Source organism: Bubalus bubalis, chromosome 20 (genome assembly GCF_019923935.1).
Source record: "Bubalus bubalis isolate 160015118507 breed Murrah chromosome 20, NDDB_SH_1, whole genome shotgun sequence".
Lineage (NCBI taxonomy): Eukaryota > Metazoa > Chordata > Mammalia > Artiodactyla > Bovidae > Bubalus > Bubalus bubalis.
In genome coordinates, this window is record NC_059176.1 from 49923956 (window position 1) to 50066942 (window position 142987).

At 46.4% G+C, this 142987-nt stretch overlaps 6 protein-coding genes and 1 pseudogene across 8 annotated transcripts; 5 read left to right on the plus strand and 2 right to left on the minus strand.

The window, feature by feature from the left end:
• Positions 1 to 12079: 12079 nt before the first annotated feature.
• On the plus strand, positions 12080 to 13003 carry LOC112577703 (myeloid-associated differentiation marker-like). Its single transcript, XM_044933001.2, has one exon. The coding sequence runs from the start codon at positions 12080 to 12082 to the stop codon at positions 13001 to 13003; it is 924 nt and encodes a 307-aa protein (XP_044788936.2).
• Positions 13004 to 18271: 5268 nt separating this feature from the next.
• On the plus strand, positions 18272 to 26240 carry LOC102408036 (myeloid-associated differentiation marker-like). Of its 3 annotated transcripts, none has more exons than XM_045163685.1 (3): positions 18272 to 20427; positions 20758 to 20886; positions 25296 to 26240. In XM_045163685.1, the coding sequence occupies exon 1, from the start codon at positions 18409 to 18411 to the stop codon at positions 19336 to 19338; it is 930 nt and encodes a 309-aa protein (XP_045019620.1). In that variant the 5' UTR covers positions 18272 to 18408; the 3' UTR covers positions 19339 to 20427; positions 20758 to 20886; positions 25296 to 26240. The 3 variants fall into 3 exon arrangements, 2 of the variants coding, with proteins under 2 accessions (XP_045019620.1, XP_045019621.1); XM_045163686.1 differs by having other exon boundaries at positions 25625 to 26240; XR_006640319.1 differs by having other exon boundaries at positions 18272 to 18568.
• Positions 26241 to 30702: 4462 nt separating this feature from the next.
• Positions 30703 to 31731, plus strand: LOC112580901 (myeloid-associated differentiation marker-like). Its single transcript, XM_044933002.2, has one exon. The coding sequence runs from the start codon at positions 30703 to 30705 to the stop codon at positions 31666 to 31668; it is 966 nt and encodes a 321-aa protein (XP_044788937.2). The 3' UTR covers positions 31669 to 31731.
• A 715-nt stretch (positions 31732 to 32446) lies between these two features.
• LOC102407701 (myeloid-associated differentiation marker-like) lies at positions 32447 to 50954 on the plus strand. Its single transcript, XM_044933003.2, has 2 exons — positions 32447 to 32560; positions 49968 to 50954. Exons 1-2 carry the CDS (start codon positions 32447 to 32449, stop codon positions 50952 to 50954), a joined length of 1101 nt encoding a protein of 366 aa, XP_044788938.2.
• Positions 50955 to 56566: 5612 nt separating this feature from the next.
• Positions 56567 to 57511, minus strand: LOC102408218 (myeloid-associated differentiation marker-like). The gene has a single exon (XM_044933004.2). It carries the CDS (start codon positions 57509 to 57511, stop codon positions 56567 to 56569), a length of 945 nt encoding a protein of 314 aa, XP_044788939.2.
• Positions 57512 to 74669: 17158 nt separating this feature from the next.
• Positions 74670 to 75943, minus strand: LOC112580839 (myeloid-associated differentiation marker-like). The gene has a single exon (XM_044933005.2). The coding sequence runs from the start codon at positions 75941 to 75943 to the stop codon at positions 75050 to 75052; it is 894 nt and encodes a 297-aa protein (XP_044788940.2). The 3' UTR covers positions 74670 to 75049.
• Positions 75944 to 126267: 50324 nt separating this feature from the next.
• On the plus strand, positions 126268 to 127730 carry LOC102395060 (annotated as a pseudogene).
• Positions 127731 to 142987: the final 15257 nt, after the last annotated feature.

Genomic DNA, 142987 nt, shown 5'->3' on the forward strand with positions numbered 1-142987 from the left:
CTCTTCCTCTCTTCCTCTCAAATGCAAAGCCTCAGAGCCCAGCATCCTGGTGTCACCAGGCCCAGAGGGACCCGGCAAGCAGAGCTGTGGGAGAGGGGCGGGGAAGGACCCCCTCTGCTGCCCCTCACTCCTGTGCTGGGAGGAAGGACCCCCGCTGCTGCCCCTCAGTCCTGCGCTGGGAGGAAGGACCCCCGCTGCTGCCCCTCACTCCTGCGCTGGGAGGAAGGACCCCCGCTGCTGCCCCTCACTCCTGTGCTGGGAGGAAGCCTGGGATCTTCACCCACAGGCAGGTGTGGTGGAGGGGGAGGTCTCCCAGGAGGCAGTTCCCATGGCAGGTAAAACTGCCATGGGAAGCTTTCATTAAGAAGCAATGAAATAGACTTGCTATTTTAAGACAAGACAAGAAAAATTTAAACATAAATATTTTCTCTGCCCATTTGAACCTTCTCCCTCCCCTCTGGTATGCATTGTGTATTTGCATTGTGTATAAAACCTACCTTCACAAGGGCAGAAATACCTGCTCCACCATAAAGATCAATATTTCTGTTCTGGGCCCAGCCATGTGACTCCTTAGAAACTACTACTACTTACAAATGACCTTATTGATGTCACTATTTTATTACTTCTATTCTTCCTGTTTGACAAGATTCTTGTTTCTTGCTTTCACAATGTGTTATTGAGCCCCTGAAAAAACTAATGATTAACTGGCTTGAAACAATTGACTGATGTATAATTCTAAGATCACTGATTGTAATAGTGTGACTCTGGATATGGGAAGAAGCAACAGGAGGGAAACATTTCCTGGAGCTGACAGACTAGTAAGACAGTTGGTCCAGAGGATTTTGACTACTGTTACCAAGACTAGATGAGTAATTGCTTGCTGAGTAGCCTATCAATGAAATATTTACCTGACCAGGGAACGAGCATTCTTAGCATCCTGGGGCAAATTGGTCAAAAACACCTCCCAAACTTTAGCTGAAATTAAGACAGAAACAAATGGAGAATATTGAGTAGTAAAAAATGTTGCCCACCACTGGGTTCTAAAGGAATCAAGTCATTAATCACTGCAGTCACTGACCTATCCTGAAAGTAATCTACCCTGAAATGAATTCAGGGTGGAAATCAGGAAGAAGCACTTTATGTTGTAGCAAAACTGGCAGAACCGGTCCTCAGATAGATATTTTTAGGAGAAATTTCTATGAACCCAGTTTCTTGCATCTTCCCATACTTAAAAAAGCACTAAATCCTTAACTCTGGTATCTGACCCTTTTGAAGAACAATAACTTGGCTAAGATGTATGCTTGGTTGCATGTACCCTTCTCCAAATCACACACATACTATCTCCAACCCTTAACTCTTCAGCACAGTTCTCACAGCTTTCTGAAAGACTGTCTCCCTGGTTATAATTCTTTGTTGACTTGAGTAAAACTTTTCACTTCTATTTGAGTTGACAATTGATGAATTTTTTTTTACTGATATGAGCATGTATGCATTTATCTCTTGCAAGTTCAGTGCAAGAACTCTCATTTTCTTATATTTTCCTGAATCAGATGAAACACAAACTCCCTCCCAGAGAGGGAGGTGATGAGGTTGGAGAGGTAGAAAATGGTCTGAGCTTGCAAAGCTTTGGAGGTGACATTTTAAAAGTTTGTGTTTCATCTTAAGGCAACAAAGAGAACCCACCAAAGTTATTTCAGTTTGCATTCAGCACAAGCAGACATTGAGGAAAAGAATGGAAATAGACAAAGCAGCTAGAAGCTAATGGCAGGAGTGCAGGTGAGGGGATGGATGGTTCTCAGGTTCATCTTTGTTCAAGGCTGCCTTTCACTGGGACCCCCTCTTTCACTGGCCCCTCACATCATTGTCTATGACCTTCACACCAGCCTTAGGAGAGTTATATAATCTCCAATCTACAGACGAGGAACTAGAACCTCAACAGGGCTAGAGCTCAGGACCTCCCAGCCCTGGAATCACTGAGCAGGGCCTGGTCTCCAGTCTCTGCCCACCAGGTCCTGTCCTTCCTGTGGCTGCACCTCAGGCCAGGCTCCTGGGGCTTCCAAACAGCAGGGGAGCCCCAGCCATGGTCTCTGTCGTCCAGCCTTTCTTTCACTTAGAGGACAGATGCTAGTCACATAGAGAGAATTCTTATTACAAAGCCACCCTTCCTTTCTGTAGATGTCAGTGAGTCCCGGTGCAGTGGGACTGAACCACTAGGCTTGCCAGCTCCCCCTTAGCCTGAGCTCTTTAGACAGAGGATCCTGGGTGGGGGAGATCCGTCAAGTGGAACAACTCCAGCCTCCACTGAGGACCCCGTGGATGAAAAGCTGGGACTGACTGGCAGGGTGGTCTCTGCACCCCTGTCCTTCTAGTGAAAGTGAATCGCTCAGTCGTGTCTGACTCTTTGCAACCCCGTGGACTATACAGTCCATGAAATTCTCTTCAACCAGAATACTGGAGTGGGTATAGCCTTTCCTTTCTCCAGGGGATCTTACCAACCCAGGGATTGAACCCAGGTCTCCCACATTGCAGGCAGATTCTTTACCAGCTGAGCCACAAGGGAAGCCCAAGAATACTACAGCGGGTAGCTTATCCCTTCTCTAGCAGATCTTCCCGACCCAGGAATCAAACTGGGGTCTCCTGCATTGCAGGCAGATTCTTTACCAATTGAGCTATCAGGGAAGCCCCCTGTCTCTCTATCCCAGCCCTAAACCCTGGGGATAGGTGGACATAAAGAGGTGAAGACACGCAATCTTGACCGAGGGACCAACTCAGGGCCCTAAACAAGATCCTGATAAGCGTCCCTGGAGCTCCAGGACCTGGGAACAGAGGGCAGCAGTTCTTCACAGACACAAGCAGCTGGGCTGAGAGGCACCTGCCAAGGGTAACTGACCCCGCATTGAGCCAGAAGCAGGAGGCCAGGTTAGAGATTTGAAAGCTCTTCCTCTGGGAATCCTGGTTCCACTCCTTCCAAGAAAGCCTAAAACCCTAGAAGAAACCCTGGCTGAGGGGCAGGAATCCTGGGGTCATCTTCCACACCAGGCTGCAACACTGCCCCAGGCCTCTCCCAACCTCAGCTCATTGGCTGAGAGAGGGCATCTAGAGGTCCCTGGAGTTGCCCCCTGGAGCCACCCCCTAACCAAGTTGGAGACCCAGCCCCTCCTGCCTCCTGCCAGAGTCTGCCTCCTGTCCCTCAGGCTGGTTCTCCCTGCAAGTCAGCCTGGGGGAGAGATGATCCAAGGACTCCACCTGGTGGCCACTCCACAGCCAGACACAGAGCCTCCTCCAGCAGAGACCTCTGAGAAGTCAAGCTGCACCTCCCCGCCCTCTCACACTGGTTCCCAGGTGTCATAGGTGGGAATGCAAAGCACCAGTTCGGGAAACCTGTCTGAATAAAAAGCACTGGCATTGCTGTCAGATGGGCCTGGATTTGAATCCCTTGGGTTCTTGACCTTACCTGGGGCCCCTCATCCCTGCAGTGGGCTATTTGGGACACGTCCTGTGGAGCTGTGCCCCCTCTCTGCATGAACATGCAGCCCAGAGAGATGGCAGGGGCGATGCTGGACCAGTGACCGGAATCCCTCTGGAGGCGCTCAGTTCTTAGGCCATTGGCTCCTCTGTGGCTGCATATTACACTTGCCTGATGTGGACAGTGCTTCTCAAAGTGTGGTCCTCAGACCAGCAGCAGAACATCAACAGGAAATTATTGGGAATGCAGATTCCTGGGTTCCACCCCAGACCTGCTGAGTCAGAAGCTTTGGGATGGGGCCCAGCTGCCCCCCAGGTGATGCTGATCCTGGTCCAGTGTGAGAACACCGTGCTCAGGTACCAAGGTGCTGAGAAAGCTCCTCAGGGCATTCCAGGGTGTTAGGCATTGGAAACATCTGAAGGTCAACAGGGCCACCCTACCCCCACCCATCTGCCTCACTCCCCACCCCCAGGGATTCTAGTTCCTTGGAGCTGAAGCAGGAACCAGACACAGATCTAAATAGCAACATGCAGCTGATCCTAATGTGAGTCGCTGCTCTGGTATGGACACTTCCTTACGTACACTGTGCATGCTCTTCCTTTAGAGGCCAGGCCCTGCAGCACAAGACAGCTGCTCTCTGCTAGGTCACTGGACTGTGCAGAGAATAATCACCAGATATTGACATTTAGTGGCAGCTTGAGCTATGACATGCATGGTGCTGGATGACTTGTATGTAATATCTCAGAAGAGCCCAATGAATTGTTAGAATTTCCTGCTTTACAGATCGAAAAACTGAAGCACAGAGAGGTTAAGTCCTTAGTCACACAGCTACTAAATGACAGAATCAGATTTCCAACCTATTTTTCTCAGACTCCAGAGTCCACCACTTTTGCTTCCTTTTTTTCCAAACAAGAGCAGGAATGAGGTGCTGAAGGTCACCATGCAGGACACCCATCACTCCTGCTGTACTTTTGCCTGGAAGCTCCCTAGTGCTGAGGCATCAACTTCAAGATGTGATGAATGGACCTCGGAGCTGGGTATCACCTCAGGAAATAATGCCTCCTGCCTGGGCATAGATGGAGTTGGGAAAGGAAGGTGAGGTTTCATCCTGGACTCACAGGATTCAGGGTGTTAAGGAATTTGACACTTGCCACATCCCAGCTCAAGTGTTCCTTGCCCTCTCAGTGCTGGGTGGTGTCCACCAACAGCCAGATCAGAGAGGAGAAGGAGAAAGGGAAGAATCTTAAAGAGTAGAGAAAATATAGATCTATTTTACTGCTAAAAATGCATTTTCCAAAAGCAAGAGAGTTCTTGTCCTGAAGAGATGAAGGCCTCTGGTCCTTGGGGAGGGCTGATACCACCAGGCGTGCAGCCCTCACTGCTCTTGATTCTCCTGGAGATGTGGTGAAGCTCCATGGCTGCCCTGGTGTCCTCCACTGAGCTGTGTCCCACCCTGCTGTCCTGCAGACACAGGACAGAGAGGAGACAGGGGGCTGAATCCAGGCGCCATGGGACCTGGGCCTTCCCAGCTCACACCCTGATGTCCAGGGCTGAAGTGGGTCAGGTGAGTCTCCCAGGGCCCTGACACCCTGGACTCGGCACGTGTCTGGAGCAGGCCTGGCTTCACCCATGAGCCCAGGGCCTAGGCAGGGCCAGGCACGGAATCCAGGTCCTGAGGCCACATGTGCCCTCCAGGGGCTCCCATCCACTGGGTGGGACTGGGGCGCTGCAGACTTGGCCTCAGACCCAGAGGGGCTGGAGCAGTTCTCACAGGAGCCCAGGGCGTGGGGAACATGGACACAGATGTTTCTACAGTGCTGCTTGCTCAGCACATTGAGAATAGAGCTCTTCAGTGAACCCGGGAGCTGACACCCTGTCCTGGGTCCCTGCTGCCACAAGCCCTACAGAAGGGCCCAAACTCAGGCTCATCCCCTGCCTCCTGCTCCCCAGACAAGCTGCCCCCACTCCTCAGACTGGGGCTCCAGTTCTCCTCTCCCCAGCCAGCCCCCTGCTCCTCCACTAAGACACAGTCTTCACCCTCCACTCAGACCTGATGTCCTGTCTGCCCCCATCCTCCGTCCCTGCTCAGGACGCCTGCCTTCCCCTCTGTGGACACAACCCCCAGATGTGCTGATGGTCAGGTCATGGGTCACCCTCCCTTCCATCTTCTCAAGGACAGGCCAGGCCTTGTTCACCCAGGTCCTCAGCCTGTGGTCCAGTGTGGCCCAGAGCAGGTGCTTCATAAAATATCCACTGAGCTAGAATGTAGAGTTCCAAAGAATAGCAAGGAGAGATAAGAAATCCTTCTTCAGCGATCAATGCAAAGAAATAGAGGAAAACAATAGAATGGGAAAGACTAAAGATCTCTTTAAGAAAATTAGAGATACCAAGGGAACATTTCGTGCAAAGATGGGCTCAATAAAGGACAGAGATGGTAGGGACCTAACAGAAGCAGAAGATTTTAAGAAGAGGTGGCAAGAATACACAGAAGAACTGTACAAAAAAGATCTTCACGACCCAGATAATCACGATGGTGTGATCACTCACCTAGAGCCAGACATCCTGGAAGGTGAAGTCAAATGGGCCTTAGGAAGCATCACTACGAACAAAGCTAGTGGAGGTGATGGAATTCCAGTTGAGCTATTTCAAATCCTGAAAGATGATGCTGTGAAAGTGCTGCACTCAATATGCCAGCAAATTTGGAAAACTCAGCAGTGGCCACAGGACTGGAAAAGGTCAGTTTTCATTCCAATTCCAAAGAAAAGCAATGCCAAAGAATGCTCAAACTACCACACAATTGCACCCATCTCACACGCTAGTAAAGTAGTGCTCAAAATTCTCCAAGCCAGGCTTCAGCAATACGTCAACTGTGAACTTCCAGATGTTTAAGCTGGTTTTAGAAAAGGCAGAGGAACCAGAAATCAAATTGCCAACATCCTCTGGATCATGGTAAAAGCAAGAGAGTTCCAGAAACACATCTATTTCTGCTTTATTGACTATGCCAAAGCCTTTGACTGTGTGGATCACAACAAACTGTGGAAAATTCTGAGAGAGATGGGAATACCAGACCACCTGATCTGCCTCTTGAGAAATCTGTATGCAGGTCAGGAAGCAACAGTTAGAATTGAATGTGGAACAACAGACTGGTTCCAAATAGGAAAAGGAGTAGTCAAGGCTGTATATTGTTAGCCTGCTTATTTAATTTACATGCAGAGTACATCATGAGAAACGCTGGGCTGGAGGAAGCACAAGCTGGGTTCAAAATTGCCGGGAGAAATATCGAAAACGTCAGATATGCAGATGACACCACCCTTACGGCAGGAAGTGAAGAAGAACTAAAGAACCTCTTGATGAAAGTGAAAAAGGAGAGTAAAAAGTTGGCTTAAAGCTCAACATTTAGAAAACGAAGATCATGGCATCTGGTCCCATCACTTCATGGGAAATAGATGGGGAAAGAGTGGAAACAGTGGCTGATTTTATTTTTCTAGGCTCCAAAATCACTGCAGATGATGATTGCAGCAATGAAATTAAAAGACGCTTATTCCTTGGAAGCAAAGTTATGACCAACCTAGACAGCATATTGAAAAGCAGAGACATTACTTTGTCAACAAAGGTCTGTCTAGTCAAGGCTATGGTTTTTCCAGTGGCCATGTATGGATGTGAGTGTTGGACTATAAAGAAAGCTGCGTGCTGCAGAATTGATACTTTTGAACTGTGGTGTTGGAGAAGACTCTTGAGAGTCCCTTGGACTGCAAGGAGATTCAACCAGTCCATCCTACAGGAAATCAATCCTGAATATTCATTGGAAGGACTGATGCCAAAGCTGAAACTCCAATACTTTGGCCACCTGATGCGAAGAGCTGACTCATTTGAAAAGATCCTGATGCTGGGAAAGATTGAGGGCAGGAGGAGAAGGGGATGGCAGAGGATGAGATGGTTGGATGTCATCACCGACTCAATGGACATAGGTTTCGGTGGACTCCGGGAATTGGTGATGAACAGGGACGTCTGGCGTGCTGCGGTTCATGGTGTTGCAAAGAGTCAGACACGACTGAGTGACTGAACTGAACTGAGCTAGAAGGGCCCACATTTGGTCACAATTCCTAATGCCCAGTCTGTCTCCCTGGGCTCCTCTACCCTAGTGAGCTCCTAGCCCCCAGCACATGCCAGCCCCTCCCGGGGCTTTGAGGGAGCCTGCTCAGTCTGTGGGTTTGGGTTCAGTGTTCCTCACTTTTTGAATCCCTCTCGTTAGACATCTGCCACCCTCCTATCCTGGTTGCAGAGCAGGGGCGGGTGGGGAGAGGGAAGGATTCCCAGAGGATTCTATGTAAAGGGATGGTACCAACATGGGCTTCCCACTGAGTCCCAAATGCTTAATGTGGTGCCCAAGGCTTGGATTGGCCTGTCCCTGCCAGACTCTGCTCTCATTGCTCAGACCGCCTGCCCCTGTCTTCTACCCCTTACCGCAGTAAGTGCCCCTCCCGCAGCGCAGCCCTGGTTCAGGAGCCCCTCATTTCCTCAGGGTGCACCCACCAAATCCCAGTCCACTCTCTGAAAAGGGTTTAATCCAAATATTGGAAAATACAAAGCAATGCACATTTGCAAAGTTTTCAACAGTCACCTTCTAGAGGGTCATACAATGGGGTTCCCCAGTGTCTGAGACTCACAGGGGAGGGTCTGGTGATCTAGAGAAGGGGGGTCAGTCCAAATGCCCACGGGAGCCAGGTGGGAAGGAAATAAGTGAAGGGGATGGAGAGGACTAGGGCCCTGGCAAGGACGAACTGCACCTATCGGGGGTGGTGGAAAAGATGCCCTGTGCATGACACGAGCTCATGCATATAAAACAGGAAAAAAGATACAGATACTCCCTACAAACACATGTGCATGGAGGTACACACATGTCTAAATATGATTTCAGAGCCTGTGTTGAAGCCTGTACATGAGGTTGAGGACACGGATGGAGGGCTGGATGCTCCTGTGAGCAGGCAGGAAGCCTGGTCATGCCCAAGAGGGGAAACCGGGACGTGCGAGATGATCATAGTCCGGCTTTATGTCAGTTATACACGAGAATAAGAGAAATATGGAAAACTACACAAAGATATGAATGGAAAACAATATAGAGGACATAGCAGATGCTCAGCTCCAGCCACCTCCCCCAAGGGAACACAGCCCCGTGACATCGGATCTCTTGAGGCTTTTAAAGGAGCAGGAAATTTGGATTTTTGTGTGAAATTAAAACAATGGGCAGCTACCAAACACTTAGGGAAGAAATAATACCTTTTCTACATCTCTTTCAGAAAACACTGTGAGGGAAAACTAAATGCATTAAGAGACCGCCTCCAGTACAAACTCGTTTAAGGCCCCTGATCTGGAGTGAACCAGTCTTGCATGAGCTTATGGTCAGAGTGGGGCAGGGCCTTCTGGATCCTCTCTGAGGGGGAGGGGGATGGGAACAGGTAGCTGGCATGACTGAGTGTACCATGTGCCAGGCCTTCTGATGAGCCCATCATGTACTTTTTATTTATCGATTGACACAGAGTAGGTATTCAGCCCATTGCTCAGATGGGGAAACTGTGGTTCTGTTAAGTAACTTGCCAGGTTCCTCTATGACACATAGCCTCCTTGTAACTCTAGTGTCCATCTCCCCTCCTCCTTCTCTGCCCTTCCGGCACTTCCTCCTCCTTCCTCTGTCCCAGCCATGACCTTCCCGGCTCCCTGTCTTCCAGGCCACATGTCTGGCTGCTGGGCAGGCAGGGCTCAGACACATCCAGGCTGTGCTCTGACGGGGGCACCATGTCCAGGCTCACAGATGAGAGTGGGGGAGGGGCTGCTGGGGAGACTCAGGCAAACCTGCTGCTTTCCAGGTGGGGGAACTGAGGCCCAGAGAGGGCACAGGCCTGTCCCAGGGCTACACAGCAGGAACCTCATCCTCTCCTTCTCCAACTCCTCCCTCTGTGGCATGAAAAGGATCCAAGCTTATCATTTACCCTTAAGCAGCATGTGTCTGTGTTAGTAGCTCAGTTGTGTCCTACTCTTTGCAACCCTGTGGACTGTAGCCTGTCAGGCTCCTCTGGCCATGGAATTCTCCTGGCAAGAATACTTGGGTGGGTTGCCATTTTCTTCTCCAGTAGCATACACAGGGTAAATTCAGAGAGGTTGTGGGAACAAAGTGGAAGATAAATAGTGTGACACCCCCAGTGCCCCTCCCCACCCCGGCAGTGCCCACTGGGAGGCCCACAGGCTCCAGGGCTCCCCTGCAATGGGGCTCAAGGAGCTTTGTGACTCCAGGGAGGTTCTCAGGTTTGCTCTGTGTTTCTCTTTCCAGCCTCAGCTTGTCCCAGGGTTTATTATCAGCAAAGGTGACAAGGCCCCTAATGGCAGGAAGCTGGCTGGGGCTCAGGCTGCTGGCCCTTCAGCCCTGGGGGCCTCTCAGCAAATAGTCCCTTGGAAACAGGGCAGCTGTCCCCGAGGAGGGGGAGGGCTTGGAGGGGCCTCACTCCCCCAACACTGGACCCTGGAGGAGCCCCTGTGTGAGCAGGACTGCAGCCCTGGCTGGAGGGACTGTCTTGGGCAGGTGACCTGGGCAATTCCATGGTCTCCAGGGTCCCTGCCACTCTGGCCAGGTGTCCCTGTCACAGCCCTGAAACCCCTTTAGGCCCCTGTTCTCCTGTCTCAGTTCCAGCCCAGGCCCCTCCTCCATGGGAAGGTTGGCTCCATGCCTCCATCTCTTCTGGGTCAGAAGACCCCTACTAGGCTGCCTCAGGGCCCCTGGGACCCTGGCATCCCCCCAGTCATCTCCACTCTGCCCCCTGGCCCCCACCCCAGTCCTGGGTGCATCCTCAGGGTTGGCCCCTCTCAGGGGTCCTGCAGGGGCCTCCTCTCTCAGCTCCTGCCCTTGAAAGGGGGTGATCACCCTTCCATCCCCACCCCCTCCCTGGGTTGCCCTGAAAAACTCCACGTCAGCATCAGACACAGCATCCTTGTTCATTTCCAATCCCTTCTTCCCAGCTTCGAAGCTGCTAGCCAGTCTCCCAGGCCAGGAAAATCCTGCTCAGGTAAGACTACTCCTAGATCTTTCCAGACTCACGTCTGGATGGCAGCTTTGGAGCTTATGAGCCAAACAGTATGTTAATTTATTCTGTATTAATATACTGTATTAAACAGTATGTTAATTTATTCCAAATAGTATGTTAATTTAATTTTAATGATTCCTCTGTGATGCTCCACCTTGGAGTCATGCTGAGTTGGGGGGGTCTCCCTTCCCCAGTGGGAAAGAGTCACATGTGAAGGAAAAATTGGGCAAAGGATTCAAAATGTTCCTACTTCTCATGTCACCTCTTCCCCACAGCCTTGCTGTCACCCCATGGCTCCTCCCTGTTCATTCCTAAAGCCTCCCTCCTCTGGGTGGGGCTGTGTCCCCTGGAGAAGGCAATGGCACCCCACTCCAGTACTCTTGCCTGGAAAATCCCATGGATGGAGAAGTCTGGTGGGCTACAGTCCATGGGGTCGCTAAGAGTCGGACATGACTGAGCGACTTCACTTTCACTTTTCACTCTCATGCATTGGAGAAGGAAATGGCAACCCACTCCAGTGTTCTTGCCTGGAGAATCCCATGGATGGGGGGAGCCTGGTGGGGTACCGTCTATGGGGTCGCACAGAGTCGGACACGACTGAAGCGACTTAGCAGCAGCAGCAGGGAGGAGAGGCCAGGGCAGGTGTGTCTCCAGGTTGCTGTGGAAGGAGGCCTGAAGGTGGGTCCTGGGTTCCAGAGCTCCCACCCGCAGGCCTTGCTGACATGTGGGATGTAGAGCAAAGGGTTCACACTTACGGCTTTGGTATGTTTATCTGGAGTTTCCACTTTACGGTCATGCCACCTTAGGGAAGGACTTAATACCTCCAGCCTTTATTTTCTCGTCTATAAAATAGGGTTAGTGCTACCATTGCAATCCCTTTTTCGAAATCCTTAGTGTCAGATCTGCTCCTGAATTCAGACTTTTTCAGCTCCAGATAGATGACATGGTGCATCTACTCTGTAGGACATAGCATTCAACTATGGTCTGAAAGTACCTTGTAATTAAAGACATTAGTGCTTCTGCAACTCATCTTTTGAACATTCACAATAAGTGAAAAAAAAAAAAAGAGAGAGAGATCATAAATTGTCTCATGTCTCTTCATCTCAAATTTTGTTACCAAACAATTTTTTAAAAATTTGTTTTCAATTTTGAGAGCTTTGAAGGGTTGGGATTGCAGATAATGACCATCCTACCCTGTGTCTCCATAGATAATGGCATACAGCTATTTAGAGAGACCCAAAATGTTCGTGGTTTGAGGCTAGACCACACCCAGCTGTGAGGCTTGGGATAAGACAAGTCTCCTGACAAGGCCAAGGGTGATGGGTGGGGGGAACCATTCTGGAGCAGCTGTGCTGTTACCCGATTGTCTGAGCCATTGGTTCCAACTCCACGGATCCTGAGCCTCAGCGGTCACAGGGCCCTGAGTCATTTCCAGGCGTCTGGCTTAACCCACCTTCGGAGCCAGATCTTTCTCTGGTGGATCCTCAGCAAAGACCACTGCTGTTCTGGTGACAGTGACCTGCCTGGACATCGAAACATCATGCCCACTAGGGCATCATCCCCAGACTATGATGACTTTTGGGTAGGGTTCTGGTACTTCCGCTTGCCAGAGCTCTTCTCCACCTGTGTGGCTTTCTCCCTGGTAGCTGACATGGGCTTTGGGAGAGGGGACATAGGTAACTGGTCCATGTCCATCTGGTGCTTCTGTTTCACCATGACCCTCATCATAGTCATGGTCGAGTTATGGAGGCTCCCGTCCCACTTTCCTTTCTACTGGTACAACTTCCCCGTCACCTATGCCTGCTACGCTGCCCTCGTCTGCCTCTCGACCTCCATCATCTACTCCATCGCCTACGTCCAATTCCTGCTTTATGGTCCTTCCCGGGACCGGGCCATCGCTGCCACTGCATTCTCCTGCATCGCGTCTGTGGTTTATGCCCTGGATGTGGCCTGGGTATGGGATTGGTATGATCTCAGTGATATCCCCTGCTATGTGCACACTGTGCCAGGCCTGCTGAAGGTGCTGGAGACCTTTGTGGCTGGTGTCATCTTTGCCTTCCTCAGCAACACCTCCCTGTACCTGCACCAGCCGGCCCTGGAGTGGTGTGTGGCCGTGTACTCCATCTGCTTCATCCTGGCAGCTGTGGTCCTCCTGCTGAACCTGGGTGAACGTGAATACAGGCTGCCGGTCCCCTTCTCCATTTACCAGCTTGTGCTCACCCTGCTCTCCGTCCTCCTCTATATCAGTGCTCTGGTCCTCTGGCCGCTCTACCAGTTCAGCGAGGAGCTCGGCGGGCAGCCCCAGAGGCCCAGTGATGGGGACTGCAGGGACGAGCTCACCCACAACATGTGCGCCTGGGACCAGCGCCTGGCTGTGGCCGTCCTGACAGCCATCAACCTGCTGGTTTACGTGGCCGACCTGGTGTACTGGGCTCGTCAGGTTTCTGTAGGGACTGAAGATTAGCCCAGGGACTCCTGATCCTCTGCTCACAAAGGTATCCTCACCAAGCTCTGACGTCCTCTGATGTCCTCTTCCTGGCCTCTCTCTTTCTCCTCATATCCTTCCCCATTTCTCCCTTCCCAAAGCACTCAGTGCTCAGGTGCTCAGAGGAAGGGTAGGGTGCTGGGAACACCTGGAATGGGGTCTGAGATGTAAAGGGAGCAGAAGGGAGAGGTGGGGTTGCAGCTGCCCTTGGGGGCAACAAATATCTGGTAATTGCTGCCCTTTTTCTCATCAAGACCAGCTGAATGTTTGCTCCCTAAGTATTTTCATGAATCTGCCCCTGCCCTTCACTCCTGGGGTGTCTTTGCTCAAGGCCCATCATCACATACCTTGACTACAGAATTAGCCTCCATCCATTTTCCTCCTATAGTCAGAGTGTCAGTTTCAGAGTGAGCCTCTGACTGATCAGTCCCTCCTTAGAGAATGGCAGTGAGGCCTCCTCACTTACAGCTAAAATCCAACCTACGTCTCTAGTATTCAGATCCATCCACAGTGGACCCTGTCTGCTGCTCCTGCAGCACCTCCCTTACTCCCTATCTCACCTGTCTTGCCCAGGTAAGACCCAGAAGCTTGTGATTGACTTGCCCGCACCAGGATGCTTCACAGAAGGGCAAGGCTGAGAACTGTCGGTCTGGGAGCAATGAGGCATGGAGCTGGTGGGATCCAGGGAGGCTTCTGGGAGGAGAAGACTAAGAGTCAAGCCTTTAAGGAGAAGTTAAGGCTCACAGGAAAGAAGAAAGAAAGGACATTTAGAATTAATTGATTTGCTCAAGGATCTCATGAAGTTTCAGCGGCAGAGCTGATGTGACTGCAGCTCGTGTGCAGCAGGGAGGAAGGAGGAGGGAGAAGGGAGAATTGAGCGTGGCCACCTGGAGGCTGGTCTATTTGCCCACTTGGGTCAGGAATGAGGCTTTGGGGTGGCACAAGGTGAGGAGTTAGAGCTGAGACACTTCCCTAAAGCCAGGACTATGGGGCCTGCAACCTCAGAGCAAGGGTAGGCAAGGAAAGCGCTGCCCTTCAGAGAAATATCATATGACATCCCTTATATGTGAAATCTAAAAATGATACAAATGAACTTACAAAACAGAAAGAGACACACAGACTTAGAGAATGAATTTATGGTTGCCTGTATACCCTGTTTTATTTAAACTGGATAACCAAGAAGGACATATAGCACATGGAAGCCTGCTCAATGTTATGTGGAACCTGGATGGGAGGGGAGTTTGGGGGAGAATGGATACATGTATATGTATGGCTGAGTCCCTTTGGTGTGCGTCTGAACCTATCACAGCATTGTTAATCAGCTATACCCCAACGCAAAATAAAAAGTTTAAAAACAAACAAACAAAAACAAAACCATGCCCTTCAGGAAGATAAAAGGACAAAGTTCATATCTGCCTCCAAAGGAATTTGGGATTTCTTTGAAGTCTCCACAGGGGAAATAGAATTCTCAGGTCTTCACTTCTGGTGTATTTAGACCAAAATATACTTGATCCCTGAGATCCAACAGCTCCAACCTGGGAAATTTATGCAAGTGGAGACCAACAAGCGATTGGCCTGAAGGGTCCTGAGCAGAAGCAGGTGCTGTTATTCTGGCTGAAGCTCCCAACCCAGGCGGCAGGACCCTCCCAGGAAAAGGACTCCTGTACAAGGGCTCACAGTGTAATGACAAAGTACCCGAGGGAAAAATCAGCTGTGAGTGCCAAGAACTCCAGTGAACACACACCAGTCTGAAAGAGACAGCAAACGGGTACACGTATGATTAAACACATCAGAAAAGACACTATGAAAAAAGTACAGGAAGATGTGAGAGAGAACCTTAATGAGTCAAAGAGGGACCCCCACCCCCCAAAAAAATATCCATGTTTATGGCATTATTTAGAAGTACGGTCTTTGTGGACATAATTATTTAAGGATCTTGAGATGAAAATCATCCAGGATGGAGGGTGGGCTGGCAATCCAGTGACTGGTGGCCTTATAAGGGAAAGGTCAGAGAAGTTTCCACACACTGAGTTGAGAGAAGATGACAACACGAAGGCCGTGGCAGAGATGGAATAAGTGGCCACAAGCTGAGGGGTTTGAAATATTACTAGTGGAAATGAATGAGCCTCACCTGGAGCGCTGGAGACAGCATGGTCCCCCTGACACCTTGATTTCAGACCTCTGGCCTCCAGTACTGTGGGAGAATAAGTTCCTACTGTGTTAAGCAATCAAACTTAGAGTAAATTGTTCCAGTAGCCCTAGGAAACTAGGATGAGTTTCCAGAAATGAAGAAGAGAGTCTTCTTCATATTTCTTAAGTTTACAGAGAAACCAGCCTTCTGCCGTAGAACACGGTGGTCACATGGATCCCAGGCCTCTTGTCATATCCTGTGTCCCCCATGTCTGAGACTCAGAGGGGAGACTTTAGAGAAAGGTGGTCAGTCCAAATGCTCACAGGAGCCAGGAGGGAAGGAAATAAGTAAACGTGGTGGAGAGGACTAAGGCCCCTAGAGAGGACCAGCTGTACTTGTCGGGGGTGGTGGAAAAGCGAGATGCCCTGTGCATGACAGGGTCTCAGGTTTATAAAACAGGAAAACAATCTACAGATGTGCCCTACATACATGTACATATATGTCTCTATATGATGTCAGAGCATGTGAAGTGTGCTGAAGGCTGTACATGAGGTTGAGGACACAGATGCTCCCCAGAAGGAGGGGTGGATGCTCGTGTGAGCAGACAGGAAGCCTGGCCATGCCCAAGAGGGGAAACTGGGCACATGTGGATGATCATAGTCCTGCTTTATGCCAATTACATATGAGAAGAAGAAAACATAGAATGTGCTAAACAGAGATGAGAATGGAAAACAATATAAAGTAAAGGGCATAGCAACTGATTCATGAGACTTCTAAAGGAGCTAGAAATCTGGATTTTCACGAGAGATGAAAACACCGTGCATCTACCAAATAGTTCAAGAAGAAATAAAACTGATTCTACACCATCTCTTCCTGAAAACACTGGGAAGGAAAAACAAACACATCCCTGGGCCACTTCCAGGACACACAGGTTTGCCTGATCTGGAGAAAATCAAGCTTGCGTGTGCTTGTGTCTAGAGGTGGGGCAGGGCTTTCTGGGTCCTCTTAGAGCAGGAGGGAGAGGGGAACAGGAAGCTGGCATAGATTGAGTGTGCTGTGTGCCAGGCCCTCTGATAGGCCCTTCACAATCTTTCATTCACTTAATTGACACATTCCCTGGTTGCCCAGTGGTAAAGAATTTACCTGCAATGCAGGAAGTGGAAGAGATATGGGTTTAATCCATGGGTCAGGAAGAGCTGTTGGAAAAGGAAATGGCAAACCACTCTGGAAATTCTTGCTTGGAAAATCCCATGGACAGAGTAGCCTGGCAGACTCCGGTCCAAGGGACTGTAAAGAGTCAAACATGACAGCATGCGTGCACAGGTATTAAGCCCACTGCAGACATGGAAAAACTGAGGCTCAGTGGGTAACGTGCCAGGTTCCTCCATGCCCCACATCCTGCCTGAAATTCTTACTGTCCATCTCACCTCCTCCTGCCTTCCTCTGTCCTGGTTGTGACTTTCCCAGCTCACTGTCTTCCAGTCCACATGCCTGGCTGCTGGGCAGGCAGGACTCAGCCACATATAGGCTGTGCTCTGATGGGGGCATCATGTCCAGGCTTATAGGTTAGAGTGGAGGAGAGGTTGCTGGGAAGCTCAGGCAAAACTGCTGCTTTCCAGGTGGGGGAACAGAGGCCCAGAGAGGGCACAGGCCTTACCCAGGGTCACACAGCAGCAACCCCCATGCCTCTCCTTCCTAAATCCTCCCTCTGTGCCATTAAATGGATTCAAAGGCTTCATATCAGCATACAGATACAAAATCCTTGTTCATTTTCAACCTCTTCTTCCCAGCTTGGAAACTGCCATCCAGTCTCTCAGGTCACAGAAATCCTCATTCAAGTAGGATTACTCCTAGATCTTTCCAGACTCCCACCTGGATGGCAGGTTTGGAGCTTGAGCCAAACATTATGTTATTTATACTGTGGTTCCTCCAGGACACTCCACCTTGAATCATACTGGGTTGGTGTCCCCTGTCCCAGTGAGGAAGAGTCACATGTTAGGGCAAAGTTGAGGGGAGGGGATTCAGAACAGTCCCTACTTCCCATGTCATCTTGTTCCCACGGCCTTGCTCTCACTCCATGGCTCCTTCCTGTTCACCCCTGGAGCTGCCCTCCTCCGGGTGGGGCTGTGTCCCCTCAGATGGCAGCTCCTTCCAGTGATGCTGCAGGGAGGACAGGCCGGGACACGTGGGTCTTCAGGTTGCTGTGGAAGGAGGCCACGGCCGTGAAGGCGGGTCCTGGATCCCACAGACGCGAGCTTTGGTCTTGGGCTCCCACCCACAGGCCCTGCTGACATGCTGGGTTGTAGAGGAAAACGTTTAAATCCATGGCTTTGGCATTTTTATACGAGCTTACTACTCCTAAACTTTGACCTTAGAGAAGGCCCTTGATTCACCAAGCCTTAGTTTTTTCATTTCTAGAATGGGATTAGCAGTTGTGGCTCAGCTGGTAAAGAATCTGCCTGCAATGTGGGAGACCTGGGTTTGATCCCTGGCTTGGGAAGATCCCCTGGAGAAAGGAACGGTTACCCAATCCAGTATTCTGGCCTGAAGAATTCTCTGGGTCGCAGAGTTGGACACGACTGAGCGACTTTCACTTTAGTTTTTTCATCTCTAAAATGGGGTTAGCAGTACATCCACAGTCCATTTTATGAAATCCATGGAGTTAGATATGCTCCAGAATTCAGGATTTTTTCAACTCCAGTTACATATAGTGTGTCTACTCTATAGGACATCCCACCCCACCCCACTCGGGTCTGAAAGCACTTGTAATCAAACACATTTGTGTTTCTGAAACTGAACTTTTAAACACTCATACTAAGGGAAATAGAGATCATAATTTGTCTCATGTCTGTTCACATCTAATTTTGTTACCAAATAATTAAAAAAAAATTTTTTTTTTCAATTTTGACACACTGGAAGGGTTGGGACTGTAGAAAGGACCATCCTACCCTGTGTCTCTGTAGATAATGACACACAGCTCAGAGGGATCCAAAATGTTCCTGGTCTGAGGCCAGACCCACCCTGCTCTGAGCTCTGGGATAAGACAAGTCTTGTGACAAGGCCAAGGGTGATGGGTGGGGAGAATCGTCTTAGACCAGCTGTGCCTTTACCCAAGTGTCTGAGTCATTGGTTCCAACTCCGTAGATCCTGAGCAGCAGCCGTCGCAGGACCCGAGGCTCTTTTCAGATGTCTGATTAATCCACCTCCAAAGCTGCATCTTTCTCTGGTGGGTCCTCAGTGAAGACTCAGTCTGATGATAATGACCAGCCTGACCATCAGGCTCACCATGAGCTCGTCCTCTGGCCTGGCCTCTGCAACCATCATGGGCTACTTCCTCCGCCTGCTGCAGCTGCTCTCCACCTGCCTGGCCTTCTCGCTGGTGGCTACCACTGGCACTTGGAGGGAGACCATAGGTAACTGGTCCATGTTCATCTGGTGCTTCTGCTTCGTTGTGACCCTCCTTACTTTCATAGTCGAGTTATGTGGGCTCCAGTTCCTCTGGCCCTTTCCCTGGGATGACTTTCTCATCAACTATGCCTCCTACTCCACCCTCCTCTGCCTCTCGGCCTCCATTATTTACCCCACCACGTACCTCCAGATCGTCCCTCGTGGCAGCTCCTGGAACCACGCCATTGCTGCTACTGCCTTCTCCTGCCTCGCTTCTGTGACTTATGCCACTGAAGTAGCCTGGATCTATGCCTGGCCCAGCCACATCACCTGCTATGTGCTCCCCATGCCAGGACTGCTCAAGGGGCTAGAGAACTTCGTGGCCTGTGTCATCTTTGGCTTCATCAGCAATACCTCCCTGTACCTGCACCAGCCGGCCCTGGTGTGGTGTGTGGCCGCGTACTCCATCTGCCTCTTCCTGGGGGCCGTGGCCCTCCTGCTGTATCTGAGAGGCTATAGCAACAAGTTGCCCGTTTGCTTCCCCATTTTCCTGTTGGGGTTGGCCCTGTTCTCCATCTCCCTCTACGCCAGCGCTCTGATCCTATGGCTGCTCTACCAGTTCGACAAGAATTTTGGTGGCCAGCCCCAGCGGTCCAGTGATGTGACCTGCCGCCATCACCACTTGGTGTGCATCTGGGACCAAAGACTGGTTGTAGCCATCTTGACAGCGATCAACCTGCTGATTTACGTGGCTGACCTGGTGTACTGGGCCTGCTGGGTCTTTGTTAGGGACTGAGGACCAGCCCAGGGACTCCTGATCCCCTCTGCTCACAGGAGGTATTTTCACCGAGCTCTGGTGTCCTCTAATGTCTTCTTCCTGGCTCCCTCTCTCCCTCCTCACATCCTGCCCCACTCATCTCTCTCTCCTTTCTGTTTCCTTCCCTCCTTCTGCTCTGTTTTGGTTCCTTCCTGTTTTGTATGGTTGCCCACACCCTCTTTTACTGTTTTCTCTTGCTGCTTTCATCTTTTCTACATTTTCTGCTTTCTGCCCCTTTTCTGGTCATCCTTGGTTTTCTTGTCTCCTGTGTCCTGACCACCTCTCCCCATTTTCCTTCTTCTGATCCATCAGGACCTGAGACCCCTTCCTTCTCTGCCCACCACCTGCTCCCATCTCCTCCACATCACACAGCCCTCTGTGCATCTGTTCACACCCTGGGCCTCCGGAGGTCCTCATTGCCAAGATGTGTCTGTCCCCCTGGCAGTGCCTTAGTTGGGGTGTGTGTGTGTGTGTGTGTGTGTGTGTGTGTTGGGGTGGAAGCAGGTAGATAGACACTGGGCTCACTTTCTCCCAGTAGAGGAGGGTGCACAGTGTGCCTTCCATTTAAGTTAAAAAGAAATACCTGGACGTCAATAATGTCCAGCGGGCAATATTCAAAGCAGAGACCTTTGGTCCGTAGGCCCCACCTGGTGCTCAGCCTCACCTGAGATTGGCTCCAGAATTTTTGCAGGCTCACTAAACATCGACTGACTAAAGCGCATTTTAGAGGAAGCCAGAAGTGAATGCCTTCCAGCCCAACTACTCTCTATGGAATCAAAAAAGGAGCTCGTGATGGACCCCAGGGTCTTGAAGACACATGTCTGCAATGTTGGTGAGGGGCAGCAATGTGGCCCTCCTGCCTCAGTGATCAAAACAGCTTGTCCTGCCTCTGCAGTGAGAAGAGCATGGACCCACCAGCCTTAGAAGTGATGTAAATGTGGACAAAGAATGTTGCCTGCTTTTTCAGAAAACGGTGAATTATCTTGTCCATCATGTCCTCAGGCCATCAGCCTCTGTTTCAGCACTAATATCCTATCCTGAGGGGAATTCAGGATGGAGAAAAACAAGGTACTGATTCTAGAAAGTTAAGATGCATATCAGAGGAATAATTTTTGTGAGCCCAGAGCACTATATCTTCCCATACATAAAAAAGCAGTAAAATCATTGACTTGAGATATCTGGTTTTTGTGATGAGCAATAATCTACTGATTTTAATTACATGTGTTCCCCCAGCCCCAGTAAAATCTTCTGTATATCCTGACTCATCCCTGACCTCTTTGGAACAGTTCCTCAGAACTATCTGAGAGTGTCTCTTTGGCTAGAGTCTTCAGTAATGTCTCCAAATTAAACATAAATTTGTGACTTTTAGGTTTTGCTTTGTTTTTTTTTCATCAACAGTTTTGGTGACTACAGAAGGCACCCAGGGAAGGCTTCTCCTCTTCTCCTGAACTCTTCGAAGCACTAGCCTTGTACCCCCAGAGGCCTCTTGTGCCTATCTGCCTCCTTAGGAAGTCCGGATGAATTGGGGTGAGTCTCTCTTGGGTTTTAGATTTCCTGTTATTGTCTGATAATCCTAAATTTTATTCTGTGATGTTAAGCTCCTCTCTGGAGGAGTAGGTTCTCCTTGAGACTTAGTTTTGAGAAGCAGTAACTGGTTTGAAGTGAAGTGAAGTCGCTCAATTGTGTCTGACTCTTTGCGATCCCATGGACTGTAGTCCACCAGTCTTCTCTGTCCATGGGATTTTTCCAGACAAGAGTACTGGAGTGGGTTGCCATTTCTTTCTCCAAGGGAATCTTTCTGACCCAGGGATCGAACCCAGGTCTCCTGCATTGCAGGCAAACACTATACCCTATCTTCAGTTAAAAGATGTGGGAAGATTTTGCTCAGTTGAAACACACTCAATGGTAATGAAATAAAATCCATACTTATGCCAAGTTGAGAAAAATTGAAGCATAAAACTTTTCTCTGCCCATTTGGGTCTCCTCCTTCACTTTTTTGTGTATTGTGCATCTGCATGAACTAAGCCTCCTTGGGAGACAACATTTTTTCTTGATCTCATCAAAGATCATGGCTTCTTAGGAGATAATCTTCCTTCTTAATTCTGTGAGGGACCAAGATGACCCAGGTTTCTCAGGTAGATTCTTCCCAGTAGTAAAGAATCCACCTACCAATGTAGGAGATGCAAGAAATGCAGGTTCAGTCCCTGGGTTGGGAAGATCTCCTGGAGGAGGAAATGCAACCCACTCCAGTATTCTTGCCTGGAAAATCCCATGGTCAGAGGAGGCTGGCATAGTCCATCAGATCGCAAGAGTCAGACACGACTGAGCGTGAACAAGATGACTCATACCCATTGTTCTCTTTATTTGTGTAGATCTGGATTGAGTAAACTGACAATAATATATCATTTAATGTATAACTCTTTGTCTCAAAAGCTTATACTACTGTGCTCTGACCTATAACAGGTGGAACAGTCCTCAGAGAGATTTTTGAAAGACTGTCTCTTGGGTTATAATCCTCCAGGTTAGGTCAAATAAAAATTTCCATTTGTTTCTTAGATAGACTATGATTTTTTTTTTCATGAACATTGGATTATTCTCAGTTGAAGGACACTGGGAATAGTTTATTATGTTCATACAGAGTTTATACTTACAAGTATCTGCTTAATTGATAATTAAAGGAAATCTCACCTTAAATTGGCCAGATTGCGGTTCTTTTGACATTGTTAAATTAATATATTTTTGCATGTACAGCTAGAGAAAACAGCTTGATAAACCATCCTTTTAAAATTCTTACCTTAAAGGAACAAAAGCCCTGTAGTGAAAACTTAGATTTCTCTCCCTGTGTCTTTGTGATTAAATGTACTTGATCTTAGCCATTTCCCCACCCCTCCCTGTGTTTTTGGAGAAGGAAATGGCAACCCACTCCAGTACTATTGCCTGGAAAATCCCATGGATAGAGGAGCCTGGTAGGCTACAGTGCATGGGGTCGCAAAGAGTCGAACACAACTGAGCGACTTCACTTTCCTTTCCCTGTGTTTTAAGAGCTTGGTCTCTGTTATCCAGAGGAATTCATATGGCAACCAGTGAAATACATTGGGATTCCAAGGAGACTTTTTGTCTGGCTCTGCCAACTCTTAGGGAAATTAGTCATAAGGGATCCCAACCCATAAGGGTCCTTTGTCATCTTAACCTTCTTTTTACTTTCTTATACTACTTTTGGAACAAACTTTCCACCTTTTGTGAAGGCTACGTCCTTGGCACCTTCTTGTGGTGGCACCTCCTTTTGTTTTTGGTTTGGGTGGGTCTTCACTGCAGCTCTTCGTTGCTACACAGAGCTGCCCTCTAGCTGCAGTGTGCGGGCTTCTCATAGCACAGGCTCTCGTTGCCTAGCTCGGGCTCTGGGCTGTGGGCGCAGCAGCTGTGGCGCACTCGCTTAGTTGCTCCTTCGCATGTGGGATCTTTCCAGACCAGGGATCGAATCCATGTTTCCTGCATTGGCAGGCAAATTCCTTACCACCTAGTCACCAGTGAAGCCCTGAAATAGAACGGTTTTTAATCTTTGGTTTTCAGAAAACCTTTCCTGCTATGCTATGATCTACAACAAATTGATAAAGTATACATTTGTAAATAAAGATGTAACATTTATCTCTTTCTCTTTACCTGATCCCTCTAGAACTTGGCTTATCCAGTTTGCTCTCCTGTGGACTTGAGGATTTACTGTGACCAGATTACAACTAGTTATACTATTCACTGTTTTCATTTGTTGTCTCTTACTGTTTTCAAATTATGTTTGCCTCATGCCTCTCTCTGCTGTACTATGACTTTATTAATGTCACTGCTCTATCACTTATATTCTACTTCTAAGATTGCTATCTCTTATTTTACCCAATGTGCAACCAAGCCTCCGACAAAATTAATGATGGCTAAACATGTTACTCTATCATGTATAAAACTCTACATAGAGTAACTGTAATACTGCAACTCTAGATTTTAGGAGAAGCAACTAGAGAAAATATTTCCTGGATCACAAAAGACTAGTGAGACAGGTGATCCATAGAATTTTGGGTTATCAACAGGACCTAATCTGAAAAATTAGTGTATTAAGTGGCCTATCAAAAGAATCCTTGCCTGAATTAGGAACAAGTCTTTCTAGTGCCCTCGGACAAACTGGCTATGAATGCCTCCCAAACCTTGGTCAAAGTTTGACCAGGAGAAATTGCCAAGGACAAAGAACATGGTTTGCCATTTCAGTAAACAATGGATGTTGCCCTCTATCCATCAGCCACTGCAGCCACGTTCAAAAGTGCAACCAGGGAGGAATTCAGAACGGATAAAAACAGGATACTAGTTCAAGATGGTGAACATGCACATCTAATAATTTCAGTGAGCTCACACTCACTTCCCGTAGATAGGAAAGCACTAAAATGATTAACTTGAGGTGCCTGGGTTTTATGGCTAGCAATAATCTTTTGATGGTCAACTTCATGCTATTTTTTTTTTTCCCAGCAAAAACACATGCATATTCTGGCTCTTCCCTTAGCTCTTTGGAAGGTTCCACAGAACTGTCTTAGAGGCTGGCTCTCAGGCTATGGTCCTCCATAAGGTTCCTGAGTAAAACATAATTTGTAAACTTTAGTTTGTGCTTTTTTTTTTTTTTTTCAAATTGACATTAGCCTGGATTTTTTTCTTCTTTTTCTTGGTTATGAGGGCAAAAAGTACCAGTGGCCCTATTCTTAAACAGGAAGTTGCTTTTCAATTTTTTAGTGGGTGGAGGGGTAGATTGAGGGCAAGCAGAGGGGTAGGTTTGAAACCTGCTGCTATAGTGAAAGGAATTGCATCGTTTGCATGTGTAGAGCATGCGCACATTTCTATGTCAGATGTTTCCTAATGCTCAGAGAAAGACGAAGGAAAAAACCAGCCAAACAGGCAAACCATAAAATCCACAGACCCTGATTACCCAAATTTGCTTAGAATGCAGAATCAACTGAGCATGTGTCAATCTTTACCCAAACCAAGGTTTTTACAAGCCCCTGCTATTGCCTCACCAGCCCAGAGCCTTAGACAGGGCTCATCCCTGGGAAACTAGGGGTTGGGCCCCACCCCAATGCCCAACATCTTATCCTGTAGCTCTTAAAGGTCCCTTGCCAGCACCTCAAAACCTGTCTTTAAAGTTGTGTGCCTGCATGCTTGCTCAGAGTGTGTGTTTGTGTGTGTGTCCATCCATGCACTCCCATGCATTGAGATCAATGGCCCTTTAGAGTAACCGGTGGCCAGAAACGCACCACAGTCCTTCTTCCTCTCCTAGTGCCAGAGCAAAGCCTCAGAGCCCTGCATTCTAGGGTCACCAGGGCCAGAGGGGCCAGGCAAGCAGAGCTGTGGGAAGGCCAGGGGAAGGACCCCCACTGTGCCCCTCACTCCTGTACTGGGATGAACCATGTGATCTTCACCCAGTGGCAGTTGCGGTGGATGGGGCGGGCTCCCAGGAGGTGATCCCCATGGCAGGTATTCTTAAAAAGTAATGAAATAAAATTCATATGTTAAGGCAAGACAAAAATTTCATATGGCCAAATACATTTAACACCATATTAAAAAGTTAAACAGATTTGTTTATTGCAGGACTCCCTAGGACCTTGAATAGAGCATTATAAAATTACCAATAGCAGGAAGTTTTTCTCAAACTTGCACAATCAAGGAACTCTTTCCATGCAGCATCTTGGACTGGTGTTCCATGGACTATCCTTTGGGAACAATTAGTTTCAAGCCTCCGCTGGGAGTGATCCAGCAGTGCTGGCTGGAAAGGCTCTAATGCTCTAACAGCACCTCCCACAGTGGCCCATCTCATTTGGGGGCATCTTTAATTCCTTAGGGGGTGCAAAGCCCACTTGCCCAGCTCTCTGGCGTTTGAACAGAACAAACCCAACCCTTTTCTTTTTCAGAGTCCTCTGAAAGTTCTGCTATGTCTCTGGATCTTCTGTCTTCACACTCCCTAGACTAAATGTTTCTGCATTAAGCCAGATGCTCCTTCAGGACAGGAAGCAGCTTTGCTGTGGGGTCTGCAGTGCCCAGCACACAGCAAACATGCGGTAAATCATTGTTTAGAGCAGAAGTGCATAGAGCCTCCCCGGATTGCTCATGCAACCACAATTGTGCCCCCATCTCCAGACTTTCCCCGCTCCTGGCTGTGGAGCCACACATGGTGCCTCACATGTTTCCAGGGACATTCGGTCTCCAGCGCTCATTTTTCTATGGTCCCTTAACTCTCCAGATCCCACAACTCTCTTACACGTAATCTCAAGATGGCGACTTGTTCCCTGCTCAAGATCTTGCACAAGCTGTTCCGTCTACCTTCAACATGGCCACCTCTTTGTCAGTCTTCAGTTCTCAGCTGAAATGTCACCTGCGTAGGAGGATCTTCCAAAAGTCATCTGCTTCGTCCCAGGACCGTTGATCTCTTCATCGTGCTGGTCACTTCCTGAGGTTATCTTGTTAGAGGATTTAACTAGTTTATGGATTTGTCATCTGACACACCCACTGGAGCAGAGCTCCATGCAAATAAGCATCTAGTCTCTGTGGTCACCTCTGGGTCTCTGGGCCAAGTCCATCCAGGGCATAGTTTGGGCAAATAAACAACTGGAATCAGTGATCATTGGAAAAGGGGGTGTTCTTATCACATGTAGACAAAGTGATAATTATTACAATAAAGTGGATGGGGAGGAAACTTTGGGTGGTGATGGAAAAGTTTATGGCCTTGAGACTGTTGATGGTTTCATGAAGTGTATATTTATCTGAAAACTCATCGAGTTATATACAGAACAGTTTCATGTCAATAATACCTAAATAAAAAAGTTTCTTAAAAGCTAACATAAAAAAGTAGTTAAGAACCCCACATGGTAACATAAAAATCAAGTATAATGTTTGGAAAGACAAAATAATATATATTACAATTATGATAAGGTAAAAATAAGCTTTATATGGATATACATTACAAAGAAACACATCTGTGTTACTAAAAAAAAATCGATCATGGAGGTCTTGTCATCTAGGACCACATAGACTCTCCTCCCACATTTCATCATAAATGCTCCTGTCACTGTTCAGCCAGACATCCCGGGGCAGAGCGAGGCTGTGAGGTGCTGACCTTCTACCAGAGGCAGATTCAGGAGCTGCATCTGGCTGCCTGGGCAGCTCCGGGCAGTTGGGCCTGTGAAGGACCCTTGTCAGGTTTCACTGTGTGGTCACTCACCAGGGAGGGCTAGTCTGCCTGAGGATTCTCCTGTCTTGATCAGTTCCACCTCATGAAGTGCACGAGCCAGGCCTCCAGGTGCAGGTGCAGGAAGAGCACGTGTGTCAGGAGGGTCCTCCAGGAGACGCGGAGGCAGGAACCCAGGCTGCCTCCCTGATGCCCTGGCCTCCATCCCATTTTCCTCCTACAGCCAGAGTGTCAGTTCCAAAGTGGGCCTCTGATGGATCAGCTCCTCCCTAAAGAATGTCAGTGAGGCCTCATCACTTACAGCTAAAAACCTATGTCTCTGGCGTTCAGGTCCATCTACATAGGGCCCTGTCTGCTGCCCCTGCAACACCTCCCTTCCTCCCCACCTCACCTGTTTGGCCCAGGTAAGACCCAGGAACTTGTGATGACCTGTCCACACCAGGCTGCTTCACAGAAGGGCAAAGACCGAAAACTATCAATCTGGGAGCAATCAGACATGGAGCTGGTGAGATTCTGGAAGCCTTCCTGGAGCGGGTGATTAAAAGTCAAGTCTTTAAGGAGGAAAAGAAGAGAGAAAGAACCTTTAGAATTAATTAATTTGCTCAAGTTTCTCCTGAATCTTCAGTGGCAGAACTGATGTGACCCCTGCTTGTCTGTAGGAGGGAGGAGGGAGAAGGGAGAATTGAGCATAGATATCTGGAGGCTGGCCTATTTGCCCACTTGGGTCAGGAATGAGACTTTGGGGTGGTACAAGGTGAGGAGTTGGAGCTGAGACATTTCCCTAAAGCCAGGATCACATGGTCTGCAGCCTCGGAGCAAGGGTAGACAAGGAAAAACAGGCCCTTCAGAAAGAGGAAAGGTCAAGACTGATACCTACCTCCATAGGAGTTTTTTCTTTTTTTTTTTTTTTTTTGTCTCCACAAGAGAAATAGAAACTTCAGGTCTTCACTTGTGGATTTGGGCCCAAAAGTTCTCTATCCCTCAGGTCCAATGGCTCTACAAACTGGGGAAATTAACACAATAGGTGCCAAACAGGTGATTGGCATGGAGGGTCCTGAGCAGGAGCAAGTGCAATTATTCTTTGGTGAAACTTTTGTAAAAGTCCCAACACAGATGTCAGGATCCTGCCAGGAAAAGGGATCCTGTAGAAGGGGTGTCACAGTGTAATGAAAAAGTACACAAGGGATCAACCCACTGTGAGTCCCAAGAACTCCAGCAAACACAGAACAATCTGAAAAAGAAAACAAATTCACTTAGTATGATAGACATTAGGAAAAGACACAGTGAAAAAAGGACAGGAAGATCTGAGTGAGGACCATAATGGATTGAAGATTGTCCTCCGAAAAGGTCATTTCTACTCAGAAAACACATTCATTTAGAAATAGGGCCTTTGGAGACATATTTAGTTAAGGCCTCTGGGATGGAAAACATCCTGGGTGGAGTGTGAAACCAAAGTCCAGTGACTGGTGTCTTCATAAGAGGAAGGACAGAGAGGTTTGCACACACAGAGTTGAGAGAGGATGAGCGGGTGAAGGTGGAGGTGCAGATGGAGTTAAATGGCCTCAAGCTGAAGGTGGGAACTGGCTTGGATTGAGTATGCCATGCATCAGGCCCTCTGATGAGCCCTTTACATGTTTTTATTCATTATTTAACACAAAGTAGGTATTAAGCCCATTGCACAGGTGGGGAATCTTCAGGATCATTTAGCTATGAAGTGTCTGCCAAAGCTCCAGAGCCTCTTTGTAACTCTGAGTATCCATTTTCCTCCCTACTCTGCCTTTCTGGCACCTCTTCCTTCCTTCCTTCCTTTTCTGGCCTTGACCTTCCCGGCTCACTGTCTTCCAGTCCACATGCCAGGCTGCTGGGCAGGCAGGGCTCAGCCACATCCAGGCTGTGCTCTGACGGGGGCACCATGAACAGGCTCATGGATTAGAGTGGAGGAGGGGCTACTGGGAGACTCAGGCAAACCTGCTGATTTCCAGGTGGGGGAACTGAGGCCCAGAGAGGGCACAGGCCTTGCCCAGGGCCACACAGCTGGAACCTCTCCTTCCCCAAGCCCTCTGCGCCATCAAATGGGTCCAAAGCTGTCATTTAACCTTAGGTGGAATCAAGGGTGACTTTGGAGAGGTTGGTGGGGGGGCAATTGGGGAACAGACAGCACGACACCTCCAGACTCCCTCACCCCAGTGTCCTTTCCCAACCCTGGCAGTGCCCACTGGGAGGCCCACAGGCTCCAGCACTCCACTGGCAATTGGGGCTCAAGGAGCTTTGTGAGCCCAGAGAGGTTCTCTGGGTTTGCTCCGTGTTTCTCTTTCCAGCCTCAGCCTGTCCCAGGGTTTATTATCAGCAAAGGTGACAAGGCCCCTGATGGCAGGAAGCTGGCTGGGGCTCAGGGTGCTGGCCCTTCAGCCCTGGGGGCCTCTCAGCAAATAGTCCCTTGGAAACAGGGCAGCTGTCCCTGCGGAGGGGGTGGGCTGGGAGGGGCCTCACTCCCCTACACTGGACCCTGGAGGAGCCCCTGTGTGAGCAAGACTGCAGCCCTGGCTGGAGGGACTGTCTTGGGCAGGTGACCTGGGCAATTTCATGATCTACAGGGTTCCTGCCTTTCTGGCCATGTGTCCTTGTCACAGCCCTGAAACACCTTTAGGCCCCTGTTCTCCTGTCTCAGTTCCAGTCCAGGCCCCTCCTCCATGGGAAGGTTGGCTCCATGCCTGCATCCCTTCTGGGTCACAAGACACCTACTGGGCTGCCTCAGGGCCACTGGGACCCTGCAATCCCTCCCCCCAACCCCAGCTGCCCCCAACATCTCCACTCTGCCCCCCTCCCCAACCCAGACCCGGGTGCGCCTCCCAGGGGTCTAGCAGGTGGCTCCTCTTTCAGCTCCTGCTCTTAAAAGGGGTTAGACTCTCACGTGGATGGCAGCTTTGGAGCTTATAAAGCTGGCATTTTAATATTTGTTTCTTGGTTCCTCCAGGACACGCACCTGAGCGTCATGCTGGGTTGGGGTCTCCCTTTCCATGTGGGGAAGAGTCACATGTTAAGGCAAAACTCCCCAGGGTGGGAAGGATTCACAACAGTTCCTACTTCCCACGTCATCTCATCCCCATGGCCTTGCTCTCACCCCATGGCTCCTCCCTGTCTACCCCTGAAGCTGCCCTCCTCCAGGTGGGGCTCTGTCCCTCAGATGGCAGCTCCTTCTAGTGATGCTGCAGGGAGGAGAGGCCGGGACACGTGTGTCTTCAGGTGCTGTGGAAGGAGGCTGTGGCCCTGAAGGTGGGTCCTGGGTCCCAGAGCCCTGAGCTTTGGTCCTGGGCTCCCACCCGCAGGCCCTGCTGACATGTGCGCAGTGGAACAAAAGGCTCAAACTCACAGCTTTGGCATTTTCATCTGAAGTTCCCACTTCCTAGGCATGGGACCTTAGGGTAGAGATTTTTTTCCCTCAAGCGTTAGCTTTCTGATCTGTAAAATGGAGTTAGCAGTACAATCCATAATACCTTTTATGAAATTGTTGGGGTCAGATATACTCCAAAATTCAGAATTTTTCACCTTTAGGCAGGTGGCATGTTTCATCTACTCTATATGACTTCACACCCCACTGGGGTCTGAAAGCATCTTGCAATCAAACACAGTAGTGTTTCTTCAACCAAACTTGAACATTCACACTAAGTGAAATAAATAAAGGCCATAAATTGTCTCATGTCTGTTCAGATCAAATTTGTTTCAAATGGCTTTTTAAAAAAATTTCTACATTTTCCAGAGCCTTGAAGGGTTGGGCTTGCGGATAAGGACCATGTGTCTCCGTAGATAATGGCACGCAGCACAAAGAGGTGAAAAACGTTCACGGTTTGCTGCCAGACCCAACCCAGCTGTGAGGTTTGGGATAAGACAAGTCTCCTGACAAGGCCAAGGGTGATGGGTGGGGAGAATCATTCTGGAGCGGCTGTGCTGTTACCCGGGTGTCTGGGCCACTAGTTCTAACTCCACGGATCCTGAGCCTCATCCATCACAGGACCCTGAGCCTTTCCCTGGAATCTGACTTAATCCACCTCCGGAGCTGGATCTTTCTCTCGTGGGTCCTCAGCGAAGGCTAGGCCTTACCCAGGACAGTGACCAATTTGACCATATGAACCACCATGTCCACCACTTCGTCATCCCCAGGCCTTTGCTCCTGGACTGTCATGGGCTGCTCCGTCCGCCTGCTGCAGCTGCTCTCCACTGGCGTGGCCTCCTCCCTGGTGGCCAGCATGGGCACTCAGCGGGTGGGCGTAGATAACTGGTTCATGTTCTTCTGGTGCTTCTGCTACGTTGTGACCCTCCTCATCATCATTGTGGAATACAGTAACCTCCGGTCCCACTTTTCCTCCCACTGGTACAACTTCCCCATCAACTACGCCTGCTATGCCGCCCTCTTCTGCTTCTCAACCTCCATCATCTCTGCCACTACTTATGTCCCGTTCTTGCCTCAGGGCCCCACCCGGAACCACGCCATCACGGCCACAGCATTTTCTTGCATCGCTGCTGCAGCTTACGGGACCGAATTTGTCTGGACCTGGGTGGGTCACCGGCCCAGAAGGATCATCACCTACGTGCATACGCTGCATGGCCTGCTCAAGCTGCTGGAGAACTTTGTGGCTTGCATCATCTTCGCCTTCATCAGCAACACCTCCCTGTACCAGCACCAGCCGGCCCTGGTGTGGTGCGTGGCTGTGTACTCCACCTGTTTCATCCTGGGGACCCTGGCCATCCTGCTGGGCTTGCTCTACTGTGACAACTGGCTGCCCATCCGCTTCCCCGTTTCCCAGCTTGGGCTGACCCTGTTTTCCATCCTCCTCTACATCAGCGCTCTGGTCCTCTGGCTGCTCTATCAGTTCAATGAGGAGCTGGGCGGCCAGTCCCAGCGATCCAGTGATACGACCTGCAGAGATGAGTTCACTACTTACGTGTGCAACTGGGACCAGCGACTGGCTGTGGCCATCCTGACAGCCATCAACTTGCTGCTTTATGTGGCTGACCTGGTGATCGCGAGCTGCCTGGTCAGTGACAGGCTCCACCCACGGGCTCCAGATGCCCTCTACTTATGGAGATATTATGTCGTCTGATGTCTCCCTGGCTCCCTCTCTCCCTCCTCACATCCTTCTCCACTCATTTCACTCTCCTTTCCATTTCCTTCCCTCCTTCTGCTCTGAGTTCTTCCCATTCTGTGTGATTGCCCACACCCTGTTTTGCCTCTTTCTCATTTTTCCTACATTTTCTGCTTTCTGCCCCTTTTCTGGTCATCCTTGGTTTCTCATCTCCGGTGTCCTGACCACCTCTCCCCATTTTCCTTCTTCTGATCCATCAGGACCTGAGACTCCTTCCTCCTCTGCTCACCACCCCCTCCCACCTCCTAAGGGGCTGACTCCACGGCACACAGCCGTCTGCGCAGCTGTTGACAGCCTGGGCCTCTGGGGGGGCCTTGTTGCCAAAGCACATCTGTCCCCTTGGCGGTGCCTTAGTTGGTGTGTTGGGGGGGTGGTTTGGGGTGGTGGTGGGTACCTAGTGATTGTGTCCCCTTTCTCCCAGTGGTGGGTGGTGTACAGTGCTCTTCCCTTCTAACTGAAAAAAAGCAAAATAAAACTCAGGGGGTCAATAATTTCCAGTTGGCAGAAGGCTTAGAGCAGGGACCCTGGATTTTGAGACCCCACCTGGATTGCTCAGCCCCACCTGAGACTGGCTCCAGAACTTTTGCAAGCTCACTAAATACCTGCTGCCTAGAGGGTATCTTAGAGGAAGCCAGGGGTGGATGCCTTCCATCCCAGCTGCTCTCTGGGTATCAAACAAGTGTAATAGAAAGCAAGCTCTTGTGCCTTGTGCACTGTAAGGCCAAGCAATACCGAAATGTCTGAGTTTGGAGTAGAAAAAAAGGTTTACTGCAAGATCGTGGGAGGAAAAAGGTGGCTCATGTCCAAAAGCCCTAACTCCCCTAAGAGTATCAGGATATTTAAAGGCCAGGTAAGGGAGGAGGGTCTCAGGATAGCGAGCAGCTCCTATGCAATGCTCTGATTATGAGTCCTTACCTCCAGGAGGCCTGGGGCCTATGTGCTCAAGGTCTTGAAGTGGTTCTGTTTAGTTCAGTTTAATTTCTCACCCGTGTCTGACTTTGCAACCCCCTGGACTGTAGCATGCCAGGCTTCCCTGTCCATCACCAACTCCCAGAGTTTACTCAAACTCATGTCCATTGAGTCGGTGATGCCATCCAACCATCTCATCCTCTGTCATCCCCTTCTCCTCCTGCCTTCAATCTTTCCCAGCATCAAGGTCTTTTCAAATGAGTCAGTTCTTCACATCAGGTGCCAAAGTATTGGCGTTTCAGCTTCAGCATCAGTCCTTCTGATGAATATTCAGGACTGATTTCCTTTAAATTGTACTGGTTAGATCTCCTTGCAGTCCAAGGGACTCTCAAGAGTCTTCTCCAACACCCCAATTCAAAAGCATCGATTCTTCAGTGCTCAGCTTTCTTTATAGTCCAGCTTTTGAAGTGGTTAAGGTCTCACATTCACTCAGGGTTTTTCACATCTGTAAAACAACTCTGGAAATGTGCATCAGATAGTGTTTTCTAGGTACTTCAAAAGAAGCTAAACCAGAGGATTTGAGGGAGGGATCTCCAGTATTCTTGCTTAGAGAATCCCAGAGAAGCCTGTGGGCTACAATCCATGGAGTTGCAAGAGTTGGACACAACTGAGCGACTAACACTTTCTGGTCCAAGAAGCCCCCATAGGGTCCTGCTCAGTTACAAAAGAAGCAATCAAAAAAATCTCATGGTCTTGGAGACACCTGCCTGCATGTTTGCGAGGGGCATCCCTGTGGCCCTCCTGCCTTAGTGTTCCCAGGCCTCTGCAGGAAGAAGTAATGGCCACTGCCAGCCTTAAAGGTGATGATAGGATGGGTATTTTTTGCTTTGCTTTTCTAGTCTGGGTGGCAAAAATTACTGGGTGACCCTATTCTTAAAGGGAAAGTTTCTTTTCAAATTTTTCTTGGGAGTGTGGGATGGGTAGATGGGGAAGGAGGGAGGTGGGCAGGGCATAACATTTTAAAGAAGGACATAGCCCAAGGACAGGGCATAAATTGATTATTACTGAAGTAGGGGATAGATGGGCCCCTGGAATGGACAGCTGGTGTTTGTCAAATGGGCTAAAATTGAAGCTCTGTTCTCAACCAGACACTCCAAAGACAAAGCTAGTGGCAGAAGCTGAGCTCTGTTAAAGCAGAGATAAGGTTCCCACTCCTGAGGTCAAGGAAGACTTCCCCATCTGCACATGTGTGGAAGGTTCCTTGTAGTTCAAAAAGGAAAAGGGCAGCACCCCATAATAACTGTGGACATGTACCCACAGGCTTCTGCATTGGGATTCATCGTAGCAAAAAGTTGTGTACACATTTTGGTCAAATGTAAACAAAGACCTTGAAGGATTATCCTATATAAGCAACATAAATCACCTCCTATTGCACTCCTCTCCCAGTGTCTATTTCTGGCCTCCTTCTGACTTAAATAAAAAAAACTGTTTCTCTGTGTGTTTTCCCACATGTTATACTGTGTCTCTAATAATAAACTGTGTACCTGTTTTTACGGTTTTTGCCTTCTTGAAACGTTCTTGCTTTCAAAGGAGGGAAAGAGCAGGGCCACTTTTCTCCTGGCCTCCAGCCCTGGTGGCAAGGAGTCTTAGTTTTCATCCAGGCTACCCAGGTTCAATTCCTGGGCAGGAAGCTAAGATTTCTCATCAGGACCATTCACAGCTGTCTCTCCAAGGTCAATGCCAGACTGCTTTAGTTAAAGGAAGTGGTGGGTGAGGCCAACATCTTACTTGCAACAGGCAAAATAGGATGTGGGCACACCAAACAGGAGGAAAGGGCAAAAGGAAGGAAGGAAACAGAAGTCTGTTTAGAGTCGGATGGGCCTGGAATGAATCCCTTGGGTTCTTAACCTCACCTGGAGACCCTCATCCATGTAGTGGGCTGTTTAGGACACTCCCTGCAGGGTTGTGCCCTCTCTGCATGAACAGCAGCCAATGGAGAGATGGGAGAGAGGCTGGATGGTGACAGGAGTCCTCCCAGATCAGATCAGATCAGATCAGTCGCTCAGTCGTGTCCGACTCTTTGAGACCCCATGAATTGCAGCACGCCAGGCCTCCCTGTCCATCACCAACTCCCGGAGTTCACTCAGACTCACGTCCATCGAGTCAGTGATGCCATCCAGTCATCTCATCCTCTGTCGTCCCCTTCTCCTCTTGCCCCCAGTCCCTCCCAGCATCAGAGTCTTCTCCAATGAGTCAACTCTTCGCATGAGGTGGCCAAAGTACTGGAGTTTCCACTTTAGCATCATTCCTTCCAAAGAAATCCCAGGGCTGATCTCCTTCAGAATGGACTGGTTGGATCTCCTTGCAGTCCAAGGGACTCTCAAGAGTCTTCTCCAACACCACAGTTCAAAAGCATCAATTCTTCGGCGCTCAGCCTTCTCCACAGTCCAACTCTCACATCCGTACATGACTACTGGAAAAACCATAGCCTTGACTAGATGGACCTTTGTTGGCAAAGTAATGTCTCTGCTTTTGAACATGTTATCTAGGTTGGTCATAACTTTCCTTCCAAGGAGTAAGCGTCTTTTAATTTCATGGCTGCAGCCACCATCTGTAGTGATTTTAGAGCCCAGAAAAATAAAGTCTGACACTGTTTCCACCGTTTCCCCATCTATTTCCCATGAAGTGATGGGACCGGATGCCATGATCTTTGTTTTCTGAATGTTGAGCTTTAAGCCAACTTTTTCACTCTCCACTTTCACTTTCATCAAGAGGCTTTTTAGTTCCTCTTCACTTTCTGCTATAATGGTGGTGTCATCTGCATCCCCCCAGTGGTGCTCATCTCCTAGGCCAGTTGTTTATCCATGATGACACAGCATCTAACCCTAACCTGATGCTCTGGTAGTGCTTCTCAAACATGGTTCCCGGGCCAGCAACAGAATATCAACATGGGGTAGAGGGTGTCGAATTAAAAAACAAAGGACATGAGAGTTGTGCGTTAAGTTTTATTTGGGGCAAAATGAAGACTGTAGCCTGGGAGATAGCATCTCAGGTAGCTCTTAGAGACCTCTCCAAAGAGGCAATTTATATATGATTTTCATGAAGGGGGAATATGTGCAGTCAAGCACATATTTTTCCAGAAGGTTCCAACTAGTCTCATGAAGCTTTTGCTAGTCATGAGGAACAGTGGTCACCATGAAGGATTTAGTGCTTTTGTAGATATGAGGAGGTACAAGAATTGGGCTCATAAAATCGGCTCCTGAAAATATCTGTCTGAAGACCTGTCCTGCCAGGACCCCAAGCACAGAGTGCCTCATTTCTGCTCTCCACCCTGAACTCCTTTTAGGGGGTGTTGAAGGTCAGCAGCTACAGTGGCACATGATTTAATCCTTGTAGAAGTAGATGGCAAGCGCCAATTTGTAGCTGATAGGGGGAACTTGTTGGGAATGCAGATTCCTGGGTTCTACCTGAGACCTGCTGAATCAGAAATTCTGGGATGGGGCCCAAGAGCCCCCAGGTGATGCTGCTCTTGGTCCACTGTGAGAACACGGTGCTTAGGTCCTGGGGTGCTGAAAAACTCCTCAGGTGACTCCAATATCTTGACATTCAGAATCACCTCTAGAACGGAACTTCCATGGTGGTAGTGGTTAAGAATCTGCCTTGCAGTGCAGAGGACATGGGTTCAATCCCTGGTCAGGGAACTAAGATATCACATGCCGTGGAGCAACTGCGTCCACTGCAACGAGAGAGTCTATGTACTGCAATGAAAGATTCCACAAGATAAAAAAAAAAAAAAAAATCCAATGCAGCCAAATAAATAAAAGAAAAGAATAATTCTGGAAGTCAAAATACTAATAGGTTTCTGCCCTAACCCCATTGCCCAACCCCAGCGATTCTGGTTCAGTGAACCTGAAACGGGACCCAGGCAGGGATTAAAAAACAACTAAGAAACTGATTCCAATTCAGTCACTGCTCTAGTTTGGACCCTTCTCCCCACACACTACGCACAACCTTTCTTCACAGGCTGGGCCCTGCAGCAGAGGATGACTGCTCTCCTAGGTGGGCCTGTGGTGCAGAGAATAATCACAGTTACAGACATTTGGTGGCTGCTTGATCTATGACAGGCCTGGTGCTTGGGCTTTGTATCAACATCTCATGAGAACCCTATGAATGGCTACATTCCCCTACTTTACAGAGGGTGAAACTGAGGCACAGAGAGGTTGAGTCACTCACCCTAGGTCACACAGCTAGCAGAACCAGGATTCCATCCTAGTTCCTCCAGACTCCAGAGTCCACTACCTTTGCTCCCTCTTTTTATAAATGAGAGGAGGTGTAACTGAGCAGGAACCCATGAGATCTTCCCAGGACAGGCCCCTCCCAGATATCCTCTGCTTTAGCTCTTCTCTGGCGTTTCTAGTTCCAGAAAAACATCTATTTCTGCTTTATTGACTATGCCAAAGCCTTTGACTGTGTGGATCACAATACACTGTGGAAAATTCTGAAAGAGATGGGAATACCAGACCACCTGACCTGCCTCTTGAGAAACCTATATGCAGGTCAGGAAGCAACAGTTAGAACTGGACATGGAACAATAGACTGGTTCCAAATAGGAAAAGGAGTACGTCAAGGCTGTATATTGTCACCCTGCTTATTTAACTTCTATACAGAGTACATCATGAGAAACGCTGGGCTGGAAGAAACACAGGCTGGAATCAAGATTGCCAGGAGAAATATCAATAACCTCAGATATGCAGATGACACCTCCCTTATGGCAGAAAGTGAAGAGGAACTCAAAAGCCTCTTGATGAAAGTGAAAGAGGAGAGTGAAAAAGTTGGCTTAAAGCTCAACATTCAGAAAACAAAGATCATGGCATCTGGTCCCATCACTTCATGGGAAATAGATGGGGAAACAGTGGAAACACTGTCAGACTTTATTTTTCTGGGCTCCAAAATCACTGCAGATGGTGATTGCAGCCATGAAATTAAAAGACGCTTACTCCTTGGAAGGAAAGTTATGACCAACCTAGGTAGCATATTCAAGAGCAGAGACATTAATTTGCCAACAAACGTCCTTCTAGTCAAGGCTATGGTTTTTCCAGTAGTCATGTTGGATGTGAGAGTTGGACTGTGAAGAAAGCTGAGTGCCGAAGAATTGATGCTTTTGAACTGGGGTGTTGGAGAAGACTCTTGAGAGTCCCTTGGACTGCAAGGAGATCCAACCAGTCCATTCTAAAGGAGATCAGTCCTGGGTGTTCTTTGGAAGGAATGATGCTAAAGCGGAAACTCCAGTCCTTTGGCCACCTCATGTGAAGAGTTGATTCATTGGAGAAGACTCTGATGCTGAGAGGGATTGGGGGCAGGAGGAGAAGGAAACGACAGAGGATGAGATGGCTGGATGGCATCACCCACTCGATGGACGTGAGTTTGAGTGAACGGACATGACTGAGCGACTGAACTGAACTGAAGTTTCTAGATAATAAATAGTAGGTGATGCACATTTCCTGAGATGGTCTGCAGATGTGAAAACCAACTCCCTCTCCAACAAATGGAAGAGGTTAACTGCCTGATGACCAGAAGCACATAGCCCCAGGCCTCCTGGAGCCTAAGGACTGATAGAGTTCAGCCCTGTGACACCACCTTGCAATTACGCCATCAGCCAATCAGAGAAATGTGCAGGAGCTAATCACAGACCCTAGGACACTCCCTGCCCCCAACATGGCTTTTAAAACAGCTTTGCTGAAACCCTTTAGGGAGTTTTTGAGGGCACAAGCCACCTGTCTCCTTGCATGGCTCTACAATAAACCTTTTTCTGGTCCAAACCTCAACATTTCAGTTTGTTTGGCCTCACTGTTCATGGGGCCCAAGAACTTGTAGGAACAGAGGGATGAGGTGCTGAAGGTCAGAAGGGGGGCACCCATCACTTCTCTTGTACCTTTGCCTGGAAGCTCCCCAGTGCTGGGGCACCAGTTTCAAAATGGGATGAATGGACCTCTGAGCCAGGTGCCACCCCCAGGAAATAATGCCCCCCTCCCATGAGCAAACGGAACTGGAACAGGGAGGCAAAGGGAGGGGTATTGATTAGTCACGTGGTCTGCTCCCTGGGCCCACAGGATTCACGGTGTTCCTGTCCCGGCTCAAGTGTTCATCGCCCTCTCAGTGCTGGGTGGTGTCCACCGAAACTTGACTCAGAGAGAATAAAGAAAAAGAGGAGGATCTGAGGGAGTAGAGAGAATATGGAACCATTTTACTACTAAAAAAGCATTTTCCAAGAGCAAGGGAATATTTGCTCTGGAAAGATGAGGATCTAGTCCTCGGGTAGGGCCGGGATGAACTCCACCAGGCAGGCAGCCCTACTGCTCTCGAATTCTCCTGGAGATGAGGTATGCCCATGGCTCCATGGCTGCCCTGGTATCTTCCACCAAGTTGTATCCCAGAACACCGTCCTGCAGACTCAGGACTGAGAGGGGCCTGGGGGCTGAATCCAGGTGCCATGTGACCCGGGACTTCCCTGCTCATACCCTGACTTCAGGGCTGAAGTAGATCAGGGTGAGTCTCCGAGGGCTCTGATACAATTGTCTCAGCAGGTGCTGAAGCAGGCCTGGCTTCAAGCAGTTCTCACAGGGAGGCCAGGGCCTGGAGAACATGGACACAGATGTTTCTAGAGTGCTCCTTGCTCAGCATGTTGAGAACAGGGATCTTCAGTGAGTCCAGGAGCTGATACTCTGTCCTCGGTCCCTGGTGCCACAAGCCCAGCAGAGGGGCCCAAGCTCAGGTCTGTTTCCCGCCTCCTGCACATTCCTGCTCCCCAGACAAGCTGCCCCTACTCCTCAGACTGGAGCTCAGGTTTTTCCCTCCCCAGTCTCCGCTTCCTGCCTCCTCCACTAATACACACCCTTCACCCTCCACTCGGACTTAGTGTCCTGCCTGCCCTTGTCCTCCGTCCCTGCTCAGGATACCTGCCCTCCCCTCTGTGGACATACCCCCAGATGTGCTGATGGTCAGGTCATGGGTCACCCTCCCTTCAACCAAGAGTTTCTCAAGGACTGGCTGGGCCTTGCTCACCCAGGTCCTCAGCCTCTGGTCCAGAGCAGGTGCTGAGTTAGAAGGGCCCCTCTGTGGCCGCAGCTCCTAGTGTCCAGCCCGCTTCCCTGGGCCCTTCTACCCCAGTGAGCTCCCAGTTCTCAGCACACACCTGCCCCTGCCTGGGACCTCAGGGGGACCATCTTTGCCTGTGAGTTTGAGCTCAGGGTCCGTCTCTCATTTTTTGATCCCCCTCCCCCTGCTCATTGCATATGTGCCAGTCTCCTATCTGAGGGGAAGTCCCAGAGGCTTTTCTGAAACTGAAAGTTAGTCCCCAGGTTACAGCTCAACACTGGCTTCCCACTGAGTCCTAAGTGCTTAATGTGATGCCCAAGACTGTGACTGTCTGTCCCTGCCAGACTCTACTTGCTCTCTCTCCCATAAACATTGCTCTGTACCCCCTGCCCCTGGCTTGTTCTGTGAGAAGTACCCTTCCCCTATCATTTCCTATAGATGCAAACTCCAGACTGCAATCACTGTCTTAAAATGGTTTAATCCAAATAGTGAAAAATATAGCAACCCACCTTCCCCAAAGGTTTCAATAGTCACCTTCTGAGGGTCCTGTGATGGGGGTCCCAGAACTCCTGAGTCATAGAAGCAAAAGGGGACCATGAAGATGAGCACAGGCATCATTGTCAGGACTCAGACTCTTTGGTCTGCCTCCAGAGGACTCTCTTGTCTATCTCGGGACCTCAGGCATTTGAGGGGCACCACAAGGGGGACACCTGAGTATGAGCTCAGGACTCTGCTCACCCACACCTGAGGGGAAGATAGTACAGGAATCACCTGACTTACCTCTAAGGTCAGCTTTCTACCCTGAGTCCCATGGGTCCATTAATGTCCTGGGAGATAGGTTTTAGGTGGTCTGTAACAGCCTTATAACAGAATGCAATGTTTCCAGGGTATGTACATGCATATTTCTGGGATCATCATATTCTCAATGGGAATTGTGTACTGGAAAAGCTGAAATGTTTCCAAGGGGCTTTCTGTATCTCCAAAAGAAGTAGGTATTGTGTACTAATATTGTGTACCAACAGAATAAGTGAGGAAACAAAGATTTAGGATTCTCTCTGTGTTGTCCATCTGGAGCAGTGACCTCCCTTGGCATCAAGAGATCAGATCAGATCAGATCAGTCGCTCAGTCGTGTCCAACTCTTTGCGACCCCATGAATCGCAGCACACGCCAGGCCTCCCTGTCCATCATCAACTCCCGGAGTTCACTCAGACTCATGTCCATCGAGTCAGTGATGCCATCCAGCTATCTCATCCTCTGTGGTCCCCTTCTCCTCTTGCCCCCAATCCCTCCCAGCATCAGAGTATTTTCCAATGAGTCAATTCTTTGCATGAGGTGGCCAAAGTACTGGAGTTTCAGCTTTAGCATCATTCCTTCCAAAGAAATCCCAGGGCTGATCTCCTTTAGAATGGACTGGTTGGATCTCCTTGCAGTCCAAGGGACTCTCAAGAGTCTTCTCTAACACCACAGCATCAAGAGAAGTAGGTTCAAAAAGATCTGGTAGCCTCTTTAGGCATTAAATTTCCCCAGCTTGTCTCTTTCCCAAAGTACAGCATCGGAGCATCCCTGGATTGAACTACAACTTTGTATCTTTTAACAAGGCCTCCTCCCACCTCCCTGCCCCACCACTGTTCTACTTTCTGCCTCTGTGAATGTTTGTTGTTTTTTTTTTTAGATTCCACACATAAGTGCAATTGTGCTAGTTTTTCTGTATCTCCCTTTCAACTCAGTGTAACGTCCTCCAGGTTTATCTAAGTTGTTGCTAATGTCAGAATTTCTTTCTTTTTAAGGGCTGAATAATATTCCGTGTGTGTGTGCGTGTGTGTGTGTGTGTGTGTGTGTGTGTGTGTGTGTGTGTGTTTCTTATTCTGTTCACCCACCGATGGACACTCAGGTTATTTTTATATTGCCATGCTCCTTAGTATCAGATCAGATGAAAGGGCAAAAACTAAAATTGCAGATTTGGAAAAATAGAATTTCTACAGATTGTTATAAAGTGTTCCATTATTTAAAACATAATCCAAAAGTGGCATATACATATCTTGATACTGCTTGTTGTAAAATGTTATCAAACACTTTATAGAATGAGAGGACGTCTTGAATTTCATTTTCCATCAAAAGATAATCCGTGCACCAATGTGTTGCAAACTACTGTTAAAATATAGAGCAATATAAACACCCCAGAAAGTTTCCGCATGCCCTTTTGAGTAAATCCACCTCCCCAACCCAAGAGGGGACCACTTTCGATTTGCATAGTAGATTAGTTTAACCTATTTCAGAATCATACTGTGTATATTCTTTTGTTTCTAGAATCTTTCAATTATCAAAAGTTTTTGAGATGCATCCATGTTTTGTGTAGCTTATAGTTCATCCTTTGTATTGTAATACTCTAGGTTTGACTATATTACTGTGTTTATTCCCCTGTTGATTGATATATTGCCTGTTTCTAATTTGGGATTATTATGAGAAAGCTGCTACAAATGAACATTCTCATACAAGACTTGTAAAGGAAGATTTCATTTCTGTTGAGAAAATACTTACGGTTGAAATTGCTGGGTCATGGGGTAATTTATGTTTAATTGTATAAGAAACTGTCAGACCCTTGAGTAGCTTTTACACGCCCACAGTGATGTACGCATGTTCCAGTTGTTCCACGTGACCACTGCATTCTGCATTGCTTCTTCACTGACCTCCAGTTCATTTTCTTCCTAACAACTGGAGGGACAGTTCCAATGTGGGCATCTGATCGAGTGGCCCAACCGTAGAAAATGTCAGTGAGGCATCAGCACTCATGGCTAAAATCCAACTTATTTCTCTGGTGTTCAGGCCCATCCAACACCTCTGTTACTCCGCACCTCATTTGTGATGCTCAGATAAGATGCAGAACTCTGTAGTGACCTGTCCACAATCACTGCTTACCACAGGGTAAAGGCTGAGAAGTATCAATCTGGGAGCAACGAGAGGCGGAGCTTGTGGGATCCAGGAAGACTTCCTGGAGGAGGTGATGTGGAGGTCAAGGACAAGTTAGAATTAACAAAGCAAAAAGACAGGAAACAGTTGCAGGATTAAATGCTTTGCTCAAGGATCTCATGAGTCTTCAGTGGCAGAGCTGATGTGACTGCTGCTTGTGTGTAGGAAGGAGGAGGGAGAAGGAAGAATTGAGCCTGGCTAACTGGAGACTGATTCATATCCCCACTTGAGTCAGGAATGAGGCTTTGGGGTGGCACAATATAAGGATTTGGAGCTGAGAGACTTCCCTAAAGCCGAGACCACATGGCCTACAGCCTTGGAGCAAGGGTAGACAAGGAAAAACCATGCCCTTCAGCTAGAGGAAAGGTCAAGGCTGACATCTGCCCCACATGAGTTTTGCCTTTTTCTTTTTTTTTTTTTAAGTTTCCACAAGAGGAATAGAAATTTCAGGTCTTCTTTTCTTGTGAGTTTGGATCCCAATGTGCATGATCCCTGAGATCCCACAACTCCAACCTGGGAAATTAACACAGTCAGTGCCCAATAGGCGATTGATCTGGAGGGTCCTGAGCAGGAGCAGGTGCAGTTATTCTGGGTGAAGCTCCAAACCCAGTAGGACCCTTCCAGGAAAAGGAGTCCTGTAAAAGAGGGTCTCAGTTTAATAACAAAATACATGAGGAACAACCCACTGTGAATCCCAGGAACTCCAGTGAACACACATCAATCAGAAATACTCAGTAAACAAATTCACTTTATATGATAAAACACATTAGAAAAAGAATCATGAAGTAAGGACAGGAAGACATGAAAGAGGACCATAAAGGGCTGAAGAGTGTCTTCCAAAAATTCATGTCTACTCAAAACTTCAGAATGGGCCTTATTTAGAAGTAAGGTCTTTGCAGACATATTTAGTTAAGAATGGAGGGTGGGCCTGAAATCTCATGACTGGTATCTTTATAAGAGAAATGAGAGAGAGATTTGCACACACATAGTTGAGAGAAGATGAGTACATGAAGGTGGAGGCCGAGACATAGATAAATGGCCACAAGCTAAGGGGACTCCAGAAACTGAAAGAGGAAAGGAAGGGCCCTCTTTCTGAAGAATCTGAAGCAGCACAGTTCTGCTGACACCTTGATTTCAGACTTCAGGCCTCCAGGACAGTGAGAGAATAAATCTCTGTTGTTTTAAGCCAGCAAAATTGTACCAACTTGTTGCAATAGTCCTAGGAAACCAAGCTAAGTTTCCAGAAAGGAAAAAAGAGTTTTAGTCATATTTTTAAAAAGTTTACAGAAAGAATGCCTGATCTCCTGCCCTAGAGCATGGTGGTCACATGGATCCCAGCACCCCTTGTCATATCCTGTGTCCCCCAGTGTCTGAGACTCACAGGGGAGGATCCACTGATCTAGAGAAGGCTCCTTCCCTCCCACAGGAGCCAGGAGGGAAGGAAATAAGAAAAAGGAATGGAGAAGACTAGGGCCCCTGGAGAGTTTAGCTGCACTTGTTGGGGGTGGTTAAAAAGTAAGAGGCCATGTGCATGACATGGTCTTATGTTTATAAACCTGGAAAAAAACTACAGATATGTATCACAAACATGTGTGCATGTATGCATGTGTGTGCATGCTCAGTCCCTCTGTCGTGTCAGACTGCATGGACTATAGCCCACTAGGCTCATCTGTCAATGGCATTTTCCCAGACAAGATTACTGGAGTGGGTTGCCATTTCCATCTTCAGGGGAGCTTCCTGACCCAGGGATCAAACCTATGTCTCCTGAGTCACCTGCATAGACAGGCAGATTCTTTACCAGTGAGCCACGTGGGAAGCTGCATATGTACACACATGTCTACGTATGATTTCAGAGCATGTGAAAGGTGTTGAAGGCTGTACATGAGATTGAGGATACGGATGATCCCTGAATGGAGAGGTGAACACTCCGTGAGCAGGCAGGAAGCTTGGCCATGCCCAAGAGGGTAAACGGGGCACATGTGAGATGCTCATAGTCCTGCTTCATGTCAATTATACATGAGAAGAAGGAAATATAGAAAATACTAAACAAAGGTGAGAATGAAAAGCAGTATAAAGTAAAGGACATGGCAGCTACTCAGCTCCACCCGTCCTTCCAGAGGCAACATGGCCCAGTGACACCAGATCTCCTGAAGCTTCAAGAGGAGCTGGAAATCCAGATTTCCATGTGAAATTAAAATACTGCAGCTACCAACACTTCAAGAAGAAATAATACTGATTCTACACAATCTCTTCCTAAAAACTCTGTGAAGAGAAACCAAACACATCCCTGGGCCACCTTCAGGACACACAGGTTTGCAACACCTGACCTGGAAGAATGAAGCTTGCATGCACTTATGTCCAAAGTGGGGCTAGGGCCTTCTGTGTCCTCTGTGAGAGGAAGGGGAACAGGTAGCCGGCATGGATTGAGTGTGTTTTGTGCCAGGCCCTTTCATGAGCCCTTCACATGCTATTATTTATTTAATTGACATAAATCAGATATTAAGTTTCCTCATCCTACACAGATGAGGAAACAGGCTTTGATGACTAATTTGCTCAGGATCATTCAGTTATGAAGTGTCTCCTCCAGGCCCCACAGCCTTCTTGTCACTCTGAGTGTCCATCTCCCCTCCTCCTTCTCTGCCCTTCTGACACCTCCTCCTCCTTCCTCTGTCCTGACCTTGACTTTCCTGGCTCACTGTCTTCCAGTCCACATGCCTGGCTGCTGGGGCAGGCAGGGTTCAGCCACATCCAGGCTGTGTTCTGATGGGGGCACCATGTCCAGGCTCACAGACTAGAGTGGAGGAGGGGCTGTTGGGAGACTTAGACAAACTTCCACTTCCTGCTTTCCAGGTGGGGGAACTGAGGCCCAGAGAGGGCACAGGCTTGACCCAGGGTCACACAGCTGGAACTCCCATGCCTCTTCCACTCCAAATCCTCCCTCTGTGCCATTAAAAGGCTCCAAAATTGTCTTTTACCCTTAAGTGGAAATCCCAGTGGCAGTTCAGGGAGTTAAGTTGGTAACAAACTGGGGTACAGAGCATTAACATCCCAGAATAACTTATATCTGGTGCCCTTCCCCACCCCTGGCAGTGCCCACTGGGAAGCCAGCAGGCTCCAGGGCTCCACTGCCAGTTGGGACTCAAGGAGCTTTGTGAGTCCAGGGAAGTTCTCAGGTTTGCTTTGTGTTTCTCTTTCCAGCCTCAACTTGTCCCAGGGTTTATTATCAGCAAAGGTGACAAGGCCCCTGATGGCAGGAAGCTGGCTGGGGCTCAGGGTGCTGGCCCTTCCGCCCTGGGGGCCTCTCAGCAAATAGTCCCTTGGAAACAGGGCAGGTGTCCCTGAGGAGGGGGCGTGCTGGGAGGGTCCTCACTCCCCCCACACTGGACCCTGGAGGAGCCCCTGTGTGAGCAGGACTGCAGCCCTGGCTGGAGGGACTGTCTTGGGCAGGTGACCTGGGCAATTCCATGGTCTCCAGGGTCCCTGCCACTCTGGCCATGTGTCCCTGTCACAGCCCTGGAACCCCTTCAGGCCCCTGTTCTCCTGTCTCAGTTCCAGTCCAGGCCCCTCCTCCATGGGAAGGTTGGCTCCATGTCTGCATCCCTTCTGGGTCAGAAGACCCCTACTGGGCTGCCTCAGGGCCAGTGGGACCCTAGGATCCCCCCAGTCATCTCCACTCTGCCCCCTGCCCCCACCCCAGTCCCGGGTGCATTCTCAGGGCTGTCTCCTCCCAGAGGTCAAGGAGGTGCCTCCTCTTTCAGCTCCTGCCCTTAAAATGGTCCAACCATCTGTCCATCCTCATCCCCTCTCTGGGAGGCCCTCAAAAGCTCCACATCAGCAGCAGACACAGCATACTTGTTCACTTCCAATCCCTTGGTTCCCACCTTGGAACCTGCTAACCAGTCTCCCAGGTCAGAAAAATCCCGCTCGTGTAGGACTACTCCTAGATCTTTCCAGACTCACATCTGGATGGCTCCTTTGAAGCTGAAAAGCCAAACATTATGTTTATTTATTTTGTGGTTCCTCCATGACTCTCCTCCTCGGAGTCATGCTGGGTTGAGGTCTCCCTTCCCAAATGAGGAAGAATCAAACATTAAGGCAAAATTGAGGGAAGGGGATTCAGAATAGCGGCTACTATTACCAAAAGGTGTGGGGTCTGGTTGTTCACTCCCCAAAAGTCAATAAACAGGCCAGGTTGGTGAGAAGGAAAGTTTACTTCATTTCAGATAGTGGCAATTTGGCGGGAGGGTGGATGTCTATCCCAAGGCTGACTCCCCACCCCACCCTATCCACCGTACATCCCTGCCAAGCAGGAGGTGAGAGCCTTTATAGGCTGAGGGAGGGGGCTACATGCAGAAATAGCATACTCAGCTCTGACAGTCATCTTCATATTGGTCCTCGGTGGTCTGACTTGCATCATCTTGATTGTTTTCAGTCAGTTCAGTTCAGTTCAGTCGCTCAGTCGTGTCCGACTCTTTGCGACCCCATGAATTGCAGCACGCCAGGCCTCCCTGTCCATCATCAACTCCCGGAGTTCACTCAGACTCACGTCCATCGAGTCAGTGATGCCATCCAGCCATCTCATCCTCTGTCATCTCCTTCTCCTCCTGCCCCCAATCCCTCCCAGCATCAGAGTATTTTCCAATGAGTCAACTCTTCGCATGAGGTGGTCAAAGTACTGGAGTTTCAGCCTCAGCATCAGTCCTTCCAAAGAAATCCCAGGGCTGATCTCCTTTAGAATGGACTGGTTGGATCTCCTTGTAGTCCAAGGGACTCTCAAGAGTCTTCTCCAACACCACAGTTCAAAACTATCAATTCTTCGGTGCTCATCTTTCTTCACAGTCCAACTCTCACATCCAACATGACTACTGGAAAAACCATAGCCTTGACTAGATGGACCTTTGTTGGCAAAGTAGTGTCTCTGCTTTTGAATATGCTATCTAGGTTGGTCATAACTTTCCTTCCAAGGAGTATGCGTCTTTTAATTTCATGGCTGCAGTCACCATCTGCAGTGATTTTGGAGCCCAGAAAAATAAAGTCTGACACTGTTTCCACATCTATTTGCCATGAAGTGATGGGATCAGATGCCATGATCTTCATTTTCTGAATGTTGAGCTTTAAGCCAACTTTTTCACTTTCCACTTTCACTTTCGTCAAGAGGCTTTTTAGTTCCTCTTCACTTTCTGCCCTAAGGGTGGTGTCATCTGCATATCTGAGGTTATTGATATTTCTCCTGGCAATCTTGATTCCAGCTTGTGTTTCTTCCAGTCCAGCGTTTCTCATGATGTACTCTGCATATAATTTAAATAAGCAGGGTGACAGTATACAGCCTTGATGTACTCCTTTTCCTATTTGGAACCAGTCTGTTGTTCCATGTCCAGTTATAACTGTTGCTTCCTGACCTGCATACAGATTTCTCAAGAGGCAGGTCAGGTGGTCTGATATTCCCATCTCTTTCAGAATTTTCCACAGTTTATTGTGATCCACACAGTCAAAGGCTTTGGCATAGTCAATAAAGCAAAAATAGATGTTTTTCTGGAACTCTCTTGCTTTTTCTGTGATCCAACAGATGTTGGCAATTTGATCTCTGGTTCCTCTGCCTTTTCTAAAACCTGCTTGAACATCAGGAAGTTCACGGTTCACGTATTGCTGAAGCCTGGCTTGGAGAATTTTGAGCATTACCTTACTAGCATGTGAGATGAGTGCAATTGTGCAGTAGTTTGAGCATTCTTTGGCATTGCCTTTCTTTGGGATTGGAATGAAAACTGACCTTTTCCAGTCCTATGGCCACTGCTGAGTTTTCCAAATTTGCTGGCATCTTGAGTGCAGCACTTTAACAGCATCATCTTTCAGGATTTGAAATAGCTCAACTGGAATTCCATCACCTCCACTAGCTTTGTTCATAGTGATGCTTTAGTTCTACATCACTACGAACTGGTTTGTTTCCATTTGTTTGAGGCCAGTTCTCAGAACTGGCAGCTATGTCATGGCTACAGTCTGATCATCATGTAGTTGACTTCTTCCACCTGGTGTGGGTTCCAGTACCTATAAGACAGCTCACAGGATATGGATCAGAATATTATCTATAGCCCTCAAGGAGGAACTAAAGATCCTTTACTACACTTAATGAGTTCATTATTATTATTATTTGGTCTCCTTTGTCCATTTTCCTTTGTTTCTGCATGTTCTCATTTCTCTGATTAAACTCATTCTTTAACTAAAGTTTTCCATAGATAAAAGGCAGGCAGGGGTCATGGAGGAAAGGACCATAGAGTCCTGCTCTGTTTCACTACTTCTCACATTATCTTGTTCCCACGCCTTGCTCTCATCCCATGGCTCCTCCCTGTTCGCCCCTGAAGCTGCCCTCCTCTGGGTGGGGCTGTGTCACCTCAGATGACAGCTTCTTCTAGTGATGCTGCAGGGAGGACAGGTTGGCACACGTGTGTCTTCAGGTTGCTGTGGAAGGAGGCTGTGGCCCTACAGCTGTGTCCTGGGTCCCAGAGCCCCGAGCTTTGGTCCTGGGGTCCCAGCCATGGGCTCTGTTGATGTATGGGCTATATAGCAAAGCATTCAAATCCACACATTTGGCATTTTTATCTGGGGTTCCCACATCCTGTTCATGCCACCTTAAGGAAAGCAGTTAATTCTCTGAGCATTAAGTTTTGTCATGTGTAAAATGGGGTTAGCAATATAATCCTCAATCCCATTTCTGAAACTCTTGGGGTCAGATATAATTCAAAATTCAGTTTTTTCAGCTTCAGGTATGTGACGTGGTACATCTCTATACGACACGTCACCCCAGTGGGGTCTGAAAAGACCTTGTAATCAAAGACATCAGTGTTTCTGCAACTGAACTTTTCAACATTCACATTAAGTGAAACAAATAGAGATCACAAATTTTGTCATGTCTGTTTAGGTTAAATTTTGTTACCAAAAAATTTTTTTTTAATTTGTTTTCAATTTTGAGAGATCTGAAGTGTTGGGGTTAGAGATAAGGGCCATCCTATCCTGTGTCTCAGATAATGGCCCACAGCTCAGAGAGATCCAGGATGTTCATGGTTTGAGGCCAGACCCAACCCAGCTGTGAGGTTTGGGATAAGACAAATCTCCTGACAAGGCCAAGGGTGATGGGTGGGGACAACCATTCTGGAGCGGCTGTGCTGTTACCCGAGTGTCTGGGCCACTGGTTCTAACTCCATGGATCCTGAGCCTCAGCTGTCACAGGGCCCTGAGCCTTTTCCAGGTGTCTGGCTTAATCCACCTCCAGAACTGGACCTTTCTCTGGCAGGTCCTCAGTGAAGACCACGGCCATACTGGTGGCCGTGACTTGCCTGACCATCACAGCACCATGTCCACTGGGGTCACACACCCAAACCTGGATGACTGGAACACAGTGTGCTGCTTCTTCCGCCTGCCACAGCTCTTCTCCACCTGCGTGGCCTTCTCCCTGGTGGCCGACATGGGCATTTGGAGAGGGAACATAGGCAACTGGTCCATGTCCATCTGGTGCTTCTGTTTTGCTGTGACATTCATAATAGTCACAGTCAAGTTTTTTGATTTCGAATCACACTTTCCTCTCTTCTGGTACAACTTCTCCATCACCTACGCCTGCTATTCCGCCATCCTCTGCCTCTTGGCCTCCGTCATCTACTGCGTCACCCACGTCCAGTTCCTGCCTGATGGACCTCTCCGGGACCGGGCCACCGCAGCCACTATATTATCCTGTATCGCTTCTGCATTTTATGCCATAGATGCCTTTGTGTGGAACTACTATTGGCCGGAAGATATCCCCTGCTATGTGTACACATTACCTGCCCTGCTGAAGGTGCTGGAGACCTTCGTGGCTGGTGTCATCTTTGTCTTCCTCAGCAACACCTCCCTGTACCTGCACCAGCCGGCCTTGGAGTGGTGCGTGGCCGTGTACTCCATCTGCTTCATCCCAACAGCACTAGCTATGCTGCTAAAACTGGGTGACTGGGAGAACATACTGCCTGTCCCCTTCCCCATCTTCCAGTTGGGGCTAACCTTGCTCTCCGTCCTCCTCTACATCAGCGCTCTGGTCCTCTGGTTGCTCTACCAATTCTATGAGGAATTCGGCGGGCAGCCCCAGTGGTCCAGTGATATCAGCTGTATCGATGACCTCATATGCACCTGGATCCAGCGACTGGCTGTGGCCGTCCTGACAGCCATTAACCTATTGATTTATGTGGCTGACTTGGTGTACTGGGCCCGCCAGGTTTCTATAGGGACTGAGGACCAGCCCAGGGACTTCTGATCCCTCTGGTCACAGGTCTCCTCACTGAGCTCTGTTATCTTCCGATGTCCTCAATGGGTGTGAACTTGGGCAAACTCTAGGAGATGGTGAGGGACAGGGAAGCCTGGCTTGCTGCGGTCCACGGGGTCACAGAGAGTCAGACACGACTCAGAAAGTGAACAACAGCGATGTCCTCTGATGTCCTCTTCCTGGCTCCCTCTCTCCCTCTTCACATCTTTACCTACTCATCTCTCTCTTTTCTGTTTCCTTCCCTCCTTCTGTTTTGTCTTCTTCCTATTTTGTTGGGTTGCCCGCATTCTGTTTTGCCTCCTTTTTGCTCTCATCTTTTCTACATTTTCTGCGGGTCTTTTGCCCCTTTTGTGGTTGTCCTTGGTTTTCTCGTCTCCTGTGTCCTGACTCCCTCTCCCCATTCTCCTTTTGATCCATCAGGATCTAAGACTTCTTTCTTCTCTGCCCACCGCCCCTTTCCACCTCCTAAGGTGCTGACTCCATAGCACACAGCCCTCTGTACAGCTGTTCACACCCTGAGCCTCCGGAGGGGCCTCATTGCCAAAGCAAGTCTGTCCACCTGGGGGTGGTGCCTTAGTTGATGTGCATGTGGGGAGAGTTAGGGGGTGGGTTGGAAGGGGTTGGTGGCTGGAGGTACGTAGCTAGAATTTGGCCTCCTTTCTCCCAGTGAAGAGGGATGTACAGTGTACCTCCCCTTTAAGTCACACAAAAATCTCTGGAGGTCAGTAATTCCCAGTGAGCAGGACCCTGGATCCCTGGGTCCCATCTTGTATTCAGCCCCACCTGAAGTTGGCTCCAGAATTTTTCCAGGCTTACTAAATATCCGCTGTGTAGAGGTCATCTTAACAGAAGTTGGGATACATTTTATCCCAACTACTTTCTGGGAAAATAAAAAAGGAGCTGGTAAAAAATCACAAGGTCTTGAAGACATCTGTCTGCAGTATTTGTGGAGGGCTGCGATGTGGGCTCCTACCTCAGTGATCAAAGCAGCAGGTCTTGCCTCTGCAGGGAGCCATATCCTGGAGCTGACAGACTAGTAAGACACATGGCCCAGTGGACTCGGCTACTCTTACCAGAACTAGATGAGTAATAGCACTTGAGTGGTCTATCAGTGAAATCTTTACCTGGCCTGGGAATGAGCATTCTTATCAATTTGGGGCAAATTGGTTAAAGATGTATCTGAAAACTTGGTTGAAATTAAGGTGGAAATAGAGGGGCTGTGTAGTAAAGAATGCTGTCTACCATCCAGTTCTACAAGAATCTAGTCATCAGCTACTGCAGTCACTGATCTACAATCCACCTTGAAAGGAATTGAGGGCAAAGATCAGGGTAAGGCACTTTGTGCTCTGGGAAAACTGGAAGAACTGGCCCTCAAAGAGGTATTTTCAGGAGAAACTTTTATGGATCTAGTTTCTTGCACCCTCTCATGCTCTTGCAAAAAAGTGCTGAAACTGTTAAATAAGATGCCTGTACCTCAGGAAGACTGTTTATTATTCTGAGGTTGGCTTGAATAAAATTTCCCATTTCTTTCTTAGACTGTTGATTAATTTTTAATTGACAAAATCAAGTATGCATTGATGCCTACAAGTCTGGGTAAAGAATTTCATATTCTTCTATTTTCCTAAGTCAAACTGAACACAACACTGGGAGCTCACTTCTAAGAGGATGGAGATGCCTCTCTGCTTTAGTAAAAGAATCGCCCAGGGTGGGCTCACCTGAGGGGCTCACTGTCCAAGCCTGTGGTTCATGAGGGCGGCTGCTCCATCCCCCCTGCTGGGGGGTTAAGTGTCATTTGTCACAATTCCAAGGCTGGTCCAGTCCCCTCACTGTGGAGCTCAAAAGAGAGTGTAAAGGTCCTCTGCTTAGTCCAATCCTCTTGTCATAGAGGAGGAGCAGCTGGACCCCAGGGACCGGCAGGATGTGCCCAGAGTCACCCTGTGTGTGGCAGAGTCAGAGTCAGGACCAGGTGCCCTGTCCCCAGGCCGGCTGTCTGTCCATGGCTCCATGCTGCTTGTGACAAGCATAGCAGCAGCATCCTCCAGGCTGGGGTTCTGCCCCGTCCACCCTCGTTCTGCACAAACCTGCCCCGTCCCCCCGAGAAGGGCACTCACTGCTGCTGAGTCAGTTTCCTCATCTGCTAGATGGGGGAGGGGTGCCAGAGACCCCTGGTCCCTCCCAGCCCCGCTCTTCCCGGGGCCCCTGGACTTGCCAGTCCTGGAGACTCAGACGTGGAAATGGAAGCCGGCTCCCTCCCCTCTGTCCACCCTCTCTGCTTGTTTCCTCTTGGCTGCTGGGTCCTGTTTATTGGTCACATCCTCCCTGATTATACAGACCCTCCTTCCCCACGACCTCTGCTTGGTGGGGAACACATTTCTCTTTCATAACATGAGTTTCCTCAATCACTTCCCAGTGTTCCAACTCTCCAGTGATTCTTGTCAAAACACAAACTGCTTCCAGGTGCCCCCACAGTCTGAGGTGTCCCAGGCTTCCTTGTTCCTGCACACTCTTGTCCTCCCGCTTCTTCAGAGTCCAGCTCAGCAGTCTGAATGCTCTCACTCTGTTTGGGAAGCTCATGTTACCTTTAGGGAACACAAAGTTCATTCTGTTGAGAGTACAGAGAGACTGACCATAATAGGGGAAGTGGGAAACAAGCCCAGAATGAGAGAGAGGCAGACCTGGGGTCCATGGCTGGGTCCACAGTCACATGTGCTCCTGACTCCAGTCCAGTGGCCCCACAGCCCTAGTCTGGTCTCCCTGGGGATGAATAGTGATCATGTGGAGAGCAGAGCCCAAGAGATCAGTTTTCCAGTTCCCATTCTGCAGCTCATCTGCCATGAGCACAGACGAGTCTTGTCACTGATCTGAGCCTCAGTTTCCCATTTATAAAATAAGGAAATTATACTAAAGGGATTGTTATTAAGCTATTTTCCCTGAGGCTCTAAGTTTCTGGTGAGTTAATGGGGTTGTAAGTAGGTTGATGGCATCATCCACCACTTTTCTCTAACCAGAGCTGTATGAAATGAATTCTCTCACTCAAGATCTCATTTGGTAATAAGGGTGGATAGGTTTAAAATAACCCAAGTGCTCATCTTTAGGACAAATATTAATAAACCATGGTGTAGCCACAAGATGGAATACTATACAGCTTGGAAAAATGAGGAGTCTCTCAAAATAATAAGAAGAAACTATCCCCAGGATTTATAAGGAAAAAACAGTAAGATACAGAATTATGAATAGTATTACACATTTTAAATAATCAAAGGAGAGAAAATAAAAATAAATACGTCTGTATTTGCTTGATTCACATCAAAAGGCACGTGAACAACTCCTAGGAGTCCAGTGGAGCAGTTACCTGGTCCTGGTGGGGGAGGGGAGCTGAGGGTTGAGTGAGGAGGGATTATATGGCTCAATATACGGCTTTTTAGAACAACTTGATTTTGAAACATGGAAGTAAATTAACTTTTTAAGAAAACAAAATTCAAGCCTGAAAAATATCCCAAGAGGAGAAGAAGGGTCAGGGGAAGGATGGTTGGCAGATGGTCTCCATGTTCCCTGCAGACTTGATGGACAGGCTGGGGGAGGAGCTGAGAGATGCCTACACAGGCTTGTCTCCAAAGACAGAAGGAAGGGAGGTGCTTTGGGTTCAGGGGTCTGGGGAGGGGAAGCAGTGGCCTCCAAGCCCACCTGCTGGGTGACCATGGCCTCCCCCAGCCCTTTAGCACACACAGTTGATGGAGAAGCCCCCTCGGTGCCCAAGTCTCAGTCCCTTCCCTTGTTCCCTGCCTGGCCTGGGCTCCCTGTCTCCTGGGGCAGTAGCCAGAGACTCTCTTCTCAGCCAGCCAGAGCTGGTTGGCAGGCAGGGTGACTCCATCTGATGTCCCCCGGACTGTGGCCTGAGCTGCATCCAGAACAGAGCTGAGGGCACAGATGTTCCCATTCTCTGGCTTTTCTTGGAAAATCATGGAGATGACTTCCTCAATCCAGCTTTGAGTGGAAAGAGAGACCCTTCTCTCCTGTGGCCTCAGGCACCTGGCTGTCCACCCTGGTTGGGGATGGCAGTGCTGGCTGCCAATCCACGTGGCCCTTGTCTGTGAGGCTGGCTGTGAATGTCCTTGTAGAGAGGCTGGTGGGTGGAAGGAGAGTGATGCTGTCCATCAGCCCCCACCTAAAGTCTCCACACTCTGTTTTTTCCTGGCTGGTTTTCCAACAGGGACTGACCTGACTGAAATAGGGGTGCTGTTGCAGGATCTCTGGGTGGGGCACTGCAGCCAGACCAGGACACACAGTGTCCAGGACACGACTCCTGGACCCAAAGGAAGGATTCCAACCTCGTTCCCACAGATGCACAACTCTTGCAAGTCCACTACCCTTGCTTCCTAGTTTTATAAACGAGAGGAGGGATGAGGTGCTGAAGGTCAGCAGGGGGCACCCATCCCTCTTCCTGCACCCTTGCCTGGAAGCTCCCCAATGCTGAGGCACCAATATCAAATTGAGATGAACGCACCTCTGAGGGGGGGTGTCACCCCCAAGAAATAATGTCACCCTCCAGGGAATAAATGCAACTGGAAAAGTGAGGTGGAGGCAGGGTATTAATTAAGTCCCAGGGACATCTTCTTGGACCCACAGGATTCAGGATGTTAAGGAAATTGACACTTGTCTCCATCCCAGCTCAAGCCTTTGTTGCCGTCTCAGTGCTGGGTGGTGTCCACTGACACTCAGCTCAGAGAGAAAAAAGAAAGAGATAAGAGGAGGACCCGAGGGAGTAGAGAGGATATGGAGCCATGTTACTGCTAAAGATGCACGTTCCCAAAGCAAGAGAGTTTTTGTCCTGAAGAGATGAAGGCCTCTAGTCCTTGGGGAGGGGGCTGGACTCCACCAGGCATGTAGCCCTCACTGCTCTCAAATTCTCCTGGAGATGCGGTAGAGCTCCATGGCTGCCCTGGGGTCTTCCACTGAGTTATGTCACAGCACGCTGTCCTGCAGACACAGGACAAAGAGGGGACTGGGGGCTGAATGCAGGTGCCATGGGACCCAGGCCTTCCCTGCTAACATCCTGATGTCCGGGGCAGAGGTGGGTCAGGGATGAGTCCCCAAGGCCTCTGACACCCTGGACTTGGCAGGTGTCTGGAGCAGCCCTGGCTTCATCCATGAGCCCAGGGCCCAGGCAGAGCCAGGCACAGAATCCAGATCCTGAGGCCAGGTGTGCCATCCAGGGGCTTCCCACACTCTGGATGGGGGCAGGGCACTGTGAGAATACTGGAGTAGGTTGCCATGCCCTCCTGCAGGGGATCTTCCTGATACAGGGATCGAACCTGCGTCTCTTATACCTCCTGCATTGGCAGGCAGGTTCTTTACCACTAGCACCACCTGGAAAGCCCCCCTAGCTTATACTCTTCCTCTTTTCTTTATATAAACTATGAGGAAAATCTGGGGAGTTAGGAGTGGATTCTTTGGGACATGACTTCACATTCTCCCCAGGATTAGCAGCTTCCTCAATAAAGCTATTTTTCTTTTAATCAACACTTGTCCCTCACCATTGGACATCTGAAAAGAGGCAGCCAAACCTGAGGGGGGTCCCTAAATAAGGATCCAGGAAGAGGACATCATGACTTGTAAAGAAGAGGGAACTTGGAGCCCCTGAGCTGATCTTCGGTCCTTGAAAAAACCATGTGGGCCAAGAACACCAAGTCGACCACATAAATCAGCAGGTTGATGGCTGTCAGGACAGCCACAGCTAGTTGTTGGTCCCAGGTACAAACAGAGTAGATGAGCCCATCATTGCAGCTCGACCGCTCGGGCTGGCCACCAAACTGCTCGTCAAACTGGTAGAGAGGCCAGAGGACCAGAGCACTGGTGTAGAGGAGGACGGAGAGCAGGGTCAGCCCCAAAAGAAAAGTGGGAAAGGCAATGGGCAGCCTGTTGTTGCAGTCACACCAGTTCAGTAGAAGGGCCGCGGCTGCCAGGAGGAAGCAGATGGAGTACACGGCCACGCACCACACCAGGGCTGGCTGGTGCACGTACAGGTGGCTGTCAATGATAAAGGCGAAGATGATACAAGCCACAAAAGTCTCCAGCCCCTTGAGCAGTCCTGGCACAGTGACCATGTAGCCGGTGATCACGCCGAGCCAGACCCAGGTACGAGCCCAGGCCACTTCGCTGGCATAAGCCACAGAAGCAATGCAGGAGAATGCAGTGGCGGCGATGGCATGATCCTGGGAGCGGCCATGGGGGAAGAACCAGATGTAAGTGATGGGGTAAACGATGGAGGCCGAGATGCAGAGAAGGGCAGCATAACAGGCATAGGTGATGAGAAAGTTGTACCAGGAGAAGGGGAAGCGGGACTGGAGCCCACAGAACTCGATTATGAGGATGATGAGGGTCACGAGAAAGCAGAAGCACCGGATGAATACAGACCAGTTACTCACGGCCCCCATCCAAGTGCCCACGCTGGCCACAAGGGAGAAGGCCAGGCAGGTGGAGAGCAGCTGCAACAGGCGGAGGAAGTAGCCCAGGAGGATTGCAGAAAGCAGGCTTGAGGATGAGCACATGGTGATCACGAAGTCAGATCAGTCTCTGTCACCAATATGGCAGTGGTCTTCCCTGAGGACCCATCAGAGAAAGATCCAGCTCTGGAGGGGGATTAAGTCAGATGCCTGGAAAAGACTCAGAGTCCTGTGACCGCTGAAGCTCAGGATCTGTGGAGTTAGAACCAGTGGCTCAGACACCTGGGTAACAGCACAACCGCTTCAGAATGATTCTCCCCACCCATCACCCTTGGCCTTGTCAGGAGACTTATCTTATCCCAAACCTCACAGCTGGGTTAGGTCTGGTATTAAACCATGAATATATTTTTTTAAATTATTACTTTGTGGTACATGACATTATCTGCAGAAACACAGGGTAGGATGGTCCTTATCTACATTATTCAATTTTCATGTCTCTGAAAATTCAAAAAGAATTAAAAAAAAAATTCATTTGGCCTTTAATGTCATGGATTTTGTTCCAAATTGGAATCTTGAATAAATATATTAAATTAAAGTAATTCATTTGGAAATAAAATTTTACCTCAACAGACATGAGACAGTTTCTGATCTTTATTTCACTTAGTGTGAATGTTTAAACGTTTGGTTGAAGAAACACTACTGGGTTTGACTGTAAGGTGCTTTAAGACCCCAGGGGGTGTTACATCATACAGGGTAGATTCACCATGTTTCATGACTGAAGCTGAAAAATTCTGAATTCTGGAGGATATATGACCCCAAATGTTTCAGGAATGAGGTCCTGGATTGTACAGTTAACTCCATTTTGCAGAGGAGGAAAACACAAAACATTCACGGACTTAAGTACCATCCCTAATTTCGTACCATGGCGGCTGCTGCTGCCAAGTTGCTTTAGTCATGTCTGACTCTGTGTGACCCCATAGACAAAAGCAGCCCACAAGGCTCCTCTGTCCCTGGGATTCTCCAGGTGAGAATACTGGAGCGGGTTGCCATTTCCTTCTCCTGTACCATGGCTAGGAAGTGGAAATTCAGATAAAAGTACCAAAGCTGTGGGTTTGAGCACTTTGTTCTGTACCGCACAAGTCGGTAGGGCCCATGGGTGGGAGCCCAGGACTAAACTCGAGCTCTGGGAGCCAGGACACAGCTGCAGGTCTTCCTTCCACAGCAACCTGAAGACACGCGTGTCCCAGCCTGTCCTCCCTGCAGCATCACTAGCAGGAGCTGCCATCTGAGGGGACACAGCCCCACCCGGAGGAGTGGGATCAAAGATTAACAGGGAGGAACCATGGGGTGAGAGCAAGGCCATGGGGACAAGATGACATGGGAAGTAGAAACTATTCTGAATCACCTCCCCTAATTTTGCCTTAATATGTGGTTCTCCACTGGAACAGGGGACACCACCCAGCATGACTCCAAGGTGGAGCATCATGGGGAAACCACAGAATAAATTAACATAATGTTTGACACCTAAGCTCCAAAGATGCCATCCAAATGGGAGTCTGGCAGTAGTCCTACCTGTGAGGATTCTCCTGGCCTGGGATACGGGTTAGCAGCTTCCAAGCTGGAAGAAGGGATTGGAAATGAACAGGGATGCTCTGTCTGATGCTGATGTGGAGGTTTTCAGGGCATCTCAGGGAGGGGGTGATGATGGATGGATGATCAGACCCCTTTTAAGGGCAGGAGCTGAAAGAGGAGACTCCTGCAGGACCCCTAGGAGGGGCCAGCCCTGAGGATGCTCCCGGGACTGGGGTTGGCGGGGAGCAGAGTGGAAATGACTGGGGGGACCCCAGGGTTCCAGTGGCCCTGGGGCAGCCCAGTGGGTGTCTTCTGACCCAGAAGGGATGCAGGCATGGAGCCAATCTTCCCCATGGAGGAGGGGCCTGGACTGGAACTCAGACAGGAAAACAGGGGCCTGAAGGGGTTTCAGGGCTGTGACAGGGACACGTGGCCAGAGTGTCAGGGACCCTGGAGACCACGGAATTGCCCAGGTCACCTGCCCAAGGTAGTCCCGCCAGCCAGGGCTGCAGTTCTGCTCACACAGGGGCTCCTCCAGGGTCCAGTGTTGGGGGAGTGAGGCCCCTCGCAGCCTGCCCCCTCCTCAGAGACACCTACCCTGTTTCCAAAGGACTATTTGCTGAGAGGTCCCCAGGGCTGAAGGGCCAGCACCCTGAGCCCCAGCCAGCTTCCTGACATCAGGGGCCTTATCATCTTTGCTGATAATAAACCCTGGGACAAGCTGAGGCTGGAAAGAGAAACACAGAGCAAACCCTGAGAACCTCCCTGGACTCACAAAGCTCCTTGAGCCCCAATTGCCAGTGGAGTCCTGGAGCCTGCTGGCCTCCCAGTGGGCACTGCCTGGGTGGGGAAGGGGCACTAGCATGAGGGAAGCTGGGGGTGTCATGCCGCCTGTTCCCCAGTTGCTCTCCCACCAACATCCTCAAAGTCACCCTTGATTCCACCTAAAGTTAAATGACAACTTTGGATCCATTTGATGGCACAAGGGAGGACTTGGGGAAGGAGAGGCATGGGGGTTTGTGCTGTGTGACCCTGGGTAAGGTATGTGCCCTCTCTGGGCCTCAGTTCCCCCACCTGGAAATCATCAGGTTTGCCTGAGTCTACCAGTAGCCCCTCCTCCACTCTAATCCATGAGCTTATTCATGGATTAGAGTCAGAGCATGTGGTACCCCCGTCAGAGCACAGCCTGGATATGGCTGATTCCTGCCTGCCCAGCAGCCAGGCATGTGGACTGGAAGACAGTGAGCTGTGAAGGTCATGGCCAGGACAAAAGAAGGAAGGAGGAGGTGCCAGAAGGGCAAAGAAGTGGAGGAGAAATGGACACTCATAGTTACAGAAGGCTCTGGACCTTTGGCAGACATTTCAGAGTTGGATGATCCTGGGCTAGTTACTCATCAGAGCCTCAGTTTCTCCATCTGTATAATGGGCTTAATCCCTACTTTGTATCAATTAAGTGAATAAAAGCATGTGAAGGGCTTATCAGAAGGTCTGTCACATGACACCCTCAATCCATTCCAGTTACCTGGCCAGGCACCATAGTAACCATTTGCATGAGTTGTTTTATGACTGGAGGTCCTGGTAAGGAACACGAAACTAATACGCCACCACCAACTAGGAGAGTTTAGGAAAGGTTCAAAATTGATACCATGTGTCTAACCACCTTGCAGAATCCTTCTTGCTGGCATTCATCTTGGCTGAACAAGGCATGTACCACCAGGAAAGACTCTGAGTCAGAAGGATTGGCTAAAGACAATCCAGAAACTAATTCCATCACCATAAAACCCAAGACTGCAAGCCATGTGGCAAAGAAGTTCCCCTGGATTCTCTTACTCTTTACTGCTTTCCGCCTGGGCGCCCCTTCCCAGTAAAATCTCTTGCTTATGTGTCTCCTCAGATAATTCATTTCTGAGTGTTAGGCAAGAGCCCACTTTTGGGCCCTGGAAGCAGTCCTCCTTCCTGCAACATAAGAAGTCAAGAAAACATTATAAATGATCATATGATCATACGAATCAGGTCCAGCATCTTGGGCAAGCTATCAGTCTCTGATGTTGTCTTCTTCTTGTCCTGGTGTAGTGTAGATTCCCCTCTGTTTGAGTGTCATTTTAAGGTGAGATCAAGTCAGCTGTCCTCTCTATAGACCAGTCCAGTGTAGGGGCCTTTGGAAATGGGAATTAATCCAAGAGTCAATTTCCCTTCAATTTCAGTATGCATGAGCTAGTTAAGAATACCTGACAAAAAGATCCTTTCATCCAAGGTGGAGACAGTCCCTTAAATTGTGTCTTTTGCCAGTCCTGGTTGCAGGTCATGAGGCATCTGATCTTCATCCAAAGGTAGACTACTGAGATAAGCTTCAGAAACAAACTTAGGGTGTTCTTTAAGAATTCAATTAGATGTTACATTAATATCCCACAACAGCAAAGAACTATCCAGAAAGTGAGTCTGACTAGATACAGACCTCCATTAACAGACTGGGATTTGATATTTATTGAAACATCTTTTTCTCCCTAAAATTACCCTCATTTTTATCAAATATAACCAAATTAAGGCTAATTTGTTTTCAAAACAGGTTTGCTGTCAATAAATTTGGCCTGATGATTTATATAACCATAATCGATCATAGACTTTTTGCTTTGCTGAAACTTTAATCTCAGACTGAACTTTTAAAATAAAACAGGGCTGGGAAAGTCACACCAAAGGCTTATCACAGATTTCGCCTAACAAATCTAAGTGAATTCTTCCCTTTTCAAGGTCTCAAAAATTCCTTGAGATTCTGTACCTGTTAATGAGATAACCTTCCTAACTCATCTGATAAAGTAACTGGAAACCTAAGAGTTTTCAGTCTCTGGAGGAGTCAGAGAGAAAATATAATTGTTTTAATTTGTTTATAAATTATTAGTTCAGTTCAGTCCCTCAGTCGTGTCAGACTCTTTCTGACCCCATAAACCGCAGCACTCCAGTCCTCCCTGTCCATCACCAACTCCCGGAGCCCACCCACACCCATGTCCATTGTGTCAGTGATGCCATCCAATCATATCATCCTCTGTTGTTCCCCTCTCCTCCGGCCCTTAATCTTTCCCAGCATCAGGGTCTTTTCAAATGAGCTCTCCGCATCAGGTGGCCAAAGTATTGGAGTTTCAGCTTCAACATCAGTCCCTCCAATGAACACCCAGGACTGATCTCCTTTAGGATGGACTGGCTGGATCTCCTTGCAGTCCAAGGGACTCTCAAGAGTCTTCTCCAACACCACAGTTCAAAAGCATCAATTCTTCGGCGCTGAGCTTTCTTTATAATCCAACTCTCACATCCATACATGACCACTGGAAAAACCATAGCCTTGACTAGACGGATCTTTGTTGGCAAAGTAACATCTCTACTTTTGAATATGCTGTCTAGGTTGGTCATAACTTTCCTTCCAAGGAGTAAGTGTCTTTTAATTTCATGGCTGCAATCATATCCACAGTGATTTTGGAGCCTAGAAAAATAAAGTCAGCCACTGTTTCCACTGTTTCCCCATCTATTTCCCATGAAGTGATGGGACTGGATGCCATGATCTTCGTTTTCTGACTGTTGAGCTTTAAGCCAACTTTTTCACTCTCCACTTTCACTTTCATCAAGAGGCTTTTGAGTTCCTCTTCACTTTCTGCCATAAGGGTGGTGTCCTCTGCATAGCTGAAGTTATTGATATTTCTCCCAGCAATCTTGATTCCAGCTTGTTCTTCCTCCAGTCCAACGTTTCTCATGATGTACTCTGCATATAAGTTAAATAAGCAGGGTGACAATACACAGCCTTGACAAACTCCTTTTCCTATTTGGAACCAGTCTGTTGTTCCATATCCAGTTCTAACTGTTGCTTCCTGACCTGTATATAGGTTTCTCAAGAGGTGGTCTGATATTTCCATCTCTTTCAGAATTTTCCACAGTTTGTTGTGATCCACACAGTCAAAGGCTTTGGCATAGTCAATAAAGCAGAAATAGATGTTTTTCTGGAACTCTCTTGCTTTTTCCATGATCCAGCGGATGTTGGCAATTTGATCTCTGGTTCCTCTGCCTTTTCTAAAACCAGCTTGAACATCTGGAAGTTCACAGTTCACATATTGCTGAAGCCTGGCTTGGACAATTTTGAGCATTACTTTACTAGCATGTGAGATGAGTGCAATTGTGAAGTAGTTTGAACATTCTTTGGCATTACCTTTCTTTGGGATTGGAATGAAAATTGGCCCTTTCCAGTCCTGTGGCTGAGTTTTCCAAATTTGCTGGCATCTTGAGTGCAGCACTTTCACAGCATCATCTTTTAGGATTTGAAATAGCTCAACTGGAATTCCATCACCTCCACTAGCTTTGTTCGTAGTGATGCTTCTTAAGGCCCATCTGACTTCACATTCCAGGATGTCCAGCTCTAGATGAGTGTGAGTGATCACACCTTTGTGATTATCTGGGTCGTGAAGATCTTTTTTGTACAGTTCTTCTGTGTATTCTTGCCACCTCTTCTTAATATCTTCTCCTTCTGTTAGGTCCATACCATTTCTGTTCTTTATCGAGCCCATTTTTGCATGAAATGTTCCCTTGGTATCTCTAATTTTCTAGAAGAGATCTCTAGTCATTCCTATTCTGTTGTTTTCCTCTATTTCTTTGCATTGATCACTGAGGAAGGCTTTCTTATCTCTCCTGCTATTCTTTGGAATTCTGCATTCAGATGAATATATCTTTTCTTTTCTCCTTTGCCTTTTGCTTCTCTTCTTTTCTCAGCTATTTGTAAAGCCTCCTCAACCATTTTGCCTTTTTCCATTTCTTTTTCTTGGGGATAATTTTGATCACAGCCTCCTGTACAATGTTACAAACCTCCGTCCATAGTTCTTCAGGCACTCTGTCTATCAGATCTAATCCCTTGAATCTATTTTTCACGTTCACTGTATAGTCATAAGAGAATTGATTTAGGTCATACCTGAATGATCTAATGGTTCTACCTACTTTCCTCAATTTAAGTCTGAATTTGGCAATAAGGAGTTCATTATCTGAGCCACAGTCCACTTCTGGTCTTGTTTTTGCTGACAGTATAGAGCTTCTCCAACTTTGACTGCAAAGAAAATAATCAACCTGATTTTGATATTGACCGTCTGGTGATGTCCATGTGTAGAGTCTTCTCTTGTGTTGTTAGAAGAGAGTGTTTTTGTTGTGACCGGTGCATTCTCTTGGTAAAAGTCTGTTAACCTTTGCCCTGCTTCATTTTGTACTCCAAGGCCAAATTTGCCTGTTACTCCAGGTATCTTTTGACTTCCTTTTACATGCCAGTCCCCTGTGATTAAAAGGACATCTTTTTTGGGTATTAGTTCTAGACGGTCTTGTAGGTTTTCATGGAACCCTTTAGCTTCTTTGGCATTAGTGGTTGGGGCATAGACTTGGATTACTGTGATATTTTATGGTTTGCCTTGGAAATGAACAGAGATCATTCTGTCATTTTTGAGATTGCATCCAAGTACTGCATTTTGGACTCTTTTGTTGACTATGAGGGCTACTCCATTTCTTCTAAGGGATTCTTTCCCACAGTAGTAGATGTAATGGTCATCTGAATTAAATTCGCCTGTTCCAGTCCAACAGACTGGTTCCAAATAGGAAAAGGAGTATGTCAAGGCTGTATATTGTCACCCTGCTTATTTAACTTATATGCAGAGTACATCATGAGAAACGCTCAGCTGGAAGAAGCACAAGCTGGAATCAAGATTGCCGGGAGAAATATCAATAACCCCAGATATGCAGATTACACCACCCTTATGGCAGAAAGTGAAGAGGAACTAAAAAGCCTCTTGATGAAAGTGAAAGTGGAGAGTGAAAAAGTTGGCTTAAAGCTCAATATTCAGAAAACGAAGATCATGGCATCCAGTCCCATCACTTCATGGGAAATAGATGGGGAAACAATGGAAACAGGGGCTGATTTTATTTTTGGGGGCTCCAAAATCACTGTAGATCGTGACTGCAGCCATGAAATTAAAAGACACTTACTCCTTGGAAGGAAAGTTATGACTAACCTAGATAGCATATTCAAAAGCAGAGACATTACTTTGCCAACAAAGGTCCGTCTAGTCAAGGCTATGGTTTTTCCTGTGGTCATGTATGGATGTGAGAGTTAGACTGTGAAGAAAGCTGAGCGCCGAAGAATTGATGCTTTTGAACTGTGGTGTTGGAGAAGACTCTTGAGAGTCCCCTGGACTGCAAGGAGATCCAACCAGTCCATTCTGAAGGAGATTGGCCCTGGGATTTCTTTGGAAGGAATGATGCTAAAGCTGAAACTCCAGTACTTTGGCCACCTCATGCAAAGAGTTGACTCATTGGAGAAGACTCTGATGCTGGGAGGGATTGGGGGCAGGAGAAGAAGGGGACGACAGAGGATGAGATGACTGGATGGCATCACTGACTCGATGGACATGAGTCTGAGTGAACTCCGGGAGTTGGTGATGGACAGGGAGGCCTGGCATGCTGCAATTCATGGGGTCACAAAGAATCGGACATGACTGAGCGACTGAACTGAACTGAACTGAACTGATTCCAGTCCGTTGTAGTTCAATGTTTCCTAAAATGTTCGTGTTCATTCTTGCCATCTCCTCTTTGACCACTTCTAATTTACCTTGATTCATGGACCTAACATTCCAGGTTCCTATGCAATATTGTTCTTTACAGAATTGGACTTTACTTCCATTACCAGTCACATCTACAACTGGATGCTGCTTTAGCTTTGGCTCCATCTCTTCATTCTTTCTGGAGCTATTTCTCCACTCTTCTCCAGTAGCATATTGGGCACCTACCAAGCTGAGGAATTCATCTTTCAATGTCATATCTTTTTGCCTTTTCATACTGTTCATAGGGTTCTCAAGGCAAGAATACTGAAGTGGTTTGTCATTCCCTTCTCCAGTGAACCACTTTTGGTCAGAACTCTCCACCAGGACCTGTCCATCTTGGGTGGCCCTACAGGGCATGGCTCATAGTTTCATTGAGTTAGACAAGGCTGTGATCTATGTGATTAGTTTGGTTAGTTTTCTGTGATTGTGGTTTTCATTCTGTCTGCCCTCTGATGGATAACAATAAGAGGATTGTGAAAGCTTCCTGATGGGAGGAACTGTCTGTTGGGGAATCTGGGTCTAGCTCTGTTGGTCAGGGCCCTGCTCAGTAAATCTTTAATCCAATTTTCTGCTGATGGGTGGGGCTGTGTGTTCCCTCCCTGTAGTTTGGCCTGAGGGCAAACTATGGTCAATCTAGAATCAAGATTGCTGGGAGAAATATCAATAATCTCAGATATGCAGATGATACCACGCTTATGCATGCAGAAAGTGAAGAACTAAAGAGCCTCTTGATGAAAGTGAAAGAGGAGAGTGAAAAAGTTGGCTTAAAGCTCAACATTCAGAAAACAAAGATCATAGCATCCAGTCCAATCGGTTCATGGCAAATAGATGGAGAAACAGTGGAAATAGTGGCAGACTTTATTTTTGGGGGCTCCAAAATCACTGAAGATGGTGACTGCAGCCATGAAACAAAAAGACACTTACTCCTTGGAGGAAAAGTTATGACCAAACTAGACAGCATATTAAAAAGAAGAGACATTACTTTGCCAACAAAAGTCCATCTAGTCAAGGCTATGGTTTTTCCAGTAGTCATGTATGGATATGAGAGTTGGACTATGAAGAAAGCTGAGCACTAAAGAATTAATGCTTTTGAACTGTGGTGTTGGAGAAGACTCTTGAGAGTCCATTGAACTGCAGGGAAATCCAACCAGTCCATCCTAAAGGAAATCAGTCCTGAATATTCATTGGAAGGACTGATCCTGGAAGCTGAAACTCCAATACTTTGGCCACCTGATGCGAAGAGCTGACTCATTTGAAAAGACCTTGATGCTGGGAAAGATTGAAGGCTGGAGGAGAAGGGGTTGACAGAGGATGAGATGTTTGGATGTCATCACAAACTCAATGGACATGAGTTTGAGTAAACTCTGGCAGTTGGTGATGGACAGGGAGGCCTGGAGTGCTGCAGTCCATGGGGTCGCAAAGAGTCGGACACAACTGAGAGACTAAAATGAACTGAATGGTGGTAATGGCGACCTCCTGCAAAAAGACTTATGCCAGCACACCCCACGGCTCCCAGGACTGTGGTATTCAGTGCTCCTGACCCCACAGCAAGCCATTGTCGATCCACGACTCCACAGGAGACTCCAGGACACTCATAGGCAAGTCTGGCTCAGTCTCTTGTGGGGTCAGTGCTTCTTCCTCCTGGGTTCTGGTGCATACAAGGTTTTGTTTGTGCCCTTCAAGAGTCTGTTTCCCTAGTCCTGTGGAAGTTCCGTAATCAAATCCCATTGGCCTCCAAAGTCAAGTTCCCTGGGGGTTCACCATCCCTTTGCCAGATCCCCAGGTTGGGGAATCTGTTGTGAGCCCCAGAACTTTTGTGACAGTGCAAGAACTTCTTTGATATAATTGTTCTCCAGTTTTTGGGTCGTCTGCTCAGTGGCTCTATGGTGGAGCTAATTATGGCCTCCTCCAAGAGGATTTATGCCACACATAGTGCTTCCCAGGTCTGATGAAGGCAGAGCCCCTATCCACATGTGGCCACTGCTGATCCATGCCTCCACAGGAGACATTCAAACACTCAAAGGCAGGCCTGGCTCAGACTCTTGTGGGGTCTCTGGGTCCTGGTGTACACAAGGTTTTGTTTGAGCCCTCCGAGTGTCTCTGGCGGGTATGGGGTTTGATTCTAAAGGCAATCTTGCCCCTCCTACCATCTTGTTCAGGCTTCTTCTTTGCCCTTGGATGTGGGGTATCTTTTTTTTGTGGGATCCAACATTCTCCTGTAGATGGTTGTTCAGCAGCAAGTTGCAATTTTGGAGTTCTTACAGGAGAAGATGAGCATACATTCTTCTACTCTGCCATCCTACAATATAAAATTCATTAGCTTATAAATAAAAGTTAGAACAAATAAAATTTTTGAAGACTTCTTCCCATTTTTCCTCAGTTTCAAGAGTTAAAGATGACCTAAATAAGTGTTTACTGAGGGCCCAGGTCTCAAGGCACAGGGAAAGAAAATCAAGTTCTAGCAAAATGGTGCCAGGTTTAAATCAAATGGTGGCCACACAAAGCAAAATGGCCATCACAAATCACAATACAGAACACAGAATATAAAACACACACATAGACCTGGCAGTCCTAATCAGATACTCCCTTAAATACAAGATTTCAGTCTCTCAGGAAACCTCCTATAGAGACACAGAACTTCAGATCCAAGTACTAACAGAGTAAATGAAAATAAGCCAGGTTGAAAGAAGAGGGAAGAAGAGGTGGGAGAGGAGAGCAAAAAAGATGGTCTTACAAATTTCTCCTGCTACCTGCAGATACCCAGGTGTTATGGGACTTTACCTTGGGCCTCCAGGGAACTTGGCCCTACAAAAAATCAGACCAGACCAGAACAGAACCAGAATTCAGAACAGAAGCAGAATTCAAGTTCTATGCCAGGAGAAGGTGATTGGTCTCCAATTCTCAGCTCAGGCTGAGGCACTTTGACCAGATTCCTGCATCCAGGAAGGTGGGACTAGAAAAAAAAGGTAGAATAGGAAGGGTTAAGGAGAGGAAAGAGAGACGGAAGGGGAGAGAGGTCCATAAAGTCTTTTGTTTCTTATCTGGTCGGGACACTTTGGCCATTTGTCCACATCAGGAGGAGACCAGGGACAAAAGGGTTTTAGTTGTGGCTGCTGAGTCTGGCCCATTGGTGGGCAAGCTGGTCCCTGAGTTCCCCAAGTGGTCAGGATGTTAGTCTCCATTTGCTCCAGGAAGGGGGACCCCTTCCAGGGCCCAAAATTGGGCTCTTGTCTAACCCTTGAAATTGAATTGTCCGAGGAGACACATGTGCTGACAAAGCAAGAAATTTTATTGGGAAGGTGTGCCCAAGCAGAGAGCAGTAGGGTAAGGGAACCTAGGAGAACTGCTCTGCCACATGGTTCATGGTCTCAGGTTTTATGGTAATGGGATTAGTTTCTGAGTTGTCTTTAGCCAATCATTCTGACTCAGGGTCCTTCCTGGTGGTTCCATCTTGTTCAGCCAAGATGGATGCCAGCGAGAAGGATTCTGGGAGGTGGTTGGTTTTGGACACGTGGTGTCACTTTTTGACCTTTCTTGAACTCTTCCAGTTGGTGATGGCTTATTAATTCCGTGTTCCTCATTAGGACCTCCTGTCGTAAAACAACTCATGCAAATGGTTACTCTGATGTCTGGCCAGGATGGGCAGTTTCAGTCAGTGTGCTTCCCCTAACACATCGCTGGGTTAGGAAGATCCTCCGGAGGAGGAACTGGCAACCCACTCCAGTATTCTTGCAGAGATATTCCCATGGACAGAGAAGCCTGGTGGGCTACCGTCTATGGGGTTGCCATGGGACTAACACAACTGAGAGACTGAACATGCATGCATGAAAGCTATGGGTTAGCATAAATTTATGAAGAGGCTTGGGTTATATATGCATATTCATGAAGAGGCTTGAGCAGGAGAGACTTCAGTATAGAATTGGAGCAGGGGTTGTCAGAGTCCAAGCTTTAGTTCATTGAAGTTAGGAGGGTCAGAGAAGGCCAAGATCATTATTCCTTGGGTCCACATATTAAAAAGCAGAGACACCATTTTGCTGACAAAGATCCATATAGTCAAAGCTATGGTTTTTTCCAGTAGTCATGTACAGATGTGCGAGTTGGACCATAAAGAAGGCTGAGCACAGAAGAATTGATGCTTTCAAATTATGGTGCTAGAGAAGACTCTTGAGAGTCCCTTGGGCAGCAAGGAGATCAAATCAGTCAATCCTAAAGGAAATCAGTCCTGAATATTCACTGGAAAGACTGATACTGAAGCTGAAACTCCAATACTTTGGCCACCTGATGTGAAGAGCCAACTCATTGGAAAAGACCCTGATGATGGGAAAGATCGAGGGCAGGAGGAGAATGGGGGTGACAGAGAATGAGATAGTTGGATGGCATCACCACCTCAATGAACATGACTTTGAGCAAACTCCAGGAGATACTGAAGGACAGTGAGGCCTGACTGCAGTTCCTAGGGCCACCAAGAGTCAGACACGACTTAGCAACTGAAAAATCACCAGTTGATTTAATGCTTGAGCACTGGGGGTGAGAAAAGGGTTGAATTCTACAAAACAGCTAAAAAATTCTTCAGGCTAATATTTACCATTGAAACTAAAGAAAAGTCTTTATAACTAATTCTTTCTTTGCTATTGTTACTTCTTTTTCATGAGTTACTTGTCTTGAGTCGCTTGTTCCTGCATTCTTTTGTCCCTATAAGATAATTAATTCCTTTTCAAGGGCAAGTATTGTGGCCATACTTGCCATAATACCTGTCTGAGGGACAGATGTATATACTCTGTCTTGTTATACCAGGCAGGGGAAGCATTGCCCAGTGAGACATAATTATATCTTGGGAATAATTAGATTCTCACAATATAATTAGGCAAAGGACATATAACCATCTTATATAATGGCCATTTAAATATACCAATTTATGTAAACTTTCATCTCAGTGTTGTTGATTTTCATACCTTTAACTTTAGTTTCCTTTAAGAGCCCATTAATAAGCCTTGGTCTTAAAGAAGTCCTAGAAGCTTCCCTTTTTATCCCTGGACATTTTATCCCATTTGAAGTCCCCAGTGAGGGGTTGAACCAAAGGACACAAGAACCCTCTGACCCTCCTAACTTCAATGAACTAAAGATTGGACTCTGACAACCCCTGCTCCAATTCTATACTGAACTCTCTCCTGCTCAAGCCCCTTCATGAATATGCATATATAACCCAAGCCTCTTCATAAATTTATGCTAACCCATAGCTTTCATGCATGCATGTTCAGTCTCTCAGTTATGTTAGTCCCATGGCAACCCCATGGACTATAGCTCACCAGGCTTCTCTGTCCATGGGAATATCTCTGCAAGAATACTGGAGTGGGTTGCCAGTTCCTCCTCCGGGGGAGCTTCCTAACCCAGCGATGTGTTAGGGGAAGCACACTGACTGAAACTGCCCATCCTGGCCAGACATCAGAGTAACCATTTGCATGAGTTGTTTTACGACAGGAGGTCCTAATGAGGAACACGGAATTAATAAGCCATCACCAACTGGAAGAGTTCAAGAAAGGTCCTTTTGTTAATCTTTTAACTTGATTAGTTGCCCTGTTGTCTGTTGTCCTAAGCGTTTCCTGGTTAAGTATCTCAAGTGCAATTTTCTTCCAGCTTTAAAATAAGCATATTTATTTATCTATTTTTCAGTTCAGTTCAGTTCAGTCATTCAGTCATGTCCGACTCTTTGCAAACCCATGGACCACAGCATGCCAGGCCTCCCTGTTCATCACCAACTCCCAGAGTCTACCCAAACCCATGTCCATTGAGTTGGTGATGCCATCCAACCGTATCACCCTTTGTCGTCCCCTTCTCTTCTGGCCCTCAATCTTTCCCAGCATCAGGGTCTTTTCAAATGAGTCAGCTCTCCGCATCAGGTGGCCAAAGTACTGGAGTTTCAGCTTCAACATCAGTCCCTCCAATGAACACCCAGGACTGATCTCCTTTAGGATGGACTGGTTGGATCTCCTTGCAGTCCCAGGGACTCTCAAGAGTCTTCTCCAACACCACAGTTCAAAAGCATTAATTCTATATCTATTTTTAAAATGGGGTAAAAAGAGCAGATTTGTTTGGGGCTTTTTAACGTTGGGAACAAACAGGGTCTCTATTTGGTCCATCTAGTCTTAGATCATGTTGTATCAAATCTTTTGTTTAATCCCACTGGCATCAGTTTTCTTTATCCCATTTCTTAATAACCATCTAAAGATTTCTTTGGGCTTCCCTGGTGGCTCAGTGGTAAAGAATACACCTGCTAATGCAGGAGATACAGGAGACGCTGGTTCAGTCCCTGGGTTGGGAAGATCCCCAGAAGAAGGAAATGGCAACCCACTCCAGTACTCTTGCCTGGAGAATTCCATGGGCAGAGGACCCTGTCGGGCTACAGTCCATGGTGTTTCAAAAGATTTGGACAAGACTTAGCTACTAAACAACAATGAAGATCTTATCTTTTTGAGTTTAGTCCCTTTAAATTTCCAACTTGTTGGGAAATGTCTAGATTTTGCCTCAGCTTCTTCTTATTCCCTTGTTAATCAATCTAACTAATAGTTCATCTAGTGTATTAACATCTGTAACACCCATTGAAGGGAAGCCAGGACCACAAATAAAGCTTTCCAAACTGTACTTTTTCCTTGTTTGTTTTAAAGTAAAGGAGTTCTTAGATGAACCTAAAATATTTTAATCAACCTTCTAATTTGTTTATCTTTCCTCAGATGCCAAGAGAAGAACTGTTTATACTGAGACTCTCTGAAAATATACCAATTTAGAAGTTTTCTCAATTTAAAGGGTTCATCATCTGGCCACTGCTTGAGGTGCCCCACAAGAAGGTGTAAAGGATATAGCCTTCACAAGATCTAGAAAGCTTCCTCCCCAAAATAGTCTGAGAAAGTAAAGGGCCTTCGTTGTATAGGCAGACTCAACGAAGGTTAAGGTGACAAAGGCCACTTATGAGCTAGGGAAGTTGCATAGCCAGATAAAAAAAAACTCCTTAAAATTCTAATCTATTCAACTGGCTGCCATACGTGTTCCTTCTGATGGTAGAGACTCTTAAAACACAGGGAGGAAAAACCTTAGAAGGTCTGTTATATTTATAAATCAAAGACATAGGAAGAAAAATGCAAGGTGCCTCTAAATGACTTTTGTTCCTTTAAGGTCAGAATTCTAAAGAGAGAGTTTATCAAGTTGGTTTTCTAGCTGCGCGTGCAAAGCTAATTAGTTTTGTAGTGTCCAGTAAATAAAATTTGTCCATTTGGGGGCAATATTTCCTTTAAATTCCAATTAAGCAAGAACTTGTAAATATAATTCTGTAGGCACTTTTCCATGTCTTTCAACTGAGAATAAACCACTATGATGAAAAAATTAATCAACCGTCTAAGAAACAAGTGGAAACTTTTTTATTTGAGCCAGTCTGGGGATTATAACCTAGGAGACAGTACTTCACAACACTCTGAGATTGTTCCACCCATGAGGTCGAAGCACAGTTATATAAGCTTTTATGACAAAGGGTTATTTGTCAAGTGAGGTATTACTGACACTTTACACAATCCAGATCAACTCAATAAAGTGTGCGGTGAGTACAGGTCATTGTGACTCCTTAGGAGAATAGGAAGGAAGTTTATCTCCCCAAAAGTTGTGATCCTTGATATGGTAAAGAAGGAATTTTATCTCTTTAAGAAAGTGAAAGTGTTAGTCACTGAGTCCTGTACAACTCTTTGCAACCCCATGGACTGTAGCCTGCCAGGCTCCTCTGTTCATGGAATTCTCCAGTCAAGAATACTGGAGTCGGTTGCCATGCTCTTCTCCAGGGGATCTTCACGATCCAAGGATCAAATCCAGATCTCCCACATTGCAGGCAGATTCTTTACCATCTGAGCCACATGGCTGTCAATCTACTTAGAAGGTGTGATTAATGCAGATTCTCAATTTGCAATAATGGGAGGGAGGAGACCCAAACAGGGAAAGAATAATTTTTTGTTTAAACTTTTCTCCTCTTGCCATTAAAATATGGATTTCATTTCATATCACTCAGTGTGTTTCCACTGAGCAAAATCTTCCTAGTGTATTTCACCTTAGAATAACCCAGATGCTGTTTCTTGAAACTGAGTGTCGAGGAAAACCTACCCTTCCAGGAAAGAGTTTAATAGCGCCAAATCAAACTTTGCATCATCGCCCAATAATAGGAGATGCGATAACCTCCCCCATATTCATCTGGACTCTCTTAGGAGGCAGATGGGCACAAGAGGTACCCAACCTCCAGTCCTTCATAGAATTCAGGAAAAATCTGCTCTAGGTTCCTTCATGAGTCACCAAAAACATATGACTGAAGGAAAAAAAAAAAAAAAAACTCACAATCTAAGTTGTAAGTTACATTCTGTTTGGAGACCTTACTAAAGACTATAGCTTGGGAGGCACGTCACAGATAGCTCTGTGGAACTGTTCCAAAGAGGTGAGGAGGGGCCACGATACATGGGAGTTTTTGCCGGGGGAAAAAAAAAAACATGTAGTCAAATATCAAAGGATTATCACTAAGCACAAAAACAGAAATCTCAAGGTAATGAGTTTAGTCTTTTTCTCAGGGCCAGAAGGTGCAGGAGTTTGAATCATTCCTTTCTTATTCATCGTAATGATCTAAAGCCAGTGCCTTTTCTGCATCATGAATTCCCCTCGGGCTGCCCCCACTGGGGGCAGCCGCAGTGGCTGAAGGCTTGATGGCCAGCAGCATTCATCGTTTAAGAAATGACTCACAATATTTTTTGTCCACATGGTCTGTAAGCAATGGGTTTTAGTAAGCCAGAAAAAATTCTGGAGCCAATCTCAGATGGGATGGAGCACCAAGGGGGGCCTAGGGATCCAAGTCTCTGCATTAGCACTCCCATCCAAGGGAAATTATTGATCTCCAGAGATTTTTTTTTTTTAACTTAAAGGAGAGGTGCAGTATACCACCACCTCCACGAGGAGGAAGTGAGGCCTGATCCTTAGCTACCAACCACATCTCAAAACCACCCCACACACTAACTAAGGCACCACCACGGGGGACAGACACGCTTTGGCAATGAGGCCCAGGATGTGAACAGCTGCACAGAGGGCTGTGTGCTGTGGCGTCAGCACCTCAGGAGGCGGGAGGGGGCGGTGGACCGAGAAGGAAGGAGTCTCAGGTCCTGATGGATCAGAAGAAGGAAAATGGGGAGAGGTGGTCAGGACACAGGAGATGGGAAAACCAATGATGACTAGAAAAGGGCCAAAGAGTAGAAAATACAGAAAAAATGAGAAAGAGACAAAACAAGGTGTGGGCAACCACACAAAACAGGAAGGAGACAAAACAGAGCAGAAGGGAAGGAAATAGAAAGGAGAGAAAGATGAATGAGGGAGGATGTGAGGAGGGAGAGAGGGAGCCAGGAAGAGGATGTCAGAGCTTGGTAAAGATACCTCCTGTGAGCAGAGGTGGTCAGGAGTCCCCGGGCTGGTCCTCAGTCCCTACAGAAACATGGTGGGCCCAGTACACCAGGTCGGCCACGTAAATCAGCAGGTTGATGGCTGTCAGGATGGCCACGGCCAGTCGCTGGTCCCAGACGCATACATAGTTGGTAAGTCTATGTTGACAGCTCACATCCCTGGACCTCTCGGGCTGCCCGCCAAACTTTTCATCAAATTGGTAGAGCGGCCAGAGGACCAGAGCACCAATGTAGAGAAGGACAGACAGCAGGCTTAACACCAGATGGAACATGGAGGAGGAGATGGGCCACCAGTTCTCACAGTTAGCCAGGTTCAACAGGATGGTCACGATCCCCAGGATGAAGCAGATGGAGTACACGGCCACGCAAGACACCAGCAATGGATGGTCCATGTACAGGTAGGGATTGCTGATGAAGGGTAAGATGACACAGGCCACCAGTGTCTCTAGCATCTTGAGGAGGAATGGCAAGCTGCCTGTATAGCCAGTGAAATCACCTGTCCGGGGCCAGCCCAAGATCCAGATTGCTTCGGTGGCATAAGACACAGTAGAAATGAAGCAGAACGCAGTAGCAGCGATGGCGTGGTCCCAGGAGGGGGTGTAAAACAAAAACTGGACATAGGTGGTGGGGTAAATGATGGAGACCAAGAGGCAGAAGAGGGCGAGGTAGCAGGCATGGCAGAGCAGAAAGTCCCCCCAGGAGAAGGGGAAGCAGTAATGAAGCGCCAGTGATTCAATTATGAGAATGATGAAGGTCACCACGAAGCAGAAGCACAAGATAACAAAGGACCAGGTACTTGTGGGCACCGTCCAGCTGTCCAGGCTGCCCACTAGTGAGATGGCCATGCAGGTGGAGAGCAGCTGCAGTGTTCGGAGGAAGTAGCCCATGATGGCCCAGAAGTCCAGGCCTCGGGACGATTACGTGGAGGTCACGATGGTCATGCAGGTCACCTTCGCTAGTATGAGAGTGGTCACTGGAGAAAGATCCAGCTTCAGAGGCAGATTAAGTCAGACATCCGGAAAAGGCTCAGGGCCTGTGACGGCTGAGGCTCAGGACCTGTGGAGTTGGAACCAATGGCTCAGACACTCGGGTAACAGCACAGCCCCTCCAGAAGGGTTCTCCCCACCCATCAGCCTTGGCCTTGTTAGGACACTTGTCTTATCTCATAGCTAGGTTGGCTCTGGCCTCAAACCATGAACATATTTTTGCCCTTTGCACTGGGTCATTATCTACAGGAACACAGAGTAGGATGGCCCTTATCTGACATCCCAAACCTTTAAGGCTCTGAAAATTGGAAAGCATAAAAAAAATTCATTTGGTAACAGAATTTGACCTAAAAAGACATGAGATAATTAGTCGTCTTTATTTCACTTAGTGTGAAAGTTCAAAAGTGAAGTTGCATAAATATTAATGTATTTGATTACAAACAGCTTTTGGTGTTACATCATATAGAGTAGATGTGTACCAGGTTGCTTGTCTGGGGCTGAAAAATTCTCAATTCTAGGCCTTATCTTTATCCTGACTCTTAAGTATTTTAGAAAAGGGACTGTGGATTGTACTACTAACCTCATTTTACAGATGAGAACACTAAGGCTGGAGCAATCAAGTGCCTTACATAAGGTGGCATGACTAGGAAGTGGGACCCCACATGAAAATGCCAACATTGTGGGTTTGAGCACTTTGCTCTACAGCCCACATGTCAGCAGGGCCTGAGGGTGGGAGCCCAGGACCAAGTCTCAGGTCTCTGGGACCCAGGACATCCCTTCAGGGCCATGGGCTTCTACTACAGCAACCTGAAGATAACATGTCCCGGCCTGCCCTCCCCACAGCCATTACTAGAAGGAGCTGCTGTCTGAGGGGACACAGCCCCACCCGGAGGAGGGCAGCTTCAGGGCTGAACAGGGAGGAGCCCTGGGGTGAGAGCAAGACCGTGGGGATGAGATGACATGGCAAGTGGGAGCTGTTGTTCAATCTCCTCCCCAAATTCTGCTTTAACATGTGATCCTTCTCCACTGGGGAGGGAGACCTTGACTCAGCATGACTCCAAGGCGGAGCATCATTGAGGAACCACAGAATAAATTAACATACTATTTGGCTCTTAAGCTCCAAAGCTGCCATCTAGGTGGGAGTCTGGAAAGATCTAGGAGTAGTCCTACCTGAGTGAGGATTTTCCTGACCTGGGAGACTGGTTAGCAGCTTCCAAGCTGGGAAGAAGGGATTGGAAATGAACAAGGATGCTGTGTCTGGTGCTGATGGGGAGACTTCCAGGGCATCCCAGGGAGGGGGTGGGGATAGATGGATGATCACCCCCTTTTAAGGGCAGGAGCTGAAAGAGGAGGCCCCTGCAGGACTCCTGGGAGGGGACAACCCTGAGGATGCACCCGGGATTGGGGTGAGGGAGCAGAGTGGAGATGACTGGGGGGATCCCAGGGTCCCAGGGGCCCTGAGGCAGCCCAGTAGGTGTCTTCTGACCCAGAAGGGATGCACACATGGAGCCAACCTTCCCATGGAGCCTCCTCCATGAGAGGCTCCATGGAAGCCTGGACTGGAACTGAGACAGGAGAACAGGGGCCTGAAGGGGTTTCAGGGCTGTGACAGGGACATGTGGCCAGAGTGGCAGGGACCCTGGAGACCATGGAATTGCCCAGGTCACCTGCCTAAGACAGTCCCGCCAGCCAGGGCTGCAGTCCTGCTCACACAGGGACTCCTCCAGGGTCCAGTGTGGGGGGAATGAGGCCCCTCTCAGCCCGCCCCCTCCTCAGGGACAGCTGTTTCCAAGGGACTATTTGCTGAGAGGCCCCCAGGGATGAAGGGCCAGCACCCTGAGCCCCAGCCAGCTTCCTGCCATCAGGGGTCTTGTCACCTTTACTGATAATAAACCCTGGGACAAGGTAAGTCTGGAAAAAGAAACACAGAGCAAACCTGAGAACCTCCCTGGACTCACAGAGATCCTTGAGCCCCATTTGTCAATGGAGTCCTGGAGCCTGCTGGCCTCCCAGTGGGCACTGCCAGGGTCGGGGCAGAGCACCGGGGTGAGGGAATTGGGGTATCATGCTGTCTGTACCTCAGTTGCTCCCCCACCAACATCCCCAAAGTCACCCTTGATTACACCTAAGGTTAAATGACAACTTTGGGTCCATTTGATGGCACAAGGGAGGACTTGAGCAGGAGAGGCATGGGGGTTCCAGCTGTGTGACCCTGGGTAAGGCCTGTGACCTCTCTGGGCCTCTGTTCCCCCACCTGGAAAGAAGAGCTTTGCCTGAGTCTCCCAGCAGCCCCTCCTCCACTCTAGTCTGTGAGCCTGGACATGGTGCCCCCATCAGAGCACAGCCTGGATGTGGCTGAGCCCTGCCTGCCCAATGCCAGGCATGTGGACTGGAAGACGGTGAGCTGGGAGGGTCATGGCCACGACAGAGGAAGAAAGGAAAAGGTGCCAGAAGGACAGAGAAGGTGGAGGGGAGATGGACACTCAGTTACCAGAAGGCTCTGAACTTTTGGCAGACATTTCAGAGTTGGATGATTTTGGGCAAGTTGCTCATCAGAACCTCAGTTTCCCCATCTGAGCAATGGGTTTAATCCCTACTTTGTATCAGTTAAATGAATAAAAGCATGTGAAGGGCTCATCAGAAGGCCTGTCACATGGCACATTCAATCTCTACCAGCTACGTGTGCCTTTCCCCATCTCCCTCACAGAGGACCCAGAAGGCCCTGGCCCAACTCTGGACATCAGCACAGGCAAGCTTGATTTGCTTCGAATCAGTGACTGCTATCCTGTTTGTATTCAAGGTGGCCGGTACCTGTGTTTGGTTTCCCTTCACAGTATTTTCTGTGTGTGTCAGACGGTTGTAGAATTGATGATATGTTTTCCTTACGTGTTTAACTGCACAGTGTTTTAATTTCAAAGAATATCTGTATTTCTAGGTCCCTTTGAAGTCTCAGGAGCTCTGGTGTCGCTGAGATTTGTTGCCTCTAGAGGAGGGTGCTCGGAGAAGGCAGTGGCACCCCACTTCAGTACTTTCTGCCTGGAGAATCCCATGGACGGAGGAGCCTGGAAGGCTGCAGTCCATGGGGTTGCTGAGGGTCGGACACAACTGAGCGACTTCACTTTCACTTTTCACTTTCATGCATTGGAGAAGGAAATGGCAACCCACTCCAATGTTCTTGCCTGGAGAATCCCAGGGACAGGGGAGCCTGGTGGGCTGCTGTCTATGGGATCACACAGAGTCGGACACAACTGAAGCGACTTAGCAGCAGCAGCAGTAGAGGAGAATGCTTGGAGCTGAGTGGGTGCTTCTCTCTTCCCATTCTCTGCCCACGCCCCCCTAACCCATTCTCAGGGGATTCTCAGCAAATGAGGAAAAGATGGGAGGAAAATCAGGTCTCAGCTGAGCCAGGGGAACCAGTGCACAGGGCTGACTTTGGCTTTTGAAACACCTGTAAGTTCTCTGACAGAATGAACTACGACACAGGGATGGGATCCCTTCTTGCCCCCTAACCCTGGAGGCATCAAGGGAAATCCAGGATGTCTGGAAAGGACCATTGACGGTGGTCCTGCCTCGCAAAGCTCAACTGGGTCACCTCTGACTCAGACCTGTTTGCTGGTAGAGTAAGGGAATTGGAAGGGCTGCCTGCTCTTTTCACACCTGGTAGCCTTCCCTCTCCGGAGAAGACAATGGCACCCCACTCCAGTACTCTTGCCTGGTCGCTAAGAGTCAGGCACAACTGAGCGACTTCACTTTCACTTTTCACTTTCATGCATTGGAGAAAAATGGCAACCCACTCCAGTATTCTTGCCTGGAGAATCCCAGGGACAGAAGAGCCTAGTGGGCTGCCATCTATGGGGTCGCACAGAGTCGGACACGACTGAAGCGACTTAGCAGCAGCAGCAGCAGCCTTCCCTCTCACCTTCTCCACCCTCTTAAGTGAAGTGAAATCGCTCAGTCGTGTCCAACTCTGTGCGACCCCATGGACAGTAGCCTGCACCAGGCTCCTCCGTCCATGGGATTCTCTAGGCAAGAGTACTGGAGTGGATTGCCATTTCCTTCACCAGGGAATCTTCCCAACCCAGGGATCAAACCCAGGTCTCCCGCATTGATAGACAGATGCTTTACCGTCTGAGCCACCAGGGGACCCGCCCAATGGAGGAAAGACTTTCTATTCAGGGACAGGATTCTCCATTTTTACCTGCTTCCTATGTTCATGCTCACACCCCGCCCTGCTCCCCTGCGCCCTGCCCTATCCGAAGGCCCGCTGTCTCTGAAGGTGAGAATCCAGGCGGTCTGGTTCCAGCAGTGGTAGGAGCGCTGCCCGCTTCCTGCCCAGTCTGCCATGGGCACCATGGCCAAGAAGCTTACTCACTCAGGGCACAGTTTCTCCTCTTCATGGAAAGAGCATGTGCTTTTCCTTCTGGGGGATGAGAGGGTTTGAGTAGCTTTGCTGAAACATGGAGGGAAAGGCAAACTCTAGCCTGGCCCAGCACCCTGAGTTCAGGGGATGTGCTGTGTCTCCTGGTAAAACCGCTGGCCTCTGTTTTCAGGTGCTGAGGGCAAGACCTGGCAGGCAGAGGCTGAGGGCCTGGCCCCATTCGGTGGTTGCAGAGCTGGGAGGTCCTGAGTTCTAGCCCCACTGAGGTCCTAGTTCCTGATCTGTAGACTGGAGATTATAATAACCCTCCCAGGGCTGGTGTGAGGGTCAGAGACAAAGAAGTGAAGGGCTGCTCCCAGAAGGGTGCCAGTGAAAGGCCATCCATCCTCTCACCTGCAGTCCTGCCATTAGCTTCTAGCTGGTTTCTCCATTTCCATTCTTTCCCTCAATGTCTGCTTGGGCTGAACTCAAACTGAGACACCTTTGACAGCTTCTTTGTAACCTGAGGATGCAAGACAAACTGCAAAATGTCATCTCCAAAGCCCTGCACGCTCAGACCCCTTTCTACCTCTCCGGCCTCCTCACCTTCCTCCAGCCACTGAGAATTTCTTCCAGTTCCTCTTGGTCATTACAGGGCCTTTCCCCTAATACCAACGTGCTCCCCAACCCTGAACTGAGACCAGAGCTCAGCCTGGCACACAGCAGTCCTGTGCCCAGTCAATGCTACTCCAAGCCTCAGTTTGCTCCTCCAGAAAATGGAGATCATATCTCCTGCTTTTAGTCATAAAGGCTTTGGATTACACCCCACAGAGAACATTTCTGGCAAAGCTCAGCTGGTAAAGAATCCGCCTGCAATGCAGGAGACTCCAGTTCAATTCCTGGGTCAGGAAGATCCCCTGGAGAAGGGATAGGCTACCCACTACTGTATTCTTAGGCTTCCTTGGTGGCCCAGATGGTAAAGAATCTGCCAGCAATGTGGGAGACCTGGGTTCAATCCCTGGGCTAGGAATATCCCCTGGAGAAGGGAATGGCTACCCACTCCAGTATTTTTGCTGGAGAATTCCATGAACACAGGAGCCTGGCATGCTATACAGTCCATGGGGTCACAAAGAGTCGGACATGACTGAGCAACTTTCACTTCACTTCACTTCAAGCAGAGAACAACTGTACTAGAAGGATGCAGGGTAGCTTGGAAAGCTACTAGGGAGGGGCCAGCCTGGGAACAGGCTTAGATCAGGATAGGGGGAGCTGAGCAGCCAGGGCATAGCCAGGGCAGCTAGTCCAGGCACTCGTGGCCATTGGGAGCACACATTGGATGCTACTGCAGATCAGAAGGAAATCTGACCTGACCTGGTGTGTTTCAGCTGCTCCTTAGGTGTGTGTGCAGGCCCCTCTTGTGCAGCTGGTCAAATACTTATCTGGCCATTAAGTTTCTTATTAGGGCGAGGCCTAGTTGCTCACCACGACTCACAGGAGAGGGACACCCTCAAATATGGCAAGCAGTTCAGGCTGTCAATGAACCCATGCAGGGAGGTATTCATCACACAGACCATGGGGGTGGCTGGGAGAATGAAGGGAGATAACACACAAAGCACTGATTCTCAGACATGTCCCCTAAAGGCAGAAGGGATGGCATGTGTCCAGGGTGGGAGGTCCAGGCAGGACCCTGGGCTGTAATCCTGTGCTGTGGTCAGCAAGTGTCTGCCCTGTGCCAGGCCCTCTTCTCAGTTCAGGGACTACAACAATGAACAAAGGGCAGAATACCCCTTCTCAGTGGATCTGTATTCTAGGGTTTATCTTTGAAGCCTCCTGTTTTGCTTGAAAGTCAGTTCAGAGTTCTGCATTCTACTTTGTAATAGGTCCATAATGTCAATAATATACCCCTAACATGTCAGGCTTGTTTCGGTACAAAAGTTATGAATGGTCTGGTGCCTGCGCTGCCCTATTTGTTTGAAGATACAGAAAATTGTGTCTTGTTGTGCCTATATTTAAGCAAGTTCTGGTGGACACTCCTCTTCTGGGTGATGGAGGAGAAAACTGGGTCCTTTGGGAGTGGGGCAGGGTGAAGAGAGATGATGGAGGCATCTGGGACCATGTTGGCGGTTTCAGTCAGTGTGCGAGCCCTAACAGTGCCAGCCTCCTTTGGGAGAGCGGAGAATTGAGGGAATTCTCTGAGGCCACAGACCTCCTGTTGTAGGGCTGTGCCTGATCACACCCTGCTGTAGCCACTTGAGACTTACATAAACCAAGGAAAATACAATCCCAATAACCCCACCATTCACGTGCTATGTGCTCATGTGCTCAAACAGTCAAACAATTAACCAATAATCAATAAACCCAAGGTTACACTCCTATAGATACAGAAAAATTTATAGCCTGTCTGGAGGAAGGGGTGATTAGTGTATATTTTCTCATAGGCGATGAGTAACCTAGATATGATCTTCAAGGTTCCCCTGTCTGGAGGGGTCTTATCCTTCTGTTGTTGTTTTCATAGGCACTAAACACAGTGTTCCGAGTCCATTGGAAAGGTGGCCGAGCATGATCAGCATGAACAGGGCTAAGATGGAGTCCAGGCCCTATGAATTCCTTCTTCAACTCGACCCTGTGACTCGACTGTGGAACTCCAGGCTATGGCAGAGAATGGGAGAGAGGTTGCCCTTTGCAGCTGCCAAGGTCTCTTACCCCTTGAGGACACCTTTTTATTCTCTTGTCCGTGCCAGCCTGACCTTCCACTCAGAGAAACACTAAATATTGGAGGATCAGGAGGAGGGTGTCTGGTGTGTTGTGACACCCACCAGCATTTTGGCAAATCCCCCGAGGTGCACCTCAAGGCCTCTTGCTGTTTTCTGTTTTGGGGACTCATGGAGTTCCAGTTTGGGGGTTTCTCCCTGTTTGTAAGGCATTGCTTTGGAGAAGTGTCTCAGGCTTGGTGGGACTTAGAAGTCACGTCTGGGGCAGTCTTGCCATTTGTGTTGTGAATTTCTGGGCATCTGTTTGCCATTTGCTTTGTTTTTGGTGACTTCCCGTTAGTGTGGTTTGATTTGGCTTGTTTACTCTGGTTTGTGAGCACAGACTTCTGACACTAACTGCTTAAGCTTGAATGGAAGTGCTTCCTCTAAAGTTCCATCTCAGAGTCCCCTAGGGAAAATCCTAGGGGACTGGTCAACCTGTAATTATGATAAGAATTTACTTAAGTGGAAGTTAAAGATGATCACATGTAAAAAGTATTTTTCCCCCCAGAAAGCTCTTTTTTTTTTTTTTTGCCTGTGTAATTAATTAAGATGATGTGGGGAGGGGGCAGGCGGGAAGCTGGCTTGGTAACTTTAAACAAAGTCCTCCTGGGGGAACTTACATTTCCATGTGTTTTTGAGATGTAAATATTCTATCTGACATTCCTAAGGTGTTCTGTTGTGTGTTTGTTTGAGTTAGGCCTATAAGAGGTCCTTTTATAATTTATTAGTGCCCAAGTGGTGGATACTTCTAAAATTAAAGAAACTAACAAATTATGAAATCTAGAATGCTCTCATTGTAAACAACTCTTTTTTCCTGTACCTATCTAACCAAAGTTAAGTTAACCTGAAAACAAGAAAAGCTGGTTTGGGAAACGCCATTATGATCTTCCCCTCGATATCTCTTACAGATGCTAATAAGAACAATGAAGAATAACAGCAGAAAAAAATTTGGAAGGAAAATGTAGCTATTATTTCAATGACTGGAAGAGGACACGGCAACCCACTCCAGTATTCTTGCCTAGAGAATCCCATGGACAGAGGAGCCTGGAGGGCTACAGTCCATGGGGTCGCAAAGAGTCAGACAGGACTGAGTGACTAAGCACATTTCACTGACCCTGCTGCTGCTGCTGCTGCTAAGTCGCTTCAGTCGTGTCCGACTCTACCTTTAAGTTAATCAGCCAAGAGGGATTCTCTCCGTTGTTTTTCAGTCCCTCAGTCATATCCGACTCTTTGGGACCCCATGAACTGCAGCAAGCCAGGTTCATCTCTCACATCACTACATGACTACTGGAAAAACCATAGCTTTGACTATCTGGACTGTAGGAGGAGTTTGTAATTTCCTCGGTTCTGTCTTGCTGCAGCAAAAAATTGAAGCGAAGGACAAATCAGTGTTACAGCTCAGTTTTATTTGGCAAGCAAAGGAAAATACATCCTTGAGACATGAGGGTGGGCTGACCCAAAAGACAAGAAGAGAAGAGAGGCCCCCGGGTCAATTTTGGCTCCTCTTTTTGTATGTTTTTTTCTCCTTCCCCAGAGCCTGCCCTGTGTAAACTGGGCTAGCCAGGAAGACTGTTTGTTTTACCTGAGGTCCTCACTCCAGTCCCTGGACCTTCCTTTGTTCTATTTTCGTGGGCTTTTTCCTTCTTTGTCTTTTAGCCACTACCATTCTGGACTCCTTTTTCCCATTCTAACTACCTAACAGGACCTTTGTCGGCAAAGCAATGTCTCTGCTTTTTAATATGCTGTCTAGTTTTATCATAGCTTGTCTTCCAAGGAGCTAGTGTCTTTTAATTTCATGGCTGCAGCCACCATCTTCAGTGATTTTGGAGCCAAGAAAAGAAAGTCTGTCACTATTTCTATTTTTTCCCCTCTATTTGCCATGAAGTGACGGGATCAGATGCCATGATCTTAGTTTTTTGGATGTTGAGTTTTAAGCCAGCTTTTTCACTCTCCTCTTTCATCTTCATCAAGAGACTTAGTTCCTCTTTGCTTTTTGTCATTAGGATGGTGTCATCTGCATATCAGAGGTTACTGATATTTCTCACAGCAATCTTGATTCCATCTTGTGCTTCATCCAGCCTGGCATTTCACATTATGTACTCTGCATAAAGCACATTTTTCTGTCTTCTGACTGGTGGGATTTGAGCTTTCATTTGAGTTGTCATTTTGATCTTCATTCCAAGTAATTACAGATGCTAACTATCTTCTTCTTCCAAGTAATTATAGATGCTGACTATCTTCTGTGGTGGAGATCTGGTGTTTTGTTTTGTTTTCTTCTCACATTGTATGAGGAAAATTTATCTGTGGCAAGTGGCTTCTAGAAAGTTCATTGTGTTTGGAGTTCATTTCGAAAATACCTTCCCTTGGACATTTCTTGAGGTTAGCTGTCGTGAATAGTCCACCGGGCTTTCTGAATTAGAGATGCCAATAAGCACCAGTGGTCAAGTTGAAGTTAGAAGAAAAGTCTACAAGGGCAGCCCATTTTTTCATGCCCACCTCTGGACCCTCCAGTGACAAGCGCCTAGGGAAATTTGGCTTCCTGGGATGTAAATTAGAGTGGACTGTGCCTGACTAAACACTCAAGGACTTGTGGTTCAGTATTTGTTCCCCCTAAAGCTTCACAGTCCTCTGTTCCACTGTCCCATCCGGGGCCACAGCATCCTGTTGAGGGTGCTGAGGTGCCTAGGAGGCAGTGCTCTCAGGAAGGAGGCTTGAGTTGGGAACCTCAGCACCAGGAGACATGGTGGCTGGGTGTCTGTTGCTCCCAAGGTCCTTGAGCCCTTGATCTCATTCAGGACTCTGGTCCCAGCCAGAACACAGCAGACAATAGGTCTTAAAAAAATGTTAACCGAAGGGCACCATGCCAGGCTGTGTGGACCCCACCCCAGTCCAGCAGTGGGACCCAAGCCTGCTCAGCCTCCAGAGATGGGATAGCATCCCACGTCAGGGAGGCTGGAGATAATAGAGTAGGCATCACTTTTCTTTCCTTTTCCTCAACATCTTGTTGATGCTCCCCTGCAGTATTGTCGATTTGCAATATGATTGTTGTCAGTGTACAGCCACCTGCTTCAGGCAGGACATATCCATGGAGTGTATTTGTTGTTTTCTGAATTCTTTTGCCATGAAGATTTGCAGAAGGCCAAGAAAGATGCTGAGCATCAGGTCCTTCGGGATTATCTATTTCACATACAGTTTTCTGTGTATATGAGGAAGGAAGGAAGGAGATAATCCTTGTGGAGTATCTCTTAGAGACAAACATTTCTGTGTATAGGTCAGAGATAGAGATTTCTATGTGTATGCAGAAGGAAAGAAGGAAGGAAGCTGATAATCCTTATGGATTATTGATTACAGATATATATTTGTGTCTGTATTAGACAATAATGAGAGAAGTTTGAACCTTCAAACAGTGCTAGTGGGAATGTGAAATGGTGCTGCCATTTTGGAGAACAGTCTGGCAGTTCCTCAAATTGTCAAACTTGAAGTCACCACATGACCCTGCCATTCCACTCTTACATATAAACCCAAACACCTGTGCATGCATGTGCACAGCAGCACAATTTCCAACAGCCAAAAGGGGGACCACCCAAATGACCATCAACAAATGATCAGAGAACAGATACACACAGTGGGGTCCATCCACACAGTGGAATATGACTCAGCCATGAAAAGGAGTGAAGCTCTGACACAGGCTACAACATGGATGAACCTTGAACACACGATACTCATTGAGAGAAGCAGACACAGAAGGAGACACAGCACATGATTCCATTTATAGGAAATGTCCCAAACAGGCAAATCCACAAAGAATGAAAGTGGGTTTGCGGTGGCTAGGGGATAGGGGAGGGGGGTGGGTGGATGGATGGATGATGGATGGGTGAATGGATGGATGGATGATGGATGGATGGATTGATGGGTAGATGGATGTGTGGATGGGTGGGTGGATGTGTGGATGGGTGAATGGATGGAAGAAGGGGTAAACAGAATGTGGTCCATTCACACGGTGGAATATGACTCAGCCATGAAAAGGAGTGAAGCTCTGACACAGGCTACAATGGGTATGAACTTGAATACACAATGCTCAGCGAGAGAAGCAGACAGAAGGACGCGCTGTCTTAGTCTGCCTGGGCTGCCATAGCGAAATAGAAGGCTGGGGGCTTCAGCAACAGGAATGTATTTCCTACAGCTCTGGAGGCCAGATGTCAGAGATCAGGATGTCAGGATGGTCAGGTTCTGGTGAAGCTCTGTTCTTGGTGGGGGCAGGGGTCTTCACTGCGTCCTCACATGGAGGAAGGGCTGAGGAGAACTCTTGGGGGTCTCTTTCATAAGAGCACTAATCCCATTCATGGGGTCTCCACCCTCACGACCTCATCACCTCCTCAAGGCCCCCCCTCCTCACACCATCCCCTTGGGGATTAGGTTTCAACATGTGCATTTTGAGGGGGACACCAACATACAGCCCAGAATACTCACAAACGATATGATTGCATTTATAATAAACATCCAGAACAGGCAAATCCAGAGACAGGGAGTCAGGGAGTGGGGCCTGGCGCTGGGGGAGGGGAAGGGCAACGGGAGGACCTGAATAAACCCTGCACCTTAGGATGTTCAGGAATAGCCAGTTCTGACTCCACGTTGGAACTGTGCCTTTGACTTGCTCTCTGTTACTTTTGTTACTATAATCACACATAGTGGCCTGCCTCAGAGAATCCTGCCCCTCTGCCTGACTGTTAAAGTGCCTTTGTTCAGAACCCTGTCCACCTGTGGATGGCAGGAAGGAAGAGATTAACACATCCCCTGCCTGAGGCTTGCTGTTCTGCAAGATATTTGCAAGATTTAAGGCCTTTTTAGTTTGTTTCCTCACATCTTCCTTCTCTAATTCATAAAAGAACCTGGCATCCAGACCCCGATAAGATGATTATTTGGAGATATCGATCGGCCGTCATTTTGCTCAGCCGGCCCTTAGGATACAGTTGTATTTCTGGTCTCCACACCTCGTGTCATGCAGCGAGCATAGCAAGTTTGGACCCCTGCCTCTGCACCTAACCTCTGTCCTCAGCTGATGTTAATCTGCATCCTAAGCAGCTCTGTGCCAGCTGCAAAGAGAGGGAGCCTGTTCACAGGGCCCTCCCAGGGCACGGGGCTCACATGGGCAGACCCCTCCCAGGGCAGGGGGCCCATCTGGGCAGGGCTCAGCACACAGGTACCCTGCATGGAACCCTCATTGCAGAGCACCCCCAGCCCTCTTCCTGGTCAGAACTGGCCCTGAACACCTCAGAGCAGGACCTGGACTAACAAACAGCTGCTCCTGGGCAGGTCAGTGACCCTGGGCTTCACTCTGTGTGGCCTCCTTCCAGAGGTTCCACTGCACCCGGGGTCCTGGGCCCCTGTCTCCACCCACCACCCCTCCTCTCCCTGACTCCTGGGTTTCTCTCTTTAGGAGAAGATCTTCTTGAAATTCTCTCCCACTTGTGGGCCAGATGAAATGAGTAGAAATCAAACAAGAGCTACAGCCCCTTGTCCATCTTGACCCTCAGGCCCACACCTGATCCTTGCATCTGGCAGGCACAACAAGACCCATTTTCTGCAAATGTGAGCCCCTGGTGGGTGAGGATTGGCTGACTGGATGAGTTGGTTAGCCCTTCTCAGCTATGCCTGGGTTGAGGTCTTTATAAACAACCCCCTCCAGGCAGTGGGGCTTCTCTGGTGGCTCGGTTGGTAAATGAAATAACCTGCAATGCACGAGACGTGAGTTGGATCCCTGGGTCAGGAAGATCCCCTGGGGAAGGGAATGGCAACCCAGTCCAGTGTTCCTGCCTGAGAAATCCCATGGACAGAGGAGCCTGGCAGGCTACAGTCCATCGGGTTGCAAGAATCTGACACCACTTAGCGGCTAAAGCACCACCGCTTCCCTAGTGGCTCAGCTGGTAAAGAATCCGCCTGCAAGACAGGGGATCTGGGTTCAGTCCTGGGCTTGGGAAGATCCCCTGTAGAAGGGAACCGCTACCCACTCCAGTATTCTGGCCTGGAGAATTCCATGGGCTGTATAGTCCCTGGGGTTGCAAAGAGTCAGACAGGACTGAGCAACTTTCACTTGGAAAAAACCACCCCCTCCAGGCAGCAAGAATGCCTGCAGCAGCGCCTGGCACCATCTTCTCTGCCCCTCAGGAGCACAGCTGGTCTGGTGAGAAGGATGAGGGGCCACACAGCGTGGGCTGATTTCTTATTTTGGGTTTCTTTTCATTGTTCTAAGAGCTGGGTCCCAAAAGAACTTGCTGTAATGAATGTCAAAGCTTCTACTGCCTATATTTTCCTCTAGAATTTCATAGTATCTGACCTTACAATTAGATCTTTATCTTGAAAATGGGTTGCTAAGTTGTGTCCAACTCTTTTGTATTCCCATGGACCATAGCCTGGCAGGCTCCTCTCTCCATGGGATTTCTCAGGCAAGAATACTAGAGTGGGTTGCCATTCTCTTCTCCAGGGAATCTTCCTGACCCATGGATCAAACCTGAGTTTGTTGCATTGACAGGCGAGCTCTTTACTACTGAGCAATAATAAGGTGGAATGTTTATCTTTGCTGTTGTTCAGTTACTCAGTTATGTCCGACTCTTTGCAACCCCATGGACTGCAACATGCCAGGCTTCTCTGTCCATCACCATCTTCCGGAGTTTTCTCAAACTCATGTCCATCAAGTCGGTGATTCCACTAACCATCTTGTCCTCTATTAACCCCCTCTTCTCCTGCTTTCAATCTTCCCCAGGGTCTTTTCCAATGAGTCAGCTCTTCACATCAAGTGACCAAAGTATTGGAGCTTCAGTTTCAGCATCAGTCCTTCCAATGAATATTCAGGACTGATTTCCTTTAGGATGGACTGGTTGGATCTCCTTGCAGTCCAAGGGACTCTCAAGAGTCTTCTCCAACACCACAGTTCAAAAGCATCAATTCTTCAGGGCCCAGTTTACTTTATGGTTGAACTCTCACATCTATACATGACTACTGGAAAAACCATAGTTTTGACTAGATGGACCTTTGTCAGCAAAGTAATGTCTCTGCTCCTTAATGTTATCATTATACTGCTGCTTGATTCAGTTACCACACACACATACAGCATATCTCTTTTTCTGGATTCTCTTACCATAGAGGAATTGCAGAAGGACTAGCAAAGTTCCCTGTGCTGAACATCAGGTCTTTGTAGAGTATCTACTAGAGATACAGATTTCTGTGTGTATGTTAACGATACAGATTTTGGTATATATGTTAGATATACAGACTTTTGTTTATATCTGGAGGAAGCAAGGAAGGAGATACTCTTGCAGATTATCTGTTACAGACATAGATTTCTGCTTATATGTTAGTGATACAGATTTCTGTGTATTCTTACAGATTCTGACATTTTTGCATTTGCGGGAGGAAAGTAATAAAAAAGTGAAAGTGTTAGTTGCTCTGTCGTGTCTAACTCTTTGCCACCCCTGCCAGGCTCCTCTCCATGGAATTCTCCAGGCAAGAATACTGGAGTGAGTAGCCATTTCCTTTTCCAGGGGATCTTCCCAATACAGGGATCCAAGCCAGGTCCTCTGCATCACAGGTAGATTCTTTACTTCCTGAGCCACCAGGGAAGCCCATTTCTGGGAGGAAAGGGCAAGGAAAGAAGAAAGGAGGTAATCCTTTTGGATTATCTATTTTAGATACAGATTTCTGTGTATATGTTAGTCCTGACCTCCTAATTCACCCTTGCTCTTTCAACTTTTTGGAACCCTCTGTGTTTGAATTCTGAGTCTCTTTTTGTGTTGTAAATTAGTTTGTCTACTTCCTTTTAGATTTTGCCTAGTATTCATATCATGTGCTATTTTCTCCCTCTGTCTGCCTGACTGGCGTCTGACCCTCCCAGGTTCATCCTTGTGGTGACCAGTGGAATAATTTCATACTTGCAGTGGCGGTTGTCATGGTTGAGTTGTGGTCCACTGTACATGTGCACGACATCCTCTTTAAGCCTTCATGTGCCAGCAGACACTTTGCTGGATCTGAGTCTTGGCTGCTGTAAGCAGTGCTGCAGTGAGTGTTGGGGTGCGTGTGGGTTTTCGAATGATGGTTTTCTCGGGATATAGGCCCAGGTGTGGGAATGTCAGATCCTAGGCTTAGCTTTCTGGAAAGTTGTTTTTTTTTTTCCCCCTGACACAGGGAGGCTGTGCTTTCTAGTGGCTGTTGCCCGTGTCCATTCCCACGTTACTGTGTAGATGGGTTCTCTCTCCTCCTGGCTCGCTCCTGCACTGTTGCCTGTGACATGTGAGAATGGCCATTCTGAGCGGTGGGATTTGATTTGTCATTGTGACTTTAATTTGCATCCTCCTGTAATAATTAGGGATGTTCAGCATCTTATCCTGGAGAAGGAAATGGCAACCCACTCCAGTGTTCTTGCCTGGAGAGTCCCGTGGAAGGAGGACCCTGGTGGGCTGCTGTCCATGGGGTCGTACAGAGTCAGAGGCAACTGAAGCGACTTAGCATGCATGCATGCATTGGAGAGGGAAATGGCAACCCACTCCAGTATTCTTGCCTGGAGAATCCCAGGGACAGAGGAGCATGGTGGGCTGCAGTCTATGGGGTCGCACAGAGTTGGACACGACTTAAGTGACTTAGTGGCAGCAGCGGCAGCATCTTATCCTGTTGCAGGGTGGGAATTTATTTTCCCCCTTTATACTTTTCTTTAAAGGGTGTCAGGAAAATTTACCTGTTGCAATTGGCTTCTTGAACATCGGTTGTGTTTGGAATTTACGTCTGCAATGTGAGCCCGTGAGCCCCAGATCCTTTCCTGAGGGCAGCTGTCATTCACAGCCCCACAGGCCTTTTTCACTGGAGGCGTGAGTAAGCACTACTGGTCAAGTTGTAGTTACAGGAAATGTCCACAGGGCGGCAGCGCTGTTTCGTGCTCAACTCTCATTTCTTGGGCAACCAGAGCCTTCGGGAATGTTTGCTTCCTGGCCTGTGAGTTAGAGAACTGTCCCTGAGTAAACATCCAAGGGCTTGTGTCTCCCTGCCTCTTCACCCTCACGCTTCACTCTTCACCATCCGAATCATCCCTGCCTCGCCCACAGAACCCTGCTGAGGTGCCTAGAAGGCTGCACTCTCAGGAAAGAGGATTGAGCTGGGGACGCCAGCACCAGTCAACCTGCAGTCTCGGTTACTTTTCAAAGTTCAAGGCCAGAGAGTCGGGCGACCATCCTTTGGTTAAACGAGGGACTCTGATCGCAGCCAGAGCAAACCTCATAGTACAGGTTAAAGACGGGGCTCAGTTAAGGGCACCCTGATGGGTTGTTCAACCCTACTCCTGGCCAGTCATGGATCCAAGGCCGTTCAGACTCCAGGGATGGGATGGCAGCCCAGGTCAGGGAGGTGGGTGGAAATTAGGCTTTGCTTTTCTTTAATCTAATGGCGATGGTATACGGGAATATAGGTGACCTGCCGTTTGGTGCTTGTTGTCAGTATGCAGCCACCTGATTCAGTGTGACATATATTAACACACAGCATATCTGTTCTTTTATGGATTGTCTTGCTCTTGAAAATTTTGTAGAATTTCAAGCAAAGTTCCCTGTGGTGAACATCAGGTGTTTGTGCAGTATCTGTTAGATATACAGATATCTGTATAAATGTGGAATTAGGAAGGAAGGAGATAATCCTTGTGGCTTACCCATTACAGATACAGCTTTTGGGGTATATGTTAGTATCAACCTCCTAATTCATTTGTGGTGTTTCCTTTTTTTTTTTTTTTTGAATTCTTTGTTTTTCAATTCTCAGAGTCTCTTTTTGTATTATAAACTACTTCCTCTGTATTTCTTTTTTTAAATTCTGCCTAAAAGGGACATCTCCTGTTATTTTCTTCCTCTGTGGCTGACTTCACTTAGTGTGCTGCTAAGTTGCTTCAGTCGTGTCTGACTCTGTGCGACCCCATTGATGGCAGCCCACCAGGCTCCCCTGTCCCTGGGATTCTCCTGGCAAGAACACTGGAGTGGCTTGCCATTTCCTTCTCCAATGCATGAAAGTGAAAAGTGAAAGTGAAGTCTTTCAGTCATGTCCGACTCCTAGTGACCCCATGGACTGCAGCCTACCAGGCTCCTCCGTCCATGGGATTTTCCAGGCAAGAGTACTGGAGTGGGGTGCCATCGCCTTCTCTGTCACTTAGTGTATGATCCACCAAAGTTCATCCTTGTGGGAACCATTTTCAGAATTTCAGAATTTCAGTGGCAGTTTTTCATGTCTGAGTAACAGCCGATTGTATATATATACACCACATTTCTCTGAGATTTAATCTGTCCGTGGACATTTCTTGGGTCTGTCTTCGCTATTGGAAGTAGCACTGGAGCGAACGGTGTGGCGCATGTGTCATTTTGAATGATGGTTTTTTTGTAATACAGGCCCAGGTGTGGGCACAAAAGTCCTAGGCTTAGCTCTCTTGAAATTTTTCTTCTGGCCTGGGGAGGCTGTCCTTTCTAGGGGCTGTTGCCAAAGTCTGTTCCTAGGGAAGGTGTAGGGGGATTCCATCATCTCCCTGCTCTTTCCCCCCTTTCCTGTTTGTGGACAGTCAGGACTCCCATTCTGTCAGATGGGATTAGATTTCTTGTTATCGTTTTGATTAGCATTCTTCCTGTAATAACTCAGGATGCTGAGCTTCCTGTCCTGTGGCCGTTTGTGGTTTGTTTGTTTGTTTTAATTTCTTTCTCTTAAAGGGAGTGAGGAAAATTTACCTTTGCAGTTGGCTTCTTGAAACTCAGTTGTGTTTGAAATTTATTTCTACAATAGCTGCCCCAGGTCCTTTCCTGAGGGTAGGGGTAAGTAATACTTCCAGGTGAAAGTGAAAGTCACTCAGTCATGTCCGAGTCTTTGCGACCCCCTTGGAATTCTCCAGGCCAGAACACTGGAGTGGGTAGCCTTTTCCTTCTCCAGGGGATCTTCCCAAACCAGGGATCAAACCCACGTCTCCCACATCATGGGCAGATTCTTTACCAGCTGAGCCACAAATAGCTCCAGAGGCCTTGTTAATTGGAGGTGCTAGTAAACACGCAGTGGGCAAGAATGCTCAAACTACTGCACAACTGCACTCATCTCACATGCTAGTAAAGTAATGCTCAAAATTCTCCAAGCCAGGCTTCAACAATATGTGAACTGTGAACTTCCAGATGTTCAAGCTTGTTTTAGAAAAGGCAGAGGAACCAAAGATCAAATTGCCAACATCTGCTGGATCATTGAAAAAGCAAGAGAGTTTCAGAAAAACATTTATTTCTGCTTTATTGACTATGGCAAAGCCTTTGACTGTGTGGATCACAATAAACTCTGGAAAAAGAGATGTGAATACCAGACCACCTGACCTGACTCTTGAGAAATCTGTATGCAGGTCAGGAAGCAACAGTTAGACCTGGACATGGAACAACAGACTGGTTCCAAATAGGAAAAGGAGCATGTCAAGGCTGTATATTGTCACCCTGTGTATTTAACTTATATGCAGAGTACATCATGAGAAACGCTGGGCTGGAGGAAGCACAAGCTGGAAGAAAGATTGCTGGGAGAAATATCAATAACCTCAGATATGCAGATGACACCACCTTACAGCAGAAAGTGAAGAACTAAAGAGCCTCTTGATGAAAGTGAAAGAGGAGAGTGAAGGAGTTGGCATCCAGTTGGCATCTATGATGGCATCCAGTCCCATCACTTCATGGCAAATAGATGGAGAAACAGTAGAAACAGTGACAGACTTTATTTTCTTGGACTCCAAAATCACTGCAGATGGTGACTGCAGCCATGAAATAAACAGATGCTTACTTCTTGGAAGGAAAGTTATGACCAACCTGGACAGCATATTCAAAAGCAGAGACATTACTTTGCCAACAAAGGTCTGTCTAGTCAAGGGTATGGTTTTTCCCATAGTCAGGTATGAATGTGAGAGTTGGACTATAAAGAAAGCCAAGTGCCAAAGAATTGATGCTTTTGAACTGTGGGATATTGGAGAAAATTCTTGAGAGTCCTTTGGACTGCAAGGAGATCCAACCAGTGCATCCTAAAGGAGATTGGTCCTGAATATTCATTGGAAGGACTGATGTTGAAGCTGAAACTCCAATACTTTGGCCATCTGATGTGAAGAGCTGACTCATTTGAATAGACCCTGATGCTGGGAAAGATTGAAGGCAGGAGGACAAGGGGACGACAGAGGATGAGATGGTTGGATGCCATCACCGACTCAATGGACATGATTTTGAGTAAACTCCAGGAGTTGGTGGTGAACAGGGAGGCCTGGCGTGCTGCAGTCCATGGGGTCGCAAAGAGTCAGACACAACTGATCCACTGAACTGAGCTGAACTGAACTCAGAAAGTTGTAATTATAGGAAATGTCCACAAGGTGGCAGCACTTCTTCATGTCCAAGTCTGGTTCCACCTGCAGCCCCAGCCCTAGGGAAAGTGGGCTTCCTGGTCTATGAATGAGAGTGAAATGTGCTTGAGCAAACTTCCAAAGGCTTGTGTCTCACTACTTCTTCCCCTTAAAGTTTCACCCAGTCTTCCCTCCAGAGTCATCCAATCCTGGGGCACTGCTCTTGCTGAGGTCCTGAGAGGCTGCACTCTTAGGAAGGAGGCTTCAGCTGGGGACTCCAGCACCAGTGAACCTGGATTCTTGGTGACTTTACCCTGGTCCAGAGGGTCAGCCACCATCGTTAGGGGGCACTAGGGATTCTGGTTCCAGCCAGGGCAAGCCAGACAGTGCAGGTTTAACAGGAGTGTCAATGAAGGGCACCTCCTGGCCTGTCTCGACCCCACCCCAATCCAGCCCTGGGACTTGAGTCTACTCAGGTTCCAGGAATGAGATATCAGCCCACGTTAAAGAGGTGGCAGGGTATAAACTAGTAATTCCTTTTCTTTAATCTTATGGGTAGCTGTGCTGGGACAGTTTTCCGTTTTGTGCTTGTTGGCAGTGTACAGCCACCTGAGTCAGTTGTGACATATACAGACAGCATATCTGTTGTTTTCTTCAATTCTTTTCCATACAGGATATTGCACAAACTCAAGTAAAGTTCCGTGTGATCATTCTCGGGTCCTTGTGGAGTGTCTATTAGAGATACAGAGTTTCTGCACACGTTGATGGAAGGAAGGAAATAAAGCCTTTATTTCTTTATTTTGGTTTGCTTTGTCTGTGTTGGAAATCTCAGTCTCTTTTTGTCTTGTACATTAGTTCCCTGTATTTTTTATTTTGCCCAGAATGGACTCATATGCTATGGTCTTTCTCTGTCTGGCTGACTTCACTTAGTGTGTGATCTTCCAAGGTCCATCCCTGTGGCTAGCGGTGGTGTTATTTCAGTTTCAGTTTCAGTGGCAGTTTCTCTGGGGTGAGTAACAGTGCATTATCTGCATGTACCACCTCTTTTTTAAGTTTTAGCCTGTGGGTGACATCTTGCTGGTTCTGTGTCTTGGCTATTGTAAGGAGTGCTGCCGTGAAGGTCGGGGTGCATGTGCCTATTTGAAAGTTGGTTCTCTCAGGATATCAGCCCAGGGTGGGAACGTCAGATCCTAGGGTTAGCTGTCTCAAGGGGGTGTCTCTTCCCCACCCTAGTCCTTCCTTCCTTTCTTATTGATCATTTATCTTTTTTTGGCCAGATGTGTGTTTCAAACCTTACCAAATTTTTGGGGGGTTGTTTGGTATAATTTGAGTACAGATCCCTTATCTGATATGTGGTTTGAAAACAGTGTCTTCCAGTTTATGGTTCATTTTTTTATTTTCTGAATAAGGTGTTTCATAGAGTAGAAGTTTTAATTTTTATAAATAATTTTCTAATTTTTAATTTTCTGAGGAAGTTTTTAATTTTCTGAGGAAGGTTTTAACTTCCTGAAGAAGTTTTTAATTCTATGAAAGTGAGTAATTGTATGGAAGTGAGTAGTTCACGACTGAGCGACAGAACTGAACTGAACTGAACTGAACCCAGCATAGCTCTTCATGGTGTTATTACAGAAAATGACCACAAGGCGGCAGCACTGTTCCTTGCTAACTCTGGTTCTTAAGGCAAACTGAGCCTTTGGGAAAGTTGGCTTCCAGGGCTTGTAAATAAGAGTGGAATGTGCCTGAGCAAACACCCAAGAACTTGTCTCACTTCTTCTTCCCCTTAAGTTTTCACCCCTCCCTTTCAGAGTCATCCCATTCTGAGCCTCTGCTCCCAGCTGACGTGCCTAGGAGGCTGCACTCTCAGGAAGACTTCAGCCGGGGCCCCAGCACCAGCAGACCTGGAGGAAGGTATCTTTTCCGAGGTCCTTGTGGCCAGAGGGTCGAGCCACCATCCTTTGGGTGCACTAGGGGCTATGGTCCCAGCCAGAGCAAACCAGATGCTACATGTTGAAGAGGAGGCTCAGTGAAGGGCACCTGGCCTGACTGTCTCAACCCCTCTCCACCCAGTCATGGGACTCAAGCCTGGTCGGGTTCCAGGTATGGCAAGCAGCCCACATCAGGGAGACCAGAGGGAATAAAAAAGGCATTACTCTTTTCTTTAATATCATGCTGATGAAATGCTGACCTGTATTTGATTCGCAGTGTTGTGCTCGCTGTCAGTGTACAGGCTCCTGACTCAGTTATGACGTGTACATACAGCATATCTGTTCCTTTTTCACTTCTTTGTCATAGACGTTGTTGAACAAGGCAAGTAAGCTCCCTGTGCTGAGCATTCGGTCCTTCTGGTGTATCTATTCTGACTCTATGTGACCCCAAGGGCTGTAGCCCAGCAGGCTCCTCTTTCCATGATTTCCCAGGCACAAATACAGAGTGGGGGGCCAGTCCCTTCTCCTGGGGATGTTTTGACCCAGGGTTGAACCCAGGTCTCCCTCATTGCTTTCATATTATTTACACTTTAAGCCACCAGGGAAGCCCACAGTATCTATTAGGGATACAGATATTTATTTATGTAGAAGGAAGGAGATAATCCTTTGAATTATCTATTATGGGTACATATTTATGTGTCTATGTTAGACATATGGATTTGTGTGTACATGTTCAGTTCACCTCAGTCACTTAGTCGTGTCCAACTGTTTGCGACCCTATGAACCGCAGCACAAGCCGGGCCTCCCTGTCTATCACCAACTCCCAGAGTTCACTCAAACTCATGTCCATCGAGTCGGTGATGCCATCCAGCCATCTCATCCTCTGTCATCCCCTTCTCCTCCTGCCCCCAATCCCTCCCAGAATCAGAGTCTTTTCCAATGAGTCAACTCTTCACATGAGGTGGCCAAAGTACTGGAGTTTCAGCTTTAGCATCAGTCCTTCCAAAGAAATCCCAGGGCTGATCTCCTTCAGAATGGACTGGTTGGATCTCCTTGCAGTCCAAGGGACTCTCAAGAGTCTTCTCCAACACCACAGTTCAAAAGCATTAATTCTTCAGCACTCAGCTTTCTTCACAGTCCAACTCTCACATCCATACATGACCACAGGAAAAACCATAGCCTTGACTAGACAGACCTTTGTTGGCAAAGTAATGTCTCTGCTTTTCAATATGCTATCTAGGTTGGTCATAACTTTCCTTCCAAGGAGTAAGCGTCTTTTAATTTCATGGCTGCAATCACCATCTGCAGTGATTTTGGACCCCGAAAAATAAAGTCTGACACTGTTTCCACTGTTTCCCCATCTATTTCCCATGAAGTGATGGGACCAGATGCCATGATCTTCATTTTCTGAATGTTGAGCTTTAAGCCAATTTTTTCACTTTCCTCTTTCACTTCATCAAGAGGCTTTTTAGTTCCTCTTCACTTTCTGCCATAAGGGTGGTGTCATCTGCATATCTGAGGTTACTGATATTTCTCCCGGCAATCTTGATTCCAGCTTGTGTTTCTTCCAGTCCAGCGTTTCTCATGATGTACTCTGCATAGAAGTTAAATAAGCAGGGTGACAATATACAGCCTTGATGAACTCCTTTTCCTATTTGGAACCAGTCTGTTGTTCCATGCCCAGTTCTAACTTGCTTTCTGACCTGCATATAGGTTTCTCAAGAGGCAGGTCAGGTGGTCTGGTATTCCCATCCCTTTCAGAATTTCCCACAGTTTATTGTGATCCACACAGTCAAAGGCTTTGGCATAGTCAATAAAGCAGAAATAGATGTTTTTCTGGAACTCTCTTGCTTTTTCCCTGATCCAGCGGATGTTGACAATTTGATCTCTAATTCCTCTGCCTTTTCTAAAACCAGCTTGAACATCTGGAAGTTCACAGTTCACATATTGCTGAAGCCTGGCTTGGAGAATTTTGAGTATTACTTTACTAGCGTGTGAGATGAGTGTAATTGTGCAGTAGCTTGAACATTCTTTGGCATTGCCTTTCTTTGGGATTGGAATGAAAACTGACCTTTTCCAGTCCTGTGGCCACTGCTGAGTTCTCCAAATTTGCTGGCATATTGAGTGCAGCACTTTCACAGCATCATCTTTCAGGATTTGAAATAGCTCAACTGGAATTCCATCACCTCCACTAGCTTTGTTGGTAGTGATGCTTTCTAAGGCCCACTTGACTTCACATTCCAGGATGTCTGGCTCTAGGTCAGTGATCACACCATTGTGGTTATCTGGGTCGTGAAGATCTTTTTTGTACAGTTCTTCTGTGTATTCTTGCCATCTCTTCTTAATATCTTCTGCTTCTGTTAGGTCCATACCATTTCTGTCCTTTATTGAGCCCATCTTTGCATGAAATGTTCCCTTGGTATCTCTAATTTTCTTGAAGAGATCTCTAGTCTTTCCCATTCTGTTGTTTTCCTCTATTTCTTTGCATTGATCGCTGAGAAAGGCTTTCTTACTTCTCCTTGCTATTCTTTGGAACTCTGCATTCAGATGTTTATATCTTTCCTTTTCTCCTTTGCTTTTCGCTTCTCTTCTTTTCACAGCTATTTGTAAGGCCTCCCCAGACAGCCATTTTGCTTTTCTGCATTTCTTTTCCATGGGGATGGTCTTGATCTCTGACTCCTGTACAACGTCACGAACCTCCATCCATAGTTCATCAGGCACTCTATCTATCAGATCTAGTCCCTTAAATCTATTTCTCACTTCCACTGTATAATCATAAGGGATTTGATTTAGGTCATACCTGAATGATCTAATGGTTTTCCCTACTTTCTTCAATTTCAGTCTGAATTGGGCAATAAGGAGTTCATGATCTGAGCCACAGTCAGCTCCTGGTCTTGTTTTGGCTGACTGTATAGAGCTTCTCCATCTTTGGCTGCAATGAATATAATCAATCTGATTTCAGTGTTGACCATCTGGTGATGTCCATGTGTAGAGTCTTCTCTTGTGTTGTTGGAAGAGGGTGTTTGCTATGACCAGTGCATTCTCTTGGCAAAACTCTATTAGTCTTTGCCCTGCTTCATTCCATATTCCAAGGCCAAATTTGCTTGTTACCCCAGGTATTTCTTGACTTCCTACTTTTGCATTCCAGTCCCCTATAATGAAAAGGACATCTTTTTTGGGTGTTAGTTCTACAAGGTCTTGTAGGTCTTCGTGTAACTGTTCAACTTCAGGTTCTTCAGCGTATTGGTTGGGGCATAGACTTGGGTTATTGTGATATTGAATGGTTTGCCTTGGAAATGAACAGAGATCATTCTGTCGTTTTTGAGATTGCATCCAAGTACTGCATTTCGGAAATAGATGGGGAAACAGTGGAAACAGTGTCAGACTTTATTTTTCTGGGCTCCAAAATCACTGCAGATGGTGACTGCAGCCATGAAATTAAAAGACGCTTACTCCTTGGAAGGAAAGTTATGACCAACCTAGATAGCATATTCAAAAGCAGAGACATTACTTTGCCAACAAAGGTCCGTCTAGTCAAGGCTATGGTTTTTCCTGTGGTCATGTATGGATGTGAGAGTTGGACTGTGAAGAAGGCTGAGCACTGAAGAATTGATGCTTTTAAACTGTGGTGTTGGAGAAGACTCTTGAGAGTCCCTTGGACTGCAAGGAGATCCAACCAGTCCATTCTGAAGGAGATCAGCCCTGGGATTTCTTTGGAAGGACTGATGCTAAAGCTGAAACTCTAGTACTTTGGCCATCTCATGTGAAGAGTTGACTCATTGGAAAAGACTGATTCTGGGAGGGATTGGGGCAAGAGGAGAAGGCAACGACAGAGGATGAGATGGCTGGATGGCATCACTGACTCGATGGACATGAGTCTGAGTGAACTCCGGGAGTTGGTGATGGACAGGGAGGCCTGGTGTGCTGTGATTCATTGGGTCACAAAGAGTCAGACACGACTGAGCGACTGATCTGATCTGATCTAATCTGACTGCATATCGGACTCTTTTGTTGACCATGATGGCTACTCCATTTCTTCTAAGGGATTCCTGCCCACAGTAGTAGATATAATGGTCATCTGTTTTAAATTCACCCATTCCAGTCCATTTTAGTTCGCTGGTTCCTAGAATGTCGACGTTCACTCTTGCCATCTCCTGTTTGACCACTTCCAATTTGCCTTGATTCATGGACCTGACATTCCAGGTTCCTATGCAATATTGCTCTTTACAGCATCGGACCTTGCTTCTGTCACTCGTCACATCCACAACTGGGTATTGTTTTTGCTTTGGCGCCATCTCTTCATTCTTTCTGGAGTTATTTCTCCACTGATCTCCAGTAGCATATTGGGCACCTACCGACCTGGGGAGTTCCTCTTTCAGTATCCTATCATTTTGCCATTTCATAGTGTTCATGGGGCTCTCAAGGCAAAAATACTGAAGTGGTTTGCCATTCCCTTCTCCAGTGAACCACATTCTGTCAGATTATGGATACAGATTTATAAAATGGCTGTCTGGGGAGGCCTTACAAATAGCTGTGAAAAGAAGAGAAGCGAAAAGCAAAGGAGAAAAGGAAAGATATAAACATCTGAATGCAGAGTTCCAAAGAATAGCAAGAAGAGATAAGAAAGCCTTCTTCAGTGATCAATGCAAAGAAATAGAGGAAAACAACAGAATGGGAAAGACTAAGGATCTCTTCAAGAAAATCAGAGATACCAAAGGAACATTTCATGCAAAGATGGACTCGATAAAGGACAGAAATGATATGGACCTAAAGAAGCAGAAGATATTAAGAAGAGATGGAAAGAATACACAGAAGAACTGTACAAAAAAGATCTTCACGACCCAGATAATCAAGATGGTGTGATCACTGACCTAGAGCCAGACATCCTGGAATGTGAAGTCAAGTGGGCCTTAGAAAGCATCACTACCAACAAAGCTAGTGGACGTGATGGAATTCCAGTTGAGCTATTTCAAATCCTGAAAGATGATGCTGTGAAAGTGCTGCACTCAATATGCCAGCAAATTTGGAGAACTCAGCAGTGGCCACAGGACTGGAAAAGGTCAGTTTTCATTCCAATCCCAAAGAAAGGCAATGCCAAAGAATGCTCAAACTACCGCACAATTGCACTCATCTCACACGCCAGTAAAGCAATGCTCAAAATTCTCCAAGCCAGGCTTCAGCAATATGTGAACCGTGAACTTCCAGATGTTCAAGCTGGTTTTAGAAAAGCAGAGGAATTAGAGATCAAATTGCCAACATCTGCTGGATCATGGAAAAAGCAAGAGAGTTCCAGAAAAACATCTATTTCTGCTTTATTGACTATGCCAAAGCCTTTGACTGTGTGGATCACAATAAACTGTGGGAAATTCTGAAAGAGACGGGAATAGCAGACCACCTGATCTGCCTCTTGAGAAATCTGTATGCAGGTCAGGAAGCAACAGTTAGAACTGTACATGGAACAACAGACTGGTTCCAAATAGGAAAAGGAGTTCATCAAGGCTGTATATTGTCACCCTGTTTATTTAACTTATATGCAGCATACATCTTGAGAAATGCTGGACTGAAAGAAACACAAGCTGGAATCATTATTGCCGGGAGAATATGAATAACCTCAGATATGCAGATGACACCACCCTTATGGCAGAAAGTGAAGAGGAACTAAAAAGCCTCTGGATGAAAGTGAAAGTGGAGAGTGAAAAAGTTGGCTTAAAACTCAACATTCAGAAAATGAAGATCATGGCATCTGGTCCTACCACTTCATGGGAAATAGATGGGGAAACAGTGGAAACAGTGTCAGACTTTATTTTTCTGGTCTCCAAAATCACTGCAGATGGTGACTCCAGCAATGAAATTAAAAGACGCTTACTCCTTGGAAGGAAAGTTATGACCAACCTAGATAGCATATTCAAAAGCAGAGACATTACTTTGCCAACAAAGGTCCGTCTAGTCAAGGCTATGGTTTTTCCTGTGGTCATGTATGGATGTGAGAGTTGGACTGTGAAGAAGGCTGAGCACCGAAGAATTGATGCTTTTGAATTGTGGTGTTGGAGCAGACTCTTGAGAGTCCCTTGGACTGCAAGGAGATCCAACCAGTCCATTCTGAAGGAGATCAGCCCTGGAATTTCTTTGGAAGGAATGATGCTAAAGCTGAAACTCCAGTACTATGGCCACCTTACGTGAAGAGTTGACTCATTGGAAAAGACTCTGATGCTGGGAGGGATTGGGGGCAAGAGGAGAAGGGGACGACAGAGGGTGAGACGGCTGGATGGCATCACTGACTCGATGGACATGAGTCTGAGTGAACTCCGGGAGCTGGTGATGGACAGGGAGGCCTGGCGTGCTGTGATTCATGGGGTTGCGAAGAGTTGGACACGACTGAGAGACTGATCTGATCTGATCTGACCTCATCTAGACATATGGATTTGTGTGTACATGTTAAACATACAGATTTCTGTGTATATGTGGAAGGAAGGAATAAGGAATGAGGGAATAAGGAAGGAGGGCAGGGAAGAAAGGAGATAATCCTAGTGAATTATGTATTACAGATACCATTTCTGTGTATATGTAGTCCTGAATTTCTAATTCATCCCTGCCCTTTATTGTTTCGTTTGGAATACCTGTTTGTGTTTGAATTTTCAGAGTCGCTGTCTGTACTGTATATTTGTTTCTTTGTTTCCCTCTCTCTTTTTTAATTGTCTATAAGGAACATCATATGCTATTTTCTTCCTCTATTTTCTATTTTCTTCCACTTAGTGTATGGTCCTCCAGCCTCCATCATTGTGGCAAACGGTGGCATAATTTCGTCATTTCAGTGATGCTTTCATGGCTGACTAATAGTCCAGTGTATTTATTTACCACATTGTCTTTAAGCTTTAATCTGTTACAGGTTTTTGTCATTCTGTGTCTTGGCTGTTATAAATAGTACAGCAGTGAATGTTGGGGTGTATGTGTCTTTTTGAGTGATGGATTTCTGGGGGTATAGGCCCAGGTGTGGATGTCAGACACAAGGCTTAGCTCTCTTGAGAAGTTTATCTTCTGGCATGCAGAGGCTGTTTTTTCTAGGGGCTGTTGGCAATGTCCATTCCCACCAACCCTGTAGTGGGGTTCAATCATTTACTGGCCGTCTCCCACATTTACTCTTTGTCGGCCTTTGAGGGTGTCCATTCTGACTGGTGGGATTTGATTATCATTTTGATTGTCTTTCCTCCTGTAATAATTAGATGCTGAATGGTTTGTCCTGTGGCCATTTTTTCTTTTTTTTTCCACACAGGATTTGAGGAAATGTACCCGTTGCAATTGACTTCTTGAGTCGGTTATGTTTGGAATTTATTTCTGCAATAGCCACCCCAGGGCCTTTCCTGAGGGCAGCTGTCATTAACCACCCCACAGGGCTTTTGAATTGGAGGTACAGGTAAGCGCCGGTGGGCAAGCTGTTGTTACAGGAAATGTCCACAAGGCGGCAGCACTTCTTCATGACAACTCTGGTTCCACCTGCAGTCAGAGCCTGAGGGAAAGTGGACTTTTTGGGCTGTGACTTTGAGTGGAATGTGCCTGAGCAAACACCCAAGGGCTTGTGTCTCACTATTCTTCCTCCTGAAGCTTCACCCCAGCCCACTACCCTCATGCCTACCTAGCGGACCACTCCCTGGTGAGGGGCCTAGGAGGCTGCACTCCCTCCCCGGACCCCAGCATCAGGGAACTGGAGACTAGGAGACTTTTTCAAGGTCTTCGAGGTCAGAGGGTCATGCCACAATCCTTTGGGTGCCCTGGGGCATTAGGAACCAGCCAGAGGAAACCACAAAATACAAGGGTCATAGGGGTTTAAATTAGGAGCACTCTTCCTAGTGTTATGACGCTCCCAGCCCAGTCATAGGAACCAAACCTCCTCAGGTTCCAGGGATGGGAAAGGAGCCCAAGTCAGGGAAGGAAGAGGGAATGAAATATATACTGCTTTTATTTTCTTTTCTGTAACCTCATGTCTTTGCCATGTTAGAACATCATTGATCTGCTGTTTTGTGCTTGTTGTCCATATACAGCACGTTTTTCAGTTATGATGTATACACACAGCACATCTGTGCTTTCTTGGATTCTTTTTCCATAGAGGTTATTGCAGAAGGTAGGAGAAAGTTCTTGTGCTGAACTTCAGATCCTTGTGCAGTATCTATTAGAGATACAGTTTTTGTTTGTTTTTTTTTTTTAGCATGAATGTCAAGGAACAAATGAGGAAAGGAGATAATGCATGTAGATTAGCTATTACAGATAAAGAATTGGGTGTATGTGTTAGTGCCAACCTCCTCTGAATACATCCTGGGCCTTTATTTTATTAATTCTTTATCTGTGTTTGAATTCTTAGAGGCTCCTTTTGTGTTGTAAATTAATTTCTTTTTATGTGGCCTGGAATGTTCTTCCTCTGCTATTTTCCTTGTCTGGCTGATTTCACTTAGTGTATGGTCCTTCAGGTTCCACGCTTGTGGAGCCCTGGACATAATATCACAATTTCAGTGGCACTTTTTTATGGCTGAGTAATAGTCCATGGTAAGTATGTAGCACATCTTGTTTAAGCTTTAAGCTGTGTGCCGGGAGCCAGTGTGAGGAGCTCCGCCCGTGGCAAAGGTCATGAGGAAGGAGGCTTGGCATACGCAAAGGCGGGATCAAGCCTCAAGGGTCCCCCTGGAAATTCTCAAGCATCTACCCCCAAAACCAGAGTCTGCCTACTTTACTGCTTTGTGCTCTCACCTACACCTCTGACTTTACGGGGGGCTGTCCCCCACCACCACCTCTCTCTGAAAAAGAGTTAACTTACAGCTCTAGTTAATAAAGTTCCTGGGCGTGACAAGAGTGTTTCAACCTACAAACTCCTTTGGAAGTCCTCTAGCCTGCCTGAACAGGTTCTTCCGGCCACATGTCATTGTTCACAGCCTCCCAACCGTGAGAGGCATGAGATGTTCTAAACTGTCTAAATACAGATTCCTTTGAGCAGATAAAAGATTGATTAGAAATTATATTGGTGAAGGGTTTTTCACTTTTTGGGCCAATGTTTGCTGCTAAGTTTCCATATCCCTTACCTACCATGTTCCTGGGAGTGTATTGATTAATATAATTGGTGTATAGGAATTTAAGTAGTAGCTTTAATGTTTGTAACTTGGACCCTTGAGTTAATTCTTTTCTTGTTATAGCCCACCACACCTTTGCCCTATAGGAACTCAACTTTATCTAATGCTTTTGGAGGGTGGCACCTGACTTTAGAATAATCACCTTTAGAGAAAAATAAGTTTTCTGAAGAAAGGGTCATAAAATGTTAACAGGCCTCTTGACCAGAAGATGATGTAAATCACCTAAACTTTTGCATATGATAAGTTTGAAAGCCTGGCTTCGATAGGGATCAAGGACTGCTGTCCTTGCATGACTCTACCCCTTCCTCCACTATCCTTTATGCACAACTTAAGGTATAAAAACTACTTTGGAAAATAAAGTGCGGGCCTTGTTCACTGAAACTTGGTCTCCCCATGTCGTTCTTTCTCTCACCTTCTGGCTGAATTCCCATCTGGAGCGTGGAGGCTTGTCAAGCCTATTAATTATGCCTGAGCTTCTAAGATCTGACCGGGGAGGCCTTAGTGTCTCCTCTCCTTCAGGAGAACGGGAGGATGCCTGCAGCCTACGTAGGTGACATAAATTCCTTGCCTTGGAATTTTATTAGCTTTCCACGTAAACCAAGTTACTCAGCCTCTTTTCTCCACTGAATTTTCTCACTGAGCTATCCTTATTTGATCACTCTTTGTATCTTTAATTCTATTGTATCCTGATCACCGAAGCCGTCTCCCCTTCGAATCCTCTGACTCCACCGGGGCTGGACCCTGGCAGCTGTGGGTGGAAATTTTGTGTTTCTGTGTCTTGTCTATGGTAAGCAGTGCTGCGGAGAATGTTGGGGTGCATGTGTCTTGTGAATGATGGTTTTCTCAGGACATAGCCCAGGCATGGGAATGTCAGACCTAGGCTTAACTATCTTGAAACTTTAATTTCTGGCCTGCAGAAACTGTCTTTTCTAGTGACTGTTGCCAGTGTGCATTCCCACCGACCATGTAGGGGGTTCCCCCCCCCCCCCCCCCCGCTCCTGGCTCTCTCCTACATTTATTTCCTGTAGACTTGTGTGGAAGGCCACCCTGACTGGTGTAGGGCGACATTTGTTGTCATTCTGTCATTCTTCCTGCAATAATTAGGGGTGCTGAACATCTTGTTGCAGTTTGGGGTAGTTTTTATTTCTCTTTTTTTGTTTTTCCTTAAATTAGGGTGTTAGGAAAATTTACCAGTTGCAGTTGGCTTCTTGAAAGTCGGCTGTTAGGAATTTATATCTGCAATATCCACCAGAGAGAGTGGTCAGAGAGTTAGGGCACGATATTTTGGGTGCACTTGAGACTTTGTTCACAGCCAAGCAAACCCAACAGTACAAGTTTAAGTGGGGGCTCAGATAAGGGCGCCCTGCCCAGCTGTCTCTGCCACCATGCTTTCTAGCAGTGGGACCCAAGCCTGCTCAGACTCCAGGGATGGGATAGGAACTCAAGTCAGGGGGTCGGAGGGAACAAAATGGGATTCCTTTACTTTCTTTTACTTTTCTTTAACCTCCAATTTTGTGCCTCTTGTCAGTGGCCAGCTGTCTGATTCAACTATGACATAAACAGCATAACTCACGTTTTGGGGATCCTTTTGCCATAAAGATTATTGCAGAAGGCTGAGGAAAGTTTCATCTGCTGAAAATCATGTTCTTCGGGATGATCTATTATTACAGATGTTTTATATTTGTGAAAGTAAAGAAGAGAGGAGATAATCCTTGTAAATTATCTATTACAGATTTAGTTTTCGGTGTATATGTTAGAGATAGATTTCTGAATATATTTGGAAGGAAGAAAGAAAGGAAAAATATAATCCTTGTTGATTACCTATTACAGATAGAGATTCATGTGTATATTTAGTCACGACTGCTAAATTTATCCATATCCCTTTATTGTTACTTTTTGAGGATTGGTTGTTTGTGTTTGTATTCTTAGGGATTTTTTTGAGTTTTCAATGAGCTTCTTCATATATTTTAAAATTTTTCCCTGTAGGGGTATCATATTGTTTTGTCTTCCTCTGGCTGATGTCACTTAGTGTGTGATCCTCCAAGGTCCATCCTTCTAGTGACTGATGACATATTTTCATAATTTCAGTCATGCCTCTTCATATCTGAGTAACAGTCCATTGTATATGTGCACCACATTTTCTTTAAGCTTTTATCTGTCATTGGACATTTTCTCGGGTCTGTGTCTCGGCTACTGTGAGTAGTGCTTCATTGAATGTGGGGTGCATATGTCTTTTGGAATGACAGTTTCTCGGCCCAGGTGTGCATATGTCAGATCCTAAGCTTAGCTACTTTGAAAGTGTTTTTTTCTGGCACACAGAGACTCTCCTTTCAGTGACTATTGCCAATGTCCATCCCACTGATTGTGCTGGGTCAGAGAGGGAGGTGTTACTTGTCTTGCCGGCTCTGTACTGCATTTATTGTTTGTGGATTAGTGTGATTAGATTTCTGATTAGTGTGATTATATTTCTGGCTATTTTCATTGACTTTCCTCCTGTAATAATTAGGGCTGCTGAGTATCTTGTCCTATGGCCGTTTGGGGATTGTTTTTTCTTTATTTTCTTCCTTAAATTGTGTGAAGAAAATGTGCATGTTGTAACTGGCATCTTGAAAGTCGGTTGTGTTTGGAATTTATTTCTGCAATACCCGCCCCAGGACCTTTCCCCGGGGGCAGCTGTCATTAGCAGCCCCACAGGCCTTGTGAATGGAGGTGCCTTAGAAAGAATCACTACGAACAAAGCTAGTAGAGGTGATGGAATTCCAGTTGAGCTATTTCAAATCCTGAAAGATGATGCTGTGAAAGTGCTGCACTGAATATGCCAGCAAATTTGGAAAACTCAGCAGTGGCCACAGGACTGGAAAAAATCAGTTTTCATTCCAATCCCAAAGAAAGGCAATGCCAAAGAATGCTCAAACTTCCGCACAATTGCACTCATCTCACATGCTAGTAAAGTAATGCTCAAAATTCTCCAAGTCAGGCTTTGGCAATATGTGAACCATGAACTTCCTGATGTTCAAGCTGGTTTTAGAAAAGGCAGAGGAACCAGAGATCAAATTGCCAACATCCGCTGGATCATGGAAAAAGCAAGAGAGTTTCAGAAAAACATCTATTTCTGCTTTATTGACTATGCCAAAGCCTTTGACTGTGTGGATCACAATAAACTGTGGGAAATTCTGAAAGAGATGGGAATAGCAGACCACCTGATCTGCCTCTTGAGAAATCTGTATGCAAGTCAGGAAGCAACAGTTAGACCTGGACATGGAACAACAGACTGGTTCCAAATAGGAAAAGGAGTTCATCAAGGCTGTATATTGTCACCCTGCTTATTTAACTTCTATGCAGAGTACATCATGAGAAACGCTGGACTGGAAGAAACACAAGCTGGAATCAAGATTGCTGGGAGAAATATCAATAACCTCATATATGCAGATGACACCACCCTTATGGCAGAAAGTGAAGAGGAACTAAAAAGCCTCTTGATGAAAGTGAAAGAGGAGAGTGAAAAAGTTGGCTTAAAGCTCAACATTCAGAAAACGAAGATCATGGCATCTGGTCCCATCACTTCATGGGAAATAGATGGGGAAATAGTGGAAACAGTGTCAGACTTTATTTTTCTGGGCTCCAAAATCACTGCAGATGGTGATTGCAGCCATGAAATTAAAAGATGCTTACTCCTTGGAAGGAAAGTTATGACCAACCTAGATAGCATATTAAAAAGCAGACATTACTTTGCCAACAAAGGTCCGTCTAGTCAAGGCTATGGTTTTTCCTGTGGTCATGTATGGATGTGAGAGTTGGACTGTGAAGAAGGCTGAGCACCGAAGAATTGATGCTTTTGAACTGTGGTGTTGGAGAAGACTCTTGCGAGTCCCTTGGACTGCAAGGAGATCCAACCAGTCCATTCTGAAGGAGATCAGCCCTGGGATTTCTTTGGAAGGAATGATGCTAAAGCTGAAACTCCAGTACTTTGGCCACCTCATGCGAAGTGTTGACTCATTGGAAAAGACTCTGATGCTGGGAGGGATTGGGGGCAAGAGGAGAAGGGGACGACAGAGGATGAGATGGCTGGATGGCATCACTGACTCGATGGACATGAGTCTGAGTGAACTCTTGGAGTTGGTGATGGACAGGGAGGCCTGGCGTGCTGCGACTCATGGGGTCGCAAAGAGTCCGACACGACTGAGCGACTGAACTGAACTGAACTGAACTGAAGCAAGGTGTTTAAGTTGTAGTTACAGGAAATAGCCACAAGGCGGTAGCACTGTTTCTTGCCAACTCTGGTTCTTCAGGCAAACTGAGCCTTTGGGAAAGTTGGCTTCTAGGGCTGTGAATTAGAGTGAAAGGTGCCTGGGCAAACACCCAAGGCCTTGGGTCTCACTGCTTCTTCCCCTTAAGGCTTCACCCCTCCCTTTCAGATTCATCCCATTTTGGGGCACCGCTCCCTGCTGAGGTGGCTAGGAGGCTGCACTCTCAGGAAGGAGGCTTCAGCTGGGGACCCCAGCACCAGCGGACCTGGAGGAAGGTGACTTTTCCAAGGTCCTCGTGGCCAGAGGGTCAGTCCACCATCCCTTGGATGCACTAGGGTCTGTGGTCCCAGCCAGGGCAAACCAGATGGTACATGTTGAAGAGGAGGCTCAGTGAAGGGCACCCGGCCCAACTCTCTGGACCCCTCTCCACCCACTCATGGGACCCAAGCCTGCTCAGGTTCCAGGGGTTGGAAAGCAGCCCAAGTCAGGGAGGTCAGAGGGAGTAAAATAGACACTCTTCTTTTCTTTTCGTTAATCTCACGCAGATGCTACGTTGGCCTACATTTGATTTGCAGTGTTGTGCTTGTTGTCAATGAACAGGCTCCTGTATCAGTTATGACATTTACACACAGCACATCTGTTCTTCAAGTCTTTGCCATAGAGATGATTCAACAAAGTCAAGTAACCTCCCTGGGCTGAATATTATGTCTTCTGGTGTATCTATTCTGAGTGTATGTGACACCAAGGACTGTAACCCACTATGTTCCTCTCTCCATGGAATTCTCCAGGCACAAATACTGGAGTAGGTAGCCATTCCCTTCTTTTGGGGATATTTTGTCCCCAGGCATTGATTCCAGGTCTCCTTCATTGCCTTCATATTATTTACCCTTTATGTCATCAGGGAAGTCCATAGTATCTATTAGAGATAGAGTTTACATACATATATATATGTGGAAGGAAGGAGATAATCCTTGTGAATTATCTATTACAGATTCAGATTTTTGTGTGTATGTTATACAGATACAAATTTCTATATGTATGTAAGAGATACAAATTCCTGTGTATATGGTAGTGCTGATTTCCAAATATATCCCCAGCCTTATTGTTTCTTTATTGGGGAAATTTATTTATGTTTGAATTTTTCTAGTCTCTTTCTGTGTTGTAAATTAGTTCCTTAGCATCTCTTTTTTTATTTGCCTCAAAGGAACATCATATGCTATTTTCTTCCTCTGTCTGGCTGATTAAATTGAGTGTATGATCATCCAGGCTCCATTCTTGTGGCAACCTGGAGCATAGTTTCACATTTTCAGTGCTGCTTTTTCGTGACTGAGTAATAGTCCATTGTATTTGTGTATGACATTTTCCTTAAGCTTTAATCTGTCAGGACATCTGGTGGTTCTGTGTCTTGGCTATTGTAAGCACTGCAGCAGTGAACGCTGGGGTGCATGAATCTTTTTGAATGATGGTTTCTCTATGCACATCGACCCAGGTGAAGATGCCAGATAGTAGGCTTAGCTTGTTGGAAAAGTTTTTTGGCATGTGAAAATTGTCTTTTCTAAGGGATGTTGGCAATATCCATTCTCACCAACTATGTAGTGGAGTTCAAACATCCTGCGGCTTTCTTCTGCATTTACTGTTTACACACCTGTGATGATGGCCATCTGGACAGATGGGATTTGATTTCTTGCTATTTTGATTGTCATTCCCCCTGTAGTATTTAAGGATGCTGATCATCATGTGCTGTGGCTGTTTGGGTTTTTTTTTTTCCATAAAGAATTTAGGATCCTTACCTGTCAGAATTGGCTCTTAAATGTCAACTCTGTTTGGAATATATCTCTGTACCACCTGCCCAAGATCTTTCCTGAGGGCAGCTTGTCATTAACAGCCCCCCAGGCCTTGCGAATTGGAGGTGCAAGTGGGCACTGCTGGTCAAGTTGTAGTTACAGGAAGTGTCCACAAGGCAACAGCAATTCTGCTGCCCAATTCTTGTTCCCCTTGCCAGGAGGTCCTTAGGGAAAATCAGCTTCCTGGGCTGTGAATTATAGTGGAAAGTGCCTGAGGAAGCACTCAAGGGCTTGGTCTCAGTACTTCTTCCCCCTAAATCTTCACCCCTCCCCTCTAGACTCCTCCCAACCTAAGCCACAGCACCCTGCTGAGGGGCCAAGGAGGTGCCACTGCCAGGAAACCAGCTTGAATTGGGCACCAGAGCACCAGGAGAGCTAGAGTTAGGTGATTTTCCAAGGTTCTGGAGGTCAGAGGGTTGGACCACCATCCTCTAGGTGCCCTGGGACTCTGTGCCCAGCCAAGCAAACCAGACATTACAGGTTTTGGGGGGGGGGCTTTATTACCAGCACCCTGCCCGCGGTCCAGCATGGGTACCCACGCCTGCTCAGGGTCCAGGGAAGGGACTGCAGCCCAAGTCAGGGAGGTTGGAGGGAACAAATGGGCATTCCTTTTCCTTCTTTTACTTTTCTTTAATCTCCATTTTTATGCTTCTTGTTAGTGTACAGCCACCTGATTAAATTATGACACATACATATAGCCTATCACTTCATTGGGGGATTCTTTTGCCATAAAATTTATTGCAGAAAGTTGAGCCAAGTTCCCTTTGCTGAAAATCATGTCCTGGATTATGTGTTAGATATACAGATTTTTTTGTGGGTGTGTGAAAGGAAGGAAGGGAGGAGCTAATCCTTGTGAATTACCTATTACAGAGGGAGGTTTCTTTGTATAGGTTAGAGATACAGGTTTCTATGTATATTTGAAAGGAAGAAGGGAAGTAAAGATGATCCTTGTGGATTATCATTGTCATTGTTGTTCAGTTGGCCAGTCATGTCTGACTCTTTGAGACCCCATGGACTGCAGCCCGCCAGGCATCTCTGGCCCTGAGCATCTCCTGGAGTTTGCCCAAGTTCATGCCCATCACCTTGGTGATGTCATCCATCCTTCTCATCCTCTGACACCCTCTTATCCTTCTACTCTCAATCTTTCCCAGCATCAGGGACTTTTCCAGCGAGCTGATTGTTTGCATCAGATGACCAGAATCCTGGAGCTTCAGCATCAGTCCTTCCAATGAGTATTCAGGGTTTTTCTCCCTTAAGATTGACTGGTGTGATGTCCTTGCTGTCCAGGGGACCTTCAGGAGTCTTCTCCAGTGCCACAGTTTGAAGGCGTCAATTCGCTGGTGCTCTGCCTTCTTTGTGGCCCCGCTCTCACAACCACACATGACCAATGGGGAGACCACAGCCTTGACTATATGGACATTTGTCAGCAGAGTGATGTCTCTGTTTTCCAACACATTCCCTAGGTCTGTCATAGCTTTCCTGCCAAGAAGCAATCATCTTCCAGTTTCATGACTGCAGTCACCATCCACAGTGATCTTAGAGCCCGAGAAGAGGAAATCTGTCACTACTTCCGTACTTCCCCTTCTATTTGCCATTAAGTAATGGGCCAGATGCCATGATCTTAGTATTTTTAATACTGAGATTTAAGCCAGCTCTTTCACTCCCCTCCCTCACCCTCATCAAGAGCTTCTTTAGTTCTTCTTTATTTTCTGCCATTAAAGTGGTATCATCCACATATCTGAGACTGTTGATGTTTCTCCCAACTATCTTGATCCCAGCTTGTAACTCAGCAGCCCGGCCCTTCTCATGAAGTGCTCAGCATATAGGTAAACAAGCAGGGTGAGAGCAGTCAGCCCTGTCATCCTCCTTTCTCAATCTGGAAGCCATCAGTTGTTTCCTGCAGGGTTCTAACTGTTGCTTCTTGACCCACATACAGGTTTCTCAGGAGACAGGTAAGTTGGTCTGGTATTCCCATCTCTCTAAGAGCTTTCCACAGTTTGTTATGATCCACACAGTCAAAGGCTTTAGAGTAATCAATGAAACAGAAGTAGATGTTTTTCTGGAATTCCCTTGCTTTCTCTATGATCCAGCGAATGTTGGCAATTTGATCTCTGGTTCCTGTTAGTTTTCTAAACCAGCTTGGACATCTGAAGTTCTTGGTTCACATAATGCTTTGCATGCAAGTAAGATTTTAAGCATGATCTTACTAGCATGGGAGATGAATATAACTGTCCAATAGCACATCTTTATTGCTGCCCTTCTTGGGAATTGGCATGAGGATTGACCTTTTCCAGTCCTGTGGCCACTGCTGGGTTTTCTGGATTTGCTGACATATTGAATGCAACACACCAATGGCATCATCCTTTATCATTTCGAATAGCTCTACTGGAATTCCTTCACATCCACTAGCTTTTTAAACAGCAGTTCATGAGTTTCTCATGGCAAGTCTACTCGGGTGGTTTGCCATTCCCTTCTCCAGTGAATCATGTTTTGTCAGAACCCTCTGGTATGACCCATCCTTCTTGGGTGACCCTACATGGCGTGGCTCATAGCTTCATTGACACAACAAGGCAGTGATCTGTGAAGCGGGGGTTATCAATACAGATACAAATTCCTGCGTATATGTTTTTAGGGATCTCTGATTTTATCCCTGCCCCTTTATTGTTACTTTTTTGAGGCTGATTCTTGGTGTTTGAATTCTCAGCAATCTTTTTGTGTTTTAAATTGGTTCCTTTGTATATTTTTAAAATTTTGCCTGTAAGAGAAATCAAATTCTTTTGTCTTCCTCTGTCTAGCTGATGTCATGTAATGAATGATCCTCCAAGATCCAGTCTTGTTGTGACTGATGTCACACTTTCAGCGGTGGCTTTTCATGGGTGAGGAAGAGTCCACTGTGTATGTGTACCTCAGTTTCTTTAATCTTTAATCTGTCAGTGGACATTTTCCTGTGTCTGTGTCTCAGCCGCAGTGAACGTTGGAGAGTATGTGTCTTTGGAATGACGGTTTTCATAGGATAGATGACCAGATGTGGCTATGTCAGATCCTAGGCTTGGCACCTTTGAAACTTTTTGGTTTTGTTTCCCACCCCCCCCCCCTCCTCCGCCCGGCATAGGCTGTCCTTTCTGTGGCTGTTGCCAATGTCAATTCCAGGGACCGAGTCAAGTGGGGCGCCGGGGGTAGACATGGTTTGTAGACATTTTAGAACGGCCATTCTGACTACTACGTTGTTATTTTGATGGCATTCCTCCTGTAATAATTAGGGGTGCTGAGCATCTTGTCCTGTGTCCCTTTGGGGATTTTCTCCTTTACTTTTCCCTGAATGTATGTGAAGAAAATTTACCTGTTACAGTTGGCTTCTTGAAAGTCAGTTGTGCTTGTAACGTATCTGCAATACCTGCCCCAGGAACTTTCCTGAGGGCAGCTGCCAATAGCAGCCTAACAGCCCTTGTGAATTGGAGGTGCCATTATGCACGTGTTCAAGTTGTAGGTACAGGAAATGTCCACAAGGCGGCAGCACTTCTTCATTCCAACTCCGGTCCTCCTGCAACCTGAGCCTTAAGGTGAGTCGGCCTCCTGGGCTGTGATTTAGAGTGGAATGTGCATGAGCAACGGAGAAGGCAATGGCACCCCACTCCAGTACTCTTGCCTGGAAAATCCCATGGATGGAGGAGCCTGGTGGGCCACAGTCCGTGGGGTCACTAAGAGTCGGACACGACTGAGAGACTTCACTTTCACTTTTCACTTTCATGCACTGGAGAAGGAAATGGCAACCCACTCCAGTGTTCTTGCCTGGAGAATCCCAGGGACGGGGAAGCCTAGTGGGTTGCCGTCTATGGGGTCGCACAGAGTCGGACACGACTGAAGCGGCTTAGCAGCAGCAGCAGCAGTACATGAGCAAACACTCCAGAGCTTGTGTCTCACTAATTCCTCCACCCAAAGCTTCACCCCTCCCCTCCAGACTCATCCCAACTTGGGCCACAGCCTCTGCTGAGGTGCCTAGGAAGCTGTAGTCTCATGAAGGAGCCTTGAATTGGGGACTCCAGCACCAGGAGACCTGGAGGCTAGGTGACTTTTCCAAGGTCCTTGAAGTCAGAGGGTCATGCCAGCATCCTTTGGGTGTCTAGGGCATGTGGTCCCAGCCAGAGGAACAGACAATACAGTTGCCATAGGGCTCTAATAAGTGCATCCTTCCCAGTCAAGTCAAGACAAGTGTCCCATCCCAGTCCAGCCATGGGAACCAAGCCTCCTCAGACTCCAACGGTGGGATAGCAGCCGAAGTCAGGGAGACAGGAGGGAATGAAACAGATATTGCTTTGTTTCCTTTTCTTTTCTGCAACCTCATGCCATTGCTATGTTTTATGCTTGTTGTCAGGGTTTATACACCCTTGATTCAGTGATGACATATCCATATAGCATATTGGTTCTTTTTTTGGATTCTTTTTCCATAACGGTTATTGTAGAAGGTAAAGGACAGTTCCATTTGCTTAATATCATATCCTTGTGCAGTATCTATTAGAGACACAGATTTTTTTGTCTGTGTATGTCAAGGGAAGGAATGAGGGAAGGAGATAATCCTCATGGATCTTCTATTACAGATACAGATTTCAGTGTATATGTTGAAGTAGTGGATTTCTGTGTATTTGTCAGTCCCAATCCCCTATGAATACAACCTGGTCCTTAACTTAAAAAAAAAAAAATCCTTTGTGTTTGAATTCTCAGAGGCTTCTTTTGAGCTGTGAATTAGTTCCTTTTTCAAAAAAATGTTTTTTTTATGTTGCCCTGGTATTCTTCATCTGGTATTTTCTTCCTTTGTCCGGCTGACTTCACTTAGTGTATGATCCTCTAAGGTTCACCTTTGTGATGACCAATCACATAATTTCATAATTAAGCTGCGGGTGACATCTTGTGGTTCTGTGTCTCGGCTGCTGTGAGCAGTGCTGCAGTGGACGTTGGGGTGCATGTGTCTTTTTCAAAGATGGTTTTCTGGGGATATACTCCAAGTTTGGGAATGTCAGAGGCTGTAGTTAACTTGAAATTTTATTATTATTTTTGGGGGGATGCAGAGATTGTTGGCCGTTCTGACCGTATCACAAATGGTGTGATATTTGTGTAGTTATGTCATTTTTCCTATAAGTAGGGATGCTGAGCATCTAGTCCTGTGTCTGAGTTTTTTTTTTTTTTTCTTTCCTTAAAGGGCATGAGGAAAATTTACCTGTTGCAGATGTATTCTTGCAAGTCGGCTGTGTTTGGAATTTATTTCTGCAATATCTTCCCCAGGGCCTTTCCTGAGTGCTACGGTCGTTAGCATCCCCAAAGTCCTTGTCAGTTGGAGGTGGCATTAAGTTTATGTGTTCAAGTTGTAGTTTCAGGTAATGTCCACAAGGAGGCAGCACTGTTTCGTGCCAACTCTGGTTCTTAGGGATTCCCTGGTGGCTCAGACGGTAAAGAGTCTGCCCTCAATGAGGGAGACTCGGATTCGATCCCTGGGCCAGGAAGATCCCCTGGAGAAGGAAATGGCAGGCAAGCTGACACTTTGGAAATTGACTTTCTGGGCTGTGAATTAAGAGTGTAACGTGCCTGAGCAAACACGCAAGGCCTGTCTCACTGCTACTTCCCCTTAACACTTCACCCTCTGTTTCAGACTCATCCCAGCCTGGGGCACCGCTCCCTGCTGAGGTGCCCAGGAGGCTGCACTCTCAGAAAAGAGGCTTCAGCTGGGGACCCCAGCACCAGCGGACCTGGAGGAGGGTGACTTTTCCTGGGTCCTCGCGGCCAGAGGTTCAGGCGACCATCGTGTGCACTAGGTTCTATGGTCCCAGCCACGGCAAAGCAGACAGTACAGGTTTAAGAGGGGCTCCATTTAGGGCCCCCGCCTGACTGTCGACTCCTCTCCAGTCCAGTCATGTGACTGAAGCCTGGTCAGGGTCCAGGGAATGGAAAGCAGCCCAAGGCAGGGAAATCGGAGGGAATGAAATAGACATTGCTTTTTACTTTTCTTTAATCTCATGCGAATGCTGTGTTGGTCTATATTTGATTTGCAATCTTGTGCTTGTTGTCAGTGTATAGGCTCTGGATTCAACTATGACATTTACATACTATATATATATATATATATATATATTTTTTTTTTTTTTTCCTTTCAATTCTTTGCCATAGAGATTATGGAACAAGGTCAAGTAACCTCCCTGGGCTGAATATTATGTCCTTCTGGTGTATCTTTTCTGACTCTATGCAACCCCAAGGGCTGTAGCTCTCTGGGTTACTCTTTCCATGGATTCCCCAGGCATGAATACTCGACTAGGTTGCCATTCCCGTCTCCTGGAGATCTTTTGGACCCAGAGGTTGAACCCAGGTCTCCCGCATTACCGTCATATTATTAACCCTTTGGCCACAAGGGAAGCTCTAAGTAGCTATTAGAGATGCAGATTTTTTAATATATATGGGGGGAAGGAGAAAGGAGATAATCCTTTGAATTATCTATTATGGGTACAGATTTCTTTGTATATGTTTGACATATGGATTTGTGTGTATAGATATACAGCTTTCTGTGTATATGTGGATGGAAGGAACGAAGGAGCTAATCTTTGTGGATTATCTATTACAGATACAGATTTATGTGTATATGTTCAACGTACAGGTTTTTGTGAATATGTAGTCCTGAATTCCTAATTAACCCCTGGCCCTTTATTGTTTCTTCTCTTTGGGATTCCTTGTCTGTGTTTGAATTTTCAGAATCTCTTTCTCTGCTGTATATTAGTTTCTTTGTGTCTCTTTTTTTATTTGACTGAAAGGAACATCATATGCTCTTTTCTTCCTCTGTCTGTTGAGTACACTTTTGTATGATCCTCCAGTGTCCATCCCTGGGCAAACAGTGGCATAACTGCATAATTTCAGTGCTGCCTTTCATGGCTAATAGTCCGGTGCGTGTATTCACCACATTGTCCTTGAGCATCAACCTGTCAGAGGGCACTTTGTCATTCTGCGCCTTGGCTATTGTAAGCAGTAAAGCAGTGAGTGTTGGGGTACATGTGTCTTTTTGAATGATGGATTTGGGGGGATATAAGCCCAGGTGCGGACGTCAGATACTATGGTTAGCTGTCTTGAATGTTTATATTCTGGCATGTGGAGGCTGTCTTTTCTAGGGGTTGTTGACAATGTCCATTCCCACCAACCTTGTATAGGGGTTCAATCAGCTTCTGGCCCTCTCGAACATTTACTGTTTGTAGACTTTTGTGGATGTCCATTCTGACTGGTGGGATTTGGTTCCTTGTTATCGTTTTGATTGTCTTTCCTCCTGTAATAATGCTCAATGTCTTGTTCAGTGCCATTTATTTTTTTCCATAAAGGATTTGAGAAGATTTACCTGTCGCAATTGGCTTCTTGAGTCGGTCGTTGTAATTTATTTCTGCAATACCAGCCCCAGGACCATTCCTGAGAGTGGTTTTAACTGTCCCCACAGGCCTTGTGAATGGCTGCTAAGTCGCCTCAGTCATGTCCGACTCTGTGTGACCCCAGAGATGACAGCCCACCAGGCTCCCCCGTCCCTGGGCTTCTCCCGGCAAGAACACTGGAGTGGGTTGCCATTTCCTTCTCCAATGCATGAAAGTGAAAAGTGAAAGTGAAGTCGCTCAGTTGTGTCCGACTCTTAGCGACCCCATGGACTGCAGCCTACCAGGCTCCTCCGTCCATGGGATTTTCCAGGTAAGAGTACTGGAGTGGGGTGCCATTGCCTTCTCCATTGTGAATGGAGAGACCCCTAACAGAGGTGTGCAAGTTGTAGTTACAAGAAATGTCCACAAGGTGGCAGCACTTCTTCATGCCGAACTCTGGTTCTCCTGCAACCAGAGTTAAGGAGAGCGTGCCTCCTGGGCTGTTTGTTAAAGTGCAATGTGCCTGAGCAAAAACTCGAGGCCTTGTGTCTTACTACTTCCTCCCCCTAAAGCTTCTCCCCTCCCCTCCAGACTCATCCCAACATTGGCCACTTCCCCAGGTGAGGGGCCTAGGAGGTTGCACTTCCAGGAAGGGTCCTTGAATTGGGGACCCCTGCACCAGGAGACTAGGTGATTTTTCCAAGGTCTTCAAGGTCAGAGCGTCGTGACACAATCCTTGTGTGCCCTGGGGCTTGAGGCCCCAGCCAGAGGGAGCCGCACAGTACCAGTGTCACAGGAATCTAAATTAAGGGCACTCTTCCCAGTGTCGTGATGCTCCGAGTCCAGCCACAGGAACCAGCCTCCTCAGGCTCCAGGCATGGGGTAGGAGCCCACGTTAGGGAGGCAAGACGGAAATGAAATAGACACTGCTTTCCTTTCCTTTCCTTTTCTGTAATCTCATGCCTTTGCTGTGTTAGAATATAGTTGATTTGCGGTTTTGTGCTTGTCATCACTATACAGCCGCTTTTTTAGTTATGACACACACACTGTGCTTTCTTGGATTCTTTCTCCATAATAGCTATTGCAGAAAGTAAGGGAAAGTTCCATTTGCTGAACATCAGATCCTTGTGCAACATCTATTACAGATACCGATTTTTTTTTTTTTAAATCTCAAAGGAAGGAATGATGGAAAGAGAGAATCTTTATGGATTATCTACTACAGATACAGATTTCAGTGCATATGTTAGTCCCAACCTCCTCTGAATTCATCCTAGCCGCTTTTATTTTTTAAGTTCTTTGTGTTTATATTTTCAGAGGCTCCTTTTGTATTATAATTAGTTTCTTCTTTTTATCTCTTTTTATGTTGCCTAGAATGCCTTCATCTGCTATTTTCTTCCTTTGTCCTACAGATTTTACTTGTATGATCCTTCAAGGTCCACCCTTGTGGAGACCCATGGCATGACTCCTTAATGTCAGGGGTGCTTTTTTATGGCTGAGTAACGGTCCATGGTAAATATGTACCACATCTTGTTTAACCTGTAAGCTGTGGGTGGAAATTTTCTTTCTATCTTGTCTATTGTGAGCAGTGCTGCAGTGAGTGCTGGGGTGCGTGTGTCTCTTTGAATGATGGTTTTCTTGGGATACAGTCCCGGTGTGGGAATGTCAGACCCTGGTTTACCTTTCTTGAAACTTTAACTTCTGGCCTGAAGAGACTCTTTTCTAGTAGTGACTGTTCCCAATGTGCATTCCCTGTATAGTGGGGGTCCCCTCACCCCCTGGCGCTCTCCTACATTTGTTGCTTGTAGACTCGTGTGGATGGCCATTCTGACTGGTGTGGTGTGATATTTGTGGCCATTTTGTCATTCTCCTGTAATAATTAGGAATGCTGAGCATCTTGTCCTTTGGGCATTTGGGTTTTTGTTGTTGTTTTTCTTTTCCTTTAAGGGTGTGAGGAAAATTTACCAGTTGCAGTTTGGCTTCTTGAAAGTCGGCTGTGTTTGGAATTTATACCTGCAATACCCACCCAAAGACCTTTCCTGAGGACAGCTGTCATCAACAGTGCCCCAGGCCTTGTGAATTACACCTGCAATTAAGCACAGCTGGTCAAAGTGTAGTTATAGGAAAGACCCACAGGCAACAGCAGTTCTTCCTGCCCAAGTCTGATTCCTCGGGCAATGAGATCCTTAGGGAAAATCGGCTTCCTGGGCTGTGAATTAGGGTGGAAAGTGCCTGAGCTCCTGTCTCAGTGCATCTTCCTCCTAAAGCTTTACCTCTCCCCTCCAGACCCATTCCAGCCTGGGGCACCACTCCCTGCTTGAATTGGAGACCCCAGCACCCAGAGACTAGGTGACTTTTCCAAGGTCCTGGTGATCAGAGGATTGGGCCACCATCTTTGGGTGCACTGGAGACTTTGTTCACAGCCAAGCAAACCAGACATACAAGTTTAAGTGGGGGCTCACCCTGCCCAGCTGTCTCTACACCATCCAGTCCATCAGTGGGACCCAGGCCTGCTCAGGCTCCAGGGCTGGGATAGCATCTCATGTTAGGGAGATCAGAGGGAACAAAATGAGCATGCCTTCTTTTCATTCTTCTTTAATCTCCAGTTTGTGCTTCTTGTCAGTGGGAAGCCACCTGATTCAATGCAATACACAAAGAGCATAACTCTTGTTTGGGGGATTCATTTGCCACAGAGTTTATTTCAGAAGGCTGAGGAAAGTATTGTCTGCTGAAAATCATGTCCATCAGGATTACCTTTTAGAGATGCAGATGTTTTTGTATTTGTGAAAGAAGGAAAGGAGGAGATAATCCTTGTGAATTATTACAGATATCGTTTTCTTTGTATATTTAGAGATGCAGATTTCTGCATATATTTAGAAGGATGAAAGGAAGGAAAAATATAATCCTTGTGGATTTTCTATTGCACATAGATTCCTGTGTATATGTTAGTCATGACCTTGGAATTTAACCTGCCCCTTTACTGTTAATTTTTGCAGATTGTTTTTGTGTTTGAATTCTCAGGGATTTTTTTTTTTGTTTTAAATGCTTTTCCTTCATATATTTAAAAAATTTTGCCTATAAGGATATCACATTCTTTTGTCTTTCTCTGTCTCACTTTGCTTAATATATGATCCTCCAAAGTCCATCCTTGTAGCAACCAATGGCATAATTTCATAATTTCTGTGGTGGATATTCAAGGCTGAGTAATAGTCTCAGCCTTGTATATAAACCACGTTTTCTTGAAATTTTAATCTGTACTTGGACATTTTCTTGGATCTGTTTCTTGGCTCCTGCAAATAGTGTTGAAGTGAACTTTGGGGTGCCTGTGTCTTTTGGAATGATGGTTTTCTTGTCATAAGAGCCCAGGTTTGTGATGTCAGATCCTAGGATTAGCTCCTTTGAAAGCTTTTTTTTTGCCTGGCAGATGCTATCTCCTTTTTGACTATGGGGACCCTAGGCAGACAATCAGCAGTGTATATCTAGAGGCCTCAAGATTCTTGTTTAGGTCCTGTGTGCCTAGCAGACACTCAGCTTGTCTGTAACAATGAGGCATCCAGACGGAATCTCAGCTCATTTCCTCATCTTTTTCTGGGGCCATTTGAGTTGTTTTCTCTCTTCTCTCTTTTTTCTTTCCTTAAAGCATGTGAAGAAAACTGACCTTTGAAATTGGTCTTTTGAAAGTCCGTTGTGTTTGGAATTCATTTCTGCAATACCTTTCCAGGACCTATTGTGAGGACAGATCTCATTAACCACCCCATCATCATCAGTCATCAGTTCAACTGCTCAGTTGTATGTGACTCTTCACGACCCCATGGACTGCAGCACACCAGGCCTCCCTGTCCATCACCAACTCCCAGAGCATGCTCAAACTCTTGTCCATCGAATCGGTGATACCATCCAACCATCTCATCCTCTGTCATCGGCTTCTCCTCCTGCCGTCACTCTTTCCCAGCATCAGGGTCTTTTCCAATGAGTCAGTTCTTTGCATCAGGTGGCCAAAGTATTGGAGCTTCAGCTTCAGCATCAGTCCTTCTAGTGAATATTCAGGACTGATCTCCTTTAGGCTTGGCTGGTTGGATCTCCTTGCAGTCCAAGGGACTCTCAAGAGTCTTCTCCAACACCACAGTTCAAAAGCATCGATTCTTCGGTGCTCAGCTTTCTTTATAGTCCAACTCTCTCATCCATACATGACCACTGGAAAAACCATAGCCTTTACTAGACGGACCTTTGTCAGTAATGTAATGTCTCTGCTTTTTAATGTGCTGTCTAGTTCAGTCATAGCTTTTCTTCCAAGGAACAAGCATCTTTTAATTTCATGGCTGCAAAAAGCAGAGACATTATGTTGCCAACAAAGGTCCATCTAGTCAAACCTATGGTTTTTCTAGTAGTCATGTATGGATGTGAGAGTTGGACTATAAATAAAGCTGAGCACTGAAGAATCGATGCTTTTGAACTGTGGTGTTGGAGAAGACTCTTGAGAGTCCCTTGGACTGCAAGGAGATCCAACCAGCCAAGCCTAAAGGACATCAGTCCTGAATATTCACTAGAAGGACTGATGCTGAAGCTGAAGCTCCAATACTTTGGCCACCTGATGCAAAGAACTGACTCATTGGAAAAGACCCTGATGCTGGGAAACATTGAAGGCTGGAGCAGAAGGGGACGACAGAGGATGGGATGATGGATAGCATCACCAACTCAATGGATACGAGTTTGAGTAAGCCCTGGGAGTTGGTGATGGACAGGGAGGCCTGGTGTGCTGCAGTCCATGGGGTTGCAAAGAGTCGGACACAACTGAGCGACTGAACTGAACAGCACCATCTGCAGTGAGCCTTTGAATTAGAGGTGCTGGTAAGAACTGGTGGGCAAGTTGTAGTCACAGAAAATGTCCACAAAGTGGCAGCAGTTCTTCATGTCCAACTCCTGTTCTACCTGCAACCAGAGCCTTAGGGAAAGTAGACTTCCTGGGTTGTGAATTAGAGTGGAATGTGCATAAGCAACGGAGAAGGCGATGGCACCCCACTCCAGTACTCTTGCCTGGAAAATCCCATGGATGGAGGAGCCTGGTAGGCTGCAGTCCATGGGGTGGTGAAGAGTCGGACACGACTGAGAGACTTTACTTTGATTTTTCATTTTCATGCATTGGAGAAGAAAATGGCAACCCACTCCAGTGTTCTTGCCTGGAGAAGCCCAGGGACGGGGGAGCCTGGTGGGCTGCCATCTATGGGGTCACACAGTGTTGGACACGACTGAAGCGACTTAGCAGCAGCAGCAGTGCCTGAGCAAACACCCAAGGGCTTGTGTCTCACTCCTTCTTCCCCCTCAATCTTCACCACTCCCCTCTAGCCTGATGCCTACCTGGGGCTCCACTCCCTGATGAGGTGCCTAGGAGGCAGCACTCTAAGGAAGGAGGCTTCAGCTGGGGACCCCAGTGCCACCACCCTGGATACTTGATGAATTTATCCTGGCCCTCGAGGCCAGATCGTTGGGGTGCACTAGGGATTCTGGCCCCAGCCAGAGAAAACCAGACAGAACAAGTTTAAGAGGAGCCTGTATGAAACACACCCTGCCAGGTCGTCGCAAACCTACTGCAGTCTGGCGCTGGGACTCGAGCTTACTCAGGGCTTCAGTGAGGACCCCAGGGATGGGATAACAGCACAAGTCTTAGAGGGCAGAGGGAACCAAGTAGGTGTTACTTCTCTTTCCTTCTTTCTTTTTTAGTCTCATGACGATGCTATGTTGAAGTATAGTCTATTTGCAGTTCTGTGCTTATCCTCAGTGTACAGTGATTCAGTTATGACAGATTTCACTTGGTATATGTGTAGTGTTGTGTTTTTCTGCCATAGAGTTTATTGAACAAATAAAATTTAACCCATAATGTGCTCTATTCTGATCTTCAAGTCCCTTTGGACTATCAGACAGATTTTTTGTACACATGTAAGGAACCAAGCAAGGAGATAATCCTTGTGGATTATCTATTACAGCTACAGATTTCTAGGCATATGTTAGACACAACAACTTCTGTGTATATGTGCACGGAAAGAAAGAAGAAAAGAAGCGAAGGAAGGAAGGCAGGAGATAACCCTTGTGGATTATCTATTACAGATACAGATTTCTGTGTATATATTAGTTCAGTTCAGTTGCTCAGTTGTGTCCGACTCTTTGCGACCCCATGGACTGCAGCACGCCAGGCCTCAGCTTTCCTTATAGTCCAACTCCAGGAGTTGGTGATGGACAGGGAGGCTGGCCTCTGTCCAGAGAGGATTCAAGATGATTGACGAAGAACCTCTTCCCAAAAAGGTTCGACTGAATGAAACAGACTTCAGAGTTATGGTATGAGATGAATTAATTCTAAGGTGGAAACGGTATGAAGCATATGTGCAGGCTTTGGAGGGCAGGGACACAGATCTCAACTCTAATGATGTGGCTGGCTTAAGGGAATCTGAAGAAACCTAAAGCCACAGCAGCAAGAATCTGCATGCGGGGAAAACATTCTTGTAATGTGACTAGCAACCAAGGAGCAAGAGATGCAAGCATGTACTACTCAGATCCAGTACCTCAAGCAAGTCCAGCTGCCTGCTGCTGCTGCTGCTGCTGCTAAGTCGCTTCAGTCGTGTCCGACTCTGTGCGACCCCAGAGACGGCAGCCCACCAGGCTCCCCCGTCCCTGGGATTCTCCAGGCAAGAACACTGGAGTGGGTTGCCATTTCTTTCTCCAATGCATGAAAGTGAAAAGTGAAAGTGAAGTTGCTCAGTCATGTCCAACTCTTAGCAACCCCATGGACTGCAGCCCACCAGGCTCCTCCATCCATGGGATTTTCCAGGCAAGAGTACTGGAGTGGGGTGTCATTGGGATCAACAATGGTGGACCCAGCAATCAACTTATTCCTAAAAATGAAAAGTGAACTGGAAGAGACTAAAGAACTGGTACAAGCCCCAAATGAACTGAGTGCCTGGACGTTTACGCCTGTTAGGTAAACAAACCATACTCCTCAGTCAAGACTTCCCTGACAGTCCCATTGCAAGAAAGCTTTGGTGGGACAGCCACGTACACATTTATTTCCACACCAAGACTCAAACTTTTTGGGCCAAAAAGCCACATTCTTATACTATCCAGCTCGTAAAGGTTAATGTAAAACTTACCAGATGAACCTTGTGTTTCAACTTTTTTCTCTCCCCCCTCTCCTTGCCTCAGAGGCCTGATGGCATCAGACTATTCCAAAGATGTGGCCACCTCTGAAAAACTCCCCTTCTAGAACATGTAGACACTTGAGAAATGTTTCTGTTTGAAGAAAATAGAGGGAGAAAGAAAAGTCTTAAGTCTGTGGCACACTGTGTCTTCAGACAGTTTGGAGGAATGAAAACCTAGAGATTTAAAACCATGACCTGAACATATAAAATTCCAGTAAATGTAAAGTTGGAATATGCATCGCTCTTAACCTTGAGCATAGTGACTTAGAGACACTGGATATCAGTTTTGCCAATAAGACTGTTGTGGACTTCGTGATTGTTGTTGAACTTCTGGGTCACACTCAGATGAGGTGAATTTTACTTTTAAAGGATTTATTTGCTAAGAGCCAACTTAATAGTCATGAGTGAATCAAATAATAAATGTCGGTATAAGTAGTTCATCTATTTAAACATTCCATTTGGGGCTCTATGTTACTTGACTGAGCCTTAAACCTATGTGGTTTTACTCAATGAGTTGTTCTTTGAATGGTTGCTAATGCTGAGGACGATAAACTTACTGAGGACTGTACGAACATGAAGGAGTGGTGTCAAACTTCAGGTTTTAAACTGTTTGAAGCATTAAAAACATTCATTTTACAACTAGATTGTATAATATTGGCTGTGATGAGACTCACTGCGTTATTTTTTTTCAGTTGTGAAATTTATTAAATCCCCATCCCATTCAACAGGCACGTGTTGAAAGAGCATTGTCGTTGGTGTTAATGGAGGAATGTGTTCCTTCATTGTATTTGGGCCTTTTGTATTGCACTCTTGATATTAAAATGTGCCTTAAAAAAAAAAAAGATTTACTGAGCATGGTCCTGCCCATCAGAACAAGACCCAGTTTCCCCCACAGTCTCTCCCCTCAGGAAGCTTCCATAAGCCTCTTATCTTTATCCCTCAGAGGGCAGACAGAATGAAAACCACAATCACAGAAAACTAATCAAACTGATCACATGACCCACAGTCTTGTCTAACTCCATGAAACTATGAACCATGCCGTGTAGGACCACCCAAGACAGACAGGTCCTGGTGGAGAGTTCTGACAAAAAGTGGTCCACTGGAGAAGGGAATGGCAAACCACTTCAGTATTCTTGCCTTGAGAACCTCATGAACAGTATGAAAAGGCAAAAAGATATGACACTAAAAGATGAACTTCCCAGGTTGGTAGGTGCCTATTATGCTACTGGAGAAGAGTAGAGAAATAACTCCAGAAAGAATGAAGAGATGCAGCCAAAGCAAAAACAACGCCCAGTTGTGGATGTGACTGGCGATGGAAGCAAGGTCCGATGCTGTAAAGAACAATATTGCATAGGAACCTGGAATGTTAGGTCCATGAATCAAGGCAAATTGGAAGTGGTGAGACAGGAGATGGCAAGAATGAACATCGACAATTTAGGAATCAGTGAACTAAAATGGACCAGAATGGGTGAATTTAACTCAGATAACCATTATATCTACTACTGTGGGCAAGAATCCCTTAGAAGAAATGGAGTAGCCCTCATAGTCAACAAGAGTCTGAAATGCAGTACTTGGGTGCAGTCTCAAACAGCAGAATGATCTCTGTTTGTTTCCAAGGCAAACCATTCACTATCACAGTAATCCAAGTCTATGCCCTGATCAGTAATGCTGAAGAAGCTGAAGTTGAATGGTTCTGTGAAAACCTACAAGACCTTCTAGAACTAACACCCAAAAAAGATGTCCTTTTCATCATAGGGGACTGGAATGCAAAAGTAGGAAGTCAAGAGATACCTGGAATAACAAGCAAACTTAGCCTTGGAGTACAAAATGAAGCAGGGCAAAGGCTAACAGCATTTTGCCCAAAGAACGCACTTGTCATAGCAAATAACCTTTTCCAACAACAGAAGAGAAGACTCTACACATGGACATCACCAGATGGTCAATACCAAAATCAAATTGATTAGAAATCAGACTGATTAGAAATCAGATTGATTATATTCTTTGCAGCCAAAGATGGAGAAGCTCTATACGGTCAGCAAAAACAGGACCGGGAGCTGAACTGTGCCTCAGATCATGAATTCCTTATTGCCCAATTCAGACTGAAATTGAAGAAAGTAGGGGAAACCACTAGACCATTCAGATATGACCTAAATAAAATCCCTTATGATTATACAGTGGAAGTGAGAAATAGATTCAAGGGATTCAATCTGATAGAGTGCCGAAGAACTATGGATGGAGGTTCATGACATTGTACAGGAGGCAGTGAATAAGACCATCGCCAAGAAAAAGAAATGCAAAAAGGCAAAATGGTTGTCTGAGGAGGCCTTACAAATAGTTGAGAAAAGAAGAGAAGTGAAAAGCAAAGGAGAAAAAGAAAGATAGACCCATTTGAATGCAGAGTTCCATAGAATAGCAAGGAGAGATAAAAAAAAGCCTTCCTCAGTGATCAATGCAAAGAAATAGAGGACAACAATAGAATGGGAAAGACTAGAGATCTCTTTAAGAAAATTACAGATACCAAGGGAATATTTCATGCAAAGATGGGCACAATAAAGGACAAAAGAGAGGGAGCAACAAAGAGAATATGATGTCACTTCTAGATGGAATCTAAAAATGGATAATAGGAGCTCTTTGAGCCAAGATAAAGAGTTCACAGACTTCGAAAAAACTCTTCTCACCATTAGCAGAGAAGAAAGGTGTCGGGCACATAGAAATAAGCTACTTCTCAAATATGTGAATAGTACTATTTAAAAAATAAGCTGCAAGGATCTACTAGGTAACACTAGGAGTGGTACTCCACTTTCTGTCATAATCTATACACGAACAGTCAAAAACACAACATATACTCATCAATGTGTGAGTGAATCAAGTGACTATGAATTAAAAAAACAAAAACACCTGCCACCGCTGCTGCTGCTGCTAAGTCGCGTCAGTCGTGTCCAACTCTGTGTGACCCCATAGACTGCAGCCCACTAGGCTCCCCCATCCCTGGGATTCTCCTTGTAATTCACCTATATACTCAAGTCCAAATAACTGGATACACACAATAAATATAGAAACATATGCTGACTCTATTGCCCTCATCCCATGGTTACCTTGGCTGGTATCATATCTCTGGAGACTGGACAGGCTTGGCTCCCACGGCTGAATTGTTTTGAGACTCAAGGTCCTGGGAGGATGTGGTAGGCGGTGTGACACCACGATGTTCCTGGAGTGCCTCTTGCGCTCAGCAGGAGCCCTCAATCACTAGGTACAGGCAAAGTGAATGAAGACATTTGAATTAACGTAGACACACATATATGTATCCAATAGATGATCCAAAACGACCTACTGAAGAACAGGTGGAAGTTTACTGAACACACTGTAATCACCTAGATGTGAACAAGAGCTTTAAAGAGAATAGATAAATGTTCATACATGAATGTATCAAGTTCCTGCACACCTGAAACACACATAAAATCAGAAATCACTCCTATTCCAATAAATAATCACGCAGAAATGACAGGGGATGGGGGAAACGTGTGGGGCTAGATAATGCTATAAAAAGAAAGCTGAGCACCGAAGAATTGATGCTTTTGAACTGTGGTGTTGGAGAAGACTCTTGAGAGTCCCTTGGACTGCAAGAAGATCCTACCAGCCAAGCCTAAAGGAAATCAGTCCTGAATATTCCCTAGAAGGACTGATGCTGAAGCTGAAGCTCCAGTACTTTGGCCATCTGATGCAAAAAATGGACTCGTTTGAAATGACGCTAATGCTGGGAAAGATTGAAGGCGGGAGGAGAAGGGGATGACAGAGTATGAGATGGTTGGATGGCATCACCAACTCAATGGACATGAGTTTTAGTAAACTGCAGGAGTTGGTGATGGGCAGGGAAGCCTGGCGTGCTGTGGCTCATGGGGTCGCAGAGTCGGACAGGACTGAGCGACTGAACTGAACTAAGGTAATGCTGTCGCCTTGTGGCCTTTTTCTGTAACAACAGCTTGAAAAGCTGTGCTGATGGGCATTGAGTATTCTCAAGGCCAAAGGGTCTGTAAGTCAAAAACAGCTCATCTCAACAAACGTCCTAGGGGTGGTCATCAGAAAAGAATTTAAAACAGGGCCAGGTTACAGGAAGTTGCATCAAGAAGTAACATGAACTCACCCTTGAAAAGAAATCACATGAAAAGAGGTCAGTTGCTCTAAATGTGAGAAATGCAAATCGAAACCACAGCAAGGAATCACCTCACAGACCTCAGAATGGCCATTGTCAGAAACTTGACAAACACTGATTGAGAAGGCGTCAAGAAAAGGGAACATTCCTCCCCTGATCCTGGCAATAGACATTGGTCAGAGACACTATGGAGGACCGTAGGAGGCTTATTAAAACAAAGAAAATGAGAATGAGGTTAGAACACTCTCCAACATCATACACGAAGTGAACTCCAAATCATAAATATGTAAAGGTCAGGAGGGATGCTATGAAAGTCTTGAGGAGAACATAGGCAGGACATGTGAAGATGTAAACTACAAGTTCTTTTTGGGTTTGGGTGACTTCATTGCAAGGTCTTTTGGAATCCGTCTCCTAGAGCAATGAGAAATAAACCAAAACTAGGAAATGTGACCTACTTCAATTTTGAAGCAGGTGTCCAAAAAAGGAAGCCTTCAGGAATGAAGAAGGCAACATGAAATGCAAAGAAATATTTGCAAACCAGGACACCCACAAACAATTCATCTCCAAAACCAACGAAAACCTCACAATGTAGTAATATTTCAATAAAGTTGATCCCATAAAAATATTGCCTCCCTGTGCTGTATCACAACACAAACATAGTTACGTGAATCAACTGTACTTCAATTACAAAAAACTGTGGGATGTATAGGTACAAACACAAAAGAAAACAAGACAAAAAAAGGAACAAAATGAAATGGGAAATGTTATACAACAGAAAAACAACTGAGAAATTACTTTGGATGAGATTATTAAGCATCACACAAACTAGATTGGCCTTTTCAATATTTGCTTCAAAAAGAACTAACTAGTCAAAGAGGCCAGTGAATCTACCAGCAAGATAAATAACAAGAAAGCCATGGGAGAGTCACATTTTACCAAGCCCATGCTCTGATAATGAGTACCATCAAAAGACACATTAAAGTTTTGACGATTTTTTCAAAAACAATTCAAAAGGTGTTAACTCTGAAGATGAATTTCCCATATTTTTAATCTGCACTTCAAGCTTCTGAAATGCCTTCCAGCAAGAGGCAGGAGTTCCCCTTCTTGCTGGGGGTGGGGGAGTCAACGCCCCTGGGAAAACTTACTATTTCAGGCCGGTAACTCTGCACCCCAGGTTCCAGGGCTGAAACGGAAAAGTTTCTATTTCAGGCCCACAACTGGTGGGCTGAAAGGTGAACAAAAGTCGGTTTCACATTATACTATTCCTGAAAATTATACACCTTTCAGGAGAATCTATTTACATATTCTCATCTACGAAATTACACAAAGGAAATTACCTTGAGTGAAGAAACTTCTAAAAAAATTAAAATGAGATATGAGCTTTTAGAGAAACTCTATTAAGAATAATTATGCATTAGGAATGTCTGTCTAAAAGCCTCTCCAGACTGGGATAACTTGAATTTCTAAGGGTTGTGCTAAACTAAGTCTTGGAATTCTATTGAATAGCTAGGCCATTTCCAAATAAAATAAGATTTTGAAACATTTATTACTGAACACTAATTTCCTCTTACTAAAGAGATTTGGGACTAAAAACAAATGATGTTTGGTGCCATCCTAAAATGTTCTCTTTAAGAAAACTAAGGTTTTAGAAATTATCACTGGTATTTATGCTCACCAATCTATAAAATGTTAATATAAAAGTCAGTTCTTGGTTGCTTAAGTAAAGTAGGAAGTGTGTTTTCAGTAAAGAAGATATGAGGAATGGAATTGCATTTTGTGAAGGGAAAAGAAAGTTATTCTGACTTACAGGTGGCTTTTTAGGATGGAAGAACAAAGTAATGGGTACAGAAAGTGATAAGAAGGTTTGTGGAAAGTGAACCATGAGAAAAGAGTTTTGTACATGGTTTAAAATAAGTTTAAAATAAATTTAATTAAGTTAATCTTTTAAATAAAGTAAGCTGGTGCAAAAATTGAAATTTAGCTGCTCTCTCTGTTAAGATGACGCCTTTCCTTCAGATGTCAAACTGCCTTTGATAATGGATTTAAGTTTCTTTATCTTTTAAATGATCTGTTTTGAAATCTCTCATTGTGACTTTGGCTAAGTAATTAGTATTGTTTCACAATGACTTATAACCCTATCTGACTGAGTGTTCCAAATCTTTTTGATATTTGTTGACAAAACTTCCTAAATCATTCTAATGAAGATTTCTAGCTAACTTTGGGATGCTTCAGAGGGCCTCTGAAATATCCCAAAGAGAGATACTATACTAATTAGGTTCATTTTGTATACAGAATTACATGGGAAGCATTGTCAAGTGAGTAATACATCTCAGGTTATATTGTATGGTAAATGTTACTAATATAGATATCCTAGAAACTATATGGAGAAGGCAATGGCACCCCACTCCAGTATTCTTGCCTGGGAAATCCTGTGGACGGAGGAGCCTGGTGGGCTGCAATCCATGGGGTCGCAAAAAGTCAGACATGACTGAGCGACTTCCCTTTCACTTTTCACTTTCATGCATTGGAGAAGGAAATGGCAACCCACTCCAGTGTTCTTCCCTGGAGAATCCCAGGGATGGGAGAGCCTGGTGGGCTGCCGTCTATGCGGTCTCACAGAGTCGGACACGACTGAAGCGACTTAGCAGCAGCAGCAGCAAAACCATATGGAATTCATAAAATTCTGATATGTTTGGGTAAAAGGTTATCAGACATAATTCTAGTTACTATCTCAAAATACTGTCATTGCACTAACGAAGTTCCACAAAACTCCTTCCTCTCAAAGATTTATAGAGAGGACTTTTGGATAAATACCAGTTTCTGAACTAGGTAAGGATTCTAATGGAAAACCCGATGACTTCATAAAGGTTAACAAAAGGACTGAATGAACTGGCAAATATGCTTATAACTTTTATCTGAAAATTACTGTGTTGAATCTGTGTTTTCCAGGTTTAAGAAAAAACTCCCCCTCAAACTAAGTATGATAGTAACTTGGTAAAATTATATTTTATAAACAAATTGAAACATTTACCTTTTCTCTCTATCTGAACCCCCCAGAGACTGGAAACTCTTAGTATCCAGTAACTTTACTAGATAAGTTAGGAAGGTTATCTTGCTAACAGGAACAGAAATCTCAAGGAATTTTGGAGACACTGAGAAGGGAGGAATTCACTTGGATCTGTTAGGCAAAATCTGTGGTAAACCTTTGGCCTGACTTTACTAGCCTGAAAGGTTTTATTTTAAAAGTTCAGTCTGAGACTTTATAAAAGTTTCAGCAAAGCAAAAAGGTCTATATAAATCATCAGGCCAAGTATATTGAGACCAGACCTATATCACAAACAAGTCTTAATTTGGTTATATTTGGTAAAAATGATGGTGAATTTAGGGAGAAAGAGATGTTTCAATGAATGTTAAATCCCAGTTTGTTAATGGAAGTCTGTATCTACTATGACTCATTTCCTGGACAGTTCTTTGTTGTTAGAGTATATTAATGTAACATTTAATTGAATTATTAAAGGACACTCGAGGGTTGTTTCTGAAGCATACCTCAGTAATCTGTCTTTGGATGAAGATCAGATGTCCTCACTCATGACCTGCAACCAAGACTGGAAGAAGACATAATTTAAGGAACTGTCTCCAACCTGGATGGAAGGACCTTTCTATCAGGTACTCTTAACTAGCTCATGCCCAGTGAAACTGAAGGGAAATTGACTCTTGGATTAATCCTCACTTCCAAAGGCCCCTAAGTTGGACTTGTCTATAGAGAGGCCTGCTGACCTCAAACTCACCTTAAAACAATGCTCAAATGGAAGAAACTGAACTCACTACTCTAGGATGAGAAGAAGACAACATCAGAAGTAGACAGCTTGCAAAAGATGCTGATCTGATTTGTATGATCATTTATAATGTTTTCTTGATTCCTTGTATCTATGCTTATCAATCAAATGTTTTCTATCATGGCCACGATTCTATGCTAGTTTTAAACTCAATCTGATTGTTGAGTTGTGACCGATTACCTGTGTCTAGTACTTCTGGGTTACCTTGGAGGATTTCTGTTCTCCAGGACTCTGATTGGACACACCCAATAATTGGAAATTTATTTTAGATGAGTGTTCAGTCCTGTTCTGTCTATTCATGGTATTACTAGATGGGATCCTCTCACCTGGCCAATTAGTAACACCTGCTCTGATGGTGGCAATAGATTTTTTTTCTCTTAGGGTCATTCAAACTCAATCAGAGTGACAAGCTATGTCTCAATAAAAAAACTAACCTCTCATCTATTAAAAGGAAAATTCCCACAATTATAGGATGGATCGGTATGGTTAACACCAGGCTATGATCATTTAAATTTAAAAGCTCCTCTATGTTGGAAACAATTCATACTAAAAATGATCAACCTGGTAATATTATGAAACAAGACTGGGTGCTTTATGAACTATGCCTATTATTACCCTTAGAACAATTGGTATGGAACTCAGTGGATATGTGGCACTAAATTAAGGCCTTGACATCTCTAGGAATGGATACAAAGGTGTAACCTGGGAGTCCCATGAATTTAAGGTCATCAGTTCAGTTCAGTCGCTCAGTCATGTCCTACTCTTTGCTACCCCATGAATTGCAGCATGCCAGGCCTCCCATCCATCACCAACTCCCGGAGTTCACTCTAACTCACGTCCATCGAGTCGGTGATGCCATCCAGCCATCTCATCCTCTGTCGTCCCCTTCTCCTCCTGCCCCCAATCCCTCCCAGCATCAGTCTTTTCCAATGAGTCAACTCTTCACATGAGGTGGCCAAAGTATTGGAGTTTCAATTTAGCATCATTCCTTCCAAAGAACACCTAGGACTGATCTCCTTTAGAATGGACTGGTTGGGTCTCCTTGCAGTCCAGGGGACTCTCAAGAGTCTTCTCCAACACCACAGTTCAAAAGCATCAATTCTTCGGCACTCAGCTTTCTTCACAGTCCAACTCTCACATCCATAAATGACTACTGGAAAAACCATAGCCTTGACTAGACAGACCTTTGTTGGCAAAGTAATGTCTCTGCTTTTGAATATGCTATCTAGGTTGGTCATAACTTTCCTTCCAAAGAGTAAACGTCTTTTAATTTCATGGCTGCAATCACCATCTGCAGTGATTTTGGAGACCAAAAAAATAAAGTCTGACACTGTTTCCACTGTTTCCCCATCTATTTCCCATGAAGTGCTGGGACCAGATGCCATGATCTTCGTTTTCTGAATGTTGAGCTTTAAGCCAACTTTTTCACTCTCCATTTTCACTTTCATCAAGAGGCTTTTGAGTTCCTCTTCACTTTCTGCCATAAGGATGGTGTCATCTGCATATCTGAGGTTATTGATATTTCTCCCGGCAATCTTGATTCCAGCTTGTGTTTCTTCCAGTCCAGCGTTTCTCATGATGTACTCTGCATAGAAGTTAAATAAACAGGGTGACAATATACAGCCTTGATATACTCCTTTTCCTATTTGGAACCAGTCTGTTGTTCCATGTCCAGGTCTAACTGTTGCTTCCTGACCTGCATATAGGTTTCTCAAGAGGCAGGTCAGGTGGTCTGGTATTCCCATCTCTTAAAGAATGTTCCACAGTTTATTGTGATCCACACAGTCAAAGGCTTTGGCATAGTCAATAAAGCAGAAATAGATGTTTTTCTGGAACTCTCTTGCTTTTTCTATGATCCAGCGGATGTTGGCAATTTGATCTCTGGTTCCTCTGTCTTTCCTAAAACCAGCTTGAACATCTGGAAGTTCACGGTTCACATATTGCTGAAGCCTGGCTTGGAGAATTTTGAGTATTACTTTACTAGTGTGTGAGATGAGTGCATACATATTAGCAAATTAGAGGAAATCCCAACCATTCTACCATTGGTATGATCCCAATGGGTCAAAGATCTGTATTCTACTGGTATGACCATTTAGCAGCTTGTGTGTATATGTGTGTGCACACACGCAAGCACTTTGAATGGGGTTGAAGGATGGAACTGGCCATATTGAAGCCTTAACAAGTTTTATAAGCTTTAAATGATAATATCCAGACTATTAGCCTATTGAATTCTGAGATCTCTAGGATAAGAAAGGCAGTGCTACACAATTGCAAGGCCCTTGACACCTTACAGGATCTCAGGGAGATATCTGTGCTACAATTCAAAGTGAATGCTACATTTTAATACCTGATAAATCCTTTAATGCAACACACTTGATGAATCATATGATAAAACAGAATTCTGCTTTAAGTGACCCATTGCCTAGTCCTGACGCTCTTTTAAAAAACTCGTTTGGGAGGCGGTCCTAAGATGGTGGAGGAATAGGACAGGGAGACCACTTTCTCCCCCACAAATTCATCAAAAGAACATTTGAACGCCAAGCAAATTCCACAAAACAACTTCTGAGTGCTGGCAGAGGACATCAGGCACCCAGAAAGGCAGCCCATTGTCTTCAAAAGGAGGGGACAAAATATAAAAGATAAAAAGAGAGACAAAAGAGGTAGGGATGGAGATCCGTCCTGGGAAGGGAGTCTTAAAAAAGAGAGAAATTTCCAAACACCAGGAAACACTCTCTCTGGTAGTTCTGTGACGAGCCTTGAAATCTCAGAGGGCAAAATAACCGGGAGGAAAAATAAATAATTAAACCCCACAGATGATGTGCCTAACAGCAACTCCCAGCGGAGCAGCAGCCCAGACTCTCGCATTCCCCACTAGCGAGCGGGGGCTGGACAGGGAGGCGCGGGCTGCATTGCTTAGGGTAAGGACCAGGCCTGAATGCCCCGAGGGCAAGCTGAGGGAACTAGCTTGAGATAGTAACCCAGACTGTGGGATAGCTATCCAGCCAAAAGCCTTAACCTAAGACACCACATGGCCCGCTCACAAAACAAAGGACTGAGCAGACTAGCCGGCTGTGGACCCGCCCATCCCCATCAGAGACAGACAGGCGAGGGCAGTCAGAGCCAGAAGGGGCAATTGCAGCCCCAGAGAGGCATACCATACCAAACTGCAAGCAGACTTCATTGCTAACCAAGACTTCTTGGGATTCTGGATGGTCAACATCTACCAGGAGGGTCGCAGCCGGAGATCAGCTCCCCAGAAGAGACACACGATATACTCGAGAAGAGTTGCCAGTTGTACACCCAGAAAACTGAGCGGCTGGGACTGGGGAGGCGAAAAGTCACAGCCCTCAACTGGGGGTGACTGTGCTTGCCAAGCACGGGGTCACCTGAGCTGTTTGGAACTGGGACAGGCACAAAACATGGGCCAACCAGGTCTGCACCTCTGTGCAGTACCCAAGAACCTGAACCTGAGTGGCTTAGACCTGGGGAGTGCATGCAACCCCGGGCCAACATCAGACAGTTCCCGGCAGAACAACCTAGAGCCTGAGCAGTGTAGACTGGGAAAGCACACACGCTGTAAGCAGGGGTTAACCCAGTGTGGCTGAATCACTGTAAGCACACACCAGTGTTATTTGTTTGCAGTGTTCCCCCCTCCCCACAGCACGACTGAACAAGTGAGCCTAAAAAAAATGACCACCACTGCCCCCCTTGTGTCAGGGCGGAAATTAGACACTAAAGAGACCAGCAAACAGAAGAAGCTAAAATAAACAGAGGGAACTACTTTGGAAGTGATTAAAACCCTGTAGTTAGCACTGACTACATAGGAAGGGGCCTACAGACTTTGAGACATACAAGCCAGACCAAGGAACTATCTGAAAATGAACTGACCCCACACTGTCCGCAACAGCTCCAGAGAAAGTCCTAGATATATATTTACTATTATCATTTTTTAATTAAAAATTTTTTTATTTTAAGTCCTCTATTACTCCTTTAATTTTCATTTTTATAACCTATTACTTTGCCAAAAAAAAACCCTATTTTTAAAGCAAACTTCATATATATATTTCATGATTTTTGTGACTTTGTTTTGTTTTGTTTTGTTTTTGAGAATCTAACCTCTACTCTAGATTTTTAATCTTTGCTTTTTGGTATTTGTTATCAACTTTGTACCTTTAAGAACCCAATCTTCAGTACCCATTTTTATGTGGAAGAAAGATCACTGGCCTGATTGCTCTCTCCCCCTTTTGACTCTCCTTTTTCTCTACCAGGTTGCCTCTATCTCCCCCTTCCCCCTTTTCTTCTCTACCCAACTCTGTGAATCTCTTTGTGTGTTCCGGGCCGTGGAGAACACTTAGGGAACTGATTACTGGCTGGATCTGTCTCTCCCCTTTTGAATCCCCCGTTTATCCTCCTGGCCACCTTTGTCTCCTTCCTCCCTCTTCTCTTCTCAGTATAACTCTGTGAAAATCTCTGAGGGATCCAGACTGTGGAGAGCACATCAGTTCAGTTCAGTCGCTCAGTCGTGTCCAACTCTTTGTGACCCCATGAATCGCAGCACGCCAGGCCTCCCTGTCCATCACCAACTCCCGGAGTTCACTCAGACTCACGTCCATCGAGTCAGTGATGTCATCCAGCCATCTCATCCTCTGTCATCCCCTTCTCCTCCTACCCCCAATCCCTCCCAGCATTGGATGTGATGACTAGCTAGGTTACTCTCCCCACTTTTGATTCCCCCTCTTCTCCTCCTGGCCACCTCTATCTCCCTCCTCCCTCTTCTCTTCTCCATGTCACTCTGCGTAACTCTCCAGGTGTCCCTCACTGTGGAAAAATTTTTCATCATTAACTTAGATGTTTTATCATTGGTGCTGTATAGATGGAGAGGTCTTGAGGCTACTGTAAGAATAAGACTGAAAACAAGAGGCAGGATGCTTAAGTCCAAATCCTGGGAACACCAGAGAACTCCTGAATCCAGGGAACATTAATCAATAGGAGCTCATCAAACGCCTCCATACCTACACTGAAACCAAGCACCACCCAAGGGCCAACAAGTTCCAGAGTAAGACATACCACGCAAATTCTCCAGCAACACAGGAACATAGCACTGAGCTTCGATATACAGGCTGCCCAAAGTCACATCAAACCCACTGACATCTCAAAACTCATTACAGGACACCTCATTGCATTCCAGATCCACCCACGGGAACACCAACACAAGCTTCCCTAACCAGGAAACCTTGACAAGCCACCCATCCAACCCCACCCACAGCGAGGAACCTCCACAATAAAGAGGAACCACAAACTGCCAGAATACAGAAAGGCCACCCCAAACACAGCAATATAAACAAGATTAAAAGGCAGAAAAATACCCAGCAGGTAAAGGAACAGGATAAATGCCCACTAAAGCAAACAAAAGAGGAAGAGATAGGGAATCTACCTGATAAAGAATTCTGAATAATGATAGTGAAAATGATCCAAAATCTTGAAAACAAATTGGAGTTACAGATAAATAGCCTGGAGACAAGGATTGAGAAGATGCAAGAAAGGTTTAACAAGGACCTATAAGAAATAAAAGTCAATATATAATGAATAATGCAATAAATGAGATCATAAACACTCTGGAGGGAACCAACAGTAGAATAACAGAGGCAGAAGATAGGATAAGTGAAGTAGAAGATAAAATGGTAGAAATAAATGAAACAGGAAAAAAGAAAAAAGAATTAAAAGAAATGAGGACAACCTCAGAGACCTCTGGGACAATGTTAAACGCCCCAACACTCGAATCATAGGAGCCCCAGAAGAAGAAGACAAAAAGAAAGACCATGAGAAAATACTTGAGGAGATAATAGTTGAAAACTTCCCTAAAATGGAGAAGGAAATAATCATCCAAGTCCAAGAAACCCAGAGAGTCCCAAACGGGATAAACCCTAGGCAAAACACCCCAAGACACATATTAATCAAATTAACAAAGATCAAACACAAAGAACAAATATTAAAAGCAGCAAGGGAAAACAACAAATAACACACAAGGGGATTTCCATAAGGATAACAGCTGATTTTTCAATAGAAACTCTTCAGGCCAGAAGGGAATGGCAAGACATACTTAAAATGATGAAAGAAAATAACCTACAGCCCAGATTACTGTACCCAGCAAGGATCTCATTCAAATATGAAGGAGAAATCAAAAGCTTTACAGACAAGAAAAAGCTGAGAGAATTCAGCACCACCAAACCAGCTCTCCAACAAATGCTAAAGGATCTTTTCTAGACTGGAAACACAGAAAGGGTGTATAAACTCAAACCCAAAACAATAAAGTAAATGGCAATGGGATCATACTTATCAATAATTACCTTAAATGTAAATGGGTTGAATGCCCCAACCAAAAGACAAAGACTGGCTGAATGGATTCAAAAATAAGACCCCTATATATGTTGTCTACAAGAGACTCACCTCGAAACAAGGGACACATACAGACTGAAAGTGAAGGGCTGGAAAAAGATATTCCATGCAAATAGAGACCAAAAGAAAGCAGGAGTAGCAATACTCATATCAGATAAAACAGACTTTAAAACAAAGGCTTTGAAAAGAGACAAAGATGGACAATACATAATGATCAAAGGGTCAATCCAAAAAGAAGATATAACAATTATAAATACATATGCACCCAACATGGAGCACCACCATATGTAAGACAAATGCTAACAAGTATGAAAGGGGAAATTAACAATAACATAATAATATTGGGAGACTTTAATACCCTACTCACACCTATGGATAGATCAACTAAACAGAAAATTAACAAGGAAACACAAACTTTAAATGATACAATAGACCAGTTAGACCTAATTGATATATATAGGGCATTTCACCCCCAAAAAACGAATTTCACCATTTTCTCAAGTGCACACAGAACCTTCTCCAGGATAGATCACATCCTGGGCCATAAATCTAGCCTTGGTAAATTCAAAAAACTTGAAATCATTCCAAGCATCTTTTCTGACCACAATGCAGTAAGATTAGATGTCAATTACAGGGGAAGAACTATTAAAAATTCCAACATATGGAGGCTGAACAACACGCTGCTGAATAACCAACAAATCACAGAAGAAATAAAAAAAGAAATCAAAATATGCATAGAAACGAATGAAAATGAAAACACAACAACCCAAAACCTATGGGACACTGTAAAAGCAGTGCTAAGGGGAAGGTTCATAACAATACAGGCTTACCTCAAGAAATAAGGGAAAAAGTCAAATAAATAACCTAACTCTACACCTAAAGCAACTTGAAAAGGAAGAAATGAAGAACCCCAGGGTTAGTAGAAGGAAAGAAATCTTAAAAATTAGGGCAAAAATAAATGCAAAAGAAGCAAAAGAGACCATAGCAAAAATCAACAAAGCCAAAAGCTGGTTCTTTAAGAAGATAAATAAAATTGACAAACCATTAGCCAGACTCATCAAGAAACAAAAGGAGAAAATCAAATCAATAAACTTAGAAATGAAAATGGAGAGATCACAACAGACAACACAGAAATACAAAGGATCATAAGAGACTATTATCAGCAACTATATGCCAATAAAATGGACAACTTGGAAGAAATGGACAAATTCTTACAAAAGTACAACTTTCCAAAACTGAACCAGGAAGAAATAGAAAATCTTAACAGACTTATTACAAGCATGGAAATAGAAAATGTAATCAGAAATCTTCCAACAAACAAAAGCCCAGGACCAGACGGCTTCACAGCTGAATTCTACCAAAAATTTAGTGAAGAGCTAATACCTATCCTACTCAAACTCTTTCAGAAAATTGCAGAG

Coding starts and splice junctions, on each gene's coding strand:
- LOC102408218 (XM_044933004.2), bottom strand. CDS start 57,511: ATGTGCTCATCCTCAAGCCTGCTTTCTGCAATCCTCCTGGGCTACTTC.
- LOC102408036 (XM_045163685.1), top strand. CDS start 18,409: ATGATAATGACCAGCCTGACCATCAGGCTCACCATGAGCTCGTCCTCT.
- LOC112577703 (XM_044933001.2), top strand. CDS start 12,080: ATGCCCACTAGGGCATCATCCCCAGACTATGATGACTTTTGGGTAGGG.
- LOC112580839 (XM_044933005.2), bottom strand. CDS start 75,943: ATGGGCTACTTCCTCCGAACACTGCAGCTGCTCTCCACCTGCATGGCC.
- LOC102407701 (XM_044933003.2), top strand. CDS start 32,447: ATGTCTGAGTTTGGAGTAGAAAAAAAGGTTTACTGCAAGATCGTGGGA. Junction 32,561..49,967: donor TCAGGATATTTAAAGGCCAG/GTAAGGGAGGAG, acceptor TTTCTCTGGCAG/GTCCTCAGTGAAGACCACGG.
- LOC112580901 (XM_044933002.2), top strand. CDS start 30,703: ATGTCCACCACTTCGTCATCCCCAGGCCTTTGCTCCTGGACTGTCATG.